This window comes from Sciurus vulgaris (assembly GCF_902686455.1).
Source record: "Sciurus vulgaris genome assembly, chromosome: 5".
NCBI classification, from domain to species: Eukaryota; Metazoa; Chordata; class Mammalia; order Rodentia; family Sciuridae; genus Sciurus; species Sciurus vulgaris.
This window is the reverse complement of record NC_136465.1, coordinates 163,040,223-163,184,401: the sequence shown is the minus strand read 5'-3', so window position 1 is coordinate 163,184,401 and position 144,179 is coordinate 163,040,223. Positions and strand designations below refer to the sequence as shown.

The following is a 144,179-nucleotide window of genomic DNA, read 5'->3' as shown; positions in this document are numbered from 1 at the left end:
TTTGGTTAGTGGTTCTTTTCTTCTGTTGTCTGTGTTGCAAGAATGGTAAATAATGACTGAAAAGTCTTCTTTTCCTGGTGCAGTGAACATAGCAGTTCTATGGAGTTTTGATTTTAAATCTTAGTTTAATAAGTCAGGCATGGCAAGTTTCTACACCAGCTTTTGACAAGCGTGGAGAAACCTGTTTAACTTCCATAAAATGTCTTACAAATGTCCAAAGACTTTATATTATAAGGGACTGTGTTCGGAGATATCAGTGACTGCCACCAGAAAAGGCAGGACAAATCCTGGATGATCTTGGTGACCCAGGTCTTCTCCTCCTTCTTGCTTGTGGGTTTTCAAGAATCACTATAAAATCAGAATCACTACAGAATGTTCTGGAAATGCATCATCCTGAGACAGGAGAAACTGGCTGGAACTGCCTGGGCAACTTCCTGGTCTCTCCTAGAGCAGAATGTCCTGCTTTTTTTTTTTTTTTTTGGGGGGGTGGGGGCGGCGGTCTGTCAGCTGCAGGGAGATGAGTGGGATTGGTAGACAAGACTCCATCTGCCCTGGGAAGACTTTCTGAGCCTTGGAGGACCAGTCTAGACTTGACTAGACTTCTGTTAATCTTAAACTTCTGTTGTCCCCCTCTGTCTATGTGTGAGTAATGAAGTTGCTTAACTTAACTCGGGTGGGTGTTTTGTTGAACCCAGTTCATACCAGTGATAGGGTAACTGGTGTGTGGTGAATGTGCCTCACGGCAAGAATATATAGGCCTGGGATTCTTAGTCAGTGAAGTTAATCCTGGATGGAGGGAAAAAGAATACTGCTGCAAGTGACTGTTTACAATAGAAAATAAGTAGATGTTTAAAAGTCTTCAGTTTATCTCATGAAAAGTTAACCTGGATAGGATAACAATGAACAAGTTCACATATTTTTTTCTACTGCTCTTTAGGGAGAGAAAGGACAAAAAATGAGAAGATAGGAGATTTAAATAAATATTGCTTTTGACCAGAATTTTGAAGTCCTTTGAAGCTTAAGAATGTTATAAAGATATTTCTGCCTATGCAGAAATAATGTCTATCCTTAAAAACCGTATCACTCCAAAACAAGAATACAAGATCATTGCTTTATAAGCTTTATGCAGGTTATTCGGGAATGAGTTCAGCTCAAAGAACATTTGTAGGTGAACTCAGTTCATTTTGAAATGGAAGTCTCCACGGCTTTCTTTCACACTGTTTCTGTACTTAGCCATTTGCTATTTTATAAAAGGAATAGAAAGATGGGAAAGACAGAGTCCTTCCCTCTGGAAATGAATGATCAAGTAGAAGGATTTCCTTGTTAGTAGGTCAACGACTACTACATTCACTAGTAACAGTTACAATCCAGTGCTGTTCTAACTGCTTTAGTTGTTAGACTCAGTTAATCCTCAGGAAAATCTATGAGGCAATGCTAACTCGTAGTATCCCCATTGAAGGATGAGAAATGGAGACACTTACAAATGGCCAGAAGTCATTTATCTAGTAAATGGTAATGTTGGGGTACCTAAGGCAAATCTGAAGCTAGCGCTGTTCCTACAGTCGTAAGGCTGTGGTGACATGCTGTGAATATGAAGGGGAAACACTAGTTTTAATTGGTGGGTGTGAATCGCAACAAAAACGAAGCTGTATCAAAATTAGGCCTTTGACATCTGGGTAATTTTTGATGACATTTCAGACATGTTACAGGAAGATAGAAACAAAAACTGTAAGTGGTGGGTCGGGGAGTGAATTGTGACCCTCAGCTACTCTTAGGAGGTCTGGTGGCTATAGGCAGGAAAGAGCTGGGACAGAAAGCTGAGGTCCCTGAGGACTTTTTAGGATAGAGATTTGAGTATGTTTTTGGTTGAGGGGTATAGGAAAGAAAGATATCAGAAATAAGGGAGAAATAACGTATCTTCCAAATTGTGTTTCATAGTTTCCTGTTTTCCTCAACAGAGGATGATAAAGATTTAAAACATTTGTTTTGGACTTAAGATTATCATGGTGACAACTTGTTTCTTGTTTACAATAATAATAATAAAAAAGATTATCATGGTGACAACTTGTTTCTTGTTTACAATAATAATAAGAAATAAGATTATCATGGTGAATTTTGACCACTATTCTGTTGTAATGAATGAAGTTCTCGGGACCCGTTGGGATGCTGATGTTTCATGCAGTTAACGGTTCCTGCGTTCTCTGAAATCTGTGGGGCTTGTGTTTCTAGAGGGTGGACAGAACACAACCTATAGGTCTCCCTCCTAAAATAAATCCTTAGAAATTAAAGAAACATTATCAATATGCAATTGTCTTAGAAAATAAGGAGAATAGATTACAGAGGACCAGGGCAGGTAAGAATTCCAGAAAGAAGAAAGTAGACAGGATCAGATTAGGGACATCAGCTCAGGACCCTCTCTGGGGAGGGCGTGGCTATAGAAGTTGGGAGCCAGGTTGATTCTAGGGTACTTAGATGAGATATCACAGTGACAGCATCCAGGTGGCTTAAGACTGGCATTTTTCTCTTCTTTCTTAGATCAGGCAGCAGTGGTAGGTCTGCCTCTACCCAGGGATACTCAGGAAGGAGTTCTTGTTAGAGACACAAGGTGGTGACTAAGACAGAGGAATTCATATGTTTAAGTGACCAAACTTTTGGCAGAACAGGTATAGAAAGAAGGTAGTGTAATAAGGAATCTAGATTACTAAGAAGAATGGAAAAATGTGGAGTGAATGCTTAAAAAAATCATGTATGTGCACATATAAATCCACTGCATGGGACTTCACCTTTAAGTGGAAGTAAAAAGAGTAAAAAAATATCAATAAATGAAGAAAGTCTAGCAGAGTTGACAAAGGAGAACAGAGGAGGGGAGAGAGGCTGGGACAGAAAGGGGCAGGGAAAGGGGACATCATGAACTGAAGTAGGATTTCATTAATGGTTGAGTTTGTCAGGATGAAGCCAACTACCATGTTTGAATAGGAAGCTCTAGGAAAAAAGTCATTCAATATTTGAAGAAAGTTGCAACTAGGAATATGTTAAAAAAACTTAATAAATTTTGAAAGAACTTACATCCAAGGAAACGAAACTTTAAAGCAATGAGAGCAGGACTTTATAATACATATTAGAGACACAGGGAGAAAATATTATTAGAGAGAAATCATGAAGAGTGGAAATTAATGCCATAGAAAGCAAGCAGTCATATTGAATTAAAGATTCAGACTTGTGAAAGAGGAAGACATCTGCAGAACTTGCCAAGCCTGGTAATAAGAGAAATAAAGACTAAATGAAAGAAAAAATCAAAGTGCAAATTAATATTATTGGGAATAAAAATAGGATGTAACTAGATACAGAGAGTAGAAGACTATAAGATAACAAAAATAACTTCATGTCAATAAATTTGATAAACAGATAAAATGAAAAAAACTCTAAGCAAGATAACTTATAAGAACCTTTTACATAAATATAACTTTCCAGAAACCTTTACATAAAATACATAAGGAGTAATCTAAGAAAAATAGAAAACCTGTCTGGTCATCAGAGAAAGTAAATAAATATAATAATAGACACTTTAGTTAAACCTTCCTAATAGATTAAATGATAGGTTATTCCCATCTTATGCAAACTCCTCCAGTAAGTCTGAAATATTCCCCATATCAAGTCGATTGTAAATAATTTTTCCGTATTTCCAGTTCTTCACTCCTCTCTAAATCTATGCCATTTGCAATATGATTTTGTAGCCTCCCCAGCAAGAGGTGGAGTTTATTTCCTTAGTGCTTCAAGGCCTCTGGGCTTTCATGGCTTCTCCTGGTGGCTAGAATGTGGGGGGACTGATGGGACTAGAAGTGTTGGTGTGCCAGTGGTCAGTCTGTGTTTTGGAGATCTTACGTGTTTCCATGCCCTTGGAATTCTGACACTGCCCTGTGAACAAACCCAGTTAGCTGGTTGGATGTGGATATCATGTAACCCAGCCCTCCCCACCATGTCGGGCCCTAGCCAAACAATGGCTAGGTGGGTGGACAAGGTCCTCCCAGAAGAGCTGTTCCCTGCTGAAGACAGACCTACTTGTGACCTCAGAGAAGGTCATCTGTATCTGGCCTCCATCATGGAAACTTTGGGCCAATCCATGAACTCATGATTAAGAAGAATTGCTTGTTGTTTGAAGTCATTGTTTTTGGGGTAGTTTGTTGCACAGCAAAGGTTAACTGATAGAGAAATTGGTATCTAGAAATGCGGTGCTACCATAACGAAAACCCGAGCACCCTGGTGTTGTCTGTGCACTGGGCTATCAGCAGAGGCTGGGAATATGGCAGGCACACTGGTGGCAGAACCTGGAAAAATGGAAAGAACACTGTTATTAGAGGCTGCAAAATGGTAACGTAGGTAGTCAAACAAGAGGCAGCAGTATTTCCTGCCTTAACTTGGAAGAGGAAAAATAGACATAATGAACATTTGCATCTGGCTCAGTTGGTTTCCAGGAAGAATGCTGAAGTGTCAGCTGACTGCCCCAATCTGTGGATGATACAGTATGGCAAGAAGGGGCCGAGTTTAAGGAAGAATTGACCAGTCTGTAGGCAAAATTTAGAAGCATAGGAAAAGACCAGAATTTTTTGGTTTAAAAAGTTAAATGGATCCTTTAGTCTATTTGGCAATGAATACTCAGAATGGAAGCTGGAGGCATAAATTCAAAGTTGTACCTGTAGGACTATTTGTTAAGACTCCTGAAAGAATCCAGGGGATGCCTAGTAGATGCTTTAACTACACAAAGGGGCTTCTACCATTCTTGAGAACATCATCACATAGCAGTTGGACACCCCCAAAGTAGATGTCGGTGGAGAGAGAAGGGGTGTGGGGGTGGGGCAGAGTCTGAAAAACAATTGTGGGTATGACATTTTTGGCAAATGCATTTGCATGGAGTCAGATTCATAAACAGGTCTGCTGAGTTCTTGAGTGAGTTGTAAAAGAAACGCTCCATCCATCAACCTGAAGGGAAGTAAACCGAGATGGAATGTATTTCGCAATGGCTTCTGGGCCCTCAATTTGCTACAGACAGGAACCAGGCTGACATAGTTACTCAGTGGCCAGTACAATCCATTTCTTTTTCAAAAGAGACCTAGACTGGTAATGAAAAAGGCATCACAACTCAGAGGGCACAACTGGGAACCATAAACAGGGGGCCACTCCCAGGACAAAACTGGACCTAATCCAGGGAATCTTCCCACTGGCAAGGGATGGGGCTGGCCTTGCTCAGTGAGAGTCCAGAATTGAGGTGGAGCATGAGCAGACCAGCCCAATGATGTCCCTCCCTCTCCCTCTGAATTTTTTATAAGGCTAGGATAATCATCATTAAAACCAATCAAAAGAAACTGAAAAGTTAGTTATAGAACAATTTCATGAACATTGATATAAAAATTTGACCAAAAATATTAGTGTACCGAATCCAGAATATTGTTTATCCCAACAAGGCAAGAATGACTTAATATTAGAAAATCAGTTAGTATATGATCTTGATATTAAAAGTTAAAAGGATAGTGCCAAAGAGGAAAGTTATAGGCCAGTCTCATAAATATTGATGCAAAAAAATCCTAAATGCAGATCATGTGAACCAAATCTATCACATAATCACATTAAATTTATTTTGGGAAAATAAAGGCAGATTAATATCTTTTACCACACAAAAGAATTAAGAGAGAAATCTAAATTTAGTATTTAATCTAAATATCAAGTCAGCATATGCAACTAATTGCAGTTTATATACTAGCAAAACCAAAGTTCAACGACACAACATACCATTTACAAAATCATTAAAAGAGCAAGAGATGGTTTTTATGAAATGAATTACAAATATTGATTGAGACACATCAAATAAAATTGAAACATAAAAAAACACAATGTGTTCATATTTGCACTATTATCATGATGGGCTTTCTTCCTGTTAATTTCAGAGTTGAGGCATTTCCACTTAAAAGCAAATGCTTTTTTTTTTATAAAGAAACTATAAAAGCATTCTAAAGTTTAGATGGGAGGACAAAAAGTCAGGAATGGCTAAGATATTGTGGCATAAAAACATTGGGGAAAATTGCCTTATTAATAACAAGGATTGTTACAGATGTATAGCAATTAAAGCATGAATATAGAGAAATACCCAATAAAATGGAAGATTGACCTGTAACTATGGAAACCTGATTTTTGATGGAGTTGGTATTACACAGCAAAGCACTGCAGAGAGCTGGCGTTACATGTGAACCACTTAGAACTTGTAGCAAGCACTTTGTAAATGTTAGCTGCTGTTACTATGTTTTTGTTAGTATTATAGTTACTGCAGGTTGGTGATGAAGCCATGGACTAGTCTGTAAATATAGCTAGGACAACTGATTATCCCACAGAAAAATAAGAAAGTTGACTCTTACCTCACACCATACACAAACATCAATTCAGGAAGAATAAGAGGCTTACATATAAATGCAAATCTACAAATCTTTAAAAAGACAATGTAGAAAAGGACATCTTTTTGACCTTGAACTAGGAAAGATTTTCATAAATAAGACCCAAGGAGCACTCACCATAAAAGAAAAGTCTTCATTAAGAATTAGTCCTATTCATTCAGGTACCATAAGGGAAATGAAAGGTTCAAATGAGAGAAAATATTTGCAATGCATATAATGCAGGAAAAATTAATATCCGGTAACTACCACAGTGGAAAAATTGGCAAAGGGTTAGCACAAGCATTTTACAGAATAGCCTATGCCAATTAGAATATGATGATGCTTATCCTCATTACTAAATCAAAGAAATACAAAATAAATTTAAAAGGAGAGAGCAATACAGATACCAAAACAAAACAACAACAACAACAACAAAACCCCATAAACCCCATGTTGGTAAGGATGTGGAGTAATTAGAACCAATACAAATTTGTACATCTCTTTTGAATAACAATTTGGTATTATATGGCATATTTAAATATATGCATATTTTATGATCCATTAATTCCACTCCCAAATATACACCCAGGAACCCCTTACTTGTGTACAAGGAGTTTATGGTCAAGTATATTTACAGAAGCACTGCTCATAAGAGCAAAAGTGAGCACAGCCCACTGGGGACCGTGCAGTGAGAGTCCTGGGGTGCAACTCCACCTCTGCCACCCAAACAGAACATCCCCCAGTCTCTCCTCATTTGCAAGATGGAGGAAACATCAGACTTAGAAAGTGGTTGTGGAAAGTTAATGGATGTTGGCTAAGAAAACAAATGTGAAAATATCTAGCTGGAGTCCCTGACCGGGAAGTCTTCCTGTATCAGTTTCCTCTTCTGTACTTTGTTGTTCTCTGTAGGATGAAATTGCTGACACCAATGAATCATAACAACAAGACAAGCAATAGGATTATCTTGACAAAATATTTAGTATAACTAACTCCTCTGCTTAGGTCTTTGAAAAATGAAGCTCATGCTGTTTGATACCAGCTTAACTCCCCCCCTTTATTTATTTATTTATTTATTTATTTTGTTCTTTTTAGTCATACGTGACAGAAGAATGTATTTTGACATATCATACATACATGGAGTGTAACTTCCCATTTTTGTGGTTGTACATGATGTGGAGTTACACTGGTTGTGTATTCATACATGCACGTAGGAAAGTCATGTCCAATTCATTCTACTGTCTCCTATTTCCATCCCCCCTCCCTTCCCTTCATTCCCCTTTGTCTAATTCAGTGAACTTCTATTCCTCTCTCCCCGCTGCCTATTGTGAGTCAGCGTTTACATATCAGAGAGAACATTAGGCCTTTGGTTTTTGGAGATTGGCTTATTTCACTTAGCATGATAGTCTCCAGTTCCATCCATTTGCTGGCAAATGTCATAATTTCATTCTTCTTTGTGGCTGAGTAATATTCCATTGTGCATATGTACATTTTCTTTATTCATTCGTCTGTTGAAGAGCATCCAGGTTGGTTCCATAGCTTAGCCATTGTGAATTGAGCAGCTATAAACATGGAAGTATGCTGATTTTAAGTCCTTTGAGTATATGCTGAGGCGTAGAATAACTGGGTCAAATGGTGGTTCCATTCCAGGTTTTCTGAGGAATATCTATCTATACTGCTTTCCAGAGTGGTTGTACCAATTTGCAGTTCATCAGCAAAGCCTGAATGTATCCTTTTCCCTACCTTCTTGTCAACATTTATTGTTCCTTGTATTTTTTTTTTTTTTTTTTTTTTTTTTTTTTTGGTACCAGGGATTGAACCCAGGGGCGCTTAACCACCGAGCCACACCCGAGCCCTTTTTTATGTTTTATTTAGAGACAGGGTCTCTCTGAGTTGCTTAGGGCCTTGCTAAGTTGCTGAGGCTGGCTTCGAACTCACGATCCTCCTGCCTCAGCCTCCTGAGCCACCGGGGTTACAGGCATGCACCACTGTGCTAGTTTTCCTTGTATTCTTGATAATTGCCATTCTGACTGGAGTGAGATGGAATCTCAATGTAGTTCTAACTTGCATTTCTCTAATTGCTGGTGATGTTGAACACTTTTTCATATATTGGTTGACCAATTTAATTTCTTTTTCTGTGAGATGTCTGTTCAGTTACTTTGCCCATTTATTGATTGGGTTATTTGTTTTTTATTGGTGTTAAGTTTTTTGAGTTCTTTATATATAACCTGGAGGTTAATGGTCTATCTGACATGCAGGTGGCAAAGATTTTCTCCCATTCTGTAGGCTTTCTCTTCACATTCTTGATTGTTTCCTTTGCTGTGAAGAAGTTTTTAGTTTGATACCATCCCATTTATTGATTCTTGATTTTACTTCTTGTGCTTGTTGAGGAATTTGGTTCCTAAGCCCACATGATGGAGAGTTGGGCCTACTCTTTCTTCTAGTAGGTGCAGGGTCTCTGGTCTAATGCCTAGGTCCTTGATCCATGTTGAGTTGAGTTTTTTGCAGGGTGAAAGATAGGGGTCTAGTTTTGTTTCATTACATATGGATTTCCAGTTTTCCCAACACCATTTGTTGAAGCAGATATTTTTTTTCCAATGTATATTTATGGCAACTTTGTCTAGTGTGAGATAACTGTATTTATGTGGGTTTGTCTCTGTGTGTTTCTATTCTGTACCATTGGTCTTCATGTCTGTTTTGGTGCCAAGACCATGCCGTTTTTGTTACTATAGCTCTGTAATATAGTTGAAAATCTGGTATTGTGATGCCTAATGCTTCACTTTTCTCATTGATGATCGCTTTGACTACTCTGGGCATCCTATTTTTCCAAATGAATTTCATGACTGCTTTTTCTCTTTCTATGAAGAACATCATCAGAACCTTAATAGGAATTGCATTAAATCTGTATAGTGCTTTTGGTAATATGGTCATTTTGACAATATTAATTCTGCCTATCCAAGAACAAGGGAGATCTTTCCATCTCCTAAGGTCTTCTTCAATGTCTTTTTTTAAGAGTTCTGTAGTTTTCATCGCAAAGCTCTTTTACTTCTTTTGTTAGCTTGATCCCCAAATGTATATATTTTGACGCTGTTGTGAATGGGAGAGTTTTCCTAATTTCTCTTTGAGTTGATTCATTGATTTATGGGTGTTAATTTTATATCCCGCTACTTTGCTGAATTCACTTATGTGTTCTAGAAGTTTCCAAGTGGACTTTTTTGGGTCTTCTAAATGTGGAATCATGTCGTCAGCAAATAGGGATAGCATGAGTTTCTTCTTTTCCTGTTTGTTGATAGCAGCTTAATCTTATCTAGAAGTTGCTGGCCATTCACCTCCTCCCTGGTCTACAGCCTCAAGACTTTACTTTCCAGGGTGACTGTCTTCATTGGTCCGTAAGCTCCGTTTAGCATCTGTCCTGGTCACCACTACATTTTTAGCACCTAGGGCAAAGCCTGGAACCTAATAAGCACTAAATAAATATTGGTTGAATGAGTGATTATGAGAGAAAGAGAAAGAGAGAGAGAGAGAGAGAGAGAAATATGTATATATAATTTCCAAGGCAAATTCTCTATAAAACGATTACATTCCTTTACTCTTGAAGACATCTATTTTTCTTTAATTCATGTTCTCTTTCATTTTCTCTATAAAAAATTCATTTATAATGCATGGAAAGCGTGTGGTATGTGTCTGGCACACAGAAGGTGTTTAACATATTTGTGTATTCAAGAAACTTATCTACATTGTTCCAATCACAAAGCACTGTGATTTGGTGTTTTGTTAAACAATGATAATTCAGTGTATATCAGGATGGGAATAAAAACGTTTGTGCTGGGACATTCAGGGAATTGATAGAGTGGAGGCTGGTTCCCATTGCACCAGGAAGGATTTTCCAAGGAAAGCCACCTTGTCATCAGCCCCTGAAGGTCTTGGGTGCTCAAACCAGCAATCTGGTTACTTGTACATCTGTGCTTTCCAGTGCTGGAAAATGTCATTGTCCACAAAACTGCCATCCCTGTGAGACTGTGAGACCAAAGAGTAGATGTGGGATCATCAATCACAATTCCTTCTTGCTTTTTTTTTTTCTTCAATATTTAACAAACTTTATTTAAAAACATTGGGACTGTGCTGGGGTTGTTCTGCAGGCCACAGTCTGTTAACCTTGCTACAGGGAAAGAAAATATCATAAACCTATGAAACTTCTGAAACTAATAACTTATTTAAAGAAATCCTACTTAGGAATTTAGTATCCTGAATAGATTTGGTTTTTTATTAATTTTAAAATTTGTTCTAATTAGTTGTACATGACAGTATGATGCATTTATACATTTCGAGAGGTCATACATAAATGGAGTGTAGTCTCTCATTTTTCTGATTGTACACGTTGTAGGATCACATGGGTCACGCAGTCATATATGTACATGAGGTAATAATGTCTGTTTCACTCTACTCTCCTTCCTGCCCCCATCCTCTTCCCTCCCTTCACTCCCCTCTACCTAATCTAAACTAACTCTATTTTTCCCTATCTCCCCACTCCTTGCTTTTGTGAGGAAATGGAAGCTATGTGCACATTGGTTATGATTGGTGGCTGGCATTATCTTATTGTGAAAATCTAGAGAACTGTGTGTACCTAAGAGTTCGTGTGACAGAACTTAATAATAAAAACGATGATATAAGATATTCGCCTTGAAAGAGGAAAGTCGTGAAGGAGGAGGAAAAGGAGTGTGTTGAGAAAATGTTAGTGAAAGTTTTTAAAGGTGATAACGAAGACTTTTGATTTTTAAGAGAGAAGAAAAGTCTTTAATGCACAACAAGTTTAAACTGGAATTCTATCTCTTCCTTTCGCAAAAGAAGTTTCTGTCATGTAGAGGACACATTTTCTGGTGTCACATCTTCCTGAAGACCTGGCTTGCTTTCACAGCCCCACCCTTAGCCCACCATTCCTGCTTCTGAGGGCTCTTCCATGGTGAGTCTCAGCCCAGGAGGCTGCTGCTTCGGTGTGGCAGGTGTATCAAGATGTCTGAGTAAAAATAGGAACAAATAGGCAGGAAGAGGTGACAAGTTTATGGTTACATCTAAAAAGCATTTCTTAAAATAACCTAGTTTGAACTTGTTGCTTCACTTTTTCTTTTTAATGATCAAGTTTCAGTTTGAAGGTTTTGCATTTGGAGGAAAAAACATTTCATCTCACCCATTCCTGTAAGATTTGACCCAAAAGCTTGAGCTCAAATCAGTATTACCAGCGGAGTAGCAGTAAACTGTCAGGTTATCTGGCAAAATGTAAATTTCCTCCTTTTCTATCCATTCTTCTGGAAGATGAACTTTACCCTGAACTTGGGTTTAGGGAGGGGCCACCTAAAGCCTCATGAGTTCTTTGGAAAAGTACAATATTTATGAGGAGTCCAAACTCTTGAAAGGAAACCATGTTGGCTTCTGACAGAGTAAAATAGATTGCTTTTCAATGAAAATTGATGCTGGCCAGAGTCAACTATTTGCTAAATATGTTATCTTGTCCCTTTTCCATAATAATTATGTTGTGCATTAACATTTTCAAATTCAAACATGGCAGAAACATGGTAAGATTTTACCCGACGTCAGCATGGAGCAAGGGAGAATTTCTCACACAGGCTCTGTGCGCCTCTGTGTGGTAAGGGTGATCATCCCGACCATGTTGAAAATTTGAGAAACGCTGGGTAAAAGAAGTTAAACAGGTTGTTTCACTGTGGACCCTGGACTAAGCTAGTATACTCTGCAGTTCTCAAGAGGGAAACTGCAATGTGTGTAGGTTGCTATCCATGCAGATTTGGCCTAATGACCTCATTTGACATGGAGTAGGCAGACCTGGATTTCAATCCTGTGTCCTTTTGGGCAAATCACATTTCTGCTCTGAGCTCTGGTTCATCAATAAAGTGGGCCTAGCAACACACATCTTATGGGTCTGTAGTGAAGATCAAATAAGATAATCACATTAAACACTTGGTAGCGTTAGTTGCATAATAGTGTTTAATGTATGCCTCTATCTTTGCTTTTGAAGTGAGTCTGCAGTGAAGTACCTGGGTGTGCAGGACTGAGTCAGACGATGAAGCTCCTACTCCTCCTTAATGGAGTGACCTTACTAAGCCCCTTAACCAAGAAAATTGAGTTTTCAATGCCAATTTTTAAAAATCAAACAAATCCTGCCATGAAAAGCTGGGTGTTACCCTGTACACCTGTAACTCCAGCTGTTGGGGTCTTTGGCCCCCTTCTCGACCAGTGACAAGAGAAGGGAGCACGCTCCAACAAGGCCAGACCGGGATAGGTAGGGCCGACTGACCACCTGCACCCAGCCCTCTGGGCGGAGGACAATCAGATGCATCAGGGAGACCAGTCACAGCAGGAACTCGTTTACAGCTTTTATGTAGGGTGGGGGCTACGCGGGAACCAATCAGCTTAAAGGTCAGCAAGGCACATGGGTTCACACAGGCGAGAGTCCCATAGGACTATATGGCAAGCGCGAGCTGATCACGTTCGCGGAACTGTTGTTAACCAATCCCTGACGGTGGTCCGATTTATCATCATTAACTTTTGAAACCGCCTTTGAGGCCTTGATCTTGCTCACTTACCAGGGAGTAAGGAGTCAGCCTGAGTTAGTTAACGTGTCATTAGTCCCAACATCCAGCTACACAGGGGGCTAAGGCAGGAGGATCACAAGTTCAAGGCCAGCCTGGGCAACTTAGCCAGACCCTATCTCAAAATAAAATAAAAAGGGCTGGGGGTGTGGTTTTCTGGTAGAGCAACTTCCCTAGTAAATGTGAGGCCCCAGGTTCCATCCCCAGCACCACAAACAAATAAAAAAACCCTGACATAGAGCATTTGTGGAGAATCAAGTTAGTTTTAAAACTATTATGGAAATCTCATACATCAGGCCATTTTATGCACAAATCTGTCAGTGTCATTGATTGCTAAGGCTATCTATATCCATACCTAGATTTGTATCTCCATATTTTTACATTCTGACTAGGCTGTTATTAAGCTTAGCAAAATAAACAGCAGTTCATCAACACAATTAATGCTACTCCACATTTCTCTTTCTGAGATTGTTTAAAAAATGTCACATTTACATTTGGTAGGATTGAATCAAGATCAAAATGAGGTGCACATTCTGCATGTATTTTGTCTCAAGTTCACATTAATTTATAGCAATTTCCCTCCCCTCTCCAGAGTAACCCATACCATGGTTTTGTTAGAAGAAAATGGGTCATTTCTTTGTGAAATGTCCCTTCCACCTCCCAGATTTTGCCGATTGCCACACCAGTGTACTATTAACTTGGTCTTTGTTCCCTTTATTTTTGTCAAGAGGTAGTTAAAGCTGGAGGTCCATTTAGATGCTGGTATAATTTCTTATGGGATATACCTCAAAGATGTTGCGATGTCCTTGTCACTGTCTCAAGGCACTTTGTTATCTACCACCCACATTTTATACGTCTTGAGATGGAGCAGATGCTGTCAAAATGACCCCTTCATTGTAAATTCCCCACCCACCATTCACTAATATGTTAGGATTCACATTTCATCATTGGCTTGATCCATTTTTGCATTAGGGTTTTACAAGATGGCTATTGCCTAATTCTGCCATTCTGTTTGAATTTATTAGGTATAGTATTTCCATAAGGAAGAACTTTCTGTCATCAACTATTTGGCTACCTTGAAACACAGGAAACATAAAGACTTTCTCAGGGCTTTTTATTTAATAAGTATGTATTGGGTGCCAGCAAACATATCCATACTCTACTTTTGGAAAATTTTTGACTTGGATAATACAGTTGAGTCAACAATGACCTTGTGATGTGAGATAGGAAGAATGTGCCTGGTTCTATGAGTCCTCTGGCTTTGGGCTGATTTGTTATGATTACTTTATCTATTTATATAGTGGAGAGTGTGCTAGAGTTGCTGTTAGAAAATACCCTGGATTGGATGGCTTAAACAACAGAAAGGTGTTTTCGCACAGCTCCGGAGGCTAAAAAGTCCAGATCAAGGTGTCAGCAGGTTGATTTCTGTTGAGGCCCCTCTCCTTGACCTGCGGATGATGGCCTTCTTGCTGTTTCCTCCTGTGGCCATCCCTCAGTGCATCCTATGTCCTCATCTCCTCTTCCTATAGAGAGGATGATTGGATTAGGACCACCTATATGACTTCATTTAACCTAATTACTTCTTTAAGGACCTCTACTCCAAATGGTCACATTCTGAAGCAGTGGGGCTTTAGGACTTCGGCATGTGGATTTGGGGGAGCAGGGGACACAGTTTAACCCATAATAAATAGTAAAGTTGAATATTTATCCATCATATCCCTTGCTAGACTGCAAACCTGTTTAGAGAGCGGGAGCTTTCTTTGACACCTCAAAAATCTCTTAGCACACCTGACAGGGTTCCAGTAAATTCCTATAAAGAGATTTTTAGAAAGTCAAATCATAACAGAAAAAAATCATTAAAAACTGGGTGGATGAGAGAATAATCATGCAGCTATTATTTCTGGAACCCTTTGATGGGCCAGGCTAAGGAGTGAATGTGTATATATTATGCTATTTCATCATGACAATGACTCTCAGAGTTGGCTGTTATTATTACTGTCATTTTCATTCCTCTTTGAACTTGTGAGGCAAGAGAGGCTAAGCTGTCTGGGTTACCAGACAAATAAGTGCAGGATGCAGAATTTGAATCCACAGCTCATGGTCTTACCCCGATATTTTGTTGCCCATGATACAAAGGAAATTGTTTTATGAATGGCAGATGACTTTAAAAGTTTCCTATGAATATGATTTGATGGGAAATGACATGAACTCTAGCATGAAAATGGCCTCTATTTAATTTTCAACCCCATCACTCCTAGCTGTGTGGTACTGGTCTCTTAATTCCTCTGAGCTGCCATTTTCCAATCAAGAAGATGGAAACGATGATATCTTCCAGTTGTGAGCAATTGGGAGATGTAATGTGGACACCCTGGCAATGTTTGAGAGATTAGTATCTTGATAAATATCAACTGATATTATCATCTCCTCATGGTTCGTGGACATGTTTTTATGCTCAGTGACGTTCTTGTTAGATGCTGGGACTAGCCACCAAGGAAGGAAGACAAAGGGATGGTAGTAACAAGTTGTGTTGTTACTGCAGAGTCCAGAGATGCAGATCCAGCTTGTGGATTTATTTATTAGCTCATCTCCATGGCATTTACCGTATGTCCACAGTGAGTGACAACCAGATGGGGCACTGTCAACAAGCCCCACCGGTAGGTAATCACCTCCCTGGAGTCTGCCCTAGAAGGGCCTCACTTCTGTGGTGATAGGTGTGGGTTTGTTACTAGTAAGAAGAGTCACGATGCTCTATTCATCTATTGCCAAAGAGACCTTAATATCACTCGAAATGAAAAATTAAAATGAAAATATCAACCGGACAAATGCCTGATGTCCTGCACTTACTTTGAAATCCACCTTCAGGTCAAGGAGTTGAATGAACTTTTACATTCAGCAGTGACGAAATTTTGCAATGGGTTATTTATAAATGTTGGTAGAACTATCCAGGATTATAATTCTCAGCTTGTTATCATTAGAGGGATGTGAGAGAGCTCCGACTTCATTTGGAATCTTAAATTGCCATAATTCTTTTTTTTTGGAAACTCATTAAATTTTAACTAGATGCACGCTCTTTCTGCTCAACTTGGGGGAAAAACATATTTTAGATATCTGTCAAGTCTGTTGTTGTGACTCATGGAAATGTGTCTAATTTTAAGCCTCAGAATGCTGATCCGCTTGGAGGAATGCTGCAAATGTCACTCAGTGAACACGCGGTGGGAACACATGTACAAATAGTGCAGAATCTTCAGAAGTTTCCTGGTGCATTAATACGGGAAGGCTTGATTTGGAAATTTCCCATTCAACTCGACTAAAGAGTTGGGGGGTGGGATGGGGAGAGAGAAACCACTTATCTTAAAGATTCATGATTCAAGCGCCTGATAGAATCTGCAGTTTCCATAGTGCTGGGCCCTAGATTTCCCTTTAATGTAATTAAGCCTCAAGATTTATGAATACAACAGGCCAGAACTTGATCCGTGTTCATTTTCAATTACTGCAGTGAAAGGGTTCTATCCAGATGTCTCTATTTACAGCATTCAGGCAGGCTGGACCCGGGGCCGAGGGGGGAGGGCCCACAAATTGTCACACTTGTTAATTCTTCACAGAGGATACTCAGCTGAGGTCCTGGCTTTGACCCTGTGACAAAAGGCTGGGGGCCCCGGGGCAAGGGCATCAATGCTTCCAGGGACAACATGGTGACCCATGGGGGTCACTCCCTCTGCTTTGTAGGTATTTGTGTAATAATGGGGTCCATTCCTTATTTTTATTTCTGTTACAGTTCTGGGGGCATCGCAGGGAAAAAAAAAAAAAAAAAAACTGGCTCTGATGTGGATGTGAAAGACAAACATATATAATGAGAGCATCAAGTGTCCCCTGGCAACAGTAACCACGATAAAATGCTACAGGGGAAATACACAGAATGCAGTGACCCACATAATGGGGCCTATTTTGGAAGCATTGTTTTATTTTTCTTTTGAAGGGTGTTGTTGTGTCTTTTTTTTTTTTTTTTTTTTTTAATATTCTCAGGTCTGCAATTTAGTTTTGTTGGGATTATTGGAACACAAGTGTCTTTTCTCCTGCTACAGTTACAGTCTGACTTGTTTTGGAGGCACATTTTCAACCACCAGATACCCACCCACTAGGATAGCCTGAAATATTCCATTTTATTCTCTTTATTTTTTTTTTCTTTAAAAAATTTCTGGGCTTTCCATGGTCATTCTACAGGTTTCTTAGACATGTGCTAAGTGTTTTCTTACACTAATGTGGGCATTTGCATTGAGGTATCATTTTAAAAGGAAAATCCCACACAAAAGGCTTAAGAAATAAGAGCCCAGCAGGAGACACAGACCCACTAATGAAATGTACCACATCCAGTAAAAAGCCCCAGATCCTACCGCACTGTTTCTCTGAGGCGTGTGTCTAGTCCATCATTTCATTTTCTCAACTCACGGCCCAGAGTTGTTACCTTGTGAAAAAGAATGAATTGGGATATTGCTTTTGTGGAGCAATAACTGGCTGTTATATTCATGTGCGGCCCCATCAAATGGAATGGTCGGCCAATTCTCTTCCATTTCGGAAGGTTGTTTTCTTAAAAGTAGTGCAAATCTCCTCCTTGATTAGCCCCTTTAAATCAATTTTGGGTTTTTCTTCTTTGAGTCTTGACCTTTACAGGACTCAAATTCATTTCAGTGAATTTAAAGAGTTTTGAATAGAACAAGGGATCGTTCCAAAATAGAGCTTTCACTCAAATTTGTTCCATTCTTTCCTTTAGAGAGCACCCTTTTTTTCTTTATTTAGGAAGCAATTTAATAATTCACTGGCAAATCTAATCAAGTTCGATACTTCTTCATAAATCGGTGTATCCCACTGCTGCCCATGAATGTGTTTTAGGTACAAATGACATCTTTTCTGGCTGTCTCACTTCGTTCTTTGGAAGGTGGATAGGCCAGGCATATTGAAGTATTTTGCTGTTAGTCATCCTTTGGAAGGTGGTTGTCTGACAATTTTAGCAATTAATTTGTGTTTTTCACAGAAACCTTTGTGTTGACTTCAGGTCTTCATTCTTCAGTCAGAGGGAGTTATAGCCCAACAGTACACTTTGGAACCATTTCCCTGGAAAGTTGAAACAAAGCTACTGTATTGGAATATTAGTTTTTTTTTTTCCTCCAAGTTTTTCAAGTTTTATTTAGTTCTTTTGCCACTTCTGGTTGGTAGATCATATTCACGTAGTAAATTTTGTTTTGCTCAGAATTCTTAGGCTTGCATTTATTTGTTCTTTCTTTTTGCCTCCTTACCTCTCTTCTGCATTCTTTTTCTCCCTCAGCCCCCACCCCCATGTCCCCTTCTCCCCCATTAACAGAGGAGGCATTAATGTGACAGGAGGTTGCAGAGAAAAATAAGAGAGGCTTCTTGGTCTCGGTCACCAGTATGTTATTCCCAACCATAAAGTCTTCTCATTTGGTGCCCTGTAAATATTTCAGGGCACTTTTATAAGTAATTTGTACGATTTAGTACAAGACTTTGCAAATATTTTTGAAATGTGTAGGAATAGGTTCAAAATCTTCTTACTTGAACTCCCATTATGGTATGCTTTCTGGAATGGGAGAGAAAGAGTGGAATTAGTGCTGTTTTGTTGGGGTTTATTTGAAACAATGGTTAACCCATTGGTTGTGTCGATCTATGATGCACAGCCTGCCCAAGAATGGGGTGCAGGACTCTGGGAACCACTGCTTGCCAAAGGTGGAGTTGTCACATAGTCAGTCTATAAGCAACCAAGGGGGGCACAGAGTGCAAGGGGGTAGCCCTGGAGGCCCATCATTAGTGTGTAATTTTGCAAAGATATTTGCATCAGTGTCTTCAAGCCTTGGCAAGAAAGTTCCCCAATGTGTTGATTGTTTTTGTTTGTATTAAGGATTCAGTTAGGAGGTATGGCCCAGCTAAGACAATGGAACTAAATTTTTTAACTACTAAGCCACAGACATTGGAAAATATTTACAATATAATGTTCCATGGAAAAATGTCTATGGTGATAAAAACTATGTAAAATGTGTGTTTATAAAGGACAGCAAAATATTTTCCCTTTTAACATTTCCCTGGGTTTTGGAAAATGCAATTTTATATGATATATATTTAGTTATTGGTATTTGGTATTAAATAATTTTGTGCAGTTAATAACAATTACAGAATTTTTTTTTTTTTTTTTGCTAGAAATCTTCCGCACAAATTTAATTTCATGGCAGAAAATTCTCTGTAAAAAGTTCCTGCACAGGAGACCTCGAGGGAATTAATATTTAGGATTTGGATCCCAGGAGGCCAAATTATGGCAAGGTATCCACCAGAGGGAGCCAGGAGCAGAAATGACCACAGGGTGATGGTGAGCTGATAATCTCTGAACAGGCCAAAGGTGAAGCTGGGGAAGTCAAGTTCAGTTAAAGGAGTGGACCCAGGTCTGAAGGACTGGCATGAATGTTGGAAAGAATTGCAGAATTTGGAATTCAGACTGGAGGGCCCTGGACACGGGTCATTTGGAGAGTTGGAGCTATCGTGGTCTTTATAACCACCCACAGCATGGTCCGTACTCAGCAGCCTGCTTTACAGGAGCGGGCCGGGAAGTTAAGGACTTCTCTTCTCTGAGATTTCCTTCCTCACTATTAATCTCTCCTGTGTCCTGCCTCTGACTCTTGTCTATTTAGCTACATTCCTTCCACATTGAGGCCCAAGTGACCTTTCTAAAATGTGCCTTTGCTTAAGAATTCCCGCCTTTGCTTAAAAACTTCTGATGATTCCCCATTGCCTCCAGAAGGAACTTCAAACTCCTCTACGGGTTCTTTTGTTGTCTAAACCCTGCTTCCTCTACACCTTGTATCAGCCACCAAACTCCCTTCCCTCGGTATAGAGCCATCTCACTGAACTTCTGGTAGCTCCTGGATGCACGGTCATCTCCCCAGCTACTGTGAGTGCAGTGCCCCTCCACCCGCGCCTGACCTCCTGTTCTCACCCGTCCCCCATCTGGATCCAAGTTTGGGTGGCCTTTCATGGTATCCCAAGACCAGGTTAGGACAACTCTAGGGCAGCTGTTGGGGACTCTTTAATCCTGGCTGGGCTCAGGAAGCACATGCGACATCCTTTTGTCATGGTTGATGCAAGCAAGCTGGTAGTATGGTGAGAAAAGAAAACCAAAAAGCCCCAATCCCCAAATGATCTTCCTGAAACAGTTTTACAGTAGAGTTTCTGGCCCCTGCTCAGCTGTTGGTTATAAACAACTAGTACTTACTGCATTAAGCACACTGGTCTGAGCCAGTCTCCTCCTCCTGTATCAAAGTAGCTGTTTGTGATTTGCTGCATGTTGGAGATTAGACTATCTCCACATTGCATGTTGGATAAGAGCAGGTTATGTGGTCCTATTTAGGAAGAATGCATGCCTGTTGGTGTCTGACTTTCATGGCCCTTGTTTGGATATGAGGAGATCCGTGCTTAGGCATTAATGGCTCCAAAAATCTGGATTTTTTTTTTTTTTTTCCCCCAATGTGAAGTTTACTGCATTGAGAGAAAATATTTTCTAAGTCATTGAAAGGAGGAAATCTTCCAATATGTAGTACTTTAGAAATAGAACTGGGTTGAGGTTAATTTAAATACCATTTCTATGTAAACTGTAGAATAACTATTTTAAATAGCTCTTGGTCATAAGGCAGGGAAACAAAGGTATCTTTTAAAAATGTTTTTGTGAGCAAAGTTGGATTAGGCCAGAATCAGAGAATTAATTGATGTTCTTTTCCAGAATTTTTTCTAGTGTCAACTGGCTTTGTAAAATGTGGCTTCTGTTGTATGCATCTCATGTAAAGATATCATTCATACATTTGTTCATCCAACAATTGGATTATCCACTCCTTCATCCAGTTGTCTATTCATTCACCATCCTCTCACCCAGTCACTCATCAGTCTGATCTTTTTATCTCCCCTCTATCTCTGCACCCATCCCTTCATCTAGCCAGTAAATCTTGTGTGAAAACAGAGGTGTAGAATTCTAATTCAGTTCTCAAGGTCACTGATTTGAAAGGAAATGAAATCAAATCATGCAAAGCATGGAACAAAAGATCCGATTCACCCAGTGGACAGAGTGGCAAACGTCTATCCACCCAGGGCAAACATCCACCTTTGCATGTTCAGAACAGACCGCCTTAACTGCCTGCCTGGAGGAGTAAACAGCCCTGGGCCCCAGCACCCTCAATCCTTGTTTGGGGTCGGTGGGTGCAGTGCTTACTGCTTTCTTCAGCAGCAAGAGTGTCTTATTTCTATGAACCCATCATTCCTGCCTCATCTTGTTGAAAACAACCCATCTGAATCACCTCTCTGCAGAGAGGCCCTCTGACGATCCCTGGCCAGCAACCTCCCAAGGAAGTGTGTGCATTTCTAATACATTGAGCTCGAGCCCAGACACATGCCACCCACTGCTCTCATTTCCTCTAATGCACTAAAACTTGGTTTAGGGAAGGTTCTCTTCCGTGCCAAGAGTTTCATCAGCTCTGGGGATCATCTGAAAAACTCTGGGGATCACAACTCTTTTTTAAAAAAATCAACATTGCTTTAATGTGAAATTTTGTATTGTTTTATATACATGTGCCCTTATTGGACAGCGGGATGTTTGAATATATAAAGACAGGCAAACAAAATGACACCTCGCCACATACACATACACTGTCCACACAAAGGCCAATAAGAAAACACTTTGAAAAAAGACAAAGGTGTTCAGTAATCCCCTGCCGAATCATGTGGACCCATGTGAGAAGAAGGAGGAAACCTGCAAAGGCAGAGGGGTTTTCTCTTCTTGGAAACAGGAGGAAAAAAAAAAAAAGAATAAAATTTGGCACTTTCTCAGTGTGGCAGCTGTGCCTGTCTGCACAAGAAAACACCATCAAGCAATTCGTGAATTCTTGTTAAATAATTGCTCTTCACGTAAGGTGACTATTGTGTTCTGTCCCTCATTATGAATATCTTGAAGTCTGATGTTCAGCACATTTAATCCTGTTCAAAACCAAATTAAAAAAAAAACAAATTAAACACTGAAAGCATATGTTACTGTAAAGCTCCAGTCACAGACTGTCATATTTTGCAGAAGACTGTCCTGCGAGCTGTCTTAAAATTATAAAGCAAAGAGCTGCTACATGCTTATGATGTGCCAGAGTCATATTAATTGATTTATGAACCAGAGTTAGGCAAATACAGTGGGAGAAGAATGAGCTTTGCATTCACGGGAATCTGAGATGAGCCCCCAGGTCATTGTCTCTTACCAGATCTGGCATCTCACTGGATGTAGGATTCCTGATTTTCTAGATCATTCAGGCGATAACTCTTTGTCTGACCCTCCTCTGGGCAGGTATGACATTCTTGGGTGGTGCTAGAAGTGGAAGTCATTGAGGATTAACCTGCCTGATGGTTCTTATGTCCCAGTCCAGGGCTTTTTTACCTAATAGCAGGGCTGACATGTTTGAGAGCAGGTGAGACATTGTGAATGGGTTGTTAAATCATCACTGATTTCATCGACTTGACCAGAATCTCAAAGAAGAGAAAGAGCATGCAGTTCTTTTCAGACGTGCATACAAATTTAAACAAGTTATTCTCTCTTACATATTATTTTCTTTACCCACTCTTTTGGCTCTTGTGAGGTCTATACCACACATGTCCAGGGAAATTTCCCAGGTCTGCCTGCTTTATGACTCTATTGTCATGATATCTGGGGCCATATTTAATGCTAGCCATGAAGTCCTCTCTCGGGAGAAACCAAGTACGCACAACTCTTAAGCTTCTGTGTGTTCAGGATCACACATGAATCACTCATTTAATTCCAGGAGAATATAAAAAACCTTTTTATTGGTACATATTAATCACACAGAATAGTGAGTTTCATTGCGCCATATTCATAATACGTCAACATAATATGATCAATTTTGCTTCCCAGTCCCTCCTCTTACCCTCTCCTCATGATCCCCTTCCTCTCCCTTCTCCATTCCTGATGTCCTTCGTCCCCTCCCCCAGCTTCTACATAGGAGAGAAAACAGACAGTACATAGTGTCCAGTTCTATCCATTTTTCTACAAAGGACCTCATTTAGTTCTTCTTTATGGCTTGATAATATGCCATTGTGCATATACACCACATCTTCTTTATCCATACATCTGATGATGGACACCTAGGATAATTCTATTACATTTTGTGATATCATTTGGGATTAATGGACCTCCATCGTTTTCCACTGTTCTTGTATATTTTGTCCCTCATGTTTGGGGAAGGCTGCCTTTTCCTCAGATTGTTAAACTGGTGTATTTCTAAAATACAGCTTTCACTTGATCATCTATGTATGTGTGTGTATACATCAGATTACACCTATATGTGTATCTGTAACTGTAGGACATACTTAGCACTTTAATTCTCTAATCCCTACTTCAGCAGACAGTGATTAAAAAAGGCCTAGCATATATAAGATGCCTGGCAGCTCAGGTGTTTGATACATGGCTGCTTTTGTCATTATTTACTGAAGGTCACAAAGCTGGCACAGGGAGAAGGGGAGGAAGGCAGCATGGGATGCTCGTAAGCCCAGGTGTCCCCAGCTCGCTCACAACTCTCCTACTATGTGAAAGGGAATGTCAAGGTTGCTCTTTGCTGCAGGGAATTAGTCTCTCTCAAATTTTATTCCAGTTTATCTGACAAATGGCTTAGCACATGTTTGTATTAGGGTACCATTTATTTGGTTTAGTTGAATTGAAATACTCTTAGTGTTTAGTCCAAGAAAACTAAATAAAAATGGTCTTGGTGTTCAACATAGTTTCCATTTCGATTTTGAACTATGACATTTTACTTCACTGATTCAAAGGTTAAAAATTTGGACTGGGTGAAAGTGTTAGTCTGCAGAAAGAGTTCCAGAGCACGGGCTTTATCCTGGTGTATCCGATGGTGTTTTGCTGCCTTGGTAACAAGTCCAGATGTAGCACACACCTGTGTTTTAAGTGTGGTCTACTTAATTATACTCTACAAACTCAGAGCACGGTAGTAGCAAGTGCTTGCTGCGTAGGCCACTTGGTTTGTTACCAGGGGACACAATATTGGACTCCCTTGTGATTTATATTTAGAGTGGAAGTAGGGATTCAAATAATCTTTTTTTTTTTTTTTTTTTTTAAAGTTCATCTCTTTGGCTCTTTGTGTGTATATGTGTGTGACTGTGATATATAATTGTCCTGGTATGTTCAGGCTGCTATAACAACATTACCTAGACAAGGTAATTTATAAACAACAAAAATGTATCGCTCATGGTACTGGAGGCTGGGACATTCAATCAGCAGATTCAGTAACTACCAAGGGTTTGCTTTCTCTTCAAAGATGGTGCTTTCTCACTGTGTCCTCAAATGGTGAAAGGGGCAAAGAAAAGCTCTCTCAGGACTCTTATAAGGCCACTAATCCCAATGATGAGGGCTCTGCTTTCATAGCCTGGTCACTCCCAAAAGTCCCACATCTTGATGCTAACACATTGGTTTTATAGATTTCATCACAAGAAGTTTAGAGAAAGAGAGACATTCTGACCATAATGATACTTGTCCATAAAGAATTTGTACTTTCTGTGATTTTATCTTTGGGTGATGACTATGTTTTCTGGAACCCAATGATACCATACCAATATGGAACAAAAGTAGAGGATTCTGGAAAGAATACATTGCTCTAGTTTTGTATAATAAAACTGACAGCAAGTCCTCCTTTGATCATTATTCCTTTGAAAGCTTTTGCATACTGAGAAATATTAATAAGATTAAATATAGCCTTATTAGAATAATGTTAATACTAAAAGAGATTGGGTGTTTTTTTTGGATATGTAGCAAATTAATTAGTTACCTGTCAGCTCGATAGCATGGAGAAAGTTGGCAAATGAATCTGCAGATGTGCAATACGCCACAGAGTGGAGGCCCAGGAAAGAGGCAAGTGCAGCAGTCTTGCTCTATATTTTATCTTAAAGGGAATTAAATGCAATATTAAAAGTTATTGGCATGTGCTGGGAAGCACACTGGTCCCGGGTCTTGGTTCAAATCCCCCATGTTTGGCAACTGAGTGTCCTTGGTCCTGGCATCTTGTCTTTCATGTGCTCTGCTCTGACTGGCCATCATAGTCCCTACTGCATATGGCTGTAGAGATGTGCTCAGTAATGTCGACCCCTTACTCTTCCCTCCTCACTGGTTTTCAAGAGGGTGAGTAGACAGATATGTGCAGTCTTCTACTATTAACCTACTTGTCTGATTGGAAACAAAGGAGGTCAGCTGCTCAGGTCCCTAAGACTAGAGCTACTCTGGAAATAACTACTCTGTTTCCACCTGCTCTGTTCTCCCTGCTATTCTGGTTGGAACAAAGTTGCAGTCCCAAATGATTTTCTTACAGCTCTTTTCAAGTCATGACCTAGAAAAAAATTAGTAAATATGGGTATAGGTTCCCATGCACCCTGGGACTTGCTTGTGGCCATCCAGATAGCCATGCACAACTAGAATTAAAATTTGGGGCTGTGGGCCTCAAAGCTTATCTCCTTAGCTTAGGCTTTCAAATTTTTGTTTATGAAGAGATTGTCTGCCTGGAAGTGGGTGGCCACAGGGAAGAACGAATTTAGAATTTTTGAATTATCTGACTACAGACTGGATGTCAGTGGGTTGGAAGTGTGATGGGGATTCAGATATCGCTGCCATGTTGATCATGTGATCTTGAAGATGTCTTTTGGGCCCTGGATTCAAGATTATTTTTGCTGGGTCACTTAAATTTATAATTTCCTAAACATGGGATGTCTTAAGGAAGTAAGTTCCATGTCTGGGACTCTTTTGTAATTAAATATCCGAGACTTTGAAATCATTTGTCTTAATTAATTTCTGTCTGGTTTCCTTAAAAAACGTTGAGAACTTCTGGTGATGTCCATAGATGCTCATTCTAAGATTTGTTAGCAGATTTGTGAAAATTATGAAACTTGGAAAATAAGGATCATAAATATTTAATATTTTAAAGTCAGGGAACTGCTAAAAGCATGACCGGACATACTTATTTTGGGGTAGAGAAGAAGAAATCCTATTCATGTGTATATATATCCCTTTTGAAAAGGATCTATAAGAAAGTAAACAATTTAAGGTAATTCTAGCATGTGAGATTTCAGACATGCACATCTGTCCATTTTTGACCACAATGAATGTTAAATAGATTTTCAAGTTTTTTTCTATGGGTATCAAAGTGATGTTCTTATTGAACCTTAAAAGCCATAGTGAGCCTCCCTTGTCTCCAGCCTCCCCCTTGCAGCGCCGTAAATCTAACTTCTGCCCGTCCCATTGTTCAGAAAAAAGCAGCCATATTGTCCTGATTGCTATTAAATTAAAGCAGAAAGGGAGAGACACAAACGTGGAAGCCCGTCTTACCAGCGGGGATGCCACTATCTTTTATTTTGCATTTTGGGACGGTCAGAAAGTCATGACAGGCATCTGACCTCTGATAACCTCTTTGATGCTTCTGTGTGCAGTTTTTTGGGGAAGAACTTAATTAAATACAATTGAATTTCCCTGCTAACATTGCCACTGAAAGAACTCTTTTTAGATGGCTCGGTGTTTGCTGGTGAGGAACAAACAAAGATGCTTCTTTTGTTCCTTAAAGAAAAGTTAGCATATGTTAGTTAAGGATTTGTGATTTCTTTTGACTAGGCTGGTGGGTTTCTAAAAATTCAATGAGTCTTCTGAAATGGTAACCATGTCAAAAGATGAAATATGCAATTAACTCAAACCTTAACTCTCCGTAGTCCTGATATTTATCGCTAAAGTTAGGTTAATCACTGTAAGAGTCCATCCACACTTAAAAATCATGATCGTTGGATTTATAATGAAGTTGCTGATATTTGGCCATATGGAATACTACTTATCCATCTCCTGGATTTCCTAGCAACCAAAGGAAGAGAAGAGCTTCTAGCAGAAATATTTTAGTGCGTTTTTCTGCAAACCGTTAATGTAGGAGTTAAAAAAGAATATGTAGCTTTGGTTTTGCACGGTTTACTGTGTGTTTCCAAGGTTGAACAAGGAACTTACCTATAAGTTATGCGTTAATAAAACAGGGAATAATTATATAAATATGTGGGTAAATCCATTTTCTCCTTGTCATCCTTGAGCTTCTGAAATCAGTGGCTGACAATGAGAAATTGAGAAATCAATTTATAATCATGATACACACAAGGAATGAGTTATTTTATTCAGACTGGGGTCTTAGTACTTATTCGGTGGGGAATCAGGTTTACCCCTTTTTGGATTCAGAGAGTCTTTTAATCCTAGATGATTTTGTTTTCCTTGAAGAGAGGATTAGAATTAGGAACTGATGCTTTTGAATTTAAAGTTGACCATTGTGTGTGCTAAGCCTACTTCCTCACCTCCACACCCCCTTCCTCTGTGTTCCAGCTTTCCCAGATCTCTCTAATTATTTAGGGGGAGAAAAAGTCAACACTTGACCCCACTGCCCTGTCTGGCTTCTGTCCCATCTCTTGTTCTCCATTCATGGCTGAACTCCTAAAGGTAGTGTGTACCATACCCACAGCCTGTATTTCCGCTTCACTCTCTTTCTGGAATCTGGTTTTTATGTTCACCCTTGTACTATGTTCTCCAGCTGAAGTTGGTGACAGCCAGGGCCACCATGTGAGGTTGGAAGGCTTTGCCCTACACAAGGGTATTTATTGACCAAACCATGCCCTGTCATGGGGCTGTAGCTGCCAAGAGAGGGTGCCATTTTTATTTTATTTTTTTTCTTTTTAACTTTGTCTGAGGGCTCCATAGAACTAGCTGTGGCTTGGTCAACCAACTCGTTGGCTCACTTTCAGGTTTTCTGTCTGATCTTACTTTTAAAAATCTAGGCCTTTTATAAAAAGGCAATACATAAGCAGGGGCCAAAAGTAAAATCTTAGTTGTTTAGAGAGTTCCCAATTCTTTATCAATAGGAGATCTGCCCAAGGCTGTTAAAATCCTCAGTCACCTGTGGATTGGTATAAATTGTTTCTCCCAATAAATAAAGTACTAGTTGAGGGAAGTAAAGATAGAGGCTGAGATCTTTATAGAAATGCAGCGCCATTCTCTTGTCTTGTCACTTGCTGCCGCACACTCGTGTCTAGGCATTCTGAAATACAGAAGACACTAGAACACTGGGAGAAGAATGCAGCTTTACAGCTGGGCAGCCTTATGTTGGAACAGCCACTCTGCCTCTTAATAGTGGTGTTGCCTTGGCCGCCATTAAATTCTCTGGGCCTCAGATTTCTTACCTACAAACTATGCAATGATAAAAATAGTCACTGTTCAATAGTCCTTTGGGGACTCAAAATCAGCACACTTCAGTGACACAGTCACTTCCATGTTTATAGCAGCTAATTTCACAATAACTAAGCTATGGAACCAACCTAGGTGCCCTTCAACAGACGAACGGATGAAGAAAATGTGGTATCTCTGCACAATGGAATATCACTCAGCCGTAACAGAGTGGCTATATGACTTCTGCTGGTATAGACTGTCATGCTAAGTGAAATAAGCCAATCCCAAAAAAACAAATTCCAAAAGTTCTTTCTGATATGCGGGTGCTAGCACACAACAAGGAGGGGAGGGAAGAATAGAAATTAATTGGATCAGACAAAGGGGAATGAAGGGAAGTGGGAGATGGGAACGGGAAAGACAGTAGAATGAATCGGACGTGACTTTCCCATGCTCATGTATGAACACACGACCAGTGAAACTCCACATCATGTGCAACCACAAGGATGGGATCCTAATTAGAGTAAGTTGTACTCCATGTATGTATAATACGACAAAATGCACTCTACTGTCATGTTTATCTAAAAAGCACAAATAAAAAATAGTCTCCTGATAGAGGATTAGGGGTGCTATTATAGGGACACCCTACAATTGTGCCTGGCAGCAGCTGCCATGGGGTAATGTCCTTCTAGTCCACACTTTTCCGCTACTACACTTTCACTCCCCCTTTTGAGCTAGATACATAGTTTGCTCTTCTTTCAAAATTCAACTGACATGGCTTCCAAGCAGTGGTTCCTGATGCTTCTCATTTGTCTGAACCTTCTTCAGCTTAGGTCTGGAGAGCAGTTCCCCTGGTACCTCACACCCCTCCTGCCCTGCACTTCAGGAGTCGTGGAGTCAAGAATGGACAAGGAGAAGGGCTTCGAGGTAAGCGAGCGAGCAGGCATTTTCTTAAAAGGGAAAGTGAGAGAAAGATCCAGAACTCTGGTGAGCACGCCCAGGAGGGGCAAGAGTGCCATTTAAGTCTGGCAGCGATCCTCCTTTTAAAGGCAGGTGAGAAGAAGCTGATAAGCTCCTCTTGATTGTGTGTGTGTTTTTATTTTATTTTATTTTTCATTTTTTACAGACTGCGGTTTGATTCATTGTACACAAATGGGGTACATCATTTCGTTTCTATGATCGTGCACGATGTAGATTCATACCATTCGTGTAATCATACATGTACACAGAGTAACGATGTCTGTCTCATTCCACCATCTTTTATACCCCCCTCCCTCTCATTTCCCTTACGTTCCTCCATTCTTCTCTCACCCCCCCCACCCATTATATATCATCATCCACTTATCAGGGAAAACATTCAGCCTTTGGTTTTTTGGGATTGGATTATTTCACTTAGCATGATATTCTCCAATTCTATCCATTTATCTGCAAACGCCAAAATATTATTCTTTAAGGCTGAATAATATTCCACTGTGTATATATATATACACAGTGGAATATATATATATATGTGTGTATATATATATATATATATATATATATATATATATATACACACGACCGTTTCTTTATCCATTCATCTGTTGAAGGGCATCTGGGTTGGTTCCACAATCTAGCTATTGTGAATTGAGTTGCTATAAACATTGATATGACTGAGTTACTGTAGTATGCTAATTTTAAGTCCTTTGGGTATAAACAGAGGAGTGGGATAACTGGGTCAAAAGGTGGGTCCTTGATTTTTTTTTTTTTTTTTGATATTGCAGTTGTGTTGGGCCTGATTATGGATTATGCAGTCACTTTCAGCAAGATGGAGATAAGCCCTTTCTGGAAGCAGGAACTGTCTTATGACATGTAGGGACATGTTAAAGTGGCTGTCTACCTTCATTCTCCCTTCCCTACCTACTCTCTATCCTTTCTCTCTCTGCTGTGCTGGTGTCATGCTGGAGGATCCTTCTGGGGATTGTGCTGCATTTATTTTTGTGCCTTTGGTGTTGGGCATGTTGCAAGGAATAGCAATAATTATTTCATAAACGGAATTGTCTTGATTTCAACAATTAGACAAGAGAACAGAAAAGACTCAGCAAAGCTAGAGCAGCCAGGAAGTCCCCAGGTGCTTAGGAGTAGTGACTAGACACTTCCTTATGCACTCCATTTCTAGTTGATATTCCTCGATTGCTTATTTGCTGGATCATGACACTTTCCAGGTCTGTCATTGGAGTGGAGCTGATCTACTTTCATGGCTTCAGTTACCTCTTGATCTGAGGTCCTCTTTACATTAGTGATTTACTATAAGATGGGTGGATCAGCGCCTTGCTGTCTGAGAAGCAGCACTGTCTGCAGCTTGTAAAAGCAGAGTCTCAGGACCACACAAGGCCTCCTGAGTTAGAATCTGCATCTGAACTAGTCGCCAGGTGACTTGAATGCACAATATAGCACTGGATTAGTAGCAGTTGCCTTTGAGAATAGTGGATTCCCTGAATTTCCTGATACAGAAATGTGTTTGTCTGTGAAGACTCAGGAAAAATGATTGGGACTGTTGCCAAGAGAAAGAAATAGTGCCCAGGTCCATAGATGGGATCTTGATCAGAATCAGGAAGGAATTCCCTGACCAAGGAAACTGCAAGAGAAATATCTCTTCTTTGTTAGAACTAAGTAGACGATCTGAGTATTTCAAAAAGGGTTCAAATAAGTGAGAAATGAGGTCTTCAGCTTAATATCTTGATCCTCTTCTTAGAAATAAAATAATTTATCTTTTTAAGAAGGGGACCCATCTTCCTAAAGAAATGCACTACTTCATCACAGCAAATAGGTTTTTTGTTGAATGCAGTAGCGGTCCAATGACTTAAGAGAGGATTTCAAAAGCTATCTCCTGGTTTCCGTTCTCCCTTCCAATCCCAGAGGCAAAGCAAGTATTTGCTTTTAGCATAGTCTACACCCAAGCACTTTGTAAATGTTTCCACAAAGCCAGCTGCCCTTTGTGGATCCCCTGGGAACTTTTCTTTTGGTTACTAACCCTCGAGAGCCTGCAACCCCTTATCTGCTATGGTATTTGCCTAATGGGAAGGGCTCATGAATCTTCAGGCCTTTTGGCGGAGGGCGATCAAGACTTTGACTCCATTTGAAAACCTCTGTTCTTTTGCTCAGACCTATGGGCTCATCTGAAGATTTTCTCCTGCAGCCTAATTATGTTTTTAGAAGCCTTGGGGGCCCCCTGACACGTACACTTAAATAGTATCTCTCTAGCATTTCTCAGCTAAATACTATAAGATTAAACATTCTGAAAATATTAACTCATCTCCTGAAAGCTTCAGTGGAGTCTGCATGTATTTTTGGAGGAGCTGCCTCTGCGGACAACTTTGTGACCACCAGGAGTTTTGTCTTTCTTTCCTTTGCTTTATCACCAGTTCAGCAAGGTTTTCTCTCCACATCCTTTTAAAAAACATCTACCTTATTCTCTTCCTTTTAAAAAACAGAGTCCCTGAAAGTGGAATGAAAGACTGTGGTCTGGAGACCAAGTTGTGAGTGACAAAGCCCTGCACCAGGATGTGTGGCCGTCCAGGTACCTTATGTACGTTAGGTTTTTATTGTTCACCCAACTGGTAGGTAGCTGGAGCATGTAAGCATGGTGGGCGTGCCTGTGAGCTTGCAGTGCACACCACCTGGTTTCACAGCTTTGTGTTACACAGAGTTTTTCTTTTCTTTCTTTCTTTCTTTCTTTCTTTTTTTTTTTTTAATTGGCTGGGCTGTCCTAGTTTTGGGTAACTCACCTCTTCTCAAACATACAGGCTGCAAATCTGATTTTTTTCATGGGACCTGAGTCTTGCTTGTCGTTTATACTTTTGCCTTTCTCTTTCATTGGAAGGAAAGAGAGGCTTCCATTATTATTATTATTATTTTAGAGCAAAGCACCTCAGGTTTATGTGGCGACTCTTGTGGCTTTCTAAATGCACTTGATTTAGCTTTCAATGTGTAATTACTGCCAAACAAGCTAATTGCTTTATAAGTGTCCAAAATTCCCTGGTTTAATTTTGCTTTCATTTACCAACCTTCATTATACATCCACTGTTCAACATAAACACAAATGATTGTTAATGAATGCCTAATGCCATATTCATTAGAAAATCAGGTTAATGACTGACAATGAATATCCCAGCTACTTTATTCTTTCAAGCCTTCTTTTTTTGCTTGTTGATTACAATAGCTTTTTCGTTTAAAAAGAAATTTCACCTGCATTTTAAAGTTCAAGGTAAAGCTTTCCTAAGGAATCAAATAACTCTAGTTTCTAATTTTTTTTCCTCCCGAAGATTCCTCCAGAGTTATCAAATTGTATACATTAGAAGATGCAGTTATTTGTATGTCAATTGTAGCTCAATAAAGCTGTATAAAGTTTAAAAAACAAGCCAATAGGGATGCATACGATTTCCTTGGTCTATTGGCTACCATGAAGTCTTATTGTTTAGAAAGCAGAAATCTTACAACTGCTGTGTGCGAATGTTCAAGTGGTGTACTGAACAACCTTAAAAGGTATTGTTTTTTCATCATGGTCTCTGAATGAACCCAAATGTTGTACCATCCATGATGTTCCCAGCTCTGAGCAGTGGTACTGAAGAGTTGCTATAGAACCTGTCAGCACAGTGCAGAAGGGCAGGGATTCAGTGCTTTGTGCTGCCCACTGCAGGCACAGGTGACCTTGTTAGAAGACACTGGATGTGTGAAAGTGCACAGCTGGAGAGCGTGCGGGAGCCCACTGAGGGTGAGAACCCAGATTCAGGTTGTGGTCCGTGCCTGACTCCACCTGGTGATTCTGGCTTTCCAAATGAGATTCCTCTCCTTCCTGCACACAGGTGTTCACTTTCCCAACAAACCAAATGGCTGCCTTTTGATGGTCGCATGTTCTCTTCAGCAGAGGGTGATGGGGTGGGACAGGCACACTGGGCACAGCACTGTCTTGTCACTGCACGGTTATGTGATGTCGGACAGTGTCTTCATCTGTCACCCCTGGATGTTGGGGATTTCGATCCTCTCCAGTTCTTCCACTCTGTGACTGCTTTTGGGGTCTCAGCAGAGTTCACCTGCTTTCCTTAAGCCTGTTGACTGATGGTGCTTGGCAGCTCTCTCTGCTTCAGAGGCTGAGAACTGAGAGGAGAGGTGGTGACAGGTTTGCCACTGTTGTATGACCTCTGCTTGTGTCCTTGCCTCCAGCCTGTTGGCCTTCCCAGGCTCGTCAAAGGCCACGTCATGATTTTAGCAAATGTCGGCAACAAAATGTCAAGGACCCTGAGCATTGTGACTAGGTAGGTAAAAGGTATCAAATTTAAAGCCAGAAGTCTGAAAACAAATTCCAGTATTATCTTATCAAGGTTTGATATTTTAAGTCAAATGGCAAGGTTCTCTACCTTGGGCAGGTCCTCGGGGGCGCCTTGTCTGACCTCTCTGAGCATCATCTTTATGTATCATATATTTGTTTGGGTCTTGTAATGGTTAATTTGAACTGTCAACTTGGTTGGATTAAGAGATGCCCGTGATTCAGAGGCTTCTGGGCGTGTCAATGAGGGCGTGTCTAGGAATGATTGGCATGTGGGATAGTGAACTGAAGTGGAGACCCTCCCTAAGCATGGGCAGCACCGCCCAATAGGATGGTGGCTTGGATGGGATAAAAGCTGGAAAAACAAGGGAGCAGATGCAGATGCAAGCTTGGCTCTTCTTGAATGGGTCCTTGATCGCTGCTTTGATTGTCTGAGGATATTGGACTCTCGCTTCTTCACTTTTCCAAAGTGACCTCTGCCAGTGACCCTCCAGGTAGTTTCCAGAAGCCTTGGTTTCAGACTAGGTTAGCACTGTTGATCCCCTTGTTCTGGGGCTTCTATCTCTTGGGCTGTGCAGCTACTAGTTCTTCCAGCTCTCCAGCTGCAGACAGCCATTGTGGACTATCCAGCTTTTGGTCGTGAAGCCAATCTAATAAATCCCCGTTTTATAATCATACTTCCTGTTGATTCTGTTCCTCTAGAGAACCCTGACTAATACAGGTCTCTGCTAATTCTGCATAACAAACAGCTTCAAACTAAAATTCAACAAGAAGTATTCATTTCTCAATTGTGTTTGTGGGTTGACTTTGACTGTATTTGGCAGAGCTGGGAGATTGACTCAGGCTATGGAAGGTGCATCAAAGTCACGTGGCAAAGAGTGTACATGTTTGATTCTACTTCATCCTATCAATCATGGTATTCTCAAAATTCTTTGTCTTTTGCCTTCATGTATTAACATGACACACAATGGCGTGTATCACAGTTGAAATTTTACATTTATTCATATGATTCTTTAGTTCCTACCTGCAGCTTGCTCTGGACTCTTGAAGGTGGTGGCTGTGTTTTGGGGTCACCATGGTTCTCTTCAGGCACTCAGTGAATGGATAGCCATTGTTGGGATCACTCACCTCTGATCTGCCTCAAAGCCATCGCAGGAACGGAAGTGCGCCTAACGCCTTGTTTCAACTTTTGCAGAAATTCTTTTGCTACCTTCCCATTGTGAACAGTGTGACCCTGTGGGAGAGAAACATATCACCCTCAAAGGTGAGTAAGCAGGGGGTCCTGTCATGCAGGGCTGCTTCCACGCTGCTGACCCTTTGGGTTCTGGTGCTGGATGCCTGAGATTTGTCCCTTCATGTCTTTTTGACGCTCTAACTTATAAAAGATTTATTTTTAAAAATCACAAAATAAGAAGGATGTTGAAGGACATCGTCTTTAGTGCTTTGAATCCCTGTTTGAGAATCGTGCTGTTTCTTTATTCTTTACATACAGATATGTATACTGAGAAAACCTGCATCACTCATCCAATAGCAGGACATACAGCGTATGGGGCACTTTGTCAGTGCATGTCTGTGGCCCAACATAGAGCAACTAGGATGAGCATCCTGTCTTACTATAACCAATGAAAATAAAGAACTGGCTTCATCAGGAGAAGGGCGAGCCGCCTGGCCTGTCAATACTGCTCTTTCCCATTTCACTTTCCACTCAGTGGCTAATGATCTGCTCTTGGTGAGAGCCAAAGTGAATGTCTGTCTCTGCAATGAATATGTGAGTCTCTGTAAATGACTGCAATGTGCACATGGAGATGGTCGCCATGGCCGGCTGGCCAGTCCAGTTGTCATGGAGCTGTGGTAGCTTCTCAGATTTAGTCCCACTGGAGCTTTGTTTATAAAAGCAGGATTGGGGGAAAAAAAGAACCTTTCAGTCAATGCTGAAATTTACATACCAAGGACTCTGATTACCTTTATTTCCTTCCTATTTACCATGAAGGGCTTTGCAATGTCTTCTAAAGAGGATCACATAACCCAGAGATACTGATGGAATCACTAAGTCTCAAGCATCCGGGGAGGAGGTGACTCCAAGTTAGATAGTTTTATCTTCTCCAGCGTTCCCTTTCCAACATTTATGAGGAGGCCAAGTTGCTGCTTGCTGAAAAGTAGTATAAGGTTACTTAAAATAGAATTCAAGAGCAGAAATCAAGAGATGTGGAAACTCACATTTTAAGTTGGAAGGAAAAGATCAAATGTGGAAAAGATGAAAAACTTGGCCTAGTTTTAGAAAATATGACCTGGTTTCCTAGTGGTTTTTGCTCACTAAAGCAGAAGAATGTATCTAAATAAGGCACCTGCACTACCCTGTTTCATTAGTTAATCTTCCATTTGGACTTCAAGTAATTGGCCTCTAAGGATTCCATGCAGCTAAGGGATTCTGTGACTCCCAGCATGGACTGTTGGAGAGGGAAGGATACCAATGCATTCACCTTGTTGGAGTCATTTCATTGGTGTGTCAAGGGCTCTGGAAGGCAAAGCTTCCTGAAAGAGGACCACTGGCCCCTTCATTAGAAAAGGAGTGACAGAGGTGACAGAGTCAGATGTTGTCAGCTTACACTGATACAGTGATATCATGCCTCTGGAGCTTACCAACAAGTGACACCTGGGTGCCACTCTTCCTGTGACAGCTGAAGGGAGGACAAGAACACAGTTCCATCCTATGTGCCATCAGAAATCCAGAAATTTCTGTTGCCCCCCAAAAAGCATGCCAAGAGGGGTTTGTAGCTGAATCTTATTAAGACTTCAAGGGCCAGAGAATCCTTATCTAAAGAGAAAAAGCCACACAATTCAGTTTTTGAGGTTAGTAAACTTCGAGAAAAAAATGAGAAACTATGGATCAATCTAATTTGTGAAAAATATTAAATGAAGTGTTTGCAAAATACATTCAGTGGTGTATATAAGTAGAGCTAATTCTAGTGATGCAAAAATAGTTTAAGGTAAAAATAAATTTATGAAATGCCTATTAGTAGATGAAAGGAGTCATTTATTAATATATATTAAGGGATGTTTGAACTTACTAGTGCTGGGAGAAATGCAGACAAAACCACAAAGATCATTTCACATCCATGAGTTGACAAAGGCATAGGGAAGTAGGGACGTCTCACATGCTGTACTGCAGAATCACCTTGGAGAGCATTTTCAAAATCGAACGTGGTTGTGGAATGCAAACACTTTTGACTCAATAATTTCCCCCGGGGTATGAAGTGAGTGACTGTACTCAGTGAAGACATGTAGAAGATGGCTTTCCGATGCATCAACTTTATACTGGGAAATTTATAAAGCATAAATGTCCATTGGCAGGAGAATGGATAAATACACTGTGGCATATGTATATACTGAACTATTGCAACTTGCTTAAGGGATGCTTTGGAGTTATACGCACCATCAAGGATGAATTTTGGTGACTTAATGCTGAATGAAAACAAGTTAGAGAATTTTTTAACATGATAGATAATATCATTTTGGGGAGAAGTTTATGCTCCTTTGCTTTTCCCTCCCAGTTTAAAGTTATTTGAGATGTAGATACACAGCCAGACAGAGGGTGAGAGAAATAAATTCCCTATCAAAGTTGGATTGAAGGATTTAATAAGGTCTCCAAAAATACAAAGAGATGATACCATTCTTCTGCTCGCAAACCTCCAGCGGGCTCCAGTTTCACTGACGATCAAGTTCAGAGCCTTTCTTATGGCTTTGGGGTCTTCTTGGCCTCAGGCCTCATCCTGTTCTTGCAGCCCCTCTTCTGCCCAGCCCCCTCTGCATGCCTCCCTCCCAGGTCCTTTAGACTTGCCGTTCTGCCCACCTGGAATGTTTGGTTCTGCATCTACCTGGATGCTGTTCTGCATTTACCTGGAATGTTTGGTTAGTATTTTGCTCAGGTCTTCTTGCCTCAGAACTAGTAGAACCTGGTCTGATGAGACATTCAAGGTTGGGATCTTCCTAAGCATCTTGGCCTGGAATTGCTCATCAGCTAATTTGTGTCTAAATATTCAAAACAATGGTGTCCAACTTATAATTGCAAACTTTTAGCAGCAATAAAAAAAACCTGAGTGCCCATATTCAATGTATTGTGTATGTTTATCTACCACTCTACTCGTTCGAATGTTATGTGCTATATTATGTGTATGTTATAGACATGAGATACACATCCCATTGAACTTAGAATACAAGACAGTAGAAGTGAACATATTCTTTCATATCAAATCACAATGGTTTCGCACTATTTTTAACTGGAATGACCAAAAGATTATACATGAAGGTCATTGTTAACAACAGTGAATATAAAGTCACATTTCCATTACTCTTTTTACTATATTTCAAACATTATGGACAAATTCTTAACAACTCATATGACACTGTCATGCTTCTCACCTTGTAATGGGGCAGATGAAGAAATCATCCTAGAAGAAAGGGAAATATTGGCTCAGTGTTTTATTAACCGATGACTTCAACAATTTTAAATTCAATGGGATGTGTATTTTATATTTTCAATGGGAAGTGCATTTAACACACATGTAGTATAGTTCATAACTTCATAAACAAATATTTACTGAGTGCTGCTGGTCCCAGCATGTACGCTCCATGAGGGTGGGGCCAGGTGTGCCTCCCTTTCTGTCCTATTCCCATCTCCAGCAGGATGCCTGGCACAAAGGAGATGGTGACTTGGTATTTATTGAGCCAATGAATGGACAAGGGGGACCCATGATAGGTGCCAGGTGTGCTCTGGCAAGCCTCTGTCGCTGCCTCTCCACCGATGCTGAGCTCCACTTCCTGCAATGACTTGGCTCTGCTGTGGAAGCTCCTACGTCTGCACCAAAGCCCCCCTCTGATATTTGTTCCCCAGCCTGTGGTCCAGTACTGGATGTTTTTGCTCAGCTCCAGCTTGAAGTCAGCCTCAGTTGTTGGGTCCTTCTTGTGCACGGGACTGGAAAGGGGACTCCGACTCTACCTCCCACTGAGCTGTCCAGTTGCGCCACTTTCCAGTGCTTGCTTTCCTTTTGCTCTGCTGGATCCTTTCCTCATAGTATTGTTGAGAAGCAATCATTAGTATTCATGGGGTAAAATAAAACACACCACATTTCTCTTTGGAAAGAATGATTTCGAGTAATTCCACATTTCAGATACATAGGCAATCAGTGATCCTACATTAAACATGTATTTTGAAATCTTGTGCCATTTAAGGTTTGCATACAAGTTGTGTTAGCGTGGGGAAAACACAGGAAAGTTGGTTAGAAGCTGCTTAGTAATGTTGGAATGCATCTTTTCCACAGCAAGTGTTAAATGGACGTTTAGAGGCATGAACCAGGAGGCTTCCATGCTTTGGGTGTTCTGAGGACCATTAGGGGTCAGATAAGTGTAGAGCTGTAGGTCATGTGACTCGTGTTCTAGAAAAGAGTGTCGTTTTCTTGGTAGGTGTAAGTCAGTCAGATGTGGACAGGGAGACATTGTAAGATTTTTTTAAAAATTCATTTTTATTGTAAACAAATGGGATACATCTTGTTTCTCTGTACATGAAGTAGAGGCATACCATTTGTGTAATCATACATTTACCTAGGGTAATAATTTTTGATTCATTCTGTTATTTTTTCCCTTCCCCCCCACCCCTCCCACCCCTCTTATCCTTCTATACAGTCCCTCCTTCCTCCATTCTTGCCCCCCTCCCACCCCCCGTTATGTGTTCATCCGCTTATCAGCGAGATCATTTGTCCTTTGGTTTTTTTTTGAGATTGGCTTATCTCACTTAGCATGACATTCTCCAATTTCATCCATTTGCCTGCAAATGCCATAAATTTATTATTTTTTATGGCTGAGTAATATTCCATTGTATATATACACCACAGTTTCTTTATCCATTCATCAATTGAAGGACATCTAGGTTGGTTCCACAATCTGGCTATTGTGAATTGAGTGGCTATGAACATTGTTCTGGCTGTATCTCTGTAGTATGCTGATTTTAAGTATATTTTAAGATCTTTATGAGAGTAATTTGAGAAGGAGAGTGTCTTCAAGACCTTCACATGAGCTCAACCTCAGTCTACCCTGAGTTCAGCAGGGAGTTAACGCCTCCTGTGGCCAAGGTGATCTGGGGACACCATTTATATAAAGAATGGCCTCCAAAGATTTTGATAAATCTTCTCTTCTTTAGTATCCAATATGTATGTCTTAAACAGGGGCAAATATTCATTTGATTTGGCAAAACTAGTTATAATTGACCCAGATGCTAGCTAGTAAGTCTGTGTCCTAAAGAAATGACACAAGGGTCATATTTGCATATCAGGGCAGGTCCCGCTAGGGTTCCTTTGACCTCCTCTGCCTAGAATCACAGGCACAGAACTGGCAAGTGTTGCTTACTAGAGGTGGAATCGTGGGCATAGCCTCCTAGATGAAGGTGATCGGTTTTGGTTTCTATCAGAATAATCTTAAGGGTTAAATGGCTCAATAAGTGTTAGATGTTTCATCCATGCAACAAGCTGTATTAAGTACCATGTATCCCAGGCATTATTTTAAGTATGTGGAAGTGAACAAAACAAAAAATCCTGACCTCATGGATCTTTCATCCCAGCGTGGGACCTGGATGATAAAGAGTTAAGTCCAATTGTGATAAGTACTGCAGAGGAAAAGCAGGATAAGAACAGAAGGGCACATGCCATTGTTGATAGTGTATTAAGTAGGACTCTTATTTGCAAGCAAGAGAAGCTGACTCTAGTTAATCGATGAGAAGAGGTTGAACAAAATAAGATGAAGTGGTTCATGGTATCATTTGGAGAGTGACGGAATTAGAACTAAGGGTAGGCTTCCAGGAACAGGGTTCACTGTTTCAAGAAGGAGCAAAAATGGCCGTAGTTAGATCAAAGTTGTAAGAAGATAAGGATACTGAGAAACTGGGAGGGCAGCTGGTGTGACCACACGTTGCCTAGCTTCAGACGGGCCTCGTGACCTTGCTGGGCTGGACATCTTTGTCCACATCAAATTCTCTGGCAAATTTCCCACCTGCGTGCCCTCCTACCCTGAGTGAAACCTCTGCTGGGGTCAAAACTAATCAGGCAGCTTGTGGAAGGAAGAGGCATCCTCAGGGGAGGACCGCAAATTTCATTGATGGAAAGAAAAGGATGGAATTGGTGAACTGTCTTTGGACAATCGAGAGCGTTTAGAAAAAAGACGTCAAATGCTTCTAGTACCTCAAAAAGAGTAACGAGGAAAAGAAAATCTAAAATTATTCACCTGGACTCGATTCTTAGAAGTGAAAGATCCTTTTCCTCCTTTCGCTTGGGCTGCTTTCCCAGGGAGCACAGATCTTGAGAAGATACATCTAAGGATGGAAAACAGTGTCATAGTGGATCTGACTCCTAAAGGATATTTTTCATACAGTCAAATCCCACTTCCACTCTCACATACACACGACAGTCTTCCCAGCCTTGCTTCTTAATCTTTCTCCACCCCTATTCTAACCCTGTACTTTTCTACACAGTTCAGAGATGGGAAGGCAAGTACAATGCCCCTGGGCTCAGCTCCCTTCCCCAACAGTCCCTTTCAGGAGTTCCCAGGTCCTACTCTAGCAAGAGGGGTTTGGGGAAGGTGAGGTAGTTCCCCTGGCTGGGTCAGGTTTCCAGAACTGAGCTACCTGGCAAAACTGTCAACTGCCTTTGTTTGAACCAGAGACTGAACTCACCCCCCAGTCTGCTTGTGTGGGGCCTGGGTCACCTGTCCTCCCAGAATCCTCTTGATTCCCAATCAAGACCACCCACCAGCTAGCTGCTCCTTGACCTTCGTCAATTCTGGTCCTAAGAAGAGGAAAGAAGATGACAGGCTTGACTAGGGTTAGGAAACCCTGAGTGTTTTTTCAATGCTCAGTCCTACGTACCAGAGATAAAATAATAACCATTCCTGTTGTGTCCCTTTTTTCCTGTTTGAAGTTCTGGCAGATCCTCAGCAATCTGAAGCAACAGCAAAAGAAGATAAATTTGGTGTATTCTTTCATTCTGGAATGTTTTGAAATATTTCAGGCACATAGAGGTCTGGAAAAGACTAAAGCAACATTGGTATATCCGTCATTCATCTTAAGAATCAGTATTTTACAGATAGGAATGCAACAATTTTGCAATTTCAAGGAGAGAAAACCTATGCATGTGGGGAAGCAGCCCAGTTTCCCCACAGCTTACCAGTGGCCTGGGGCAGGGACCCAGAATTCCTTGCTTGATGCAGAATGGGTTGCAGTAAGGCTGACAGGAGAAGGCCTGGAAGTAGCCTGGCGTTTATATGAGGAAACTCCAAGCTGCACGGACCTCCAGACTCAAGACCATAGCAGAACATCAGCAGCAGATGTGCCATAGTCTCTACCATCCTAAAGGTCCACTGGGACCATTTACATCTGCTATGGAGGCAGCAGAAAAGGAGGTCACTACAGAAAGACCAGGCAGGAAGAGGCTGTCCTATAGATGGCACTCAGAGTTATCACCACTTCCCCAGGGCCAAGAAAAAAACACGTCTTCCTGCAAAGCTCCATCCCAGGGGAGGGAGCAGGGTGCATACTTCAGAGTAGAGGATGCTCTGAAAAAGACTTTGAACTTGGAAATGATTAGGTTAAATCCTGGACTGGCTGAGCAATTATCTAAGAGACAGTTTTAAACTTCCTAAGTTGCCTTGACATGTGAAGATAAATTGTTCACTGCAAGTTGAGTTTGAGCAAGAAAGTTAAAAAAAAAAAAAAAAAGAAGAAAGGAAACAGAGAGGGAAGGGAACCTAGAAAAGTGGAAGAGCAGCTTAGCATTCAGAGAAGGCGTGATTGCAGAACTTAGACTTATTTTCTTCCATTTGTTTATTTGACAGCTGTTTTTCAGGTCCCTGTAAACGCTGGGCATTGTTCTAGATTCAGGAGATGATGGTGGGCCACCAGAGTGTACCTTTCAAGTCTTAGAGGGAGGAGATGAGGGTCAGTGCTCAGAGGTAGGGAGTCTGCACCAATTAGAAAATGGTGCCATTGGGTGGAAGGGCACACCTTCTCCACGATGATGCAGCCCCAAGTCCTGGCACAGTCCTGATGAGTGGAATGCGGGCTTGAGGGCACCCCACCCTTGAGGCTCTTCCTGTTGGCGGGGTCCGACCTGCCCAAGCATGTGTGCAGGCCCTGGGGAAGCTAGACAATGCACAGTGAATAAGCAATATATATGGTAGTTCATTGATGATAGAGAATCCAAAGGGGCTACGAGTGTGTGTGTGTGTGTGTGGGTTGGTGGTCCCTTTTAAAATATGGTGGTGATGGTAGACTAATTATGTTTAGCAAAGAGCTGAAAGAGATGAAGGATCAAGCCATAAAGATGTTTGGAGGATGGGTTTGAGGGAGGGGGAACAGCAAGCAGAAAGTTCCCAAGGCAACACCGGCCTGGAATATTGAAGGAACAGCAAAGGGGCAGGAGCAGAGTGGAGAGAGAGATGAATTAAGAGACGTAAGGGATACATCCCTCTTGCCTAAGACAGTTTGGGTTTTTACCTGTTGTTCTACAATAATTATTAGTGGGCTCCCCTTTCCCACTCAAAAATATCCCCAGATGATCAAAGCCCTCGTGGATTTTCTAAAATGTATAATGTACAGACTAGTCAGTTATGATTCAGTGTTGAAAACAAGCACTTATTTGTAAGTCCAGTTTCAGGATCTGGAGACCCAGATCCTGGTTAGCTTGGTGGGAGGTCACCCGGGACTCTGCTCTGAAGGGGCTGTGGAGTCGTGGTTGGGCTGTGGGCGCGGGATGTGACTTTGGCCTAACAGGACCCTTTGACATGACTTGTTGGAGGCGGGAGAAGAACTCAGGGGTATTTCCCCTGGAATCAGGTTTCTGGTGCTTGGGCAGCTGCCCTGGTCCTGGGTGCAGCTCCTGGAGGTCTCAACTCCACACTCCAGGGTGCACGTGGGTGCTCAGCCCACGTGCAAAGATCGTTTGCTTTGTGAAGCTGCAGGACTAACGATGGGAGAAGTGAGCGCCATTTCAGTTGCTTCTGTCTTTGAGCAACCCCACCCTGCACTGCGGCATGCTTGCTCGATTTTGGATCACGCTGACCCTCCGTATCATAGACTCTCCTGTAATACCGGGATCAAAGGATCACGCTGCAAATGATTTCGGGAAGGCTGCAAGTGGCAGAGAGCTGTGAGCACTCACCCAGGTTCTAGGCGCCTCATCCACCCACATGGACATGCCACTGATGGTGTGAGTTTTAGACCATAGAGATCTGGGAGAGGAGCGTAAGTCCTTATCAGTTAGCTGAAGATAACCTGGGCTCAGGCAGGGTGGATATTCAGGAGACCAGTTCTCTGCCAGAGTAGAGTCTGGAATGATCAAGATGTGCTTGACTGTATTCCAGACAGTGAACAATGTGATACCTGCTTTCAGCTGACTGCTTCTGATGGCTCGAGGGGCTGGGAACTAAAAAAATGGCTGGGGACAGTGATGATACAAACAGATGTGGGACCAGACAGCCTGAGTTCAGCTCCTGGCTTTGCCACTTTCTGCCCTGTGACTTTAGGAGATATCATCTCATTTTGTAGACGTCACCTTCCTCATCTGCAAAACAGGGTCAGGAGAGCATGAAATTCACAAGGTCGTTGTGAGCATCCAGTGTGTTTGATAAGAAATACCTCATGCTGTGTCGCCATTCACGTTAGCTCTTAATAGCATTTCTTTGACCTGATATCCTTTTTATTTCTCTCTCTCTCTCTCTGTCTTTTTGTGGAGCTACTCCTTTTAGTGATTGGCATGCTGTCGTCTTTCTGCTTCAGGAAAAAGGTGAATTATTTCCTCTGAGGTTCTCTAAATCCATAAGCCAATGTGGTTCTAAGCAAAATGTGTGGGTGGTCTCCAAGGCAAACTTAGCTTTTATCTCAAGTTTCCATTTTCATGTTAGGTATGGAGAAAACAAAACAAAGCTAAACTCGGTTAAATTTTAAAGCAATTAAACAAGTAAATGCATGTGTATTTTTATATATATACTATTTAAATTTGATTAGGCAAGCGAAATTTAGAACTGTGATAAACAAAAATGGATCATTCCAATAAAAATCAGGCAAGAATTCTCTAATAAAGAAGATGATACCATTCTAATTTTTAGAATCATTTAAAAACTTCATTGAGTATTATATGGATGTAGGTATGCATCCTGTTCTACCTGAGTAGCTTTTTTTATGCTACTAATGGGTTACTTATCACACAAGAATGAGTACATCTCAAGGAAGAATATACTTGGATTCATTACTCATCATAAGTATAATTATTGTTTAACAATATTATGAAGGGCTGGTGATGAGATGCAGGTGTTTAAACACGCAGTGCCAATAGATTTGACACGCCATTCAGTTCCAGGCGTATACATTTTTAAAGGCTCTATTCACTAGGGGGACAATGAAGCCCCACACAATGGTAAGTGTGTTTGCTGAAAACATGAAGTGACTGGTTAATTTCTAGTCTTTAGATTTTCAAACGGGCTATTTTTTTCACCATTGAGTGTTCCTTAACTTACTAGTCTATACATTATATGTTTTAGAATGGGAGATAAAACAGGGCTACATTGATAAAGTCTACCTATCGGGGGACTGCACACCAGTATGAGTTTTGGAAGAAGCTGTGCACATTCAATTTCTGGGAGAGCAAACAAACTACACCCTGGGGACCTGAGGCTTTGACACGTGTTTTTTATTTTTATTTTTTTAACCTGGGATTACTGGTATTTAGGAAGCAGGTAGTCTAACCCTCCAGCTTCCAGATGAGGAAACTGAGGCCACAGAAGTTTTGCCTCCAGTCAAATGTGGGTCTCTAATCATCTGAACTCATGATTTAATGTATCTAGTAACTCGACATGTCCTGTGCCAGGTTCTGTGTCTGTTCCCACACTCAGGATCACTGTGAAGTTCCTGGCTGTGGTTGGATTCTGCTCTTTGGTCCCCTTTTGGTGAACACTTTCCTTGACATATGCATGTGAGTGTGCTGATGTTTCTGCAGCTTGTCTCGAGGAGTTTAATGGTCAGAGAGGAGATGGTAGAAACCAAAATTTACTATATGCTATAGACTTTGTATGTGTTACCTTTATTTAAAAAGTTATGAAGCCGGTGTTGCACCTAGTTGAAGGCCAGCTCCATCACCTGGTAAGATTCAGTATCTTTTAAGTGATGGTAGAGAAGATTCTTTTTTCAACCACAGTTTAATATAGTGCCTGGCTGGCGCACAAACCACTTAAATTGTATGGAGTGAATGAGTAAAGGAATAAATGCTGAACTAGATGGCTCCAAAGTTCCCTCTGCTATATTTATAGTTGCTGTGTTGTATCTTCTAGGGCCAGAAACACTGCTTTTCTTTGAATATCACCTCACATGGAAGAAGTTGTTTAATATCGTTCCATTATGATGGCATTTAAATTGCCCAAAGCTTAGAGTGCTTATGTAGCTGCTATTGTATGATTTTTTTTGAGAACCATGAAGGATGTACCTGTAAAATTAATTTTGAAGTCGCCATTGGAATATCAAAGTACACATCAACACCTTAAGATAGTGTCATGAGTTCCTTTCCAAGTGCTGGAGTCACGAAGACTCTATACCCTGCTCAGGGTTGGAGACAGCTCTTTCCATGTTGTGGATTTTGAATGCTTCCAGCAATGTTCCCTGTGTATGAAGTGTTCACAGCATTCAGACTCAGCTTATTAAATGATTTACATGGATATGTGATGTTTGCTTATTATCATAGCTTACATTGCTCTGGGGTAGGTACCTTATTGATATTTCATTTTAGTCTGTGTAACAGAGTTTCAAAAATACATCCTGTTTTAAGTAGATGAGAAAAACTGAATTCAAGAGTGGTTAAAAGGCAGAATCCCATAACCCAGGTTGAACTGCTGCCTAATCTGCATCAGCTGTAGTTTATTAACACTCTCAGTTATTTGCTCACTTATTCATTTGTTCACTGATTCATTGATGTTTTTTGAGAAATACACATTAGCTGTTATTATGTGAAACCACACCAGATAGACACAAATCAACATTTGCTGAAAGCTCATCTGTACTTCCTCATGTGTAAAGAAATACTGGCCTTTGAAAAGCAAAGGGGCTTTGTGTCTTGGACCTGCCGGTCATGCCTGGCCCTCGTGAGGTTAATCCAGTAATGGGTGCAGAAAAGAACTGAAAGAGTTCTAGAAAGGTTCCTGATGATTTTGGAAAGGACAGACGCTACTAAGGAAAAAAGAATATATAGGCAAGGCAGGAATTCGGGGAAGACCAGGGCTGGGGTGGACTGAACTTTGAAGGGACAGTTTTGGGAGAAGGAAGGAAGGGAGATGGTGGGAAGAGAAGAGGGATAGAGAGAGAACCATGTTATAAAGAGTGAGGTTTGGCCAAGTGCAGGGGCTCATGCCTATAATCCCAGTGGCTCAGGAGACTGAGGCAGGAGGATGGAGAGTTCAAAGTCAGCTTCAGCAACTTAATAAGGCCCCACACAACTCAGTAAGACCCTGTGTCTAAATAAAATAAATATATATGAATATGCATACATATCTATATATGTATGTATATATATAGGGGCTGGGGATATGGCTCAGTGGCTAAGCGTCCCTGAGTTCAATTCCTGGTACCAAAAAAAAAAAAAAAAAAAAAAAAAAAGTAAGGTTTTAGGGAGAAAGATGAAAGATGAGGAATTTCAGAGAGCATCGCTCTGTGCCATGAAAGGTAACACGTTCTAACGACTTCAGTAAAGGTTTCGACTGCTTTCTAACTGGGTTTTTGGAAGCAGGGCTTACTTTCTTTTGAATGTGGTACCCACCCTGATATGAGGCATGAGGAAACAGCTTTATTTGGTTACACTGTCATCTCGTTTGTGTAAAAAAGAGTGCATGTCTTAGAGCGATACATATGCACCACAATTTCCTGAAAGCACCCAAGAACATTTTAAAATCTTAATTGCCTCTTGAGAAAAGTGAAGTCTTGAATGCTCTTCTATACTGTTTAAGACTTTTACAATGAGCATTAAAAAAAAAAGTACTTTACTGATGTAGTTTGTATTTTTCATAAATAATTTCTCATTAAGTGGCATAGCAGAATTTCTCTTATGTGCAAGAGCTAAGACCAAGAAATTATGTTCTTGCTTCAAATGTCTTTAAAAATATAGGATTTGGGGGAAAATTGCTTCCAATGCCTAATTTAAGTCGAAATAATAAGATTGAGACTCCTGGCAGGAAAACAATTCCCAGACCAAAGGGAGGATCTAGATAAATCCCTGAGTGTGTTACTTCCTCACAGTAGCTCTGGAGACAACCAGAGAGGACTCTTCCACTTTCTAGTCGCAGACAGGATGTCAGGGCCTCATAGCATTTGGGGTCTAGAAAACCAAGTGTGGAAACCGGCATCCCAGGCCCAGTGCCAAGGATTAAGAAGCAGACATCTGTGGGGCCCAGGGGTCAAGGAGACTGTGGAGGGTCTGCTCCTTCCTGGTCCACTAGATGCTGCTTCCCGGTGGGGAATTTCCTCCCCACACAGCAAGGATCTGGTGGGATGCCAGGTAGAACAAATTACCAAACCGAGACACCAGAAAATATACCCATGTGGGGATCTAAGCTGTCAGTGCTTAGTATTCTTCTTTTCTTTGCATGAATTTCAAATGAGAGGGACAGAGAGGTTGGCCACTGGAGGTCAAAATATCAGATAGGCTGGGAATGTGATCTCGGAGTGTGGCAAAAGGCTTTCTATCCTGACTCCCAGAATGGTAGACATTCCTGAACCCCCAGGGCAGTATTCAGGAATCTCCCGCATCCCTGTGGGGAGGTTCTTCACCTGATCAACTTACCTTAGGACTAAAGGTGGAAGGTAGACCCCAAAGACAATGGAGCCAAGGTTGCTTAGTTCTTCCTCCCAAATTCTTTAACCAAGGAAAGCACTGTGCCTCAAGCAGTCCATAAGAAGGTAGGAGTGATTTGCAGGCAGAATTTTCTCTGTAGAGTAAAACTAGAAACTGTGTGTGTGTGTGTGTGTGTGTGTGTGTGTGTGTGTGTGTGTGTGTATTTTTTTCCCTAATGAAAGTATGGAAACTTTTAGGAGAAAAACCCAGACTGGTGGTTCGGAAATGGTGCCTTAGAACGAAGTCCTCTTATTCCAGCTCCTGAAAGTGCCCTGCAAGCCCATGCTCACCCTTGAAATAAAGCCAGTCAATTCTAGGCCTGACCCTCTCCATCAAGCTCACCGTCACTGGGAGAAGCCCTGGATTCTTTCACAAGAGAATCACATCTGCAGAAAGAGAGAAGAAACTCATCAACCTCAGCTATTACTCAAAATATCAAGGACTTCCAGGATTCAAGGAAAGCCAATTACATAAAAGAGAAGGATCAAGAAGTTTGAAAGAGAAAGCAGCATTGGAGGATATCAGCCTAATTCCAAAACCAGAAGCAAATTTTCCTTTTAAAAAGATGTCTAAGGCGTATCCTGTGGGAGGATTCTCAGAAAATCCATAAACTAAGAACAGCTGGGTCCTTAAAAAAGAAGCAATCAACAAACAAAGAGTTCATGGAATGGAATATGTGATTGCTGAAAGTAAAAAGCTTTAGTAGAAGATTGTGAGAAGTCACAGAACATCTCCCAACAAGGGTGGAGCAAAAATTAAAAAAACAAATGTATGAAAAATGCAAGAGGAAAGTTAAGTCATGGGGAATCAGTGAAAAGATAAGGGAAGTCAACATGAGCTCACAAGAGACCCACAGAGTGGATCTGGTCCGAAGCACCGAGGTTCTTCCCTGGCCGGCATGTGAAGCAGGAGCCAGAGGAGCGTGGGTACCGCGGTGTCGATCTCAGACCTGCACTTGTTTTTGTTTTCCCTAGTAGAATTTATTTGATTTTAAAATACAGATACACAACCTAAAATTCCCCATCTTAACCACTTTTAGGTGTGTTAAGTATACACATTATTTTATACCAGATCCCCAGAAGGTTTTTTGTCTTATAAAATTGAGATTCCTCCCTCCACACCACCTGGAACCCACCATTCTGCTTTTAGTTTGTGTGATTCCAACTATAAACCTATGCAAGTGGAATCTGACAACATTCGTCTTTTTGTGACCATTATTTTATGAAGCATCAGGTCCCCAAGGTTCATCCATATTGAGCATGTGGCAGAATCTACTTCCTTTTTTAAGACTGAATAATATTCCACTGCAAACATACAGTATTTGGTTTTTATGTTCATTCAACAGTGAACATTCGAGTTGCTTCCACCTCTTGGCTATTATGAACTGCTATTAACATAGTTCTACAAATGTCTGAGACTCTCCTTTTAAATTCTTTTGAAAGTAGGATCGCTGGGTTATCTAGTAATTCTGTTTTTTATTTTTAAATGATTTGCCATACTATTTTCCATAGCAGTGGTAACATTTTAGAATCCTACCAACTGGCCAAGGGTTCTAATATCTCCACATTCTCTGTAAAACCTGTTATTTTCTGTTTCTGGTTTTTTTTTTTTTTTTTTTTTCTGTAGTGGCCATCCTACTGGGTGTGAGGTAATATCTCATTTGGGCTTTGGTTTGCATTTCTTCAGTGGTTAGTGTTGTTGAACAACTTTTCATATGCTCTCTAGTTATTTGTATAAACTATTTTGAGAAATATCCATTCAAGTCTTGTGCCTATTTTTAAATTAAATAACTTAATTTATGTTGATTTTTTTAGGAGTTCTTTACATAGTCTGGATGTTAAACTCTTATCAGATATCTGCTTTGCAAATATTTTCTCCCATTTCATGGATTCTTTCACTCTGCTGATTATGTCCTTCGATGCACTGAAGTTTTTAAGTTTGATATGTCCCATTGTCTATATTTGCTTTTCTTGCCTTTATTTATGCCATCTCAGAAGTTATTGCCAACCCCGATACCACAAAGTTTTTCCCTTATGATCTCTTCTAGGAGTTTTAGAGTTTTTGTTCTTTTATTGGTTCCTTTAATCTATATTTACTTAATTTTTGCATGTGGTGAAAAATAAGGTAAACTTAATCTTTCGTATGTATGTATTCAGTTTTCCTAGTACTATTTTTTAAAGAGTCATCTCTTACCCATTAAGTGGTCATGATCACTGGACTGTATGCAAAGTTTTGTTTCTGGGATACCTATTGCCTTCCATTGGTGTGCATGTCCATCTTTATGCCAGCACCACACTGTATTGATTACTATAGATTTGTAATATATCTTAAAATTAATATATGTGAGTCTTTTAAGTTTATTCCTCGTCTCCAAGATTTTTTGGACTATTCAGTGTCTCTTGAGGTTCCATATGAATTTTAGGATGGATTTTTCCATGTTTGAAAATGGAAAAATATTGGGATTTTAATAGAGGTTGCATTGAATCTGTCACTTGCTTTGAGTGGTACTGATATCTTAACAATATTAAATCTTCTAGTTCATGAATATGGAATGTCTTTCAATTTATACATGCATCCTTTAACTTTCTTTCTTCTTTTGCTGGTTATTAAACCCAGGGTCTTATGAATGCTAGACAAGAGTTTCACCATTGAGTCACCCCCCCATCCCCTCTTTAATTTCTTTGAACAATGTTTTGTCATTTCAGACTACAAATATTTTACCTCCTTGATTAGGTTCATTTCTTAATATTTTATTATTTCCAGTGTTAGTAAGTAGAACTCTTTTCTTAATTTCCTTTTCAGATTGTTCATTATTAGTATATGGAAATGCAAATAATTTTTGCATGTTGAATTTACATCTGGAAACTAGCAGAATTTATTACATTTTTGTGTGTAATCTTTTGGGTTGTCTATATATACAATCATATCACCAGTGAATGAAGATAATGTTACTCTTCCTTTCCAATTTATGTCTTTTTTTTTCTTACCTAATTACTATACATAGGGTTTCCAATACCGTGTTGAATAGATGTGGTGAAAGCAGGCACCACTCTTGTGCCTGAACTTAAAAGAAAGGGTTTTAGTCTTTCACCATTGAGTATCCAGTTAGTTGTGGGCTTTTCATATATGACCTGCATTATGTAGAGGTAGTTTTCATCTATTCTTAGTTTGTTGAGTGTTTTTATCATGAAAGTTAATTGAATCTTGTCAAATGTTTTTTGTTTGTTTCAGTTGAGATAATCATGTGAATTTTGTTTTTCATTCTGTTAATGTGGTTTATTGCATTCATTGATTTTCATACATTGAACCATCCTTGCATTCCAGGAATAAATCCCACTTGCTTTTGATGTATAATCCTTTCATTGTGCTATTGAGTTTGCTTCTGCTAATACTTTGTTGAAGATTTTTGCATCAATATTGCTCAGGGAAAATGGTCTGTAGTTTTCTGGTAGTGTCTTTGTGTAGCTTTGGTATCAGGTTAATGCTGGTAGCTCACTTTTTTTCAATCAGAGTTGACATTCTGTTAGGAGAAAATCTTTAGTTTGGATCTTTGATTGCTAAATATCCAGTTCTAAATATTTGGCAAAAATACTACAAAAGTGTGAAAACTTTTGAGCTGCTTGGTATTGAATCATTATGTGTGATGTTGAACCATCAGTGGTGTGGAACTCTGAGCTTCCTCTTCAAATGCAAGTAGTCTCTCCCTATGGCTCCTTCCCACTCCTTAAGAGTTAATTGACTTTCAGTAGGTTTAGTTACTTTTAGCCATAATTTCTGCACCTGTAAAGTGAACACAGTATACTTTATGTCATGGTGTTGTGGCACGCAAGCATTCAGTGAGCTGATGTAAACACCTAGTCTGAGTCACAGGGACCTCTGTACATTTCTGCTTTGTTTGTTCTTCTTCTGTAGCATGTCCCACTAGGGTCAGAGAACTAGTAGAAGGACTAGGGCCATGGATGTTGGGGTTAGAAGATACACCATTTGTCACTTCTTTCTTCCTCAGAGTTTGCTTGCTATTGCCTTGACTATTTTGTACTCTGATCTTACTGCCGTTTAAGTATCTCCATAAACAGTCCTCACGAACACCCACCGTCCCAAAGTCTACTATAAATTGTAAACCACAATTTCCTGTTGTAGTCATTTGGTCAAAATAGAAAAAAGAAGCACTAATTTTTCAGCAAGATAGAAAGTAGAAACAAAGAAAATCCACGATTCCATCTTTTAACCTAAGTTAAATAGCATACAATAACTGATGAACAGATGGCACCTGCCACCACACAATCAGTCATACCATGATTCACAGCCCTTGGGTGTATATAGAGAGAGCTGAGGCTCTTGGCCAGGCTATATTGAATCCTCTGCTTACTGTCACTGAATTGGTACAACTACTCAATTTTATAGGTGAAACAATGGAGGCAAGGAAAGGCGAAGCAATTTGCCCAGGTGGTAGACCCAGGGTTCCTCTTGGGCTCTGTGGCTGCAGCATTTGTGCTGTGGGCTGCTGCACAGATTGCCTCTCTGCCAGCACTATTATCATTGTCCTATTTTAGCTGCTCTCTCCCTTTCCTTTCCTCCCTCAAATAAATCAAGACGGTAAATGTGAGTGAAAGGGAAGCACGAGGAAGCTCAGCATGTGCTAGCTATGAATTCTAAGAGCTTTACCTCTGATACTTTCACCTGTGAACCAAGGAGTCATAAGCCAGTTTAAACTAAAGCAAAGAGGTTTCCTTAGGGTGCAGAATAGATTTGCAAATCAGGACACATTCTCAGTCAGACTGAACCAGCTATTCTGCTGAGAGAAAGTGGGCTTGGGCTTGTTCAGCAAAGGGGAAACTCACTGAAGGTGGGTTCCAAGTTTTGTAAGTCCATGTGAGTGTCCAAGTCAAGAGGAGAAACCAGCAATTCTCAAATCTTGCAAGATATTGTCAGATTCTGTGAAATGACTTCCTCTGGCAGATTCAGTTCTCTATCTGATGTAGGTGAGACAGTCTTCCTCCTCCATTAATCTGTAAGGCTCAGGAAAGGACTTTTGCTTTTTGTGTGTGACCGTTCTGAAGCCATCTGGACTTTCCATTTTATCAGTCCTGTGCCCCTGACCTTCACCAACTGCCTGTCCTGTCGGGGTGTTCACCCCTGTGTAGTATTCCATCCTTCCCAAAATTCTTTCGATTCCCCATACTGTCTAAAGAACCGTGGGAAGGAACGAGGCAGGGATGGGAATCTTTTCCCATTGGATTGCTGTTTGCAGAGAGTTTGGTGAAGTCACCCAAGGTTGGGAGCTGATGGTCATTGCCCATGCCAGCAGGGTGATTCCTTCTGGTCCTCAACTGCCATTTCCTTTCCTTCAGGAGGGTGTCTGAGTGAGCTTGGCTCCCACACAAGCCACCTGAGTGTAAACGACTCTGGGAATCTTGATGGGGAAAATGATTTCAACTAGAAGTTAGACGTTCGAGAGAGAAAACCAGCTCTAATGAAGAAGATGAATAGGACCAAGTGCCCTTGTTATACAATTTGGGGTGCTGGGAACCAGTTGGGAAAATTATTTAACCTCATTTGCAAAATGCGGTAAATAAAATACTGATTTCACAAGCTTCTTATGAGAAGCCGATGAAAAATATCTAGAGTGTTTCTAACAGGGCTTGGTCCGTCGCAGGAGCTCAAATAACATATTAGCCGCTACTGGTACGAATGAGCAGGAAAACAAAAATTCACTGTTAAAGAAGTCAACATTTATAATCAAGGACAATCCTGTTACCTTTCTCTTCAAAAAGCATTTGCTTCTTTCTGGTTTGGAGAATCGCCGCAAACTTACCTTCAGAATTTCCCAGCTTGGGTTGATTTACTGTCATGATTAGATTTGGTTTTGTATACCTAAGTTCTAGCTTTTGCTTCACGTCCCTTTCCCACTCTGGGTTCCCAGCACTTATTCTCTGTGTTATGTGTCGGTGTTGCTTGCGGTTGGCAATGCTCACCCTGTCACTATCCTGCTTTTGTCCAGGAGTGCTTTTCCAGTTTCAGATTTTTCCTGGTGTTTGGTAGGAGCATTGTAAGCACTCTATTTACAGTCAATATCATCAGACTGAGAAATAACAGTTTATGAAAGATTAAAAAAAAGAATCTCATTACAGAAGCTTAGCATCTGTTTGTGCAATGACCTCAATAGGTAACTCTGAGTCCCTTTCAGTAAATTTCTTATTGAAATTCTGGTGGCTCTACTACTTACTTATTTGTTAGAAATAACTTTCACCAGAGGAAATTGGGCTGAAAACCTTGCCAGGCATATTTAACTTCTTGTCCTTTAAGAAATTATACTTTGATTTTGGAGGTTTGACTTAGCTAGATAATGAAATTATTGTGGTGGAAGAAGCCATAGAAATAATAAATACAATAATTCTTCTTTCCCCATTGTGTGCTTTGGCTATTCATAAATTTTAGGGCCTTAGATATTAGATGCACTTACGTAAGGCCTCACGAACGGTAATTATCTTTTGACCAAAGAAAAAGCCCAAACGAATGCTAAGCTGCATTATCGCTTGGCTTCTGACATGAGCTGATAATCAGATTTTCTTGCTTAAACCCATGGTGCTTGAACAATGCTCCCCACTGTCCGTGCTTCCCGATATTACCCTTAATTAGAAAGAACAGAAACACAAATCTGAATTATTTCAAAATCTGGTTTCCATGGTCAGTGGTTTGAAGGGCTTAACTTTATTATACATAAACCTGGCTTTATTGGCTAATGAAATCTGAAATGCGAAGCCCTGGCTGGAAGCAGGGACCGGCCTCTGATGTTTACCCATCCAAATATCCAGTGTGAGCAAAGTGTTTTGTAACAAATCATCAGATAATTGAATTATGATTCCTTTGTCCAAGTATGATTCCAAACCCCATCACTCAGGAGAACCTGGGAGGAACTTGAACTTGTGCTTTCTTGAGAAGCAACGTGTTTCCGTTTCTATCTCGAGGGCTGTCAAGGAGATGTTGACCTATTTTACATTGGCTTCCATTTTTGTCCTCCCCCACCCTTGACACATGGGGGCACACGTCTGGCAGTGTGTGATGGTCTGGCCCTGCACACTTACACGTTCTCAGTCTACTATTCCCAAATATTTACACAGGGCTTCCAGCAATATAGAATAATGCATGGGCTGACATCTGAGCGAGACAAATGACAAGAGGAGAGATCACTTGTAGTTTTATGTATGGTCTTTTAAAGAGAAGGTCTGTTGGGAAGGCTGCCTGCCCCCATTTGGAAGGCCAATTAATAACCACGTGGAGATAGTAACTTTATTCTTCTCCTGGGAAACAACACAAGGAAAGAAGGACTGAGAACTGTGATCATGTGTCTGTGAAGGCCAATGGTGGGGACTAAGTGTCTCTGTGTATGTAAACTGTGGCCCTGACCTCTTTTATTTTCTTCTTAATGTTTTCCTAAGACCCTCTTTTTCCCCCCTTGCAATCATATCTTTTCCTGTTATTTTTCATTGTCATTGCTATTTTCTTCTCACTCGTTGCCTCTCTACCTGCGCTAGGTGCTTTGCTGTTTCTTCCCCATTTAAACATTCCCAACAGGGACTGCTCTTGAATCCCACCTTCCGGGTGAGGGCATTGAAGCTAGGTGCAGTGATTTTCCTAGGATCACGCATCCAGTGAATGCTGAGGCAGAATTACAACTCAGGAATGATTAATTCTAAATCTGTGGTCTCTGGCATGGTTATACTCTCTGCCAAACTATAGGTGAGCTTTTGTCAAATTATTTTCTTTGTTTTCATTGCAGTTCTGTTCACGGATGGGGGTAGAAGCCCCTTCCTTCTCGGTCACCGGGGTTCAGGCTGAATGTGCCTGGGGTCCAGGCTCCTGAGCTGCACGTGGTTGCTCCTAGGGCCAGATGTTTGCTTTATGTGGTCGCAGGGGCATAAGAAGCCTTTATGACTTCCATGGGGAGCAGTCACAGACAGCAGTTGCCTGTGGTGTTCCTGGTAAAAGATATTAGGGAGATGCCTTTTGAAACAGGTGGATGGACACTGTCGAACCCTGAGCTGGATTCTACAAGAAAAACAATCTAATCTAGACAGTGTAGACGAGAGGGGTGTCTCACCACATTCAGTATGGTAGACAGATCACACTTACATACCTCCTGCCCCTCACCCAAGCCCAAGACCTCTGTGGTAGGACAGAGACTTCTAAATGTCGTACTGCAAATAGGCTACAGGGAAGCAGAGAGATGAATTATTTAGCCTTCTTAGTGGCCTTGTGGAGCCAGAACAGACCGGGCTGGTTGCCCTTGGCCCTGAGCGGCCTCATCTGTTTGCCCCCGTGGTTCTTACAAGAACTGTCCGTTTTTTATGCCTCATGTGATTCTACAAAAGATCAAGAAGTGCTGCTTTAAGGCAACATTCATTCACGCTCAAGGATAAAGACAAAGAGAGGAGACCCAATCAGATGAGCAGTTCAATGATTTTTTGAAAGCTGAGAAGTTGGTTGAAAAGTAGTAAGTGACAGTAGAATGGAGCGACTCCAACACACGTTTACACAGGGGCCTGACTAGAAGTTAGTCCATTTATGCTACCCCCAAGAAGCCTGGATTCTGAAGGTTCCCACACTCTCTAAATAGAGAATGGGTACAGGGGGCTGTTGAGAAGCAGGATACGGAGTTCCCTTTCCTCTTGGCTCACCCTACAGGGTCAGGACAAAATTTAGTCTCCGGAAAAACCAAGATAGAAGGCTCCCAACACAGGGATGACGAGGACACTCCAAATAGGGGTTTCTTGAAATTTTATCTAGTGGCCTGTGGGATCCTTAGGCCATTTCTTCCCACTATGTTCCCAGAATACTTTTGCAGCCTGATTTATCCTGGGCTGTTTATAAGCCAGGAAAATGTCTTTTTGCATTTGGCCCTCAGGAATCTGTCACTGGAAAGACAGGTGCATTGTGAGACCCACTAGCCAATAACCCACCCAATGAATCTGGAGCCAAGACTGGCAGGTACCATTACAGAGCAGCAGGTTGGTCGCGGCTCTCCAAGACCCTGGAGGGAAGCCTTTAACCTGCAACAAGCCAAAGCACACGAGGAGAGGAACTCAGAGGACATGGATGCAGAGAGCCAGACCATGCGAACAGAAGTCAACATACCAAGGCAAACCCAAATCCAGAATCGAGAAAGAGAGAAACCAAAGAAGACAGCACAGCCATAAGGTGAGAGTAGGGTGGTGTATTTAAAAAAGAAAAGAGATGCTCAGACCAAGAGATAACGTTGGAAATCAAATGTGTAATAAGCAAAACGTGTGATAGACCATACGAGGTTGAGAAGATAAGGAAGTCCTTATAAAGAGGAAGAAAAATGGAATAAAATGGAAGATGGAGTGAAAAGAGTGAAGAGGAGGGAGTGTGGGAGGGACAGAAAGCAAACAGAAGGTGGGAAATTATTTCTACCAAAAAAAAAAAAAAAGAAGGAGGAGAATATTTCCTGAAACCACAAAACAGGAATCTCCAGGTTAAAGGACTTATTTGAATGCTAAGTATAATGAAAACAAACAAACAAACATCATAAGAAAAAACCTCACACTAAGACGCTTTAACTATGAAATTTATTTCAACTGTGACAGAGATCATAGAGGTTGTCAACGATGCATGACATCATAGAGGTTGTCAACGATGCATGACATCATAGAGGTTGTCAACGATGCATGACATCATAGAGGTTGTCAACGATGCATGACATCCCCCGACAGACAGCAGAAGAACATCAATCAGTAGGTTATCAGACAACATCAGAGTTTGATGCCAAAAAGACAGAGAAATTCTAAAAAAAGTACACATACTGTACAGAAAACCTTCTACTTGAGACCACATCTGATCAAAGGAAGATAATAATGGTGGATGTTATTATTTTCTTTCCAAGTGGCAAGATATTGACTAGTCCTCTTCATTAAGCTTGGGTAGGAAGTGATCTTTCAGGACAGAGGGGCCACTTTCAAAGCCAAAATCATTCCTTTGTTTAAGAACTTTGACCTCGTCCATGTGACTGTAAGAATTTAAGATTTAGTCTGAAAAATTGTATAGATAGAATCAGGGCCAGGTCTGTAATTCATGTAGCCCAGTAGAAAATAAAATGCCAGATTCCTTGTGTTAAAAGCAGGAACTAGGACAGTTAATGTTAATAAGATATAAAGTTTTTTTCCTTAAAAATAAATTATTTATAAAATGTAATAGGGGTCATAGCAGTACATGAGTATCAATATGAACTTACAACCTGAAAAACTTCAGTCCCCTGCGCTTCCTCCCCCCACTGATCTTTTTGTAATTTATTTATTGTGGATATACTTGATGTTGGTATTCACTGTGGTATATTCATGTAGGTACCTATGGAAGTTGGGTAGGGTTCATTTCGCTGTTGCTTCCTTTTCCTGTACCCCTTTCCTCCTCCTCCTCCTCAATTACCTTCATCTATTCCATGGATCTTTTTTCTACTTTGATGCAATTCCTTCTCCCTTTGTTTATCCTTTTGAGCTGATTATTTTTGCAGAACAGTTTCTCTAAAAAGATTTAACTCTTCATACAAATTGGCTTTGTGTAAGTCCAAATTTACCTTCTCTTAAATTTATGCAATGAAATTTTAATATTTCCTCTGATATTTCTTATAAGTTTTTGACTATTATAAGAAACTGAAAGTAGAATCATGAATTGTCATTCAGAACACCTGCTGCACCTTCCTATGGAGATCTTCCTCCACAGAGTAGAGGGAGTCTGTTCCTTATACTTTGGCTTTCTAACATTGGTGACGACAAAATGCCTCTTTGTTTGAGGTATGAGGGTTTTATAGCAAGAATCATCTCTTATTTTTAGGATGAGTACATTACCTAGGATTTCTTTGTCCCAGCTGGTTGGAGAATGATGTCAACTAAGGCAAAGTGGGTATCTTCCTTATCCAGATCATCCTTATCAGAACTGGTCACTTTTATCTGGAGTAAAATAAACTTCCATGAACATAGTCAGCTTTTTGAACCCTCATCTCACAAATATATATCTATGGGCACCAGGAAGAATAAGCAAGAGAATGCAGCTCACCTAGTTCAAGATGTCTTATTAGAAAAGTGATTCAAAGTCAAGAGACATTTGCCTCCTGGTGGTAATATAGTTGCAGCAGCCCCAGCCTCTGTAATCTTTCACTGTCAAATCTTCATTCTGGAAGTGTCAACAAAATCTCAAAATACTACATGGGTTCCATCCCTGTTGTCAAAAGAAGATAATGTGCAGATGTGTTCAGGTCTTTGTATTTCTTTTATGCAAACCATATGAATCAAGAATTGGAGAAAAGTAGATCTCCAATTCCTGTACATGAAAATAAAAAGTATGTAGGGCAGTATCAAGAAGACGAGAGTCCTTCCAAGTGGTGGCAGTAGTAGAGACTACAACTTTCTTTTCCAAAGAAAGAATTCCACTTAGGGTAAGAGAAGAGGCTAAAACTTCATACACAGGCTATGTTTCTCTGAAGTCAGTTTGGCATCTCCATTGATCAGCACTAAACTGATCAGCAGTTTATTTTATTATAACTCTGTATTGCACACAGCTCAGTGGAAAAAGATTAAGAGCTATGATCAAGACCACACAGGGTAATACTTGTACTACCTCACATAGAAAAATGATTCATATCAGAGAAATTATAGATTTTATTCAACACTTATATCTGGACTCTGGGCTTAGTATTCTAAGTGGCCATTCTCAATCACCATTTGATTTACCACTTGTTGAAATTACAATCTTATTTCTTATTGTTCAGGTATTAATGTTCCAGTATGGATGTTTCAGAAAAACCAATTTTTAAAGCTTTCTACCAACTAATGGAGACATTCACATGTACTTTGGGTCTGCATTATCAGATGAAACAAGTGCAGAAAGAGGACTCTAATTTCTTTTCCAGACTCCCCATGTCCTCTAATTGCAGTTGCTGTTGCTTCCCTTACACATTGCCGAGGGAGGAAGAAAAATACACGTTCATTGGTGTAATGGTTCCTAAAACGCAGGCAAGGAAACCATGATGATCTTGGCAAACAAGCAATTGGAAAGTAACAGGTGCTGGGAGTATGCACAGCCCCTGAATCAACAGGACTTGGGAGGAGAGAGGGCGAGATAACAAAGAAAGGTGCTTTTCATTCAGAGAATTTATTTCTTTTAAATATTTGCAATCTGCAGCCGATAGCACACGGGGCCACTTGGCATTATTTTCCTGACAAAGGGGAGGGCTGGGTGGTAATGAGCAGATGCTGGAGTGGCCTGTGGCCTGAGGTGCACCATTTGTCAAGAAGATCAATATTTGCTGTTCTTGTATCTTGTGGGGAAAGTTTTGCTCTTCTGAAAAAAAAGGAAAAAAGAAAAAAAAGGTGGGGGTTGTGCTTCATCGAAGAGGAAAGGATTTGATGCAATCTGCACATCAACCCAAAGCAGCAGAGTCCTTCAGAGAGGACTTTGTACCCGCTTCCCCTGCCCATGGCGAACTGTTGTAAGGAGTGAAATCTACCAGCTGATGAGACGGCCTCTTTCCTTTTCTTCTTTATACTTCCAGTTAAGTCCTACCTTATAAAAGGCACATTTGAATACAATGCTGCATTTCAGAATGTTTTAACATAGATGGATTGTGTTCAGTTTAACTCCACATGATGGACAAAGCAGTCTGACTCACTTAGCAGGGACTCTGTGGGGCACTAGGGTGATTGAGATAACGAATATGGAGGTTGCTGCCTTAGCTTTGGACACCTCCATTTCCCTGATTTTTTATACTTTGATCACAGAGGAGAGAGGTTATATGAGTGTTCACCAGCCTCCTAATGAGAGAAAGGATTTTATAATCGATCCTTAGATCAAATCAAGATCTGCATCTTTAATATGCTTGGAGAACAAGCTGGGAGCCATGTCATCATTCAGATTCTGATTCAGTAATGTAAGATGGAGCCAGAGGATCTCCATTTTTAACAGGGATTCCAGATGACATGAGTGATACAGGGTCATATTTTTGAATCATCACAAACTGTGTATCACCCCCAGCAATCACTTGTGATGATTGTTAACATGTAAATTTCTAGGCTCCACCAGAGGCATTTTACACCCCAAATTTACATTTTGACATGTTCTTCAGGTGATTTTTATGCATGGGAAAGTTTGAGAAGCAATGTTTAAATGATGGGAAACCACTGAACATTATTAAGAAGGCAAGTCTCATGTTTAGACTTGGGTTTTAGAAAGAAAATGTGAAAAAGGGAATCCCATGGAGAGACCTCGAGAAAGAGGAAATGAAGGAAAAAAATATTCATACTTAGATATTATAACTGCTCATCTAGAGAAGATCTAGGCGTGACCACCTTGGAAGTAATAGTTGAGGGCAGGCGCTATGACCCTTGATGGTCTGTGTTCAAACCTTGTCTCCACTACCATGAGAATCCCATGGAAATGAACTGCAAATAGGGTTGGGAGGCACAGCTAAAGGGTGCAGAGGACTGTAGAAGATGGAGTGGGTCTGGAGGGACTTGAGAGGTGGGACTGACAGCCTTCTGTGTTGAGTAGATCTGGGGGCTAAGTGGTGAAAGAAGAGGCCAAGGGTGACCTCTCCCGTTCTGGTTTGAGCATATGAATTGTTGGTTGAACCAACTAAGCCCAAGAGGTCATACGGCATGGGGTTAAGAATGTGATCTTTGGAAAAAGTGGATTTGAGGCTTATTTCCAACACTTACTACTTACCAAGTTTGGGTAAGTAACTGAGGTTTTCATCAGCAAAATGGGGATAATGGTTGTTGGGAGATAGCAGTAGTCCCAGATTACAAAAGTAATCTGGAACAGAGAGGGTATCACCCTAGTGTATACAAAAAGAGTGGAGATGAGATTGGGACATGGACCATTATGATTTTGTAGTTCCTGCCCTCAACTCTTACCTCCAAGGTGGTCATGCATAGATACTCTCCAGGTGGGCAGTTGTGAAAACCAAGCCATGAATATTCTTTTTCCCTCATTTCTTTCTCTCTCAAGGTCTCTCTTATCACCTGTGGTACCTTCGTCCCTTACAAATGGTAGAAATTCCCTTCCTTCCACTTCTCCTAGCTTATCTGTGATGATTTATTAAAAAGACTTTACTCTATAACAAGAAAATAAAAATGAAACTCTGGCAGAAGGCGTTATGAAGGCATATAAAGGGCAGAGGTTTCTAATCCTTCCTCAGTCAATGTCCACTTTCCGTCACTGGATCAACTGGTCTGGCTCACTCAACTTCTAGCTGTCTGTCTGTCGTTTAAGTGATATGCATCTTTCAAAACTTCTAACCCTGCTTCCGTGGTGTGTAGTTATGGCAAAGGGAAATTCATACTCTGGGGCTGTCTTGGGATCCTCCCACTCAGCTCAAAGTTTCTGGCTGCAGACATAAGCTTTTTCCTGAGGGAACAGGGGGGGGGCTAGGTGAGTGATATGGCTATGTGAGTAACAGAATGAAAACCTCACAATTAGGTAAGATCCTGTCTTTCATTCAGGGATGGTTTGATCTCTTACAGGCCTAGCAAGTTAATTCTACTCTGAATACATACTAGTCATAATCTCTAAACAATGCTGCCTATACAATAACATCTAATATCCTCTTAATAATATTCATGTGATATCCAAATCAATAATATCCCATCATATCCAAACAGTAAAGATGGCACATGAACATTAGTGGGAAATTGCTGATGACTGTACATTTAGTAAGTTGTTTTTTAATTAAAATGAAAACTAATTGTCTTTTCTTGTGGTCTTATTTCATGTTATTTATACAATATCTTTGTAGCTCCTTCTCCTCTTTATTTTCTGTTTTGGTTATTTCCAGGTGACAAAGTCTGACGTGATAACCTCCATTTCCCACCTTTGGGCCCCTCCTTTATGTCGTTCCTCTCTACTTGGACATATAGCTGTTTGCTGGGCTCAAAATGACCTCTTCCCAAGACATCACGTGGCTTCCCTTTCTTTGCCTGTGATTCTGTGTTCCAATGGTACCCCATCAAAGAAGCCATTCCTGACTTTGTTATTTAAATTCCTTTCATAATTTCCCCATCCCCTTTAACCTTGTCTTTTCATTTACTTTAGCAACATAAAAATTACCATATTATACATTATAGATATATATATTTTTTGTCACCCTCCACTTAAATGTCTATTTCTTGAGGACAGGAACTTCATCTCTTACATCCCCAGTGTCTAGAATACTGTCTGGTACACAGTATATATAACTCGATAAAGATATTTTGAATGAACAGAAAATATATTAATTAACCCTTTAATGAAATACCTAGGAAGGAAGTGCTTGCTATAGGTAGCTTGAGTCAATTGCAATTGTTCTCAGGATTGCTTCATTTAAAGAATAAAGCAAATACTTAAAAGAGTTCACTCATTCAGGAAATTAGGAGTTGTAGGTGACATGGATTATTTTTGAAGTCACAGACCTAATTTTATATTGTTTATTTTTCTCTTCTATTTTATAGCCCAGCCCTCAATATGAAAGAACTGTCTTTCCCTGCTCCAGATTCATTACTCACATGAAGAATTTCTCCAAATCTCATAAATATAGTAATCTACATTTTCCAGGTAAATTAAGAATTAAGCTCAAGAAAGCCTGGGGTTTCCAAAGAAACTCTGGAATTTATGGGTAAAAATCATAGAGACCTTATTTGCGATCATTTGAGCCATGCTCCCAAAGGGCAACAAGAGGGAATTCATTGGGGTATACAGTTGGTAAATCCAAAGGGTACACTCAGGGCTGGATCCAGGATTCACCGTTCTTATGATTTTACATCTCTTTTTAAATTGGCTCGATTCTCATGTTGGGTTCATTTTCGGAAAGGATAACAAGAATGTGCCCTGGCAGCCAAGGGCACAGTTTATAACCTCAAAAGTAAAGAAGCCCTCTCTTGCCCTTGGTAATGGTTGTCACATCTTTTCCAATGACCGCATTGTCCAAATTTGGTGCTCCTGAGTCTGAGAGAATGAAGGATATCACATGGGCCATCTGATCAACAGCTGCATTTAAATTATAAAAATGTGTGTGTGTGTGTGTGTGTGTGTGTGTGTGTGTGTGTGAGAGAGAGAGAGAGAGAGAGAGAGAGAGAGAGATGGAAGGATGGTTTTCCAAAGTAGATTGATATGGTGCAAGAAAAAGAGTATCATTTTGTATCAAGCCAGAAAGGTGTGTGGTTATGTTGGTTATCTTCTACACAATATAGGCACCAGAGTCCATTATGACACCTGGGACTCTCTATAAACTGCACTTGGATAACCATTTCACTGACCTGAAAGGGGAAATGCATTTTCATGTTCATCTTAGATGAAGTGAAAATTTTAAGACAATTATAAAGCAGTAACTGCCATTGCACTTGGAGAATGTATTATTTACTATTTTTAAATTTTAGAGTGTTTTATTTATTCACTTAAACTTATCTCTTAATAATGTTCATTTATATGGTTGGATATTATATGCTTGGTATCAGGACTATTGGAAGATTCAATGGTTTTATTAGTTTTATAATAGTTTCAATGTGGATAATGTAAGTTTAATGGAGTCTTTTAAGAACCACATTGTAACACACACTCAACCTTGTTTCTGTTTAATGATCAGGAAAAGCTAGAGGGGAGAATACATTCACATGGTTCAAGAAACAAAACTAGAAAGGTATGCAGTGGAAAGTTTTGACTCCCACCCCAATCCATTCTGCTCATCTCCTTTCTCTTTCATGGAAGCACTTTCAGCATTTTCTAGAGAATCTTTCAGCACTTCCTCTGAACAAATGCAAGTGCATATGAATAAATACGGTTGTGCAGGTGGGCAGGCATCGTCTGCACCTAGATGGCTCCACTTCGTACTGCATCTTGGAGCTCTCTCACATCAGTTCATTAAGAAGTTCTGCATGCATTTTCCCCTCAATTTCAATCATAGGCTTTCTGGTATACCTTAATTCATTCAGCACCAGTGATTACTTAAACTGAACCAATACACTTGGTGCTCCATATTCATGGATCCTATATTCTTGGGTTCAACCAACTGCAGATCAGTATTGTGAGTAGACCTATAATGGGTGCATCCACACTGAGCACTGGGGGACTTTTGTTCTTACCATTATTCTCATTTTATGTAAGGGACTTAAACATGCTCAGATTTTGGTACCTGCTGAGGGAGGTTTTGACACCAGTCCCCTGTGGAAACTGAGGGATGACTAACATGGATTTCATATTTTAGGGTTTCGATGGCATGTATTAAAAATGGATTTTGACCTATCCCACTTTTGTTAGTGTTATAGAAAAAGGCATGACTCCAGTCAATTGATGTAATTCAAGACAAGTGAATGCCGATTTCTTATTTCTTCTCTAGATACTGAGGGGGGCTGGTAGAGTGCTTGCCAAGCATGTGTGAGGCCCTGGGTTTGATTCCCAGCACTGCAAAAATAAGTAAATAAATAAATGAAACAATAACAATAGGTACTATTAATGTCTGAAAAACGTCTGACTTCAAGATTCAGTATATCAGGGTGTTTAGAGTTGAGATTATGGTTATCACTTTGAGAAATGTCATGGTTTAAAATTATACAACTTGCTCTGATAGCTCTAAATTCCTACATATTTATCTAACATTTGGAGACATGGAGGCTATAGGCATGGGGGGGATTTGACAGGGCAATTATGGGTAGCACTAGAAAGTAAGCAGGGACTCTGTGGGCATGAGGGACTCACTGGTGTGTAAGTGGTCCTCATTTTTCAGATACATGGGCAGCATTTTTGTTCTGGGAACCATTTCTGGATAGAAACAGAGTCCTGTCAATAGTCAGAAGAATTATGATTAGGATGAGGCACCTGGAAGGAGGGAAGAGCCACAGCTAGGTTGGTTGCTAGGCAATGGGGAACCATTACAATTTTTTAAAGCAGAGAAGTGATGTAAGTCAATTGTATCCAGCAGCAGTTAAAGATAGTGATGGAGAGGACCAGATTGTAGGTGGAAAACTACTTTTGAGACTATTATAATCACGAGAGTAAAAGACAATAAGGCATGAAGACGTCAGTGAAGTTAGAGGAAAAGGAATGAGTAGGAGAGATATTTAGCAGGTAATGCTCACAGGACATGATAATGGACTGAAGATGAGGATTCAGGGAGAAGGTTGACCTGGGTAGCATTTATGTATCCATTAAATCATTCAACAAAGGGTGATTGAGCATCTGTTAAGTGGCGGGTACCATGTTAGCTTTTGGAGGCACAGAAGTGGATAAGACAGATGAGGTTCCTGTCCTTTTGAAATGTGCCTTTTGAGGAAGGCACCGATTAATAAGTAAATGAATAATCAAGATGATTGCAGATGGTAATAAGAGCTATGAAGAAAAGAAGTGGGTGTTTTCCATGCACCTTCATAAGGAGCGCCTCCCTAAATCCAGTCCTTGACAACTGCCAATTTGTTTAAGACCGTCATAGTTTTGCCATTTCCAGAATGTCCTATAAGGGGAGTCATATGATATGTAATTTTCTAAGTCTCTTTCCTTTAGTATAATTCATTTGAGATGCATTTTATTGTGAGTAGTATTCCATTGTATGCATTTATAATGGTTTGTTTATCCATACATCAGCTAAAACATGGAAGTTGTTTCAGACATTGGAAAACCTTTTGGGAAATTTTGACAAGATGATTGAAATAATTATTCTATGTCTTAATTGTGATAATGGTTACAAAGCTACATGTTTGAGGAAACTCACAGCTGGACACTAAAAGGTGAATTCTACTCCATATAAATTTTGCTTTAACAAATCTTAACATTAGAATAGTTGACCTATCAAACATTTTTTTAAAAAGATAAGAAAAAAAAAGATGATAAAAAATAAATTAATGAGAGTAACCCAGGGAACAGAAGATTGGGCCTATTTAAATGTGGAGGTCAGGGAAGACCTCTCTGAGGAGCTGACATTCAGCCCGAGATATGTGTATTTGGTGTGTTTGGAGAAGAGAAAAGAGATGAGTGCATCCAGAAGTAAGAAAAGAGTAGTATGAATTCCAAGACAAAACAAGTAGGTTCCAGACGAGGAAGAACTTTCTAGGTTAGAATGAAGAGTTTTAAATTTTATCCTACATTCAAGGGGAAGCCATTGGAGATTTTAGGTAGAACTGTAACTCTTCTCATTTACTTTAAAAAATTATCACACTAACATTGTTTGGATAATTAATTGTAGAGGGGTACAAATGAGAAAGCAGGGAGACTAGTGTGAAAGTCCAAATGGAAGAGGAAGGGGTCCAAGTGAAGCTGATGTTGGAGAAGGAGGAGATGAGTGGGTGGTGTTGGACCTCATTTTTAGATGGATAAGACCAGCAAGCCTTGCTCATGGTTAAGATAGATGCGCAAGGGAAAGGTAGGGATCCAGGACAAGTCCTGATCTTTGGCTTGAAGAGATAGGGTAATGGTTTTTCCATTTACTGGGTTGGAGAATTACTGAGTCAGGATCTGTTTTATAGAAGAAAATACAGTGTTGAGTAAGACATGGTGTCACCCTCCCCCCACTGCCCAGACTCAGTCACAAAGTCTGAGCTGCTATTTGGATCCATCCACTCTTATCCCTGAAACGGCTTTTCTCAGATGCAGTCCTGTTATCTCTTAAAACCCCCCAGTCATCTCATGTCCCCGAGATGGCTCTAATTTCTATTCTGTTTAGAACTTGGCTAAGCAAAAAGTCATGAAATCATAAACATAGCCACGAAAACTCATTTCCTTCTTGAACGTGACCCCTCAACATGTGTTTTCCTATACCTCCCATCGGGAGGAAGAGTTTGTTCTCCATCCCTTGAATCTCCGCTTAGCTATATGACCCATTTGGGCCAAGGGGATATTTGAAAATATTATATGAATAGACAATTTCAAAGGGCTTGTGAACTGAAGCTTGCACATGTCACTATGAATGCGCCCAGGCTTAAGTGCTGGATGATAAGACATGAGCTGGTCACCCCCAGCTGACAGCAGACGTGTGTGTGAGGTTCCTCTACATTAGTGAGTTTGACCATGGCGGACCTGAAAGAGGATGAGTTCATCCTAAAGTATCAAGCTCAAGGTGAGATGACTCCAAGCAGAACTGCCTAGTCAAACATGGGAAGAAATATGTATATGTGTATCTATATATTATTTACACATATATATTAGTTACACATACACCTAGACATGTATATATGTGATATATAAATAAATATATGTATGTATTTGTTGAAAACCTAGTTAAATTCTGGCACGGTCATTGCACAGAAAAACTAACTGATATACCACCCAGAGTTTCAATGGTGATAAACAGTCTCAGGCTGACTTCTGCCCATGTCAAGTCTATGGATAACTTTATCACCTTTCCTTATTTGCAAATGAATAGTAGAACAAGAGTGCACAGAAGCAGAAAATGTCACAGACCACACTCAACTACACTTACTAATAACCTATTTCACTCTGGGTACTCTGTTAGGTGTCTGGGGATGCACAAATACATTTATCAGGGTGATTGTCCCTGGAGAGGGAGATTGAGAATTTTCATGAAGAACAAGGTAGCTGACTGACAATGAGTTCCACAACTATTTATTAAATGCTTACTCCACACCAAGCACTGTGCTAGGTACTGGGAGTAGCCCTTAGAAAAATAGGGACAAATTCTTACAGGGGTTGGGGAGTATAAAATTGTTTCTATCAAGGAAATCTCATAAATTGTGAGTATTTTTATGAACGACATCAGCCAGGTGACCTCAGAATGTTGCATGGGAGGTGTCCCAGGTGCTGTCCTCAGACTTTACAGTAGATATGGGACCGCAACTTGGAGAAGGTGGAAAGATGGGCAGCAGGGGGTGATATGGTGAGCCGGGATCCGTTCACCTGGACTGGCCTAATCTCACCTGAAAGCCACAATCTGTGGACTGGAGAGCGAAGCTCTTCTCAGGTGCACAGATGTGCTTTGGGAAGGTTTTTGAGATTCTTACTATGTCCTACCATTCTGTTGGCAGTAAGAGTAAGCTCAGCCCAATTCATTCTCTGGAAAAATCTCCCAAAGTTCAGAGACCCTTGTGTTATAGACCACAGAGGTTTCCTAGAGAAGACTCATTTCTGCTTCTCTCAAGTAGGATAAAAAGAGATGAAACGGCTTGGTAATGTCTAAGTGGTTCACACATACCACACGGTGCTTTTGAGTTACACTATGAGCGACTGAAGGCGGGCAAGGCCTGACTGGGCCTTGCTGGGCAGCATCCTCTGTTTCCCTGAAGATTTCGTGTTCTTCCTTGGGCATATCTGAAGGCTCACACTAAAGCTTGTGAGAAAGCTCTCACATTCTGACAGAGTTCTTTCAGGGTACTCACCCTCATGGAGAAATGGTTCCCACTGGAACCTTGAATAATATGTCTCTACCCTTCTCACCACTTTCTTGCAAAGAGCTTGGGGTGGGATTTGCCATCTCACTCCTGGGTGAAAACCACTTTTCATGCATTGACAGAAATCTGCGTTCGGTGGTGGGGGCAGTTTCAAGTTGTTCAGCTTTTGCGGGGAAATGATGCAAATACAAACCCAGAGCTTAGTTCTTGGGAAATTCAGCAAGTGTCTCCCAGAAGGCAAGGGGAGGACGTTTGTCAAAGTGCCTATGCTGCTGGTCCTCATATGAATGCTCTTTCTCCTTTGTTCCTGCCAGACTCCTAAGAATAAAACTCAAGCACAAAGCAAAGGAGGAACCGGCCAGTGAATGCCACAGTGTTTTCTAATCCATGTGGATCAAAATCATGCAAGTTTTGATTCTGTAAAGAATCTTCCTTAGCATGCTGGATTAATCACATGGATTAATAAAACACAGTCGCCTTCCCTCCCTGGTGCCCTCTAGCCTTTGTGTTTGCCCCCTCTGCCCCCCTTTCTGTGAATTCTATGAAACTCTGCTGGAACAAAGGAGTGGTGTTCTCTGAGTAACATGGCAGTTGGGCCAGTGGTCCACCCCTCTGGAAGGTAGGCTCCCTGAATTTCTCGGCATGCAGAGCTCTTATTTGTGCCTGTGTGGTAAATTCTGGGCAATGGGGAAAACCTCAGGGTGTCTTTAGGGACTTATATTTTGTAGAGTTTTGCTGGAAGCAAAAAAGTAGCACATGCCAAGAGGAGCAGAGTCTTGGTGGATGCCATAAAGACCTGGGCCAGGTGGGGGCATGCATGTCTCAACTCTTGGAGCCTGTTTAAGCCCACACCTCCCTGTTTTCCAGGGTAAGACTAGTAGGTCTTTGTTTCATTCAACAACAATAATAACTAACATTCATTGAATTTGACTATGTGCCAGGAATTGTTTAAATCCGCAGAGGAGCCATATGGGACAGACATGTTATTATCTCCATTTTCTGGCAAGATGACCAGGATCAGGAATGGTCAGTATCTTACTGGATTTCACGCTACTGTTAAGTGGCAGAGTTGAGGCTACTTAGACCTGAACCCTGGCTGCTGTTCTCTGTTGCCTGAAGCCTGGCTGTTAAGCCTTGTTTAATTGTACCTTCAAAAATTTGACACATGCTCCCAGCCTGTGTTTCAGTGTTTCTTAATGCCTTGTGCCTTCTTCAAATGGATAGGTAATGCAGCAGATACGTTCCTCTTTTAGCCCAGAGTTGTTGTTATTTATAAGCTCAAAAACCTTTATTCTAAACCTCACAGGGAAAAAAATAGCATAGAGGAAGAAGTGGATGGAGAACAAGAGAGGGGCTAAAATCAGGGGCAAAGAAGCATTTCATTTTTATTTCGTTTTCATTTTCCTAGTCTTTCTTCTGCATGACACTGTCCTCCTTAGACTCCCTCCATGTGAAAATCCTTTCACCTTAGCTCACTTGGATTCCTAAATTTGGGAGCAAAGAAGAATGCTGCCCTTCATTAGCTGCTTGGTCTTCCTTATGCATTTTGGGGCAATTGGAAGAGAAGAACTAGAAAAACTGAAGAATCAAAATATAAAATAAAATAGAATAAAAATAAAATAAATGCTAAGAGAAAGAGAAGAAAAAGAATAATGTCAAGTGGGACAAAAAGGAAGAATGAGGGAGCCCGTGGTACCAAATGGGTGTGAAGGAGGGCAAGAGAATGGGGGGTAGAATAGAAAGCAGAGGAAGGGGAAGGAGATAAGGGAGGGAGCAGAGAGGTTGGGGTTAGGAAGGATTTGCCTTATGAATCTAAACCTTCTCCAATATTTCCTCAGTAGACTGAAATTAAGATTTAAAGTGATCTTTAATTATTTTTGGATGCCAGTTTAAGCTTATTTTATTAAGTCAAGATGGGCCGCAAATGGGCTCCTCTCCTTAGAGATTACACATCTTAAGATCTCCAGGATATGCATACACACGCTGCCTATATCTTCTTGGTCCAACTTGAACTCCATCACTTAAATATGCAAGAAATGCCACTTGCTTCTCTTTGGACATGTGATATATTTATTCACGTTTTATTCAAAATAATACTCACTGAGATGGGGATATGGCTCAGTTGGTAGAGTGCATGTCTCCAAAGCACAAGGCCATGGGTTTAATCCCTAGCACTGCAAAATAATGCTCCCTGAATGTCTACTCTGTGAAAATGATGGAGTGAGCACAGCATGGTCCTTGACTTCGGAGAGCTTATTTTCTAGGGGACAAAGCAGAGACTAAACCATTAAGTATATATATGAACAGTGCAAGTACAGACTGTAAAACGTACGACGAAGGAAATAAACTTAAAGCAACTCCCTGCGAAAATGACAAGTAAACTTGGATCTATAAAATGAGGATTCAGTTAAATAAACTCTGGAAGGAAAGAAAGGTGAGTTCTTAATTTTTAGGGAAATGCCTAGGAAGTATATTTCCAATAAGATTTCTTTACATCCATTTTTGAAAATCAAAGTATTGAGAGAGATCAATTGAATTTACCTAATCTGAACAACAGAGAAAAAACAGACTTAAAAAAAGAAAAAGAAAACATTATGGAGGATGTGTGGGACCATAGCAAAAATGCTAACGTGTGTTATTGGAGTTCCAGAAGGAGAGTAGAGAGAGGGACTGATAACGTATGTGAAGAAATAATAGCTGAAAACTGCCTAAATTTGGTTAAAGACATAAACCCACATATTCAAACAGCTAAATGAGTCCCAAATAAGATGAATGCAATGAAATCTATGCCAAAAGACACCGTATAATAAAACTTCTGAAAATTAAGGATAAAATCAAGGTGTTTTGTTGCCCTTGAATTCCTGATATAAATAAGTAAATGAAGATTTAGTGTTTGGTTGGAAATTATCTCACAACTGGTTGTATCAGTGAGAGTCCAGCCAGAAACTTTTGGCATACTTTCAAAAGGGTTCTTCAGGAACTAATTTAATGAAGGGATAACATGAAGGGAGGTGGGGAGGATTTCATCATGGATTGGTGAAATATTTAGGACTAGTAAGAGTGGGAAGCCATTACTATTTCTAAATGTTTCTAGCAGCACAGCTGGGTCACACAGTTGACTGCCTGCCTGGAATTAGGTGGTAGAGAAGGTGGCCTTAACTGTGGCAAGACAAGGAGGGAGCAGGAGGAGAAAGAACAGACACCTTTTCTCTTCTTCTCTTCCAACCCTCCAATCTCCTCTCAGTGCCTCAATTATCTAAGCCCAATTGGGAGCCATGGGGAATGGGGCTTAGGTGACATATTCCATACAGACAAGTCTTCTGAGGCACAGATCCTGCAGGAAAAGAATAGAAAGTAGCTGTGGGAGGCTCAGTGGAAAATGGAGAATAATCAGCACCTAATAAGAAGTAAAAACTTAGGTTCCACAGTGAGGAAGTCTAGTTTGGGCAAGTCACCCAAATTCCTTGGGCTAAAAATTACTCCTGTTTGTATAAAGACATGGGACTAGATAATCTCTAATATTATCTTTTAACTCCAAGCAATATCCTATTTAGATATTTCTTGTCAATGCTCTGGCACCTGATATCTGGGTTTCAGTTAATCCAGAACCTTAAGTTCTAGGTGCTTCCAGACTATACTAAATATTCTATTAGAAATTCTCAATTGATCTTTCATTTCTTTCAAATTAATAAATGTTCTCCATTTCCTTTGTAGAATATTCAGACACTCACAGCACAGTGGGGAGGGATAAGCTATTCTGTGTTCTGCCTAACTGGTCCTAACTGTGTGGTATATTTGCCATGAGTAAACTGTCTACTCCTGAACCATTCATGACAGTTGTATTTGTTATGATTGCATAACAGATATTAGATGACTGGAAAACTTATTTGAAAATTAATTCAAGTACTTCAGAAATATTTGCTAAATCGGGTTTAAATTCATTAAATTTCAAAATTTGTAAGAATTTAGAATTAATTGCTAATATCTAGAAAAAAATTGCATTCAAAAAATTTTTAAATACTTCATTCAACTTTAGGAAATGGAAATCAGCAATTATTACTAGGCAATTGTGGACCTACATTATGAATGCTATATTTTCAAGAAAAGAAACTCAAACTCCATCTACAGGCATATGTTCAAAGATAAGTCATTGGCTCTCTATAAAAAAATGTGGTAAAATGCACATACATATGTTTTAATTTAAAATATTTAGATATTTTTGCTGCACTAATTTTTAATTAACTGACCATTTTTTGATCACAATCAAATTACAAGAGGGCTTATACTAGTCTTGATCTTTAGCATGGTAACCACTGCTAAAATTTTCTTATAACTCAATAAAAATAGCATCCTTTTTAAAGACACCATAGGACTTAAGTAATTACTTCTGAGTCTGGGTGAGTGCATTACATTGAACGAGACCATTCTCTTTGATCCTAATGCATTATGTCTTAGAAGTGTGAATCCATGCTTACTCAAGAAATGTGGGGTTGCCCTGAAGTATGAATTAATCATTCCCAAAGAACATCTATTAGGTGGAATGACATTTGCTATTAAATATCATTTGAGTATTGAATCCAGAGCTTCGTCCATAGACATATACTTTTAAAATAAACTCTTCTTGAGGAATAGTCCTTATGTTGTTTTCATTGTGCATGAGAAGTCCTTGGCTTAGTACCTGGCCTTGGAGAGGGATCACTGAATATTGCTTTGTCGTGACATCTGTCACTTCAAATATTGAATACACTCTGCTATCTTTCCCAGATACTAAGAGACAGAAGAGCTCCAAGAACTGTTTCTTTATGCTTCTATGTAAAACTGGGTTTGATGGGGATATTTGAAGGGACAAGAAAGGGCTGTGGCTAGTTTCAGGAATTTGTTGTTTCTACTACTATATGATTTCTAGTTTTCTGAGAAATCCCATGTTATGTAAAATCATGTGCAAAAGTAGGAAAAATCAGATGGGGCTGATTAATCATCACATGTGCAACTTTGAAATACCTCAAAATAATAACAATCCCAATGAAAGTTTTGGCTAAAAAGTATGCTGAGTTTCTCATAAAGAACCAGTACAGTACATGCTTTGAGTCCTTTTAAGGAGATAAATGTAAGGAAGTATGTGAAGGATTTAGGCTGCCAAGTTTTGGAGGCCAGGGCAAAGGCAGAAAGATTTGGAGGACTGGCACATGGCTTTGGAGGATAGACCCCCTTGGTCCAGTTGACTTGAGAAGAAAGTGGTGGTGGGTGGTCATGGACAACCATTCCTCTGGCAACCGCTGTGTTCTGCTGTGACAGGGCAAGTTCCATTCGGTGACTCTCACTGGTGGTTCAAACCTCAAGACAGTGAGAAAAATTACATATGAAAAATGTGACTTTCAAACTACTGTATTGTACTGATGGCTTCTCTTATTTACCAGTGATGAACTAATTTGCTTGACAGAAATACATATTGTAACTGGAAGTATTTGAGAAATTCAAGTGATATTTGCATGTTTATCATGATCCATCTGCTCTTAGATTATGCTTTTTAGGAAGAAATGAAGTTGCTATTCCACAAGGTATTTATAGAAGAATACTGTTAGTACACTATGTTGCTAATGTACATAGTTGAAGAGTTGACATAAAAGCAGGGGCTACAAGCTATGTCTGGTGGGCTGTGATTTCTTCCAATATTGAAAAGATTAAATAGAAGAAATAAAAATGATAAGTATTGTTTATTGAACATTTGTGTCATTAACTCTGTTCAGCTCTTTGCATGTGTTAGCTTATTTAATTACCACATAACTTCTCCCCTGCAACTGTTCCTAAAGTCAACATTTCAGACTCTGAATTTGGCCTCAGAATCACCTCTTAACTAACCATTATACTACCGTCTTCAGCATATGATGGGGTAGACTACCTTGTCAGCTCCCAGAGACACTTTTCAGAGGGACAAAATCCACCTTGATTTCATTTTAGTGCATGACAAGACTTGCCCATCTTGAGATCAGAGGCATATTTACCTTTTCTTCTAAGAAAAGATGTGAATCTCTATACTTTTTCTTCTCACGGTAACATGGTGGACAATAGTAGGGTCATTATCTTAGTCACTACCCTGAATATTTTCCAGAATATTCTCCAATCTACTTCTATGATTGGAAAATTTGTGAAAAAGTGTATTTTGAGACTTACTTTTATAAAACAATGAGCTTAATGAACTATGCTTATTCCCAATGCTGCCTAACTCCTCAGTCTTTATGTAATTTAGAATTTGGATACTTTCAATGAAAATTTTAAAGAAGCACATTTACTTGATATATTTTATGATCCCTTGCATATCATAAGAAAGCATTTTTCAATTGTCTTGCTACGTGAATGAAGACTTAATGAGAACTAAAATTATTTGGTGTATGTAGATGATTGTCCATTGTCTCTAGCATTTAAAATTGCATACAAAGAAGCATGGTACCAACCTTATTTTTGTACCGAGGTAGGCATTTTAAACTTTTCTTCTGGAATAGTTGCATAGTTTTCTTCTTTTTGTTTCAAAGTTTTTCTTTCCGAAGAAAGACCAATTTTTTTTTTTTTAGCACAAGCCAATATATAAATTTTAAATTAATTTTACTCAAAACACAGTGAGTTCTTCAGCTTCGAATTCTCAAGACTTACTTTTCATGTCAGTTATTTTTTTGAAATAACATCTTTGCTTATTGCTTAGATTGCAGTTGTTCTTTGGCTTTAGTCAGCTTTTTTTTTTTTTTTTTTCTGTTGTGATCAAAAGATCTGACAAGAACAATTAGAGGAGAAAAAGTTTATTTGGGTGCTCACACTTTCAGGGGTCTTAATCCATAGACTTCTTGTTCTGGGCTGGAGAGGAGGCAGAACATCATGGCGGAAGGGTATGGCAAAGGAAAGAAACTGGGAAATGGCACCAGGAAGCAAAGAGATGGAGTTCCTCTCCAGGGACAAAATATAAACCCCAAAGGCACACTCACAATGACCCACCTCCTCCAGCCACACCCCACCTGCCTCCAGTCACCACCAAGTTAATCCCATCAGAGATCCATCCACTGATTAGGTCAAAGCTATGACCCAATCATTTCTCCTCCAAACTTCCTGCATTGTCTTACATGTGAGCTTTTGGGGGGCACCACATCTAAATCATAACAGGCTCTCATAACCCAATCATTCCATCTCTAAACTTTCTTGCCTTGTCTCACACGTAAGTTTTGGAGGGAGACACCTCATATCCAAACCATAGTAGCATCTTTCCCTAGGTTCTCCTAGGAGCGCCTACGTTTCTTAGGTTTAATATTTTACTTGTCTTCATCTTCCCTCCATATTTGCTGCTATTTCCTGGTTTCTATCTCTTTGGCCTGTTTTCTTCATTAAGGATGAGCTTCTCAAGTTCGTTCTGCACATCAGGATCTGTCAAATGTAACCGATGCTACTGCACCCAGTGTGGAGGCCCCACTCTTGTCTAGTCTCCCCACCTTAGAAGATGGTCTTGTGTTCCAGGAGCTCCAGTGTGTTCTCTGGTGTATCACCTTTAGTGAGCACTGTTCTGGGGGCCCTCAGCAGGTTACATGTGCTCCTATAAACTAGTCATGGTAAGAGCAAAAAGAAAATCCCCAGTAGGGATTTTCTCCTGAGCTGGGAATAGGGCTCCTTCCATGATTTATGGATACCTGAACAAAGATGGCTTCCGTTTGCAGAAAACACAGTTTCTGTTTGCACCAACCGCATCTGCTGTACCCACCTTACGAGGATTCCATTTGTTTTTTTGTGTGTGTTGGTTATTGCATGTACTCATCCATTTTGCCATTGGACATTTAATTTCCTTGCAATCGTTCCTTATCTCACCTTGGTCTGTTTTGTCTCTGCTTACTGGTTTGCTGTTCATCTTGTTTTTAATCATCTAAAGTTCTTGTCCTTTCATCTTATCCTGTTCTTTTGTGGGGTTCTGCTCCTGTTCAGTAAGGTTATGTCTGTTTTACTACATTAAGGATTTCCAACTGTTTCCCTAAAATGCCCCAAATGACAGGTTGCAGGAGGTTTTTCTGAGTCTTTGGGATGATGTATTCTCCTCCCCAGTTTGATGTCTGTATATCTATATATATATGTCTATTTATATGTATATAATATACCCATGTAAATATAATACATATATATTGTACATATTACATTTATGTATAGCATTATATAAATTAGAACTCTTTCCTCTTGTAGTGAGCAGTCTCTCTGGGCCTTGGTGTTTTCTAGAGGATATGCAGAGCAGGTATTGTTTGCTTTTGTTTATTATCCATTGGAAGGTACTTCGCAGGTCTATGGCCAGCACTATTCCCAGGGTTCAGCCTATAGTCTCATGAGAAGGCAGATCTTCTTCCAGTGTCTGGTTTTCTAGTACCCACACATTGTAAGAGGGGCTACAATTCCTGTAAATATTTGTTACCATGAGGCTCTTCACCCACCTAACATTTTACATTGAGGGTCTCTGATTGCTGGAACAGATTATGCAACAGCCATTCTCCTTGCTTCTTCATGCGAATGGGCAGGACTCGAGGACAGGGATTATGGTAGTATGAGACCTTCCTTAAAAAGTCAGTGTATTTAATCATAGGGTGGCTGTGCTTTTTTATGTTTTTTCCCACCAATTCATGCTCTCTGGGGCCTGAGAGTGGGCAGCGGGGTGGGGTAAAAAGTCTTCCTCCTGCTCTTCAGTCAGTTGGGATGCCTTAGTTAATCATTCAAAGTATGACTGTGGACCCAGCAGTTATGATTGCTCCAACTGCTAAGGATCTGGGTAAACCCTTGAAAACTCATGCTGAAACTCATACTCAAAGTCATATGTTCACTGTACTTGGAAGTGGGTATCTTTGGGATATACTTAGAATTAATGAAGTCATGAGGGTGGGGTCCTCATGATTCCATTAGTAGTTTTATAAGGAGAGGAAGAAAGACCCAAATTATTAAGCTTGCTCTGGGTATATGATGCCCTGTGCCCCCTTGAGACTTTGCACAGAACTCCATCAGCAAGAAGGCCATTTCCAGCTGCATCATGGACTTCTCAGCTTTCACAACCTTCAGCTGAATAAACTTTTTTTTTTTTTTAAGAATTACCAAGCCTATATTATTCAGTTATAGCAAAAAAGAACTGATTAGGACATCAACACATTCTTCATAGAAGTTCCTCAATTCACAATAGTTAGATTGTGGAACCAACCTAAATGCCCTTCAACAGATGAATGGATAAAGAAACTGTGGTCTGTATACACAGTGGGATATTATTCAGCCATAAAGAAGAATAATACTATGGCATTTGCAGATAAAAGGATGGAACTGGAGAATATCAGGCTAAGTGAAATAAACCAATCCCAGAAAACCAAAGGCTGAATGTTTTCCCTGATAAGTGGCTAATGATATATAATGGGGGTGGGAGGGTCAGGGGTGAGAGAAGAATGGAGGAATTTTAGATTACATAGCGGGAAATGAGAGAGGGAGTAAAAAAGTGGTGGAATGAGACAGACGTTATTACCCTATGTACATGTATGATTACATGAATGGTATGAATCTACATTGTGCACAACCATAGAAATGAAAAGATGTACCCTGTTTGTGTACAATGAATCAAAATGCAGTCTGTAAAAATAAAAAAATAAAAAGTTCACCATAGAGTATCTCTTAGCATTTAGGAAAAAGAAGGGAGACGCTGTTTTAGTCAGCTATTTTGCTGCTGTCACTAAAGAGACCAACCAGCACAATTATAGAGGAGGAAGAGTTTATTTGAGGGCTCACGGTTTCAGAGGTTGGTTCCATTCCTCGGGGCAGAACATCATGGTGGAAGAATGTGGCAGAGGGAAGCAGCTCACATCAGGAAGCAGAGAGAGAGAGAGACTCTGCTCAGCAGATACAAATATATACCCAAAGACACACCCCAATTCCCACCTCCTCCAGCTACAGCCTACCACTTCAGTTACCGCTTCGTTAATCTCTATCAGGAGATTAATTCACTGTTTGGGTTGAACACTGTTCATTTCTCCTCTGAACCTTCTTGCTTTGTCTCTCACATGAGCTTTGGGGGACACCTCACATCCAAACCACAACAGAAGCTAAACCTAGGAAAGGTGACTAGTCATTCACAATGCTCTAGTAATGAACTGCCACTTGGCATTGTTGGCTTCATGGAATTTTTGCCACGTCTGCATTTCGCAGCATCCACTTATGAAAGACTGGGTGGGCTACGGTGTCAGCTCTGGGAGGGGCTGGCCACAGGCTGTTCAGCTTGTCTCATCATTTGGTAAATCACTTCTTTTGTGAACAATAAGCTTATTCCCACTGTCCTTCACCATTAAGACTTAGGATAAGACTTCATAGATGAGCAAGAGTGCATTCTTTTATATTATGTAGTCTGAAACTTGTTTTTACTTATAAATACCTCATGAACTAGTCTTTACTTCAACCTGCAGTTCTGTCAAGAGACTACTGAACGTTTTTGTAGAATTTACAAGACGATTGACCCATGAGATTTGGGTATAGACAGAAAGTCTACTGAGGGATTCTGCCCAGGATGGCCAACTCATTGGAAACTGATAACCTATGTTGGAGTGTCACATGAAGTCACACTGGGGCTTCTACAGAGGAATTAAAACTCTTCTCTGCTAGCTATCAGTGACCCACTTTATTTGATACTCTAAGCACGGCAGAGATGATTTTGAAAAAGAAGGCTTTCTTACATGTTAAATACCTTGATTTGGCTGTTGTACACGTATACCTATATCAGAACACCATGTGGAACACCATCACTACCTATAATTCTTACCAATTTACATGCAGTTAAGCGGTAGTGTTATGGTGTTGATTCATTCTTACACTACAGTTATGTGACATAATGAATTAATATGGGGTTAACTTGTTCATTGTAGCAGTAATACTATTATTGATTAAAAGATTTAGCCTTTGACCAGTTCTAATTTAATATTTAAATGGCATGTAGTTAATGAAGGTGATTATATTCAAAACTGTTGAGGATTGTTATCTACATCTATCTGAAAACAAAAAAAAATGTTTCTTCCTATGAGTTTTCTTATAATTAACATCGGAGGATCCAAATTAATAGAGCATGTTGGATTTCTGTCATTATACTCCAGGAAGTATGGGAAATGGAGAGAGAAGTTCTATGATTCTCATAACTTCACAAAATTTGCTGTTTCTAAGACTTATATGGGCTCTCCTTTTGTGCATAGTTATTACAGAGTTGCAATCTCTAGTGTATATACCATTTATATTTTTCTTTAATTTACCATTACATCACTTCAGTTCAATAAACTTACTTTCCTACATTTTCTTTTAATTGCTCAACTATATTATGTGCTGTTGAATTAACTGTCATTGAATTAAACATTTCTTTCTTGTGGTACATTTAGGTTGTTTAATTTTTTTTTTCCTTTCATGAATAACTACAAACATGTCTTTAAAGAATCCAAGAATTACACTGAAATAAACTATTGCTCTTGTTGCATATTTAAGAGGAACATCAGCAAAAAAATAGCCTTAGCTCAGCATCCACATTTGACAAATTTCTGTACAGAGGTGGATGTAATTTCATAATTTTATGATTAACCAGTTTTAATCTGCAAAAGTGATGATAGTAAAGGTGCTGCCAAGTCCTGGATGGCCCTTGGCTAATGATGATAAAGAAAAAGATGATGGTGGTAATGATAATGACATCATCAACAGCAATAATAGTGATAAAATATTTATCGAGCCCTTGCTATGTGCCAAGAACTCCTCTAAGTGCTTTGTGTGTATTAACTCATGTGATCCTCAGCAACCCTGTGAGTAAGGTACTCTATCTCCATTTTGTAGAAGAGAATACATACAGAGAGTTAAGTAATTCCTAATTATTATGGAACTAATATGTCCTTTCCCTTTTGATTTATGTCCATGATTGTGCTAACTGCTTTGCCAGTATCTTTTCATTTAATTCTCCCCAAATACTTACAAAGAGTGTAATTAACACTTCCAATTGCACATGCAAAATGTTTGAAGCCAAAGAGAAAGCCAAGTGACTGAGGTCACAGTGCATGTGAAGATCAGAGACTCAGACTATGCCTGATCCCAAAGTAGCTAAAGTCTTAGCTACCAAACTGGACTGCCATTCTGGAAACTAAATCAAGTGAAGTGAAATGAATTACCCAGAGGTCCCTCATGAGCAGTAGCCAATTGTAGACTAAAACCTATGTCCCTTCTCCTGGGTCAATGTCCTTTCCAGCACAGAGTTCTGATTTGGATTCTTTTTTGCCTTGCCTTTTTCCAGGGCTGCTTTTCCCCCTCCCTCTCTCTCTGCCACAGTCTCCCCTTTCTGTAGACTACGTTTCTCTTTTCTTCTTTTATGCAGACTCTCAAGGTCAGTCACTCTTGTGGACTGTTGCTTTGTCCTTTTCCAAACTTTCCAGGTAGTGGATAGCCCCATTAGGCTCTGTTTTGAGGCAGGAGGTGACATGATACGAAGCTGTGGGTGGATCACTTTCTCCAAGAAGGGGATACCAGCAGCAAAGCAGGGATTGACATGTCATTACCCTCAGAGTTTTCTAAGTAGGGAAAAGAGGCCGGGTGTGTCTTGCTGATCAGCCCACGTACAGTTTCTGTGGATAATTCTGCATGGAGAGGTTCCATGTGCAGTGACTACCACTCTTTGGCCATGAGCATGGGCCTCAGCTGCTGCTCTCACTGCATCAGGAGAACATGACTTCAGAAAGTTTGAATGAGATTAATTTTTGTCTTTGTGGTTGAGGTCAGGAGGTTGTCTCTATCTTGATCCAAGCTCCAGCTGCCCTGGCCTTCCTCTTTGTTGTAAAAGGAAGGTGGAAACAGCTGGAAATGACTTAATATTGCACAAATATTGAAAAGGCTTCAGCCTCTCCCTATTTTGGTCACATTGGGTGACATTTGGTAACATGTCTGTGCTTTATTATTGTTCCTTAGGTGAAAAAGATATGTGTCTTTTGCCCCAGATGTGGACATTTGGGGCACACAGATGCGCTAATTGGTAGTGCATAGTGCCAGGTCAGTGATTGTACATTAAAAAAACAGCCCTGGAGAAAAACAGATTTTCTCCCCATATTTCAAATTTGGGCATTAAAAACTCAGGCTTCTGAAATGCCATCAAAATGCATGTTAGGAAATATTCCTCAGTTGACCATATTACTTTTTTAAAGAACTTTCAATTGCATAATGACTTATAAATAATCTTTCTGAAATGGTGGAAAGCTTTGTCATCTAATGAAAAATAACTTTTATTTTAGCAATGCTTTTTGATTATTTGTTTTTGGTACTGGAGATTGGACCAAAGGTGCTTTACCACTGAGCCAATGAACTGCATCCACAGTCCTTTTTATTTTTTAGTTTGAGGCCCTTGCTAAGTTGCTTAGGGCCTCCCTAAGTTGCTGAGGCTGGCCTCAAACTTGCAATCCTCCTAGCTCAGCCTCCTGAGTCACTAGGATTAGATTGTGTACGCAACTGTGCCTGGATAAAGCAATGTTTTAATTTTGATGCATTGTTATTTTTTATCAAAGTTAAAAAAAGTCAGTGAAAATAAATTGATTTGATGATTTTAAATGCCTATAAAAATTAAAAGTATTTAGTGTATGTTTCCATTTTTTAAGGGAATACATTCTGGGAAATTGTGGGGTTCTTGGGTGTAGGAGAGATTTGTTTTCATTGGTGAGCATTAGGATTTTTTATTTCATTAAGCCATGTAGGCAGCAAACATTAATATTTTGAAATGGATTGTTCCATTTAGACTTGTACTAAAATCTCACATTATTTACATATTTTCTCTTTTACTTTCTAAATGATGAGGTATCTCTGACGGATGCGCGGAACTTTGTGACGGATGCCTCATGTCAGTTGTAAACAGTGTGAAGATGCAGAGTTTTTACCCAGTGCCCTCGAATGTGCCCCAGTACTTGCCTGGTTCTTTTCTTTCTGACATCTGGAAAGAGTGCAGAGACATGGTGACAGGACAATGAGGTTTTGCTATCAGCGTTGACCCTTGGAAACTGACGTAATCTTTCTAATTTAATGCACGTGGCGCAGTCACTTCTACAATGTGTAGCTTCCATCCTGAAGTTTTATTCAAGTGTGGGCTTGTTTTTATAGAAAGATGTGGGAAATGCACATATAATCTTTCGATCTCAGTTTTCTTTTAATCTTTTTGAAATTTAAAGGAGCAAATTCACAACTCTCTGGTTAAGTTTGTTTAAATGTCTTCTTGGTCTCTATTACGGGGTATTAACACTAAGGGGCAGAATGAAGGATTAGATGAGAATTTGCATTTAGGACACCAGGAACAGTGCGTGGCACACAGTAGGTGCTCAGTGCATTCTCCATCCCCCTCTCTTTGAGATCATTCTGTAATGAAATCTAATAAAGCATTATTCTTTGTCTATCTCTTTGAGAGTAAGGTAACATATCCCAAGCTAAAATGTGACAAGAGATGAAATCTGACAATTACTTGGTATCTTTACATCGCTTTAGGTGTCAGAAAATTGAGACTTCTGTTAAAAGGTTGAGGATTTTATCAAGTGTTTTGATGTGTGTGCTAAGTCCTTGGGTTTTGTCATGGGCCAGAAATATTCAACTTAGCACCTCTCCACCTGGAAGGTCTGTAAATATACAGGTGGGTCTGCAAATTGATCAGCTTGGATATGTTCTGCCTGTCTGTCCGTGTGTCTATCTATCAATCAATCTATCCATCTATCCCTCCATCCTGTCATCTCTTAATCAGGATTCCCCAGAGAAACAGAATAGTAGGAGATATATGAGGAGATTTATTATGGAAATTGGCTCACATGATTCTGGAGGCTGGGAAGTCCCAAGACCTGTTCCCTGCAAGCTAGAGAACCAGGAAAGCGGGTGGTATAATTCAGTCAGTATCTGAAAAGCTGAGAACCAGGGGAGACAATGGTGTAGCTCACAGTTGAGACCCAAGGTCAAGGGGTGGAGGAGGGAGCTGGTGTGAATCCCAGAATCCAAGACCCACAACCAGGAGCTGCGGTGTCCAGTTGTGGGAGAGGTGGGTTATCTCAGTTCAAGCAGACAGAGCAAACTTGTCCTCCCTTTGATTTTGTTGTTTTATCCTTTTCTTATGAATTGAATGATACCTATTCACATGGCCGAGGCTGAACTTCTTTACTCAGACTCCTGATTCAAATGTGAGTCTTTCCCGGAAACACACTTGCAGACGCCCAGAAGTAACATTTCACCAACTACTTGAGCATCTCTTAGTCAAATTGATCCATAAAATCAACACTCTATCATCTCTTGCTTTCTCTCTACCTATCATCTACCTATTTGCTTATTTGAAATACTGATTATATTACTGATTATTTGAAATACTGATTATTATATTATATTATATATCCAATGGACGCATGGTAGGTAGTAGACATTTTAGAACAAGAATAAACAAAACCAGTCCTTCAGGATGATGGGCTGTAATAGGAAGTACTTACCCTCTAGTCTGAAGGGGGGGGTCTTTCTTTTTTAAAAATGTAAAATAGGCATAAGCTAGGCACTTTAACTTTTTGAGGTATAATTAGCATAAAACAAATTGTAGACATATAAGTCACAGAGATATGACAGGTTTGGACATGTGTACACATCCATGGAACCATCACCACAAGATTGGGAACCCGTCCGCTGTCCCCCAGAGTTTAGTAATTTGTCTTTGAAATTCCTCCTCCTCCTTCCATCCTCCAGTCTGAAAATGGGAAGGAGCAAAGGCATGGGAGACAAAGAAAAACACTCGGGGAAGCTCTTGCCTTGAGCAAGGCTCTAGAAAGAAATATGATCTGGAAGGAGAACATCTCTGGAAGGGAGGAAATGGATCAGAGGAATCACAGGTGACCCGGACGCCTTTCTTCAGGCTTCCTTAGCAGCATAGAGACCCAGAAATCAGAGGCAGCTCTGAGATGTCCCGAGAAGACGTGCCTTTCAAGTGCATACATACAACAGGAAAGAGAAAATCTGAAAGGTTGAGGCCCGGGTGTTGGAGAGAGACCGGGAGCAGATAGATCTTCAGAAGGAAACTGGAAACATGGGACTGCTTCATAGTCCTGCTAGAGGGACAGGCGAAACTTAGAGAGAGAGGACAGGAGAAGAGACTTTCAAGGTTCCTGAGGGTCACTAGCCTCATGGAGTAATTGAACTGTTAGTGAATTAAAATCAAGTAAACTTCAATACTCAGTTCTTCAAGTGTTTACTAGCCACTGGGGGATAGTGTCCACTGTTTCAGATTACTATCGCTTCTTTCTACAAGTTTGGTGGTAAAGGAAAAGGCAGCTATATCAGCTAGTAATATTAGGAGGAGTAATTTGTAGGGATGGAAGAAGAGATCAAAATTTCTAATAGAACGTGGACAGTGAACACAACATGGTCAGAAGTGTCAGGGAATGAAATAAGGGGGCCGGGTGAAGCTGGTAGTGTCTTAGAAAGAAAAGAGGACAGGAAGGGCGTGGGAGGGTGGGAGGGGCGTGAGGGGTTCAGCCTGCGGCCTCAGTCTTAGGAGCGGTGTGAAGTCCTTCTGGGCATGGAGATGGTTTGTGGGCCACTGTGGTAAGTCAACAAGAGGTGAAGTGTGCGGGCTGAGGAGTTTAAGTGTGGCACTCCCTACCAACAAAATGTGGGCTTTTAAATGAGCCTTCTGGAGACACTATTTTAACCCTGACCATGAATAGGTATAAGGATAAAAATTTGGGGTTAACCCCATAAGAAGGTCAAGTAAAGACACAATTTGAGAGAGGGCGGGAGACTTTATCCCATACCTCAGCTTACCTTCCCCGGTGGAGAGCCCACTCCACCCTCCGTAGAATTAACCCTGATTGTCATCGGTAGCTTACCCAATCAGCTAATTTGAAGCACAGCTGCATTTTGCAGGGGAATATTCAGAGACTCATTTTATCAAAGCAGCCATTTAGCCATTGATTGGGGAAGCTAGGGGTGGGGTGAGCCTGGGGGATAAGGAGAAGAAACATGAGCTCAGATCAGTACAAAGTGCCAGTGGATTATTAGATGATGCGCAGCTAGAGGGATATGGTCTATGTGATAAGCCGTATCTTCTATTAAAATCCCCTGCCCGCCAGATTTCCTGTCTGCTCCTCCTCACAATCTCAGAGCCTCGTCCCCAGTCCTCCAGCTGGGATTTCTAAGCTGCCAGACAGGAGCAAACTTTTCAGCTGTGCACAAAAGGCCTAAGATATCGCCCGGGACAGACGACCTCTGCAAGCAGTTACTTCCTCATTGCCTCGAAACTTTTTGTTTTGGTTTCTCCTCGAATACATTTCTTGACACAAAGCCAATCAGAACAGTGACCCTGCTTTAACAAGATTTCGACCATCTCAGCACAACTGAACTGCGACTTTGTGGGATGACATTTTGGGCTCTGCCACACAAGTTCTTCCTTCACAAGCAGTTTTGCTGGGGACGCTCCCCTGCTGCCACCCTATCCCTTGAAGGGCTGTTTCTAGAATCGAGTTGGATGCCCATCAAGAGATGAAGGTCTGATTCCAGAGATCTGAGAATCCTTTATTATTTCCCTCCGTGTGGGAAGCAAAAGCAAACCTGTTTCTAATGACTGCACCATGAAGAAAGCCACTTGAAGCTGCTTATTTTTCCTGCTAATGCAGTTTTAGTGTCTTATGTGTGGAAAGAGAGCTTTGCTTAAAATAAGAGGGTAGACCCACCATCAGCTGCTCCTGTCTTCCAAGACAGTGTTTATTCACAGCTCTTTAAAATCTGAAGTTCTTGTGCATTCAGTAGATTTGGGGCTTGAGGATATGTTCCTTGACCATGACTCCAAAATAGCCACTTTTTATAGATGTTCTGCTGTGCCAGGCGTCACAGTAAGCAGTTTATCCAACCCACTGATTAAGCCACCAAATGATGTAAAGGAGGGAGACTTTTCTCCCCTCCTCCACCCCCTGTAAACAGCAGAGGAAACTGAGGATTGGGAGCATGGAGAGGGAGTTCGTCAATGGTGAAGCTTGGAATGAAGGCCCGGATGTATCATTTCCAAATTTTACTGTTGTTCCCCAATTTTCTGGCTGCAAGAAAACACCGGAAGAGTTGCTGCAGACCCAAATGGAGCATGCTTCTTCCATATTTAGAATCTTTGAGCAGAAAGACATAATCATTGTGTGCACAGGCCAGTGGTAGTCAGAGGGACAATTATAATTAAATAAAATTGAAGATGCTACCAGGTGCTATGTTCACTATCACCTCACCATATCCGTGGCCAAGGCCACCAAAACGGGACCTAGGAAATGCCTGTGGTTCCTTGGCTGGTCTCTTATTTAAGGTCATTTCAAGTATTTATGGCACAAATACTTGTTGGAAGTTCACGTATTGTATCCCTAACACCCGCTGGGAAATGAGCCCTAGGTACTGATGTAATGGGGTGAGTAAAACAGAAACAATCTTATCCTCTGTGCGTTTATAGTCGGGACAGCAATGCAGGTGTTATTCTGATTGATTACAAGTATAAGACGAAAATAACAGTTATCATTGTGTCTGGCCCTAATTCGCATTTTGCGTGTGGGATTCTGCCCGGCTGTCTCATTAAGTCAGCACCCCTCTGCTGATTTATTCTGGCAAGGCATTCAGTTTTCCAGCCACAAATGGGAGGGAGGATCCGTGGGGGAGTCTGCCATGGTACGATGGTCTGCAAACTGAAGATATTTGAGAACCACTGACCTATAGCAAGATTCTTTGAGAATTGTATTAGAGAACATTTCAATTCCCCATCTCTTTTTCTCAGGGTTCATATGTCTGCATGCAGAGAATGTAAAGGCCAAGGTCACAAAGCAGTGAGCTTGGAAACTTGTGTGGGGCTGTCAGTGTTACCTTGTTCTGGAAAATGCAAAAATGGATGCAATCTTTTTGATCTGGCCCCATAGATGTTGAGCAAATGTTTATTTTCTGACTACATGAAGACTTTTCCCTCTTGAGAGAAATGATCTGCCTTTAAAGGCTTCTATTCTGGGGATAGTGAACTTGAAATCTGAACTGGGTTCTTCAATCTTCAAGCTAAAAGCATCCTGTGTATTTTCAGGTGGAGCAAAGAGATAAGTGTTTGTTTAAAGAGGCCAAATAGCATCTGGCATGAGAACAGGACACTAATGGCATCCCCTATACATTCATACTCACCTTTCATGCATCATAACAGAAAACATCCTGTTACTAAGCTCTGAAGTCTCAATATTCATATGGACTGAATTCATTATTTTGAGAAAAAAATTTTATTAAAATTTTATTAAAAGAAAGACATTTGGCTGTGAAATCTGGGTGTCACCCATTGGGTTACAGCCTTTAAAAGAAAAGTACAGTTTGATCCTAAATGCTGTGGATACAGACTGTCACCTACTTGAAAAGGGGGCAAAGCAAAGGGGACAGAGCTTGAAGCTGGAAAAGAAAAAAAAAAAAATCCCAACTTGTGTTAATGTATAGGCATTCAGCTCCCACTGTTCATTAACACACATATTGCTCACGCTTGGCAATGAGGCGGACATTTTTCTTGAGTGGGGTCGAAAAAACTAATTATTCGCCATATGGTGGTTGGCTCAGCAACAATTACTGAAGCCGTGGAAGCAAAGGGAAGTTGGCCGAGAGATTTCTTTGGGCAGTTTGCACAGCTCTGACTCTCTTGACATATGCCATTCATGTGGCCCTCTGGAGAACAGATGGGCCAGGCTGGGAACGCAGGGGAAATCATGGCTGGGACCTAGTGGCAGCCCCTGTCTCTTTATCCTTCAGAATGACTTGGAGTCACATGGCATGTGAAAATAACAAGTAGGGGATTGTACTCGGAGGATTTCCCTGCCTTCTTTTATAAAGCCACAGCGTAATTTCGACTGCCTTTTCGTATTTTGTTTATTAAAGGGATCAGGGGTTTAGATGAAAGAGATTCCTTGGTTGTGGGTAGGGTCTGGCCTATGCCAATGACACTTGCTCATTGTCAGCAGGCAAAATGCTGGCAGTTTGATAAGGGATAAGAAAATAGAGGGGGGTTTTTAAATTAAAATTTAAATTACTCCTTATTTGTTCTCTTCCTGTTTGTAAATCTCACATAGGCAAGTTAAGATACGAGCTGGTTTAGATTTAGAATACTCCAACCTCCTGAAATGAGTTATGTGATTTTTTTTTTTTTTTTTCTTTTTTTTTCTCCAGGGAGTCTGATGCAGGAAAACTGAGAGTAATATAAATATTGTATGGGCACAACTTGGGTGCTTTTTGATTTGACATTGGAAGAAAATGGAAGGAGGTGAAAGTTGCCAATTAGAGATTAACTAGGCATTTATATGCATAAAATTTGATTAAGCTAAAATTGTTCACACTCAGCAACTTAAATTTTAATTAAGGAGCAGTCGCTTAAAGTTGGGGCACTGGATTTACGGCTCCGGGCAGCTACTGATGCTGCTGTTATATGGTTGGTGCTTGTAGGGAATAAGAGACTCTGTTCCTGGCCTTCACTCTCCAGGTTGGCCTCCAAAGCTGACTCCCCACAGAGAGAGCATCCTGGATGCCAGGGACAGCATTCCCATTTTGTGTGCTTTTAAAAGTGTACAGGCTTGGTGATTTGAGATTCAAGAATAGTGTATTTTGAAATTCTACCCCTGAAAATTTGGTCCTAGTACAAAATAATATTGAAAGCGGACCCTGGGAATTTTTCATCTTGTCTTGGATGGGAAGATCTGAGTTTTTAGAGCCTGTGAGAGTTTCCTTACTTTATCTGAGAAAGGAAAAATGGTTTTTCATTCTTCATTTCTTCCTTGACTTTGAAATTCAGTTTTGACTTTTGGAAGTCTCCCAGAGCTTAACTCTTTTGAAAATGAAGGTATGTTTTCTAAAGAGTGTTTCATGGCTCCTTGTTATGTGAACGAAAGTCAGATGAAATTCTGGCTTCTGAGTATTATGGTTTGTATATGAGGTGTCCCCAATAAGCTCACGTGTTCGGCACTGCAGCAACGTTCAGAGGTGGAGAGATTAGATCATGAGGGCTACCACCTCATCAGTGGATTAATCCACTTGGTGGATTCACAATTTGAAAGTAGTGGGAGGTGGTAACTCTAGGCCAGGGGGGTCATGGTTGAAAGAAATAGATATCTGGGAGTGTGCCTTTGGGGACTATATCTTGTCCCTGGCTTCTTCCCCAGGCCCCTTTCCCTGCTTCTTGGCTGCCATGAGCTCAGCAATCTTCCTCTCCCACACCTTTCTGCCATAATATTCTGCCTTACCTCAGGCCCAGAGCAATGGAGCCAGTTGACCTTGAACTGAACCTCTGAAACCATGAGCCCAAATAAACTTTTCCTCCCCTAAGTTGTTATTGTTGGGTGTTTTGGTCACAGTGACAAGAAGCTGACAAACACAACAATAATAATAATGACAGACATTTATTGAGCACTTACAATGTGATAAACGCTCTAAGAAAACTTTGTACATATTATCTCACATAATCACCACAACTCCACACGAAGGCCCAGAGAAAGTAATAATTTGTCTGAGGTCACAAAGCCAGGAAGTGATTAGAAAAACAATCCAGATCCAGACTTGTTTGATTTCAAAGCCTCTCATCTCAGGCACTGTTTTCTCTTTTCTCCAGAAATGTGGTGGTATTAGGTCTTGTGGCAAAGAGACAGAGACCAACTCAGATTGCCAGTGAGTGCACATCTATCGCTCTCCTCTCAAATTTGTGCAGATTCTTTTATGGCCTGATGTGAAAAGAATAATCAGCGTCTCTCATGAGCGTACCTTCCTTCCTGAAGTTCCTCTCTTTGCGTACCAAGCCTGCTGACTTGCATGTCACGCAGCCTGGTGTGGCTTCCCGAATGTGGCTTCAATTCTCCAAACAGAGAGGTAGTCCTGTCAGCAACCCAGGATCAGCAAACTTTTTCATAAAGTTCAAGATAGTAAGTATGTTAGAGGTTGCAGTTTTGGTCTGTAAAATTACTTATATCTTAATTATATCTATAAAGATATTTTTTCCAAACAAGGTCACATTCACAGCTACCAGCGGTTGGAATTTAACAAATCTTTTGTGGAAACAGACACAATTCAACCCACAACGGATAGAAGGGGGCAGGCCTACTGAGGGCGCAGTGGCAGACGGGCCTGGCACACTCTTGCCTTTAAGGAATCTCCACGGAATGGAGACAGACAAGTTCATAAACAGAATAGTTTCAGACACAGTGAGAGCAATTAAGAAAATCAAACAATGTTACAAAATAAGACTCAGGTGGTTTTATGGCTGGTACAGTCTGTTGAGAACTTTCTTTTAATTAATTAATTATTCATTTATTTTTTACAGACTACATTTTGATTCATTGTTCACAAATGGGGTACATCATTTGGTTTCTATGGTTGTGTGTGACGTAGATTCATACCATTCATGTAATCATACATGTACATAGGGTAATGATGTCTCTCATTCCACCATATTTCATAACCCCCTCCCTCTCATTTCCTTCTACATAATCTAAAGTTCCTCTATTCTTTTTTCACTCCCCCCCGCCATTATATACAATAGCTAGATTGTGGAACCAACCTAGATGCCCTTCAACAGATGAATAAAGAAACTGTGGTATACATACACAGTGGAATATTGTTCAGCCATAAAGAAGAATTAATATTATAGCATTTGCAAATAAATGGATGGAATTGGAGAATATCATGCTATGTGAAATAAGCCAATCCCAAAATACCAAAGGCCGAATGTTGAGAACTCTTAAATGGCTAAGTCAACAATCTCCCTCTGCTGTACCCAGTCTCCCATTTCAAATGCACCTTGTACTCCATCCTCCAGGGAACCGGTTCCAAACACTGGCTTCACCTGACTCATATGTCTTTGGGAAACAAGTGACGAAGTGAGTGAGCCAGATACGGTGAAAGACTTTCATAGAGGGAGAGTATGTTTTCTGTTGCTTACATTAATGGCGCATCTATTTATAAATAGAACAATCAAGTAATACATTGGAAGTTAATAGAAATAGTTGGAATTGAGATACTAGAATTGTTGAGCTTGAGTACTTTCTTAATTGGTGGCTGTTTTTAAGCTGACTGTGAAAATGTAATAGCTTACTCCCTCTGAAAATTTGTTTCTTGTTTCTAAAGTGCTGTCCCTTTAACATTAACATTAAATAAAATTAACATTTTAATTTACATTACGATTAAAATTTAAAGTTACCTAAAAATTAAATAAAATTCAAATTAAATTTAGGAACTTGGAGCAAGCTATTTTAAAAGAAAGGTTCAGTTTTGTTATGAACGAAATGGGATATTTATAAGGATTCAACAAGATACTGCATGCACATTGCTAAGCCCAGAGTGATGAACCTATTAAACTGAGACAGAGTGCTGCCTCAGTAAACCATAAGTCCACAGTTATAAGTAAACCATAAGTCAACAGAGCACATTTTGTTTTTTTCATTCTCTTTTTATTTATTAATTTATTTTTATTTTTATAGACTGCATTTGATTCATCGTACACAAATGGGGTACAATTTTTGTTTCTATGGTTGTACGCTTTGTAGATTCACACTTCATTATACTTCCTTTTGTTCAAACTGTTTGCATTCACATGCTCTTAATTTTTGCTTTTATGTATTTCCTAGTTTTCTCTCATCCTAATTTCTGTTAATTGAGATTATCTTAATCTATTTTCTGTTGCTATAACAAAATACTTGAGACCCAGTAATTTATAAAGAGTAAAGGTTTATTTAGTTCATGATCCCGGAGGCTGAGACGTCTAAGAACTTGGCACCAGCATTTGGTAAGGACCTTCTCACTATGCTATTATAGCAGAGCAGAGGGCATTGGGGGGTGAGGGAGATCAAGTGTGCCGACTGGGGTCCATCATGGGGCCCCACTCTCCTGACCTCGTCTGATTCTAAGTGCCTCCTAAAGGCCCCACTCCCAAATACCACTAACGTATGAATTTGGAAATTTAAGTTTCCAACACATGGACTTTGGGGATGCATTTTAAACCATAGCAGGGACCCCTATCAGATTTCTCTACTGTGGTGCATTTACCCCATTCTCCCTGCATTCTACAAAGAATCAATCCTCCTGGTCTTAACTCTGCACAGGAGTTCATGCCTCCTGCCTATGCTGCCGTGTGGCTCCTCCCCTGTGGGTAAGGACCATAAATACCTGCTTGTCTACACCCTTCCAGTGCCTGCCTGGCTCAGGCCTGCACACCTCCAGCCTCTGGCCACACTCTGTGCTTGCTTCTCTTCCTGTCCTTTCCCCCTCGGTCTTGCTTCGAGTCTCCAGCCTCCGGTCTTTCACGGTGCAGTCCCGCTACACCTTGACCCTTGCCACCCTTCACCTGAGTGAACTGGATCACAGGCTCCCCCTTTGCTCCCCTCTGACTCTCTGGACTTGCCTTTCCGCATGGCGCCAGAGTCGCTGTCCTTGAACCATACTGTAGGCTCAAGGAGAGGAGAGCCTGGCCCAGCCTACCACCACTAACTGCCACTCAGACGATTGATGAAGGAAGGAAGAAATGAATGTTTCCTTGCAGTTCAAGTAGTTGATGATTGACTCAGTATTAATCATAAAGTGCCATATCTTTTATGTAGAGAATTGGCTTATTTTATTAAGGAAGCCATGAGTTAGCAAGTGTGGCCTTGGCTATCATTCCAGGTTCCTTAATCATTTTTAGTTGCCTTCTGTACCTAAATATGTTACCTATAATGATGAACTTTAATCCCACTTGCATTGTCAGGTATTTTCTCTGTGTTAGAACTATGTTTGTAGCTGTGGTCCCAGGTATGCTAGTCATATTCTCTCTGTAGTGTTCCGTAGCCAAATCTAGTCCTCACTTGTACTGGGTTTGCCTAGAAAAACAGTTTACAAAGGAAAAGGGGGAAAAAAATCACTAGAAAGAAAATGTAAGTATTTAGGTATTAGGTTTTTGTTTTGAAAACAAGCAACTTACTTGCTTCTGTTTATGCTATCTGCTTGGCTCCCTAGATATCTGAGTTTGCAACTCCTGGTCTACAGCTTGGGACAAGCTGTTTGAACATGAAGCATTATGTGAGAATAAGACCAGTAAATTCCAAGGTTTACCAGGAACTTTCTTCCATGTTGTCTGATTCCTGAGCTGAATGAAACAGTTGTTCTTGTTTACAGGTAATTTCAACAGAGCTCAGAGAATTTTCTTTTTGTCCACCTGCAGTGGATGAGTTCATGTTCATCCCCAAGTTAGTTATACCCCAATAGTCATGAGTGAGGTCGAGGGCTATTGTTCAAAACATTCACTGCCCTCATTGTGGGGAGGATTTGACTTCTTGGCTTCATCGACATCAGGCTTGGTCATGGGACTTTGCCTAGCAAAGTCTGAACAGAAATGTGTCCCTTCTGAGCAGAAGCAGTGAGAACCACATTCTTTCCCCTTTTGCTTTAAGACCAGCTGTATCCTACATTAGGACTGCTCCTTGCGCATGAGGCCCATGGTGAATATTATGTGGAACAGAACTGAGGCCAACTTGCTAATGAACATGAATTGTGAATGGTGATAATTATTGTATGTTTCAGTTAACTATTGAGATTTTGGACTTATTTGTCATTGCAACAAAACCTAACCTTAAACTGACTGATATGTACAGCTTGAAATCAGATGCTAGATAATTTCTCATTAGCAGTAAGATCTAGAAAAGTGATTTGGAGAATTATAATATCTATATTGACTGAAGCAATCTGGCATCAACTTAAGGCAAAAATAGACAACTGTAGCAGAAATGCAAGGTTCCAGTGCCTTTTTCCAACTATCTAGAGCCATGCAACCTCGTGCACCTTAGTTTTTCTGAAGCTCAGTTCTCTCTTCTGTAAAAAGGGAATATTATTGCCACTGACTCTGTCACAGAACTACACCCATGAAAGCTTTTGTTATGATAGATGATTTTTTACCAATCTTCATCCCTCTAGACTGAAGCCTCTAGAAGATGGAGATTGAACTTCATTGTTGCATTGCTCTGACACAATTCCTTGCAAAGAATAGGTGTTAAGAAATTAATGTTTGGATGACCTTGTAAGCCCTCTTTGAGAGTGAATGATGCCTTCTCAGGCATCATCTCAAAGACCTTCTCAATATGTGGTGATCATATTGTGGCAGGAGGCTAATTGTACTCTCACTGGGCACACCCAGGAGCTTGTACTTTGGTTCATTTTGTAGAATGGAAATGCTGCAGTTTGGGAGTGGTGGAGGGTCACTGACTCTTCCATCCCTCTAATTCAGAGTAGGTGCAAGAATCCAGAGTAGGATCAAAGCCTCAGTTTTGCCAAACAGTAGTGAAATTGGGTGTTGTGGGGGGAAATGGCAGCTTTGGTTGGCAAGCTCACAGCATGGTGACTGGAATACCAGTTGAGTCTGCCCTGCATGACAGCAGACATGTAAGAAAGAAGAACTGCAACAGAACCCATTAAGCCTGTGATCCTGCTTGCAGGTATTGTGATTTCTGGAGCTGATAATCTTATTTTGGGGAGAGCAGTGTGTAAGAAAGGGAACTGCTGAAACCTTGACATTGGGTTCCTTCTACACTTAATTTTTTTATCTTATTTACGTCATTTCCATTGTCTAAAATTAAGTGTAGAAGGAACCTGGTGTCAAGGTTTATCTCCTCTGCATGTTTTTTTCCTTCTTTCCTCAATCAGACTATTCTGAAGGACAGGAACTATAATTGAATTATTTTTGTGTTCCCAGTATTTGGCACAGTACCTGAACACCAGAGGTGCCCTAATACTGTTTCCAATTTAGAAATGGTCAAGAAACACCAAATAGGTCTATCTCTCGCTCCTTTAATTCCTACCGTTGGAAGAGTTTTTGAACTGGTCTCTCCCATCCGCACATGGAACAGACTCCCTTCCTCATTCATTCACTTTCTTCCACAGCTGGGTTTGCAACTCCTGGAGGGGAAGCCCAGTTCTCTGAGAGGCAACCCATTCGACCATTGGCCACCTGCACTGGAAATTTCTAGAGAATGAAAGCATGTCGTCTGATGACTGCATCGTCGACCTTAGCTTCATCTTCTAGAGTGGCAGACACTAGAGGTGGTTTCTCATTAAGTGTTGAGTGTCACTATGCACCATCTACTTACCTCCACAACTTATGTTCTCCAGACTGATTTCACCTCCCTTTTTAATACTGTATTGCTTTAAGTGCGGTCCTAAGTGTTTTCAGTCATTATACAGGACACCCAGTTGATTCTTCAAATAACCTTTTACTATAAGCATATTCTGTGCCATATCTCATTGTTTATCTGGGATCCAAGTTTAACTTGGTGTCCTATAGTTTCATTAGCTTTTACTGAGGAGTTTTTTTTTTTTTTTTTTTTTTTTTTGTGGTGCTGGGGATCAAACCCAGGGCTTTGTGCTTGCAAGGCAGGCACTCTACCAACTGAGCTATCTCCCCAGCCCTCATTAGCTTTTACTATTCCAGACACCTGTCTAGGCAGTCCATAGGAATGCCAAACGCCCTGCCTTATGAACGTGAGCTCTAGTGGGGCAGCAAGACAGTGAACAAGTAACCAAATATAACATCATTTCAGTGGTAAGTCCTCTGAAGAGAGTTAAGGAAAAGGCAGAGCAATATAATTAAGAGGTGTCCAAGGACAGCCTCTGTAAGGACATTTATGTAGAGTCTGAAGGATAAAAGAGGTTGCTCCAGTGTCCAGGTCTGGAGAAACAGCATTCGGAGTGGGGCAGGCTTGGCATGGTCAAGAGGTAGGAAGAAGTCCAGTGTGGCTGGAGTGGAGTGCAAAGGTGGAGTTGGTGAGGTAGAGAAGCAGAGAGGTGGAAGGGTCTCCGTGACTTCAGGCCTCGTGGCCATAATAAGAAAATTTGTTTTCTCTGTGAATGCGATGGGAAGCTGTTGGACGTTTGTGTGAGGAAGTAGCAAGACCTGATTTTACTTTTAAAAGGATCCCTCTGGTGGCTCCAGGGAGAATAGACTGATGTGTCAAAGAGTGGACACATGGCCCGGATTGTGGGGCTATTGCTGAAGTCCCGGCTCCACGCTCTACAGCCTGTTCATGTCCTGCTGAGCTGCTTCCAGTTCTTTCGAAAGCACTGTAGCGTGATGGGGAAGGAGGATGGGCCCTGAGGCCACATGGCCTGGGGTTGGAATCGGGGCTCTGCCAATTAGGACCCGTGGGATGTTAGCCAGGACGCTAACCACTGTGGGTCGCACGAGAAGGTTATAATGACCTCATCCAATTATTTTTGTGGAGAAATTAAATTTGTTAATATAAGTAAAATGCTTTGAACATTTCCTAGCACATCAAAGAACTTAATACATGTAGACATTATTTTCTTTGAGCATAACATTTTTTTTTTTTTTTTTTGGCTAGGGGATGCAATTGTCCATTTTTCCCATCCATCGGGTTATATTTTTGTTAATCTTTCATGCTTTGTGTTGTCATAGAACATATTATTATTCCTCCCTGTTATTTCTGCTATTTTCTGTTGAAGTCACAAGTTTAACCCAGATTAAGGGGAAGGGAGGCAGAGTCTATCTTGATATAGGATAATGTCACATTGAAAGGGAGGGGTGAAGAATTGGGACCGGTTTTGCAACCTGCTACCACACGTGCCCTGAGATCTATTGCCTGCTAAAGCACACACTCTCAAGGGACCTTTTCCTAAGACAGCTTCGGCATTGTGTCATGGCCTTCAACTTGGTTTTCTAAGACTCGGCCCTTCTGTTGTGCAGAATACTGGCTGTTCTCCTGGGCAAATGCGATATCTTCTAAATGAAAAAGTTGCTAAGTGTATTCTGGGTGGTTGGGAACGTCAGAAGGGACGTGAGAAGGGAACCTGTACTTGGGTGGACACAGGCTCTGAGCCACCATTATTTCTCAGTGGAGGAAACTGCTTGGATGCTAGATCTGAGCAGCGTGGGGCCAGGGGCTTGAGGTCTGCAAGCATCAGACGCTTTTGATGCTGTCATTCTTGCTTTGCTACAGAGTGTCCCTCAACAAGGGAGTCCCTCCCTCTGCCCATGAATAAGGCCAGCCTGCCAACACCAGTTCTAGCTGTGAACATGAAATCAGCCCTTCTATGGCCTCCAAAGGGTAGTCCCAGAGGCCTAAATTTAATTTTCATGCATATTTGTCTCCTCCTTCTACTTTGTGCAAACGCTACTTCGCCACCAATGCAGGTGCCAACTGTTTTGTTCAGATAATTGCTTGAAGTCAACCCCAAACTACAGGGAGCGCCCTTTTGTAGAAAGCACATTTTGGTTAATTTCGAGTTAATCAGATTATATCTCCCTTCGGCACTTCCTTTAGGGTATGGGCAATGATTTCTGTACACATTTGATTCATTCTGAAACAGTGCAAAACCCAAGTGATGTTGAGTTGGTCGAAATGAGCAAAGAAGATGGAAACTTTGCAGCCCATGGGCCATCCTTCCACGTCTCTTTTCCTCTCAAGTAATTCTCTACTCTTGCTACAATCATCTGACCTCGAGTGGAGGTTTGTAGTCATAATAGAATTGAGGGGACAAGGGAAAATGGACTCTTGCAAAACAAAGCTCTTATTTTTATGGAAATGAGTAGGAACTCTGAAGTAATGATGAGACATATGGAAAAGTATAAAATGTGAACAGAACATTTAAAAATAGACAGCCCTCAGAACTGCTCCATATGGCCCGGTAATATTTAAGGTAACAGAAAATATTGGCAGCTGCAAGTTTTCATTCCTGGGTCCGGGACTCAGTTCACAAAATGATATTTTCCAATTTGTCTTGAAGAATGCTTGCTTTGTCTACCTCCTGGCTCTAATGCTTTTAGTGATAGGGAGACAATTAAATTAATAAGTTATTAATTAAGATCTCCAATTTTCATGAATTGTATCTCATTCTTAATGAAGTGATAAATTACTCATAAAATTATCATCATCTCTCTTGCTAGCCTACTGAGTCAATAGTTATGAAAAGTTTGAGAGTCTATTTGCAGTTTATGAGTTCTGAATATTACAGCATCTGAATTTGGTTTATGGGTTCTGAAAATTACCGTATCAGGGTATTACAAGTGCTTATAATTGAAACAAATAAAAAATTACACAGGACATTAAAAGGACAGCTTCTCAAACCACAGTTGACATACATATACCTCTAATGCTGTTCAACAACCACATATAAAGAAGTAAACAGAAAATCACAAACTTTGAAGAGGATTTACTAATTTTTACAATAGTATTAAAGAAGATTTAAAAAGTCAGGTTGAATGACTACATCGTGATGTGTTATATGCCAGACTTCTCAAAAGAGAATGCTTCTTTTTAATATCCTGGGCTGGGGCATAAAGCAATATCTTTGGACACTTGCTTTGTTTTTTTCTTGATTTATATCATGTTTGAATTTTGAAAGTGAGATAGAAATAGTAGAGGAAAGAGAAGAACATATGCCCCCCCATAAATTTAATAAATCTATTTTTGTACATTCAACAGAATCTCTGCCTTGCTGATAATGAGCATCAAAAGTCCCAATCTTATTTACTCCTGTTTTTAAGTTTGTAAACCCTGCTTGTATTTTCACTATTCCACTCTATTGACATTCGTTTCTTCATTTCTTCATTTTATTTTATCTGCACAGTCCTGATCAGCCAGCTTCTTTTTTTTCTATTGCTAAACTGTACTTTTTTTTTTTTTTTTTTTTTTTGGCTGAATCTACTGGCTGTTTGGCTTTGTGTAGACAGAGCCACACTGTAAGTTGGCCCCCTAATTCAATAATTCACCATGAAGACTGGTTTTTATCCTCCTTGTGTTGAACAGGCATCTAATCAACCATTAATTTCCTTTTTGTTGGATGAACATAATAACTATTTCTGTCTTTCTTTCTGATGAGAAACAGACACTGAGAGGATTAGGGGCTGCCCTAAGTCAGAAAAGGAGGTTCTAGAATTCAACCACGGGAGTTGTTCCTGGAGTGTTCAGGAGTATGAAGTGGAAAAAGGTCAGAATTTGTGGGAAAAAGAGATGGAGAAGAATAAATGGCTATATGAATTTTGGGTGTAGGACATCATTTTGTCCTTTAAAGTCACAAAAGAATTGAAGACTATTTCTATCCATCAGAAGCTAGGCAACTTGGGACAAGTAATTTACTTTCTCTTAGCCTGTTCCTTCTTCACCTGTAGCATGGAACAAATAGAGTAAAAATGAATGATACTTTACAAATCAGTAGGAAATATCTAATTATACATGATGGTTATCCGGGGCCTTGCATTATCATTCCTTATTTTTTTAATTCAATAAGAGGTGGTAATACATTTTACCATATTTAGGAGAATGAAGAGTTTTCATAACTTATCCAAACATCTTTTCCAAAGCACTCCATTTATTTAAGGCAAAAGAAAATGACAAGACAATTGAATTTAGACATTTATGGTGGCAAGATGAGTTTAAACTTTTAAAGAAATGTAGCTTCAGTAAGTTAAATACAATCATAAGAATGAGTTTTATTAAAGCCATTTTGATTAGTCATCACAAAGATGATTGGAGATACTTTGGTCAAAAAGGCAGGATGATGCCGGGTATGGTGGCGCACACCTGTAATCCCAGCAGCTCAGGAGGCTGAGGCAGGAGGACCTCAAGGTCAAAACCAGCCTCAGCAAAAGTGAGGCACTAAGCAACTCAGGGAGACCCTGTCTCTAAATAAATACAAAATAGGGTTGGGGATTGGCTCAGTGGTCAAGTACCCCTGAGTTCAATCCCAGACACCCTGCCCCCACCCCCGAAAAAAGGAAGGATAGTTTACACATGGAATTTATAGGGTGAGGTGGACCTGAGGGATGATCTGAGCCAGGTTCTGCCAGGCCCCTAGGACCCTTCATCTGTACCTCTCATTTTTCCTGCATGTCATCTTCTTTTCCTCATTTTGGTCTCTTCAGTTAAGACTGAAACATGGTTTCCAATAGCTCCCAGCTCATATCTCATCATGACTACCTTCAGAAAGAACTAAGATGTAGTCTCTGAGGTCCTAAGAGCAAAAGCCCATCTGATTGTCCAAGTATGGGTTGATTACATAAACCCTGGCCGGTCAGGGATGATTTTCTCATCGTAATTAGAGAGAGAATATAAGAGTAAGGAAGGAGTAAGGAAACTCTCATTTAAACCACTTAGAATTACAGGATCATTGGCTGTAGAAAAGGGGTGTGTGTGTGTGTGTGTGTGTGTGTGTGTGTGTGTGTGTGTGTAGACATAATAAAACATGATTACCATAGCAGTTTAATAAATCATTGCCCACAAGAGATTTTTTAAAATAATTGCTTAATTACCCTTCTTAGAATGGTAATTTTTGTCTGTTAATGCATTTACTTAGCAAATATTTGTTTTCTGTTTGTTTTTTTTCAATATCTCTAACTCTTTATTGAAATGATCTTTTGCTTCCTGTATTTGCTCTTTTAACTGTCGATTGGTGTGATCATTCAATGCCTGCATTTGCTCTTTCATCTCATCATTCAGTGCGTGCATTTGCTCTTTCATCTCATCGTTTGCTTCTCTGATCATTTTAATTATGTACATTCTGAACTCCTTTTCTGTCATTTCTTCTGCCATGCTGTCACTGAGTTTTATTGATGTAACATCTAGATTTGTTTGCGGCATTTTCTTTCCTTGTTTTCTCATGTTGTTCAGGTATCAGTGGACCGCTGAGATATTGCAGATTTCCTCTATTGACTTACAATGTCCTTGAAGATTTCTATATATATCCCCTCTTAGCCTTCAGTAGGCTGAAGTCTTGGAGGAAGTTGATAATGTGGTGTGCCACAAAGAAGCTGCCTCTCTAGGAGTGGTGGCCTTCAGGTGGGGTATATTCCCTGCTAGTGGGCAGAGGTGCCTCCACTTGTTGACCAATGGTCATCCAAGGGGACCTAGGCTGCGGGCTGTGGCAAGGCCTGTTTGGGCCTGTGTCTCTGGTTTTATCGTCCTTGTGGGGAAACCTCACCCGGCAGGGAAGACTCACCCGGTGGGGAGGTCTCGCTGGTCAGTTCCCCTCCTAGAGGTTCCCCTCAATTTACAGCTACTGCCTGGGCTGGGCTGCCTTCCTCTGTAAAGTTCCCAGGGGCCCAGCCCTACCTCCTGGGCCTGGGAGTCTCACCCTTCGCAGATGAATCTCCTTAGGCTGCCTCTCCTCAGAGAATCTGCCCGCAGGCCTGGAACCTTCGCTCTGCCCCTAAGCGTGTCTCTGTGCGGCTCTTCCACCAAGAAGCCTCCTAGTTCCTGGGACCCTGCTCTGCACCTAATCGCCTGGCTATGCGGCCCCTCCTCTGAGCAGCCACCTGGGGCCCTGTACAATCGCTCTGTGTCCCAGTGACCCACCGCACGCCTCTTCCTCCAGACAGCCGCCCAGTATTCCGGTGCAGTCACTAGGAGTCCAAGCAACTCACTGTGTGCCTCCTCCTCCCACCGACCACCCGTAGCCCGGGGCAATCAATCACTCCGAGTCAAAATGACCCTCCCTGTTCCTCCTCCTCCAGGTAACCCCCCAGGTGTTCAGGAGCGGTCACTCTGAGTGGCTCTGAATCCACGTGACCCTCTGCACGCCTCCTCTGGGCAGCCGCCTGGACCTCTGGTGTGGCCACTCGAGACCAAGCGACCCACCACGCTCCTCCTCCAGGCAGCCCCCCTGTGTTCAGGAGCGGTCGCTTTAAGTCCAAACAACTCACCACTCGCCTTCTCCTCTGAGCAGCTGCCTGGAGCTCTAATGCAGTCACTGCGAGTCCAAACAACCCGCCGCGCTCCTCCTCCTCCTCCTCCTCCTCCTCCGGGCAGGCCCGGGTGTTCAGAAGTGGTCTGAGTCCAAACAACTCACCACGCCGCTTCTCCTCTGGCAACCGCCTGTAACTCCGGTGTAGTCACTCCGAATCCAAGCGGCCAGGAGTGTTCAGAAGTGGTCGCTCTGAGTCCAAACAGCTCTCCTCGCCACTCCTCCCCTGGGCAGCCGCCGGAGCCCCAGTGGTTGCTCCGAGTCCCAGCACTGTGCTGAGCGGCCTCCTCTCCGATGCTCCCAGTTGTCCGAGTTCACTGCTCCAGTGGGGGGCAAATATTTGTTTTAATATTCAAGAGTACAGCATGCTAGGCACTAAGCTAGATTCAGAAATCTATAAGCTGTGTATTCATTCCTTTAATAAGTAATAATTTTTTTAAACACAAAAGGACTTACCTAAGGCATTCAATTATAACATGTCCGTTGAGAACATTCTGAAGAGCCATTTAGAAGACAGGTAAATTGGTGTGAGCATGAGAAGCAGGAGAAGGTTTCATGAAAAGCATGTACTTACCTTGGGCCTTGGAGACAATAAGATGTGAACAGGTAGAGAATTTTCTAGGTGGAGGACATTCTAGGTGGAGTAAATGTGCAAAGGTAGAAAGTAGGATATGATGTCAAGACAAGTAGATGAAATTTTGGAAACACCATTATTTAGAGTGATTTTGTCTGATATATTATTTATACAACTAATTTGCTTTAAAATATTTTCTTCAAAGATAGTTAAAAAGTTGCTTTCTTCCTATCCTTTATGTAATTATGCTTTGCTCTGAAATAGTGGAACATAAATGAATGCAGCTGTATTGTAGTCATTTGGTGTTCTCTTTATAGTATAATGTTGTAGTTTAGATCAAAAACTCACATGTGAGACAATGCAAGAGAGTTCAGAGGTGAAATGATTGGGTTTCGAAAACCTTAACCTAATCATTGTGTTAATCCACTTGAATGGATCAACTGGGTGGTGACTGTAGGCAGGTAGGGTGTGGCTGAGGAGGTGGGTCACTGGGGGCATGCCTTTAGGGTATATATTTTGTGAGTTGAGTTTGGTCTCTCTCCCTGCCTTCCGGTGCCATGTTCTGAGCTGCTTTCTTCCATCATACTCTGCTGCCATGACGTCCTGCCTCACCTTAGGCCTGGAGGAGTGGAGCTGACTGTCTATGAACTGAGACCTCTAAAACTGTGAGCCCCATAATAAACTTTTCCTCTGTAATGGTTCTTGTCACATCTCTTAGTCACAGTGGTTAAAAAGATGAAACAAAACTAAACAAAACAAAAAACTGACTAAAAATATATATAATAAATACAATTTGCTCTAATGTTGGTTCCGTTCTTCATGTGCCTGAGAATTTCTTTCATTTAACAGAAACTTATTTTGAGTCAAGAGGTGATAGATGTAGGTCATATTTTACTTTTGAAAGTTAGTATTCATGCAAAAATATTTATGGAGCACCTACAAGAGTGAAATAGACATATCCCGCCTTTTGCCTCCTGGAGTTTGGAATGATTTTGAAGACGAGATCATTAAATAAGCGAGGTCCAATGTTGAATGTTATGATAAAGCAAGTCTAAGGAACTGTGGAAGCAACAACCAAAAAAATCCAAGCTGTTCAGAGGTTGGGAGTAGAAATTGGCTAGAGGAAGCAAGACCGTGGAAAATATCATAGGCAGAAAGAAAATGCTGCATGTCAAGAGAGTATGCATTATCCATAGAACCGAAGGGAGCTCTTGCCTACCTTCTTCCCCACCAGCCCCTCCTGTGACAGAAGAGCCAGAGTGAGGAGCTCAAATACATGCTCATTCTCTGTCTTTCTCTGCTTAGCTATTGTTTCGGATCTCTTAAATAGGAAAAAAGTTCCAACTTTTTAATAAAAGACAGTGTTTCATAACCAGAACCTCATATCTCTGCACAGAACACAGAACTGTCTCTCATCAAGGTTGCCAAGTGAGAGCTTGTTAGCTGTGCTTAGGTTTGATATTAAATGCATGTGGCACCGTTTAGTTCCATGTTTTGCTTTGTAGAGCCTTTAACAAAAACACAGTGTGGTCAATAAGCCCAGGCCTCCGAGTTCTCTTGTACCCCCTTGTATGAACAGTCTAGATCTTACTATTAGAATTTTCATGGACTTGTTGGTCTTTACCATTAACACCAGCGGGACGCAGAGGTATTGAAATATGTGGTTTCTTTCCAGTGTGGCTGTCTGTTAGACAGAGATTGCCATTTGGTCTAATGACTACATGTGATTACATTAATATTTTAATTGGGTTGCCTGGTTATTCTAACCCCCTGTGGCCCTCGAGGTATATTCCTTAAAACCCATCTCTCTCCATCATGTCTGCTGCTGCTTCAAAGAAGTGAAAGGATGTCTGTTGAAGAGGAAGCTCATCGCTCAAGATCATGTGCCCCTCGGTGTTCAGCTGCCAGCCTATTTACATTTATTGGACGACAGTAGGTTCTGACAGAACTTATAAAGTTTCTCTTTCTTGGCTATGAAATATGATGGATGTGCCATACTGGTGACCTTTACACAAAGGCCACATGTTAATATTCAGGACCCCCTTTTGTTGGCCTTGAACAATGGCTGTCATTAAGAAAGCTGCGTTGCCAATATGCCCTCTGTTAGGATGCGGGGACCACTCCTGATTGGTCACCAGGAAGTATCATGTGCCTTTGATGGAAATGACATGGAAGATGTATGGTCAAAGTGCTGTGCTCCAGCACCACTGCTGTGCAGAGGAGAAAACCACTATGACCCAAATAGCCCTTTCACTCAAACAATGTCGCACCAACCAAGACACATATGGGAAGAAAAATGCTTGTAAACGGCGTGTGTGAGAAGAATGTATTGGCCCGATGGCCATAGGGCAATCTTTGAACTATTGAAATCTTTAGAAAATATTGTTTGGTTCTGAAACAATACTTACAAACCTAATTAATCAAGCATAGATGGTTTATTTTCAGGCTTTCCATAGTGTGCTGCTTTAAGGCAAGAATGGGATCTGTCGGTCCTTTTTGCTGTTTTCTCTGAGGCACGCAAAAACTCAGCATGGGGATTCATGTTCATACAAGCAGCAGCAGCTCTAAATTTTAAAATAATATCTGTGTAGATCTCTCTGGTGATTCCTTCAACAAGGCCAAGGGTGGCAGGAGCCCGGATTCCTTTTGCAAACCGTTTCTGACTCTACGTATGACTTTTTTCCACCCCTTCTCCTTGTTTTATTCATTTATTTGTGGAACCATTTTAGGAAGATCATCAGTCCTGTTGAATTCTGTCCTTTGAGTGGAAAACACTTTAGTTTTTCTTTTATGGAATAACTATAGTGAGGGATTGGTTTTCTGAATATATGTCACAGAACCAGGTGATTTTAAATGTTCATGCAGACAGCCTATTTTCCAATCTTGGTATCACATTTTTAAAATAATCCTTGAGAAAACTGTACATCCTCAAGTGGGAAGGGTGAGACTCAGCAATCACTTCACATAAGAAGGCTGAGGTGCTGTCTGAAAAATAACAGAGGCAGGAAGCAGAAGGCTTTTGTGTTTCAAGCCAGCTATGGTTGAAATAAGTTAATCATTTAGATGAAAGAATCTTCCAAGTACTTAATTGCATGCAAAATAGCACTTGGCAGAGAGTTTTAGCAAGATGTGAAATATTACTGTGGGTCATGGCAGTTGAATTGTGTGAGTACAATCCCTGAAGGTCAACTCCTGGTTACTCATTTAGAGGCAGATTATTGACTCTGTGGATTACCCTGGTACTCCCCACTGTGTCCACCCGGTTATGTCACTGTTCTCCAGCTGGTTAGAGCTCAGAGCAGGAGAAAGGAAAGGGGCTTAGACCCAGACACGCAATTGGACAACTTGTAAGCCCTTTGGATGGAAGATTGGGTGGGAGGGAGAAGACTTAGAATTCATTCTGTATCAGGAAAATACTGATTAAAACCATCAATGCCATACCATTTTATACCCACCAGAATGACAAATAAAAAAATGGAAAAATCAGGCAGTCGCAAGTGTTTGGCAAGATTTGTGGAACAGCCCAAGCTGTAGGAGTGCAAACCTGGTGTGAACACTTTGGAAAGTGAATGTTCTAGAACAGTGAAGATACACATACCCCATAATTTGACTTTTCCACTTCTAATGAAACTAGAATATGTGCACAAAAACACATGTACAAGAATGTTCATAGCAACCTTGTTTATCATGTTAAAAGAAAAACAAAAACAAAATCGGGCTTCACTCCTCTGTCCATCAATAAGAGAATGGATGAATCAGTTAAGGATATTCATATAATAAAATTGGTATCTGGCATTATGTATTCTCTTCAAATTATATGTATATGTGTAGTCTCTTGTATGTATGATGTTGTGATATACGGAATTGCCTATTTTGGCTACTTTTGTCATACAAAATGATCACATAAAAATAATTTGAGGTTTTCAAGATGGCAGCCTAGAGGGTGGCTGAGTTTCATGTTGCTCCAGGACTCAGGATTCAAAAGAGGAGAAATTGAGAGACTTGGGACCAACTCAAAGCAGCCGGGTGAGTCTCTCCTGTTGGGGAGGCATCCAGGATGGGGCGGTCGTCCCGGAACGCCGGGAACTTTGTGAAATAGAGCTGCCGGCGAGACACCCCTACCCCACTGGAGCAGTGAACTCGGACAACTGGGAGCGTCGTAGAGGAGTCCGCTCAGCACAGCGCTGGGACTCGGAGCAACCACTGGGGCTCCGGGAGGTGGCCCAGAGGAGGGGCTGCAAGGAGAGCTGTTTGGACTCGAAGCAACTGCTTCTGAACACCGGAGCCTGCCTGGAGGAGGAGGAGGAGGAGGAGGAGGAGGAGTGCGGCGGGTCGCTTGGATTCGCAGTGACTGGGTTGGAGCTCCAGGCGGCTGCTCAGAGGAGGAGGCGAGTGGTGAGTTGTTTGGACTCAAAGCAACCGCTCCTGAACACCGGGGGGCTGCCTGGAGGAGGAGTGCGGTGGGTCATGTGGACTCAGAGCGACTCAGAGCGACTCACAGTGACCGCTCCTGAACACCCGGGGGGCTACCTGGAGGAGGAGGAGGAACGGGGCGGGTCACTTGGACTTGGAGTGACTGCACAGGGCTACGGGTGGTTGGCGGGAGGAGGAGGCTCGCAGTGAGTTGCTTGGACTCCTAGTGACCACACCGGAACACTGGGCGGCTGTCTGGAGGAAGAGGCGTGCGGTGGGTCACTGGGTCTCGGAGGGACTGTACGGTGGCTGCTCAGAGGAGGGGCCGCATAGCCAGATGATTAGGTGCAGAGCAGGGTCCCAGGAACTAGGAGGCTTCTTGGTGGAAGAGCCGCACAGAGACATGCTTAGGGGCGGAGCGAAGGTTCCAGGACTGCGGGCAGATTCTCTGAAGAGAGGCAGCCTAAGGAGACTAGTCTGTGAAGGGTGAGGCTCCCAGGCCCAGGAGGTGGGGCCGGGCCCCTGGGAACGTTGCAGAGGAAGGCAGTCCAGCCCAGGTGGTAGCTGTAGATTGAGGGGAACCTCTAGGAGGGGAACGGACCAGCAAGACCTCCCCACCGGGTGAGTCTTCCCTGCCGGGTGAGGTTTCCCCACAAGGACGATAAAACCAGAGACACAGGCCCAAACAGGCCTTGCCTCAGCCCACAGCCTAGTTCCCCTTTGGATGACCATTGGTCAACAAGTGGAGGCACCTCTGCCCACTAGCAGGGAATATACCCCACCGGAAGGCCACCACTCCTAGAGAGGCAGCTTCCTTGTGGAGCACCGCACTATCAACCTCCTCCAAGACTTCAGCCTACTGAAGGCTAAGAGGGGATATACTAGAAATCTTCAGGGACATTATAAGTCAATAGAGGAAATCTGCAATATCTCAACAGTCCACTGATACCTGAACAACATGAGAAAACAAGGGAAGAATATGCCCCAAACAAATCTAGATGTTACATCAATAAAACCCAATGGACAGCATGGCAGAAGAAATGACAGAAAAGGGAGTTCAGAATGTACATAATTGAAATGATCAGAGAAGCAAACGATGAGATGAAAGAGCAAATGCAGGCATTGAATGATCACACCCAATCGACAGTTAAAAGAGCAAATACAGGAAGCCAAAAGATCATTTCAATAAAGAGTTAGAGATATTGAAAAAAAAAAACCAAACAGGAAATCCTTGACACGAAGGAAAACAATAAAACCAAATAAGAACTCCATAGAAAGCATATCCAATAGGATAGAACACCTGGAAGACCGACCTCAGACAATTGAAGACAAAATGTTTAACCTTGAAAACAAAGTGAAACAGAGAAGATGGTAAGGAAATCATGAACAGAATCTCCAAGAACTATGGGATATCATTGAAAAGGCCCAAATTTAAGAAATTATTGGGATTGAGGAAGGCTTAGAGAAACAAAACAAGGAATGAACAATCTATGCAATGAAATACTATCAGAAAATTTCTCAAATCTGAAGAATGAAATGGAAAATCAAGTTCAAGAGGCTTATAGGACTCCGAATACACAAAATTACAACAGACCCACACCAAGGCACATTATAATGAAAATACCTAACATACCAAAATAAAGACAGAATTTTAAAAGGCGTGTGAGAGAAAAGAACCCAAATTACATTCAGGGGGAAACCAATACGGATATCAGCAGATTTTTCAATCCAGACCCTAAAAGCTAGAAGGGCCATGGGACAACATTTTTTAAAGCTCTTGAAAGAAATGGATGCCAACGAAGAATCTTATACCCAGCAAAACTACCTTCAAATTTGACGATTGAATAAAATCCTTCCATGATAAACAAAAGCTAAAGAATTTACAAAAAGAAAGCCAGCATTACAGAACATTCTCAGCAAAATATTCCATGAGGAAGAGATGAAAAACAAAGAAGCAAATAAGCAAAGGGAGGAATTATCCTAAGGAATTGTCAAAATAAAGGAGGGAACCAAGTCGTGTCAAATAAATAAATAAATAAATCAATAAAATTTAAAAATGAACCAAATTACCGGAATCAAATCATATCTCCAATAATAACCCTGAATGTTATGGCCTGAATTCATCAATCAAAAGACATAGACTGGCAGATTGGATTAAAAAGAAAGATCCAACAATATGTTGCCTGCAAGAGACTCACCTCATAGAAAAAGATACTCATAGACTAAAGGTGAAAGGATGGGAAAAACCTACCATGCACATGGACTCAGCAAAAAACTGGAGTATCCATCCTCATTTCAGATTAGTATGGACCTTCAAGCCAAAGTTAGTCAGAAGGATAAAGATGGACATTTCACACGCTTAAGGGAAGATAAACGCAGCAAGATATAAGATCATAAACATCTATGCCCCCAAACAGGCTCATCCATGTATGTCAAACAAATCCTTCTCATTTCAGAAAACCAAATAGACCATAACACAATAATACTAGGTGATTTTAAACACACCTCTCTCACCACTGGACAGATCTTCCACCCAAAAATTGAACAAAGAAACCATAGATCTCATAACACAATCAATAATTTAGACTTAACGGACATTTATAGAATATCCATCCAACCAAGAGTGAATACACTTTCTTCTCAGCAGCACAGGGATCCTTCTCTAAAATAGACCATATATTATGCCCCCACAAGCTAATGTAAGCAAATACAAGAAGATAGAGACACTACCTTGTATTCCATCAGATCATAATGTATTGAAGTTAGAAATAAATGAAAGAATAAAAAACACAAACTATTCCAACATCTGGAGATTAAACAATATGCTATTATATGATGAATGGATAACAGAAGATATTAGGAAGGAAATTTAAAAATTCTTAGAGGTAAATGAGAACAAAGAAACATCATATCAAAATCTCTGGGACACTATGAAAGCAGTACTTAGAGGGAAATTTATTTCATGGAGCGCATTTAATAAAAGAAGTAAAACTCAAAAAATAAACGACCGGGCTGGGGAGATAGCTCAGTTGGTAGGGTGCTTGCCTTATAAGCACAAGGCCCTGGGTTCAATCCCCAGCACCGCAAAAAAAAAAAAAAAAACAAAAAACAAAAAACAAAAAAAAAAAAAAAAAAAAAAAAAAAAAGAAAAAAAAAAAAAAAAATAAACGACCTAACACTACAGCTCAAAGCCCTAGAAAAAGAAGAACAGACGAGGCATCAAAAGAAATAGAAGACAGAAATAGTTAACGCAGAGCTGAAACAACGAAATTGAAACAAAAGAAATAATACAAAAAAATTGACAAATAAAATAGTTGGTTCTTTGAAAAACAAAATTGATAAACCTTTAGCCACTACTAACAAAGAGAAGACGAGAGAAAAACCCAAAATCACTAAAATTCGGAATGAACAAGGAACTATCACAAACAGACACGATTGAAATACAAAACTAATTGAAGCTATTTTGAAATCTATACTCCAACAAATAGAAAATTTCAAAGACATCAACAGGTTTCTAGGACATACGGATTGCCTAAACTGAACGAGGAGGACATACACAATTTAATAGACCAATTTCAAGTAATGAAATAGAAGAGGTCGTCCAAAAAGCCTACCAACAAGAAAAGTCCAGGACCAGATGGGGTTCTCAGCGAGTTCTACAAAACCTTTAAAGAAGAGCTCATTCCAATTACTTCCCAAAGTATTCCATGGAATAGAAGAGGAGGGAACCCTCCCAAACTCATTCTATGAAGCCAATATCACCCTGATACCTAACCCAGACAGAGGACACATCGAGGAAAGAAAAATTCATGGCCCAATATCCTTAATGAACATCGACCCAAAAATTCTCAACAAAATTTTAGCAAATCGCATACAAAAATATATTAAAAGATAGTGCACCATGATCAAGTGGGTTTCATCCCAGTGATTGCAAGGTTGGTTCAACATCAGGAAATCATAAATGTAATTCACCATATCAATAGACTTAAAGTCAAGAATCACATGATTATTTCAATTGATGCAGAAAAAGCATTTGATAAAAATACAGCCCCCCTTCATGCTCAAAACACTAGAAAAAAAATAGGGATAGTTGGGATCAGTCCTTAACATTGTAAAGGCCATCTATGCTAAGCCCATGGTTAATATCATTCTAAATGGTGAAAAACTGAAAGCATTACCCTAAACACTGGAACAAGGCAGGGATGCCCTCTTTTCCCCACTTCTATTCAATATTGTCCTGAACCTCTAGCCAGAGCAATTAGACAGACCAAAAGAAATTAAAGGGATACGAATAGGAAAAGAAGATTCAAAACTACCCCTATTGCTGATGATATGATTATACTTAGAGGAACCAGGAAATTCCACCAGAAAACTTTTAGAACTCATAAGTGAATTCAGTAAAGTAGCGGGATATAAGATCAATGCACATAAATCTAATGCATTTTTATACATAAGTGATGAATCTTGGAAAGAATAATCAGGAAAACTACCCCATTCACAATAGCCTCGAAAAAAATAAATACTTGGGAATCATTCTCACAAAAGAGGTGAAAGACCTCTACAATGAGAACTACAGTACACTAAAGAAAGAAAATTAAAGAAAACCTTAGAAGATGGAAAGATCTCCCATGTTCTTGGATAGGAAGAATGAATATTGTCAAAATGGCCATAGTACCAAAGTGCTATACAGATTCAATGCCATTCCAATTAAAATCTCAATGATGTACCTCGCAGAAATAGAGCAAGCAATTATGAATTCATCTGGAAGAATAAGAAACTCAGAATAGCTAAAGCAATCCTTAGCAGGAAGAGTGAAACAGGGTATAGGCAATACCAGATCTTCAACTCTACTACAAAGCAATAGTAACAAAAACGGCACGGTATTGGTACCAAATAGAAAGGTAGATAAATGGTACAGAATAGAGGACAAGGACACAAACCCAAATAAATACAATTTTCTCATACTAGACAAAGGGGCCAAAAATATGCAATGGAGAAAAGATAGCCTCTTCAACAAATGGTGCTGGGAGAATTGGAAATCCATATGCAACAGAATGAAACTAAACCCATATCTCTCAGCATGCACGAAACTAAACTCAAAATGGATTAAGGACCTCGGAATCAGATCAGAGACCCTGCAGATTATAGAAGAAAAAGTAGGTCCAGATCTTCAACATGTCAGCCTAGGACCAGACTTCCTTAACAGGACTCCCATAGCACAAGAAATAAAAGCAAGAATCAATAACTGGGATAGATTCAAACTAAAAAGCTTTCTCTCAGCAAAGGAAACTATCAGCAATGCGAAGAAAGAGCCTACAGAGTGGGAGAAATATCTTTTGCCAATCATACTTCAGATAGAGCACTAATCTCCAGAATCTATAAAGAACTCAAAAAACTCTACACCAAGAATATAAATAATCCAATCACAATGGGCTAAGGAAATGAATAGACACTTCATAGAAGAAGATCTACAAGCAATCAACAAACATATGGAAAAATGTTCAACATCTCTAGTAATAAGAGAAATGCAAATCAAAACCACCCTAAGATTCCATCTCACCCCAATTAGAATGGCGATTATCAAGAATACAAGCAACAACAGGTGTTGGCGAGGATGTGGGAGAAGGTACACTCATACATTGCTGGTGGGGCTGCAAATTAGTGCAGCCACTCTGGAAAGCAGTGTGGGGATTCCTTAGAAAACTTGGAATGGAACCACCATTTGACCCAGCTATCCCACTCCTTGGCCTATACCCAAAGGACTTAAAATCAGCGTACTACAGAGATACAGCCACATCAATGTTCACAGCTGCTTCAATTCACAATAGTCAGATTGTGGAACCAACCTTAGATGTCCTTCAATTGATGAATGGATAAAGAAACTGTGGTATATATATACAATGGAATATTACTCAGCCATAAAGAATGATAAAATTATGGCATTTGCAGGCAAATGGATGAAATTGGAGAATATCATGCTAAGTGAGATAAGCCAATCTCAAAAAACCAAAGGTCGAATGATATCGCTAATAAGTGGATGAGGACACATAATGGGGGGAGGGAAGGATTAGTGTTAGGGTTGAAGTTAGGGTTAGGGAGGGGGGCAAGAATGGAGGAAGGAAGGACTGTATAGAGGGAAAAGAGGGGTGGGAGGGGTGGGGGGGGAAGGGAAAAAAATAACAGAATGAATCAAACAACATTACCCTATGTAAATTTATGATTACACAAATGGTATGCCTTTACGCCATGTACAAACAGAGAAACAACATGTATCCCATTTGTTTACAATAAAAAAAATTAAAAAAAATAATTTGAAAATGGTTCAAGATAGTATAGAAACCAACTACTTGGACAGGTACAGGATTTGTAGGGTTGGAGAAGGTTTTAGGGATTTTTATTCCTCTGCAGGTGGGCAATCCTCTGTCTGCAGATCCATGGTTTATTCAGTGGATCAATGAGTCCACTATAACCAAACACTCAGGCTGTCAGGCCAGTCTTCTTTAAATCATGTTTGAAGTATGTTTAGAAGTTTGCCAATGAAACATTCCAGCATGCATCTGTGTTGGGATGGAAATTTTCTGTGATTTAATAGCACTAAAGGCTGATGGTGTCATGGGAAGAGGTTTGCTGAGGAAAGAGGGTAAACTGCATTTGAAAGCGCTGCCTCTACCTTCTGGTACAGGTGAGAGGCTGACACCACGTGTCCCTTCACTAGGCAGAGGAGGTGATCCCAGTGGTATTATGAGAAGGAAGCATCCTCCTCTCCACAGGCAGGGACCCTGAGCTACGACAAATGTCTGCTCTGCTTGTGGTCACTTCACTGTTCCACATTCATGGTAGGTACCACTGGTGCCCCATGAACTCAACACAGCCCTGGAACTCTTCTGAAAGTAGTGGCGCCACAACCAAGTTTGAGGGACTCTGAGACAAAACTGGCTTGCTGTTCTTGGTAGGGGACAAGGCGCTCTGGTTACTAGAGCTGGAACAGTGGTGACAGTGAGCTGGCATTGTGGGCTAATCTCTGAGGAAAGAGAAGTGTTTCCCCAGGCAACTCTGCAGAAGGGGAGGGTGGAGGTGAAGAGGTAGCCATGGGAAGGGTAACTCTGGCATGCTGAAGAGCATCCACCAGAAAGGTGAACATTCATTTGTTCTTCCCAAGGTACCTTTCTGAGTGTCTACTCTGTATCAGGTGCTTGCAGTGTGATCCAGAGATGGAACTTGTCCTTAGAGGGCATTAAGCTTGTAAGCAATTATTTACCATTATGGTTCAGATATGAGGTGTCCCCCAAAAGCTCATGCGTGAGACAATGCAAAAAACTTAGAGGTGAAATGATTGAATTAGGAGAGCTAATCAGCACGTTAATCTGGTGATAGGATCTAGGTGGCTACTGTTCGCAGGTATGGTGTGGCTGGAGAAAGTGGTTCATTGGAGATGCCTTTGGGGTATATATTTTGTCAGTGGTGAGGCTCTCTGCTTCCTAAATGCTTCCTAATTGCCTAAGCTGCTTTCCTCCACCACATCCTTCCGCCATGATGTTCTGCCTCACCTGGGGTCCAGAGCAACACTCAGCCATCTATGGACTGAGACCTCTGAAATTGTGAGCCCCAAATAAACTTTTCCTGTAAAATTGTTCTTATCAGGTCTTTTGGTTGCAGCTGAGTAAACTACATACATATTACGTTGCTGTGTTAGTTGAAGAAAAATAAAGTAGTGGAGTCATGAACATGGTACAGGAGTCCATTTTGCAACAAAGAGGCTTCTTTAAGATCAATTGAGAATGAAGAAAAAAGATTTTATTGTATTTACTCCTTCTGCAAGTTCTCCCTTTATTTGTGTGGATCTGAACTTATGACCTATATTGTTTTACTTCTCCCTAAAAAGTTCTTTTTTAAAACATTTCTTTCAGAACAGATCTGCTGGTAATGAATCCCTTTTTTTTTTTTTTTTGCCTGTTTCTCTTTATCCTCTACTGTTGAAGGATAACTTTTCTGGATGTAGAACTATGTTTTTTTTTTTTTTTTTTTTTGTCTTTCAGCATTTTAAATATTTATTCCACCCCTTCTTTGCTTACATGACTTCTAATGAGAAGTCTATTGTAATTATTTTAATATTTAATTTAAATTGGGAAATACACAAAGTGTAGATATATATATATATTTATAAAATGATGTTTTGAAATATATATAATTGTGAATAGATCAATTGAATGAATTAACTTATGCATTACCTCACATACTTACCCTGTGTTATTGTGAGAAAATAGAATCTACTTTCTTTTTAAAAAATATTTTTAGCTCTATATGGACATAATATCTACAACCCCAGCCCCAGAATCCCCTTTCTTAGTAATTTTCAAAATTTAATACGTTGTTACATTATTATGAGCTACAGCCGCCATGTTGTACAATAGATATCTTGCTATAATGCTTATCTTTGCTCCTCCTGAAGGTGCATGTTTTCCCCTCCCACTCCTTCTTTCTAAATTTCCTCTCTGTGTTTGGTTTTCTGCAGTTTGAATACGATATGCATAGATGTAGGATGGGTTTTTTTGGTTTTGTTTGATTTTGCACTTCCTACTTGATGGTCTCTAAGCTGTCTGAATCTATTATATGTCATTAATTTTAGAAAGTTCTCAGCCATAACTACTTCAATGATTTCTTCTGTTCCATTCTCTCTCTTTTCTCCTTCTGGTATTCCAATTATGTGTATATAATTGTAAAATCATCCCACAGTTCTTGCATGTTCTCTTCTTTTATTCTCTTTCTTTTTAAAATTTCCCTCTCTCTTTGCATTTTACTTTGAGGAGCTCCTACTGACTTGATCTTCAAGTTCACTGATTTTTTGGTTTTGGCCACATCCACTCTATTGATGAGTTCATCTAAGGTCTGCTTCATTTCTGTTTCAGTGGTTTTTTTTTTTTAATTGCACCATTTATTTTTTATTCTTTCTTAGAGTTTTCTTCTCTGTATACCTTGCCCATCTGTTCTTTCATGTTTTGTATTTTTTTCCACTGGAGTTCATATTAATCATAATTTTAAATCATAGTTATTTTCCTTCTAGAATGAGACTTTCTTATGTTACAGAAAATGCTCTGTGCATATTTTACAATGATTATTCTTCCCTTCTTCCTGTCAGACCCATGAAAACATACTTTTTTTCTCAGATCTTCACCTTGAGAAACTGGTGGAGTTCCTTGAAGCAAAGCCTACCAAAATGTGGGGATCACTTAAAATTGATCCACAGAAACTTCTCGCTCTCAAGGTCATGGACACCATTCCTCTAGCAATTCATCCAATTTATTATTTAAACATTCCTACCAATTTATGGCTCCAGAGGTACCTTCTCCTGGTAAACCCATCTTAGTCTGACTTTGTGGGATTCCCTTTAGGCCCAGATTTTGTGGGTAGAAGTTGGTTTGGAAAACTTAAATTTTCTGATGAGTCTAAGAAAAGTCATTGGCTACTCAGTTTGTTCAGTTCTTTCTTGTTGCTTGGATAGATAAACAATTGCTGAATTGTTTATATGTCAGAAGTCCATCTCATTTATTTTCCCCAATGACCTTGTTGTCCTAATCCCCATGTTATAGGTGAGGAAAATCAATACCTGATTGTCTAGCTCTTAACCACTATTCAAAACTACCACGCACATCCAAGTCACCCATCTCTCTCCACTGGATGGCTGGATGGCTGCCAGATGCCTTCTGCCTGGCTTCCACTCTTGTCCCCTTCTACTCATTTTCCCTTTTAGAACTTAGTTAAAGGCACATGCTGCCATCATCATTCACCTATGTGAAACTTCTAGTAGCTTTCCATCGCATGCCGTGCCACCTCCAGAGACCTCACCTGCCCCTTTCCTCTTGACTTAGCCCTCAGGGCTGCTCTGGATCCTAGGAACACACTCAGTCCTTGTCAGGCATGTTCTTTTCCTCAACTCCTGAAATGAATCGACCGTTTTGAGTCTTCAGATCAGTTTCAGATGAAATGTCACCTCCACATGCATCTCTATCTTAGCCCCCTTTTTTTCCTTTAATATCACTCACTGCTGTTGATTACCATCTATTCATGACTTACTCTTCTCCTATTCCCCAATATAGTGTAAGTTCCCTGAGGGCAGGGATCATATGTGCCTTATTCTATTGTATCCTAGGGACCAGGTACAGGGTAAGACATGGTAGGTGTTCAAGAAATGGTTTTGAATGAATACATAAAACAAAGTAAGCTCTGAATGGATAAAAAATATGTCATTGCCATATGAATCTCTATTGCTGAAAGTAGTCATTCAGAAGCTGTAGAGGAAATGAGGAAGGAATATTTTGAGCAAATAACAATAATAACAACTAAGTCATGTGAGTACTTCCTATTACCAGGTACTGCTCTGTGTGAGCCAGTGTTTTGTTACTGTGTCTGGAACACCTGACAAGAACAATTTAGAGAAGGAAAAGTTTATTTTGTTTCAGCAGTTCATGGTTTCAGAAGTTCAGTCCATGATTGGCTGACTCCATTGCTCTAGGCCCAAAGTGAGGCAGATCATCATGGCGGGAGGGCATGGTAGAGTGGCTTTCCTCCACCATGGAGGCTGGGAAGACAGGGAAGATGAGTCCTTCCAGGGTACTCCCAGTGACCCACTCCTCTAACCACGCCCCACCTTCCTAACAATTACCGCCTAGTTACTCCATTCATAACTAGGATGGACCAATTAGGTTACAGCTCTCATAATCTAATCATTTACCTCTGAATATTCCTGCACTAACATGGGAGCTTTGAGGGGGACACTTCATATTTCCAAACCATAACATGATCTGAGCTTTTATTTCTTAACTCATTTAATCTGCTTCCTGACTCTGTAGGTAATACATTTGTTTTATTTCATGAGGAGAATTTTATGGAGGAGAAAATGGGGAAAATGGAGCACAGTGAATTTAAATAACTGTCTTAAGCACACAACCAAGGATAAGTCAAACATAGATCTGACTCAAGTACTCTGGATTCAGAGCTTGTGCACGTGGCCTCTCAGCTCTCCCACCTCCCAGGGCTTGGTGCACTGGGACTCCTGTCTTGGACTCAACCCTGTGAGCTTAAAACTTACTCTTGCTCCACAGCTTGGAGAAAAGATGAGTGGGAGGTCACAGACTTCATTAAAACCCATTATGTAACCTAAGAATACTTTAAAATCGGGCAACACAGGTTGATTTAGTCTTAAAATAATTACTTCTATTGGCCTGGATAAATTTTCATCACTGGAGTAGTACCGAGTATATGGTAGATAATCAATAAATATTGGTTGTTAAATAATTAAATAAATAAGCAGAATCACCATCTGTCCTAAAATCATACACATTGGTTTTGCTTGTTTACTATGCTTGTGCACACACACACACACACACACACACACACACATGCACACACGTACGTACATACATATGCACACACAGATCCCATTATTTTGCAAATATGAAGTTACTTCTTGCTCTTCTGGCAAGACATGAAATCTTTGATACAGAAGTTTGAGGATCTAGTCTCCAGGGGATACTAATTGTTACCCCAGGAGATATTATAACAGAGTGTATGTTGAAAGTGATGGGACTCAGCCTCAGATAACCTTTAAGGTCCCTTTGAACCCCTCACTTCTGGGATATAAAGATACATAAAAAGCCTCAGGCCTTCCGTTCTCTTGCCAGTGTTTGAACACCTGAACAAGGGTGAATCAAAGGCCGTTGGTTCTAGTGACCTTTTCCTTTGGAATCATGAGATCCGCTGCTACTATTTTGAAGGATTCTGGATGTTTCTCTGCATTTGGGAAGACTTAATAAATTTATCTACCATTTCAAATCATGGGCTTTAAAATTAAATGAGAAAATCAAATAAAATGAAAAGGAGAAGCTCAATCTGAGGTATTAGAGGTAGACCAGATTTCTAGAGCACAGCCCCTGCTGTGCTCGGGGCTCGCAAATGCACTTGCATTGTTCCTGGCTGAATATTTATAAATCCGTGTTCTGAGGTGAAGATGTTACGAAAGGAAGAAAATGACAATGTGGCTTTTATATAGTTGGCCTTGAGTCAAAAACACAAACTGGTGTGCCTGTGATTATTTGATGAGCAGTTGTGTTTTGTGTATTTCACACCATGTGTTTTAAAAGACTGAATAGTTACCACCATCTTAAAATCAGAAGCTTTTGCATACATAAAAAGATTCTGTTTCTTCTGAAAATCTATCTATGCTAGACCCATATTTCCTTATGGCAATAAAGAACAGAATCAGAAGGCACTGGGGCCCTTCTAATGTGACATGTAGTTCCAGAATATTCTACTTGGCCTTTCTCTCATTGTACTGATCTGCCTGGCCTCTGGAGGTGTTTGTTTTTATCGTCCTCTGAAGATATGGCTGTATTTTAGGAGTATGCCCTGACACCCAGCATGACTAGCACCCTCTTTGTCACTGCTACAATTTTTTTTTTTCCCCACAGAGTAAAACTCAAGACAGCCAACATCTTCTTCCTCCCATTCTACGCCTCCTACATCCTGGGTTTTTCTCTTTTCTATCCCCCAAATCTGAATACTTTTTACTTTTAGTAAAAAGGATGGTTATGAATAATTGCTCTTGGACAACATTGCAAATTGGAGCTCTTCTGGTTTAATGGTCTTCTAGGGCTGCTATAGCAAAGCACCACAAATCGTGTGGCTGGAAATAATAAAAGTTAATTTTCTTACAGTTCTGAGACCAGAAGTCCAGACTTTAGGTGCTAGCAGCATTGGTTCTGTTGGAGGTTCTGAGGGAAAACCTGTTCATTGCCTTTCTCTTAGCTGCTGGTGGTTGCTGGTAATTGTTGACATTTCTTGGCTTTGACATTCCTCTGTCTCCCTCCTCCTGTGGGTCTTCCTGTACCTGGATCTCTGTTCTCTCTTCTCCTATGGATACTATTCATATTGGATTAAGGACTATGTCATGATGATCTCATGTCAATTACATCTGCAAATATCCTATTTCCAAATAAGGTCATATTCACAGATACAGATGATTAGGACTTGAACATTTCTTTAGGGGACACAGTTAAACCCATAAAAATCTAGGTCAGTTGGTCATATAACCACAGACCCAAATACCTCCTATCCTTAATTTGTCCACACTAGTCTGCTCGACACCCTATCCAGTCAAATCTGGAACTTTCTCCTTCCTCATCCTGCTCCCTTCATGGAAGATCTCATTCCATGTCAGTATTAGGTGATTAAATAAGTGCATAGGAGGAATGTTAAACCACATTAACTCTCTAAAGTTTATCTTCATTGTTGAATTAAGGGTATTTTCTGGATCATAAGAGTAATGCAAATTTGGTGTATAAAATTTGAACATTATAAGAAAATTTCAAAGTTTGAGTTAGACCACTGAGAAACAACTCTTAATTTGGTTCATTTTCTTCCAGATTTTATTCTTTTCATTTTAAAAATAAAAGTGGTATAATTTTGTATCTTTATACTTAACAAGTATTTTTCCATGTAAACTATTTTACTATGTAATAATGTTAATTTTAAAAATTCATTGCTTTCTATATACCAAGTATACCCTAAACCCTTACCTAATCTGTTCCTTAAAATATTCCTAAGAGGTAAGTATGATTATGCCATTTTAAGAATGAGGAGGGAAAAACTAAGGACATTGTTTCCCTAGAGCTACACAGCTGTAATCTGTAGAATTCAGGATTCAAACCTAGCTCACCAAAGTCCAGAACTTGCACTGACACTTATCTTAGAAATGAGCCAGGATTCATTTTCTGTTTACATGGAAAAGGGAATCTCAGAAAGACTTGGATTTGGTAATAAAATAAAGGCAAAGAAATCATCTCCTCTCATCAACTCCACTATACTCCTCATTCCCCAAAAGACCACAGTGCTTTCAAATCCTAAGCCCATATTCTCCCTCCTTCTCACACCCTCACACCATCCAGTTGTACAATCCAGAAAATTATTCTCCCCTCTTTCTGTCTGTCTCCTCTCTCCATAACCCACCCATTGCCAATTGGCTAAGGAGCCAGCGTTGGTTCTTAGATATCTCTTTAAGCTCTCTTCTCCCTATGCCTTTCAGACCACCATCCTCTGTGACAGGGAAACCTGGCGTTGCATTGGTTCTGTTTGTTAGTATCTTTGACTGTTGGGAATTCTTTCTTTGTTTATTTTCTATCAAAGAGTGAACAATGTAGCTACGGATGGTCTGAGTTGCCACAATAGCTATCAGTTTCTCAAGGGGAGTCATCAGGGTAAAGGAACTCACCTCAGTTGCTGGATAAGAATTAAAGTGGGAAGTACCGTTTTTCACTGGCTTCTTCACAATATTCTAGAACAGTTTTAAGTCACTGTTTTTGTCTTCTGATGGCATCCAGGAGAGTCTTGAGAATCAGGGCTGGACTATGGAGCCGAGAGATCTAAATTCAAGTTCCAACTCTGCTAATTAGTATTTGGGCCAGCTTGAACCAGCTACTTGTTCTAAGTCTATGTTGGGTTATTTTAACAAATGATCACAAGCAAAGTGACCTAAAACAGGAGCAATGTATTCCTTTGGTTCTGGAGGCTAGAAGTCTGAAACGAGGTATTGACATGGCTGTGTGTCCTCCTGAGCTTCCAGGGGAGGAGTCTTCCTTGTCTCTTCTGGTAACCCCATGTGTTCCTGGGCTTGTGGCAGCACATCTGCGGTCTCTGCCTCCATCTTCACTTGGCTTCTTTCCATATATGATGTCTTTACATGTGTGTGTGTGCTAGTTTTCTCCTCAGGATAAGAAAGGTGAACCTTAATCCAGTATGACCTTGTCTTAGCCTGATTCCTTCTTCAAAGGCCTTCTTCCTAGACAAGGTCACATGCACAGGTCCTGCGGGTTACGACTTCAACAGGTCTTCTGAGGGAGACATGATTCAACTCATAAGCCTCAAACTGGCTCCCTGACCTGTAAAATGGAGATAATAATCCCTGCTAGCTTTGGCTTTTGTGAGGACTGAATGATAAGCATGAGGAGAAAACTCACACGGTGCTGCAATATAGCTTGACTTCAGCAAAAGTATTCTCAGCCCTTTACCTTCTTCTCCATACCTCTTCTTTTTCTCCCATGCGGATACCTTGGTCTCTGTTTTGGTCATTTCTGTTTGCTCAGGGTAGAAGTGTAAAACAAACAAACAAACAAACAAACATCCACATATGACCTGATTTCATCCTCTCTGCCATTAATCGATAATGAAGTGCATTCTTTCAAACTAATGTATTTCCCATTTACAATACTTCCAGAAAGAACCCAGAGTCCAATGGCATGTAAAAGACTTCTTCATACTTGCCAGTACATCATCCCCAGGTCTTCTGTGAGCACAGATTCTTTTGAAGAAGAAAGCTGCAGAGAAGCCTGTTCCACCCCAGCGTCATCTGGTGAAAGAGACGAGGATTCACTGAGTTTCACTCTCAGAGAGAAAGTTCAAAAGAGAGTCAGCAAAACACCCAAGCAGGCCTGGAGCAGCCCATTTTTGGAAACAAAAATGGCAAATAAACCCAGTCGACCACACTCGGAACATCCTATGTACTTGGAGACCGCAATTAGGCACATGAGACTTCAAAACCAGTCTTGGTGCAATTCCCAGGGAAATTCTGGTAAGCATTACCTGGTTCCTAGCTTTTCCTCTTTAATCACAATCTATCACTTTTTGATTTCCATATAAACAATAAAAAGTAATTGAACCACTGGCAGATCATATCTTAGAAGGTACAATAAGAACTGTATCAGTCAGTCCTTAATGAGAGTCTACTTTTTATATTGCTGTTGTATTGGAGGAGAGAACATGTTTGAACCGATGACAGGTAATTTGATGATTCAGGTGTTGTACCAGATAATAATGGCAGTTATTATCATCCCAGCCCAATTTATTAAGCTCTAATCATATGCTAGACTCTGTGGCTGAGCATTTGACATTATTTTATATAACACTTAGGCAGAAAGTATTATTATTATTATGATTCCTATTTTACAATTAAGGAAGCCATGAATTCACAGTGTAGGGCAATGGGTATGATAATGAAGTGCCTTGAAATCATATGTCATAGTAAGAGAAATCATTAAAAATAAAGGAAATGAACCAGAAGGAAAGGCTTTGAAGCAGGAGGAGCTTGGTCCAAGCCTCCGGTGTCTCCCATGTCAGTTTGCAGTCATAACAAAGTCCCCCTGTATTCCTTAGTTGCTACTTTTTTCCCTCTGTAAACTAATGACAATTACTACTTTGAAAAGCTGTTGTAATTAGAGGATTGGTATAAATAAAGTTCCCTGAACATAGTAGGGACTGAATGATGGTGATGATGGTGGTGTTTCTGATGCTGGAGGAGAGAAAAAAGAAAGGGATACGTGCCTGTCTACAAATATCTAGGTGCTTTCAAGTAGAAGGATCAGGCTGATATAATGTAGTCTTTTTTCTTTTAAGGGAATTTTTGAGGTAGATTTAACTCCAAATATTTGCACAGTTTTTTAGAGTTGACTCAAAGAAGAGAGGGACAAATTTTGACTTAATATGAAGGAGATCTTTCTTTGAACTGGACGAAAATGTACTGCTTGGGCAGAAGAGCTAACTAAGGCAGGGGCCTGGGAGACCTGCTGTCAGAGATACTGAGTCAGAGATTCCTCCATTTCTGGCAGGCTGGGGCTGATGGTGGGATGCAGAGAAGCTAGTTGATTGACACAGTTTGAGTCTTGCAATGTACGAGGCAAAGCACTAAAATCTGACTGTACATCTTCAAGTTTAATCTATATGATCCTCCTGAGATAGGAACTGTTATTTTCTCATAGTTACGATGCAGAATCTGAGACCCACAGAGGTTCTGTGATTTCAGGGTGGAAGCAAGAATTTCAGTCTTTCATTCAACTCTGGGTCAGAGTATCCTTATAGTATGGTTCTAAATAGAACAGCAGTGGTTTTTAGTATTGAGGTCTCACTATGTACTTAATGCTTAACATTTTATCTTGTTCTTCCCTCAGTTACTTAACTAGTTTCCTTTTTCATTTTTTAAAAAGTCTTTAGTGAGATATTACCTACTTGGGTATTTTCTAATCTCCTGTCTTGCTTTGTTTTTCTTCATGGGTTTTTATTACCAGTGGACACTTATAAATTTGCTTATTTGCTTATTTATGAGTCTTCTTCCTTCTTCGGGATTTTGTCTGCCTTATTTCCTTCTGAATCTCTAATGTCTATTTTACTGCCAGGCATGTATCAGGCATTCAAATATTAACGAATTAATAAGTGAATGAACAAATTTAGTCTCATTGGTAATCCTGTGAATTAGGTAATGCGATATCCATGTTTTGTGTAAAAACAGAGATGCTTAACTCAGGTGATATGCCAGGAATAATTCTGACCCTAGATCCTTGTTTTTTCATTAAACTACACTGACCTTGTAAGGCAGTTTGCTGCAAAATGCATCATTACTGAAGTACTTTGAGGGAAGGAATTTCTATTCTTTGACTTAAGACAGAGACAGCATATTTAGTCATGTTCTGTTGCTCCAAATTCCAGAGTTCTATCCGTATTCTCTGGTGGATTCTTCTTGCACTGAATATTGATGACGGTGAATGGATCATCTACCCAGGATGGGAATCCAAATAAGCAACTATTAACTTTTTACAAAGTGATCACTTTGAAAGTGTTGGAATGTCATTCCATCTTTATTTTCAGGAAATAATTCTCACTTTGGACAAATCAGATTCACTAATTCCCCCCACCCTGCGTTTGACTCGTGTATGTTGAGTGTATCCAATGCATATCAGGCATAGGACAATGTATAATGAACTAAATTGAATTACTTAGGGATATACTGACTGTTTGACATCCATTGTTAGGAAGATATTGTGTATTTCAAATTTTAACATATTTTTAAATTTGCAAGTAATCCTGTGAGTTTTTCAAATAGTCTAGACATCGACATGTCATTCAAAGCCCTTTAAAAACTTATTAAAAGTGATTTGAAGCATGTGAATTATTGAATTAACTTATTACTGAAGAATTAGTCTTTAATTTTTTTTGTGGAAGTTAAGAGGCAGAATTTCTCAAAAACTTCAAAATTGCACACACACATACATAAAAATGCAGGTGGAATTATATACTTGTGTGTGTGTGTGTGTGTGTGTGTGTGTGTGTATTCCTTTATAGTCTTGGCTGCATTTTTAAAAAAGTAGCACATCTTACATGTGACAAAATGATTTGGGTAACAACAACAAAAAGCTTTATTAGTGTTAGTGTGTACATGTGTGTTGTGTAGACAGCTGTAGGTTAATCCACTGTTTAATTTTCAACTGGTCTACAATTTCGAATAAAATCCATGAATCCCTTCCTCTTGAGTCTTTAAAAATCATCAGTTGTTAGCCTAAATGGGCCACAGACCCTTTTATTTTTGCATGATATCTCACTCCTTTGTAATAGTAATTTCCCATTCCTCAACTGTTCCCAAATTTAGAAGTTGATGCTCTATTTCAGTCACCAATTCGTCCCCTCTGCCCTTAGAAGTTTTGAAAAATTATCTTGAAACAAGAAGGTTTCTGAAAAATTTGTCAAAATTATTTTGGAGTGGGGGAGGTGCTTTCAAGCAACAGGAAAGGAATAGACGATGCTTTGGATTTTCGTTTTTGGCTTTTTTCTTAAAGAAACTGGAGGGGAGGAAGCGCCTGAAGGTAGCGCCCGGGGACTTTCCTTTCTCTCCGCGCTGCAAGCTTCCAATTCTAGCGTGGCGTTGGCGGGGGGCTTGCGGCTGGTGGTCCCGCACTCCCGCCCTGCTTTGCCTTCCAGGTCTGGCCCAGAGACCTTTCACCGCCATCGGCCTGTGCAGGACCGAGCCCCGCTCCGCGCAGCAGAGCGCAGGGTGGAGTTCCTCGGAGTCCAAGCTGGAGGAGACGGGAGACTCCAAGGCACACCCAGATTTCCAAAAAGAGCTCCTAGTCGCTCCCGGAAATGCAGTCGGAAGAAGCGCGGTTGCCATGGCACCGGAGATGCTCCCCAAGCATCCTCATCTCCCGGAGGAGAGGAGGCTGCGGGCAGACGCCTCCCTCTCGGGCAATCTGGCGGAGGAGCCCCTTCCTCGGCTCGCGGGTGCTTTCACCCATTTCCACTCCAAGAGATTAATAAAGGTTTGCGACGCGGCGCCCCCGCGCCCGCCCCGGCGTTTCCATACGGCCTGTTCACAGGCTCTTCCGAGGCCGGTGGTGAATGCTCACTTGCATTGACCGCTGCGAGGGAATTGTTCGGCGGCCGCGGCCCGTCTTCAAATCAATGCCTGCCCAGAACAACGGGAAGGGCCTCAGATGTACTGGTTTCCACAGAACCATTGTTAGGCTTTTGTGAAGCATTTTTGAACCTAATAAATAATGTCAAAAGTCTCTATCGCAGCCAAAAATGTTCCTTTTGAAGCATTTCTAATAGTATTTTTGTTCTGCAGTGTCTCCCAGTGTTACAAAGAATTCGTGCCGCACAATAGGGATGGGGTACACCGCGTGCCACTTTGCGACGTGCCTACCCGGATTGCAAGGGTCCATCTCTTTGTTTGGCTTTTGCAGGTAACCGGTTTCACTGGCCAACTTCGGCTCTGGTTTGAGGATGTTTTCTAAGGGCCTTTAGAATTTCTAGACAGAGGGTTGAAGAACACAACTGAATATCTGTAATTTAATAGTTCACATGAAATTTGATTATTCCCAATGTGCCTAGGGAAATTCTTCAGGCAATATTCAGCTTTTTATGGCAGAAACCTGAAGCTGGATCCTGAACTGAGGCCTTGAAACACTTGGAAGTAGGTTTAATGTTAAAAAAAAAAAAAAAAAAAAATTCAACTTTATAATTTGTAGTTGCAAACACCAGCGGCTCACTGAATGTGTTATCAAGATGATCTTAACAACAGGGTTAACTTAATATCTAAACGTAGCAGCTTTTCATCATGTTGTAATGCTGAGACCAACTTAACCAAATGGTTTTATGGGATTAGTTTTTTTTCTTTCAGTGTAGCATTTTATTTTCCTTTTCAAATGTTCAGAGAGAAACAGGAATCAATATAAAGAGTAGATCATATGCAGTTCTGTATTCAAGTTTCTTGTTATTTCCTGCAGGCTTGAATTATAGAGTTCAAATCTTAAAATCTTGATAAATTACATTGTTTTTGCTTCCAAATTTATACATTTGATATATATTTACATAATTTATGTATAATGTATATATAAATATATGTATGTATGTGTATATATATAAGTATATATGATGGCTATATTATATATACAATCTATATGGTATATATTGTATGTATATATATGTGTGTGTGTATAGATATGATGTCTACATTTAAGACATCATCATGTTTCAAGTCTAAATTTAAGTCTCAGAGATTCAGTGGGAAAGTTATGAAAATTTCTATGTCCTTGTATGTAGGAATTTGTTTAGTTCTTTGAAAACTGTTTAATTTCTTTAAATAGTAGCACTCTCTAAGATAGTTTAAAGAAAAGTGATACACCCAAACTTTAGAGCTCTGCTGGTTCTAGATTAATATGGGTTTACAGTATGACTTAGTGCTTTTACTTTTATTATTGTTTGCTAACAGTTTTGTTATAAGAGAATGGACAGGTTATTAATGGTGATTTCTGGAGTTCCCCAAGTATATAATAGCATCTGCTCACCAGAGTTCATGTAACAATGGTAAGTTCAGCTTCATGTCATCAGATTGGGGAGAGGTGTATGGGCAAATTGATTCTATTTATGTAGACTTTTGATCCTGGGATATTTAAATTTATGTAGACTTTTGATCCTGGGATATTTAAATTTGCTCTTTAATTATGAGTTGGAACAATGATTTTTTTTTTTTTCCAGGACAAGAAATCATTGCTTTAGGTGATTCTGAAACAAGCAAAACTTCAGAAAGGTCAGTTTCAAGAACAGAAAAATGTATTTGATAGAGTAGATGGATCTCCTCAGCTATAGAAATGCAAATTAGTGAATTTATTGACAATGTATTGTAGAAGAAGCAGGTCTGTTCACAATTGAGAAAAGTGATGCAGGCCAAAGATATAAACTGTGTGATACATCATATTCTAAAGCAGTTTCCCAAAGTGTGTTCCATAGAAACTATTACTGGAAGTACGATGTGAGATGGGGATTCTATAGATAAATACATGTGAGAGATGAGGCCCACCACGCTCCCTCTTACAGTAATACATTAGACCTCTGAGAATTTCCACAATGAAAAATCCAATAAATTCTATTTAACCCAATTATTCCTGATTTTATTTAATCAAGGAACCCTGATGTGTGTGTGTTTGTGTGTGTGTGTGTGTGTATGTTTGTACACATCTTTGTATTTTTTAAAAAATAACACCTGTCAATGTCTTGCAGCATTACTGTCCTGTGAAACACACTTGAGAAAATGGTTGAGAAAACATTGTTCAAAAGTCTATGCTAATTGACGATGGTGGGAGGTGGCTAGGGAAGAATAGGGTTTCTTTAGGTAGAGGGGAGTGAAGGGAGAGGAGGAGGCATAGCAGAATGAATCATATGTTTTTACCCCATGTACATATATAACTATACGACTAGTGAGATTCTACACCATGTATAACCAGAAGAATGTGAAACTATACTCCCATCAAAATGCATTCTACTGTCATGTATAACTAATTAAAACAAATAAAAAATTAAAAAGAAAGGGTTTTGCTGCTAAAACAAACAAACACAGAAGTCTATGCTGAATATACCAAGTCTGCGTACACTGGCTAGGGTTCAAAGTAGATTTAAGTAAGTCTTCTTAAATAAGTGAAGTAAGAATCAGAACTCAGAAAGAAGCCTTTCAAGATCCCCTTCTTCTCTGGAGAAGTGAAATGAGCTGCTCTTTGGTGGTTGTCCTTATTCTGGGCTGGCGCTCGTGGCTGGGAGAAAGTCAGCTGGTCCATTTCTGACCATCAGCCTGCCATGCTGAGACAGTGATGCACGAGTGGCTGAGAGTGACTTAGGATTGTGGGCTGACGGCATGCAGGGCCGTCTGAATGATCATGCTAAAACTCAGAACAAAGGCAAATGCAGTTAAATCTTTCCCAAGGTTATTATTTCTGGAAACATTGCTGAATTAAACAGTCATAATTGAGGATGAATCAATTTCAGGGAATAAACAACATGTGCTTATTTATAGCACAGACATTGAGGACGGGAATCAGGTCCTATGGTGGGAATGATTGTTGTGTAGGTTCTGCTTTCAGCTTTTACTTCTTCAGAGGTATGTGATTTCATTATAATACATTTATTATCACATACTCTAAGTGTCTCCTAAGGAACATGATATGCCACTTTATGGAAAAAATATTTTTCTGAAAATGCATTGAAAAATGTAAAATATTGGTACACTGAAGAAACTACATATTTAAGACAATCTCTGGTTAATGATGTTTTCAAGTGTAGAATGCTTTTATAATACAAAATAAATGGTAATTATTGTCAGCTAGTATTTATTGTGTATTATATACTAGGGACTGTGATAAGCATTTCGTGTGTATTAATTCATTTATTTCTCACAATAATTCATGAAGTAGTTATTATTACCTCTGTTACACACATGAGGAAGCCTCATTTTTAATGATGATTACATATACATATAGACATACATATAATAGATATATACACAAATAAGCTTTAAACTCTTATTGTGTAGTATAAATTTTTCCTTTATACACAAATATGTATTACATATGATGTTATAAAGCTCGGAAATACGTACATATGAATATGCATGTGTGTTCCACCAACTTCTATAAATAAATTTTTATTACATGCTGTTGGTGCATATGTGAGGTGAGTGTTATAGTTTGGATCTGGAATGTTCCTGAGAAGTGCATATGTTAAAGACCATGCAGCAATGTGCATTTGGGGCTTTTAGGCAGTGGGTGGATCCTGAGGGCTATAACCTCACCAGCAGGTCAGTCCATTTGCTGGATTAATAATTTGAATGGACTAGTGGGTGGTAACTGTAGGCAGTGGTGGGGTGGGCGTGGCTGAAGGAAGTAACTGGGGGGATGCCCTTGGGGACTATATCTTGCCCTTCCTCCTTCCCCTCTCTTCCTCTGCTTCATGGCTGCACATGCTGAGCTGCTTTCCTCCATTGATGGCTCCTATCGCCATGATGTTCTGCTTTGCCTAGGCCCTAAGCAATCGAGCCAGCCAAGCATGGGCGGAAACCTCTGAAGCTGTGAGCCAAAATAAACCTTTCTTCCTCTAAGTTGTTTATGACAGGTATTTTGGTCATAGCAACAGACAGCTGACTAATAGTGAGGACTGAAACTCTACTATGTGTCTTACTCTCGAAAGCATGGTAGAGAATGGGAGGTGATCATGTGGGTTGACGACAAATAGTATGTTTGAACACTTTGGAGAGCAGAACAGGAATCAAGATTATTTTCACCTAATTCTTTTTGTTTGAAAAGACATCAACCCTGTGAATAAAGGCTCAGAAGGCAAGGGAGGGGAAGGTGGCTTCAGGTTTATGAAACATGGCAACACTTTCCAAGGTTTTTGAAGTTGATCAATATCAAACTTGCAAGGGAGCAGGGTGGCATTATGGAAACAGCTAAGGGACTGGGTTTGACCTAGATCTGAAAAGCCAGGAAAGTGTTGGCTACTGTGACCAGACCTTGGTGTCAGTTACACCATCTGACCAAAATTTCTTCACTGTTAAATTGGAGTGAATTTTTTTTTTTTTATTGCAAGGGATAATTTGAGGACCAAAATATTTACCATCAAATAAAAGCATTTAGAAAAGTGAGAGTAGCATGCAAGTGCAAATCATAATTTTAGGACTAACATGAATAATCGTTAGTATACATACTTGCAGAGGCAACTGCCTTACTTTGTGCACTCTTTCTGCTGAGGATATCATCACATTCCTCTCTGAAGAGATTTTGTATACCACATCGCTGACCTTCATCACCGACTTCATGAAGTCAGCAGTATTATCCCATTTACCAATGGAGAAACTGAAACAGAGACAAAGCCATATGGCCCGTGATCCTCCCCGCAACCATGCTCATAAACATTATGCTACAAAGAAAATTCTATATTTCACAACAATGCATGTCATTGATGAATTAACAGATGAATCATTGCAAACCTTGGATTTGAAAAGTTCATTTTAGAGTACAGAATGGCAGGTGGCATTCTCCAAATGTGATTTTGTAGCCCAACTCTGTAAAAGAATCCAAAACTCCACAGACACGGGAAAGACAAGGCAGTACTTCTGTGACTATGATTGTGCTATTAAGGATCTGAAGTCATGTAAGGATCCAGGAAAGAGGTTATTGTCAGGGAAAGAGTTGACATTAAGAAAAATGCCCCAGAATTCTTAGATGTGTGATGTCCTTCCTACACAGTCCAAGACCTATGTGAAATATGATTTTCTTCATCAGGGCTTGTCCACAGTCTTTGCTGTGTCTAGGTGTCCACTCCTGTTGAGTCCTCTGTGTGCTCTCTGCTTTGCTTTCCCTCTGCTAGGGGAATCAATCTGATTTTGTAAGTCAGGAACATGGGATCAATCCCGAAGTGTTGACTGGGTTTTTTATATCCAAAGTAGTTTGTCATGAAGGATTTGAGAATTGCGGTTCAACCTCACCTGTATTTATTTTCACCATATACCAGGTACTGGCCTTGGTCCTGGGAATATTGACTCAAAAGGACAAAATTCTTCTTGACAAGCTTAACCTGTAAGGCTTAGTTCTGTCATTTGTTCATGCTACAATGCTTATTGAATACCCATAATATGCTAGCCACCTTTTTTTTTTTTTTGGCCAGGGATAAAGTAGTGAAGATTCATTGTGGTCAAGTAAACCTAGGTCAACATTAAATAATGACACAATAATGTTCAGGGCTGTAATCTTTAATATCAATTCTGAAATCTCATATCTTGGAAAACCAAAAGCTCATTTGGCATCAATTATGAGCCAAACCAAAGAGAGACTATCAACAGTCTTTATCTCATTCAGTGTGAATGATCATGTTTTTAAATATTTTTTTAGTTGTTGATGAACCTTTATTATTTATTTATTTATTTATTTATTTATTTATATGTGGAGCTGAGAATCAAACCCAGTGCCTCACACATGCTAGGTGAGCACTCTACCACTGAGCTGCAACCACAGCCCCTGTTTATGTATTTTGATGAAGAATGTGTTAATATGTTTGTGGGTTGGAATAGTGTTAAACGGTGCAAAAGATGCACAATTTATTCTCCATTACCTAATATTGTAGTTTATTGGGAATAATGTGAAAAAATTCTAAACTCCATCCAGACTCAACTGACCCAGACAGTTTTATAAAAAGGATTTTGATTTTGATGTTTAAATTTAAGTGCAGTGGAAATTTAGAGAAGGGAGACATCAGTTTGGGTTGAAATAACCAGAGGAAACTTCCAGAGGCAGAATTTGAGCTTGGTTTTGGAAAGCAGAGGATTTGAAAGGGCAAATAGTGGGTAGAGAGGGAAATGCCAACCAGGTGCAAATCAACTGCTATAGAACCTGAAACTTACACATTTTGAAGGGGTCTCTTCAAGGAAGAGGATAACAAAATGATGAATATGGTTAAGTAGAGAGACTTGGAAGGGTGCTTACAGATGGAGGATCCTGAAGCATAAGTTTCATTTGTTTCCTTGTGAATTCATTTTTGTTCAAGATCAATAGCGTGGCTAATTTGTTCTATAAGTAGAACGTACTTGATGATTATAAATAATAAACATGAATGTTGTCACATGGGGTAAAGAAGAGGAGCTGGTTTCCTGGGTGTGGGCGGAGGTGACTCACTCATCTTTTTGAATTGTTTGGGATTTCACAATTTGACAACAAACACAGTCAACTGATACTAGTTTGTGTGGCTTTGGGAAAAGGGTCCAAATAATTTTTAATGAATGAATCCAACTGTGAGTATATTTTGGAATGTAAGGCTTTTATCAATTTTTTCATGTTCGATTCAATAATCAGTTGCTGAAGTTTAAAGATTTGTCAATCATAAATTCCTTACTATTGATAAATGAAAAACTCTTCAAAGAAGAGAAAGCTGCATTTCATTTTGAGGCTTACCTTTTTAGATGACATTTGGGGATAGATTATCTTTAGGTCTCAGGAGATGAATTTGAATTTTAGCAGATGCAACACACACACGTACACACACACACACACACACACACACACACACACACACAAACACACGAATTAAACCTAAGGGTATTGTATAATGGAACTATGTCCCCAGCACTTTTCATTTTTTATTTGAGGCTGGCCTTGAACTTGTGATCCTCCTGCCTCAGCCTCCTGAGTAACTGGTACTACTATGGCATGAGCCATAGTGCCTGGCTCAGAATATTTTTTAAGATAAATACTTTACGATTAAAATGGAAATTTCAATTCCTAATACTTTCATGAAAAGTTTTCCAAAGATATCCACAATCATTATTTTCACTCATACAAACAATGCTGACAGTCAATGTTTATCAAGTACCTAAGATGTGCCAAACACTGCTTTTTTAAATTGCAGCATCCCTGCTTCCTCCCTACAACACTTTTTAATCTCCTGTATTTATTGATTCACTGATTATTTTTGCCACAGAAGTTTTTGCCATTGTTTCTGACTTGTTTACTTTGATAAAGCAGATTTATTATATTGACATACCATATGAGTCACCTATTAAAACTGAAAAATAATTCATTAGTTTTTAGCATATTCCCATATGTGTGCGACCCTCACCGAAGACCAGCTTGCATTTTAACCGCTCAGGGAGAAGCCCTGTATTCTTTAACTGTCACCCTACTTTCCTCCCCACCCTTACACCCTAAAAAAGCATGCATCTGCTGTCTCTGGAGATTTCCCTATTCTGGACATGGAGTGGAACTCTATAATGTATGCTCTTTTGTGACTGACCTCTTTCATTTAACATAATTGTTCAAGATTCATAAACACGTGTTACATAGTGTGCCAGTAATTCCTTTAGATGGTGAGATGGCATTCCATTGCATGGACACACCGCATCTTGCTCACCCATTCATCTGTTGGCAGATTGGAATTGTTTCCACCTTTAGACTATTGTCAGGAATGCTGTTGCAAACATCAGTGCCCAGCGTTTGTGTAGACAAAGGTCTTCTTTTCTCCTGGATGCAGTATCTTCTTTGTTTCTCACAATACGCTGTGGCATGTTGCCATTACCCCCTTGTACACAAGAAGAAACAGAGAGGTGATGTTACTTGTCCAAAGTCATGTGGCCAAGCTGGGCCCTACACCCAGGCTGGCTGATTCACATTTACTGTGCTGCTTTGCTCTGTGTCAGTGTCTCTTGGATGGCTTTCTAAGTTTTCTTTATTTGGGATATCTAAGAAATTATGCACGCATGCGCACACACACACAGATCACTATTCAAATGGCTGGTTCACTCCCCAGCCATTTGCCAATCATCGACTAAATATTACACAGATTTCCTAAAGTGTATCCAGAAAACATAATTCTGAAGAAAATATAATGGCTCACGTGGACTTAGCATCCCTTGCATATATTGATATCACTTTTTAAAATCACATTTTCTCATTTGCACTTGTCTTTCCAATCCATAGTGTGGCTGGGTTTTTGGAATGGCAAAAAAAAAAAAAAAAAAACAAAAAAAAAAACCATCGCCTAAACTGTCTATTAACCGATGCTCTTGAGGTCAGTCCCCTCCCCCCTTAACCCTTCTTTGGGGTGAAATCAGAAATCAGTATTGCGTGTTAGTTCCTTCCTTCCCACACCTCCTCTAGGTTAGAGTTGAATTCTTTGAGATCGAGATTTTTTTTTGTGTGTGTGACTTTAACAATGTTCTCTTCACATGTCCTTGCATAGGCCCAACAATTGCTTGTTGACCCATTTTAACCTCTTTTGAGCGTCATCTTCAAAGTGTAACTGTCCTTGACAATGAAAGAGACCTTCCTATTGTCTGGTCCTTCCAGGCAATCTTAGCATGGAGCTCAATGGCTTTCAGATGGAGGAGTTGGCTAGAGGAAGGAGACAAAGTAAGCTGTTGTTCCTGGGTGACTTTTCTAAAGTTCTCCTTTTCTCTCTTAGAATGGTGCATTTCTATAGACGATGACAGACGTTTTGACAGGTGCAATATGCTTTGAACTGTTGTGTCCGATAATTCTTTTGTCTTGGGTTTTCCCAGCAGAGTGGTACATCTGAAGATGCTGATATGCATATTGTTTGGTGTTCATTTAGTGTGCTGAAGCCTTCCTTCTTGCTTTCTCTCCACCTCTCTCTTTAGGCCCTTTGCACGCATGTCACAAACCCAGATGGGAAGGCAGGCATTAGTGTAGGAACCCCTCCCCTCCTACCCAACCCCCCCCTTGTAAAAAAAAAAAAATGGAAATCACTTCTTGAATAGTTTTCTCCTTTTTTTTTAAAAAAAAAGGAAGGGAAGAACAAAAAATTGCCAAGAGGCATAAAGAAGCGGAAATTATATATGGCCTAATAACACAATGACAATTGTTTGCATTTTGGAGTGTACCCTTGCATATATTTTGCTTAGCACATCCATATTTAGAACTCTTTTTGTAAACATGAACTTGTACCGCACCTATAGTTCTATAAAAACTGATCTCCCCTCACCACAAAGAATTGTGGGTATTTCGCAATATCAACAGTCATTGTTATAGAGAATTTTATTGTACCCTAATTTAATTAAACATTTTACTCTTTTGAAGCATTTTAGTTGCAAATTTCATTACGGTAAATATTTTTTTGCAATGAATATAATACATTTTACACCCTTGTTTTGTACTCTTCTGATTATTCTGTTAATTACTAAATGTGGAGGTACCTGTCAAGATACAAAATAAAATAAAATAAAACTTTTGACATCTTTTGCTCATGTCTAGAAAGTTTGCTAAGTATTTTCATCTAACCTGCTCTCTGACTTGTAGAACTTAAGGAAAAATGGTGATATCAGTTAGAAAAGACTTAGCCTAAACCAAAAATGGATACGGAGATTCTGAATTAAATCATCTTGCCTCTTCATGTTGGTTACGATGAATTAGATATACATAGATTTTTTTTTGGCTTTGGTATCAATGGTGGTAAGGTTTTCATCTGAAAAATCAGAGTTTCTCTTTGAGAACTAAAACTTGGGGTTTACAAGTATATAATGGAATAGCACTTGTTTCATATAGGAAATGATATGGAAATAGAACCTTAACTGACCCAGTTTGCTTCTCTGACCTTTCGTCTATTTCTTTTAAACGTGGTTGTTACCTGACACCTTGTTCTAAGCATGACTAAAGAGAACAGATTGAACCAAAATAACAGGGACATGTTTATAAAGTAAAATAAATAAAAAACTGCCTTGCTCCTTGTTACGATTCTATGTTTTTACTTCAATTTTTATTTTTCCATATTACTAAGAAAATTCTAAAATTTGAAGAAGAACAAACTAATAAGGAGTTTGGGATTAGGAGTTTTGCTAATGTAAGAAATGGTTATGAAAGAGTTTGAATAATAATAATAATTATTATTATTATTATTTGGTGGTACTGGGGATGGAAGCCAGGGCCTCACCAGGCTGGGCAAGCACCCCACCACTGAGCAGCATCCTCAGCCCGTAAAGGGGATTTTGAGATGCTTACTTATCTATCTTTCAGAACCTTCTAAAGCCACCCTGAGAGGCTGGGGTCGTGGCTCAGTGGTAGAGCGCTTGCTCAGCATGTGTGAGGCCCTGGGTTTGATTCTCAGTACCACATATAAATAGCTGAGTAAAATAAAGCCACTCTGATTTATAAATAGAGGGAAAGTCAATGCAGAGGACCTTTTCCAAATCTGACATGCTGAGATCTGGTTTCCAGAGGGTGTAAAAAGATAGCGTGGGTGATGGAAAAATGATGAAATATTTTTAGTTTGAGTGAAAAAAAAAAAAAGATTAAATGCTTATTGGAAATGACAGGTGAAAGGACTTGCAATTTTCAAATAAGGTTACGTTAAACTAGACAAGGCAATCAATGCTTGTTTCTAACTTAGTTCCTCTTCTTGAACCTTGTGATGATCATGCCTGGTTATCTTGGCCCCCCGCGCCCCCACACACCTTGTCTGCCCTGGCTCTAGAGTTTACACTTTGTTTTCTTCAGAACTCTCCAGAGTCCGCAATGAGCCCTTGAGGTGAAAGGTCAAGGTAGGCTGTGAATTCTGCCAGGTTCCAAAGCTGTGCGTGCTCCAGGGTCCGCAGCGGGACCCTGGGAGCGTGAGCAGCGCAGGTCCTGTGGTCCGCTGACCCCTCTCTGGGTTTCATGACTCTCTGCCTAGTAACAAGTGATTAATGGTGGATGGTAACTTTGAGAGCAGGTCTCCTCAGGTCCCCTGAGTTAGAAGACTTCCTCATTATCTTAGGCCTTTTCACTGGAAATTTTACTCACAAATTAGGTTGAACAAAGTCTTCTCAAAGAAAATTATTTTCGGTATTTGGTCATCGGGGAGCAGCAGGCTGATGGTCATTGACTGCATTGAGGAAGGGTCGGGAGCGAACGTTGATTGAAAACCCGGGGCGGTCCAGGCTTCCCCCTCCTCAGCTCCAGGCCTGGGGTTTCAGAATCGGCAGTGCGACCAGAACTATCCCTTATCACTTCCAACTGATTTTCACCCCCCAAAAGTGGTGGAGTGCTTCAGAATTTTCCATGTTGAACTGGGGTAGAGGTTATGAGCACATTTGTTTATTGAGCTTTCACATTCAACGGCCATCTGGATCCATGGCATGCACTGCTGCCTGCCTTACCAGTGTCTAATCTCCCCTTTTTATGAACAGAACCCCTGTTTTATTGAGGACAGCAATATGCCAGGTTAAAAACATTTCATCTTGGTACTCTCTTGGAACCACAGTAACTGTGTTAACCTGCTTTGGTCACCAGGTTATAAACCAAACTCTGCTGGAGTGTCTGTAGGCAAGGGATGTCAGTCACTCAGCCCACAGAGCAGTGGGTGGGTTTCCCTGAGGGTGGGGGAATGGCATGCCCTGTATTTCACTTCCAGTTCATTCCCCTTTTCCACCAGTTTGCCTCAAGTCAATATCAGGGTTCTCACGAGGGATAATACTTGTTAGCAAAACATCATTTCTCTGTTTCCAAATTGAAACAAAGCCCATGGCTGCCCTAGTTATTTATAACTACAGGAGTTTCGAAGTTTCAAAAATATAAGAAACCCTCACCATTTCATTTAATGCACAAGGGGAAAGCTCTGTTTAGGATCCCCAAGGTGTCAAGGTTTAGGAGACAGAACTTTTCTCACAAGCCCTTGATGAGATTCTGTCATTCAAAAGTTCTTTCTCATCCCCATATCAGGTCTTCAGGGAAGTTATCACAAAGCTTTCATGCTATCTTCTGCCTTCTGATGAGAATAGCCTTTTCACAAAATACGTTCTGTGTTGACTCTGAATATTGTTTCATTTGTGGAGTTAATTTCTCTTGCTCAGCCTTGAGTTTCTCTTGCTCAGTTTTCCGGATCTGAAGGAAGATAAGTTGTTCACTCACTTAGTTCTTTTACAAAATATTATTGAGCAATTACTATGTCCTAAGAAAGGCGTTGGGTATCAGGAGTGTCTAGTGCAAAGACATTCTCTATCTCCTTAAGGACTTTATACCAGTGAGAGGGAGGTAGGTGAGACCGTCAGAGAGCATAGTAGGAAAAAACTTTGCTCAGAGTCCAAAGAAAATGTAGGGTAAGGGAGGTGTATTTGAGGTGTGAGCATGGCAGATCCAAGACTCTGGAGAACAAAGATGCTCATGGGATGGGGCCAGTGTGTCTGGATCCCAGTGGGTCAGAGAGGAGACTGGACAAGTTAGTGGAGGCCAGACTGTGAAGACCTGGAGGCCAGGGCAAGGATTTTGATCTCCTCCTGACAGTGATGAAAAGCCCTTGAAGTGTTTTATGTAGACAGATGTACTCTGAGGTCAGAACAGAGAGCACATGGGAGTAGAAGCAGGATGTCTCTTTGGAGGCCATTCAACTGTGCTGCCCGGGATGTGGTAGCAATTTGGAGTAAGATATCAGTTAAATTACCAGGTATAAGTCTATGACTCTGTGGTCTCCAAGTCAGTTTAGATGTCACTCTAGGGAGCCTGCCTGGCCTCTCTCTTTCTCTCCTGTCCCCAGCGAGGTTATGTTAGTGGCCTTCTCTGTAAAAGAACAGTCTGGTGCTTAGACTTTGGGGCACTTCTCACAGAGCTGAATTGTAGACTTCCCTCTCCATCAAGGGTGACCTGCAAGTCACTTTCCATTCCTGGTGTCAGGTTTCACTCTGCAATCTGAGGAGAGCCATCCCCCTCTGTGGGTGCCTGTGGTGGAGTAAATAGGGTGACATTGGTAAGGCTCTTATCACCTACTTGCTGCTAGAGTAAAAGGCCCAGTGACACACAGCCTCCTGAGGCATATCAGTCACTGCATTTGACTCCTTGCCTGCCTCTGTTGCCCTGCTGTCACAACCTGGAGAGAGGGGAGCATGCCTCTTGTCTGTCATTTCAGAGAACAGGCCCTGTGGTCAGCCTGGATGTGAACCCCTGCTCATCCCCTGACTGACTGAATGACCCGGGGTCAGTTACTTAACCTGTCAAAGCCTCCATTTCCCTGCATAATGTAGATCAGAGTGGTACCCACTTCTTAGATTTGCTGTAAGAACTGAATGATATTGTCAAGGACTCGATAAATTAGCACGATGTGCACATTCAGTGTTATTATTAGTAGCAGTGTTGTTAAAATCCCAATGCTTTTATCGGTGTCCAGGAAACAGATGGAAGTCAATAAATATTTCCTGGTCAATGAATGGAACTATCCGACATTATTTCCTGTGATGTACTTGTCCTCCTGGTCTGGGTCCCTCTGTTTTCTATCTCCCTTCCCTACCAGTAGCCTCAACCCAGCAGCATGAAAACAGGAAATCTCTTCGTGTCTACGTGCACGACTTGTGGTCTCTGTGCTGTATCGTCCTGTCTTGCAGCACAGCAGAAGCAACACTGTCCTGGCCTGCCTGTGCTCAGACCTGGAAGAAGTCCAAGCTAGCAGTTCAGAAGAAATAAAGTCATCTCTAGCCAAACACCTGTCATGATGCTGACCTCTCGTTCCCATCTCTCATGACACTTTTTCTTTCTGATGGAAACAGGGAATCACCAGGGATGGAAGGGGAGTTCTTGTGGAAATTGATTTTTAGTAGTTTCCCTGTCTTGCAGCTATTCCTTCCAAATGTGTCCTCACCTGTTTTTATTTTATTAATATGTTTAGTTATATAAAAGGTTTAACAAATATATACATAAATAAGTATATACTTAGAAACCTATATTTAACAGCTTTACTGGGGCATAATTGGTTAAAAATCTGTGTATTTAATGTGTATAGCTTGATGGGTTAGAACATAAGCATACCTCTGTGACACCATTACAACAATCAAGGTGATAGACAGCTATCACCTCCAAAAGTCTTCCTGTCCGTGTGTGTGTGTGTGTGTGTGTGTGTGTGTGTGTGTGTGTGTGTGGTGGGGTGGTAAGGATGCTTAACTTGAAATCTGCCCCCAGAACAAAGTTTTAAGTGTACGATGCCATATTGTTAACTGTAGGTATTCTTTAGAACTTATTCATCTTGTGTAACTGAAACTTTATTCCCATTGACAATGGAATATTATTTAGTTTTAAGAAAGAAGGAAGTGTTGGGTGCGGTGGCGCATACCTGCAATTCCAGTGGCTCAGGAGGCTGAGGCAGGAGGATCGCAAGTTCAAAGCCAGCCTCAGCCAAAGTGAGGCGCTAAGCAATTCAGTGAGATCCTGTCTCTAAATAAAATACAAAATAGACAGACTGGGGAGATAGCTCAGTTGGTAGAGTGCTTGCCTCACAAGCACAAGGCCTTGGGTTCGATCCCCAGCACCGGGAAAAAAAAAAAAATACAAAATAGAGCTGGCTCAGTGGTCGAGTAACCCTGAGTTCTATCCTCAGTACTCCTCCCCTCAAAAAAAGAAGAAAGTCTCATCAGATGTGACAACAGGAATGAACCTGGAGGGCAGTGTTCTGTGAAGTAACCCAGGACAAATACTGCAGCAATCCTGCTTATATAAGGTAACTAAAATCATTACGCTCATACAAGAAGAGATCAGGAAGGTGGCTTCCAGGAGCTTGGAGGAAAGGGAAATGGGGAGTCATCATATGTGGACTTATGGAGCCTTGACTCAGGAACACATTGGTGGTTGTAAGACCAAGAAAAGCCATTGGGTTTTTTTTTTTTTCTTTAGGAATAACCATTAGGTTCCTTTGGAGGACAGTCCTGAAGCCCTGGTGTGTTTCTCCACTTACAGTCTCTGAAATGCCCAGTAAGCAGCCAAAGAGGAGCCTGCCACGGTCACACTAATCTCTCCGGGGCATTGTTTCCTATCAGCACATTCCAAGGTGTGGTGGGGCAAGTCACCCATGCCCTGACTGGTGGTCCTACATGCCCAGCCAGAGCCCAGTGTGCAAGTGGACACCAGTCATCCACACTTACCAAACTCTCCTCTGCACCTCTTCACGTGTCCGCCATCTGCCTTCCACATGACTGGACAGACCCCAGGCTTAGGAGTCACATAATGCTTAGACCACAATATTATCATCTTGGGTTATTTGTGTTTTCTTATTTTTTTTTTTCTGTCTTGGTGGAGAAAAAAAAAAAAGATGATTTTTAAAAGTGAATTTTCTTCCACAGGAGGAAAATATAATTTCTAAAAGCACATTTTGAAAAACGACTAGTTGCATTTTCCTTTACCATAGGAAAAGACCTAGTTAATAATCAGAAATGTTTCTGAGGCTTCCCGTGGAAGTATTTCCCATTTTTGCATTTGGTCATATGACAGCTAATTTTATGTGTCAACTTGGCAGGGCCATGGCCCACAGATATTTGGTCAAACATGTCTGGGTACTATTATGAGGGTATTTTGAAAAACATGAAATTAACATTTACATCAGTAGATTTTGAGTGAAACAGATTATCTTTCTTAATGTAAACGAGCCTTATTCGATGAACTGAAGGTTGAAAGAAAAAGGTTGACTCTTCCAGGGAGGAACAAACTCTCCAGAAGATGGCCCTCACACCTGAGCTGCAGCGTCAGCTCTTCCCTAGGTCTTCAGCCTGCTGGTTTCTCCTGCAGATTTTGGTCTTGCCAACCTCCATAATTGCATGACTCAATTATTTTAAAAGCCCTCATCTCTCTACCTGTCTTTGTCTCTGTTATCTCTCTCTGTCTTCTTGTCCTTATCTTGTTATGGTTTGAATCTAATGTCCCCAAAGGCTCAGTACTGAAGGGTTGGTCCCTAGTGCATCCATGTTCAGAGGTGGGACTTTCGGGAAGTAACTGGATTGTGAGGGCTCTGACCTCATCAATGGATTAATCCACTGAGGGATTCATAATCTGATGGCATTCTTGAGAGATGTTGGACGCACTAGGAGGTGGGGCCTAGCTGGAGGATGTGGGGCCTAAGGGCAGGTCTTGGAAGGGTGTGTCTGGTCCTTGGTCCCTTGCTCTCTCTCTTTCCCCATCTCCATGAACTGAGCAACTCTGCTCC

General features: G+C 40.4%; 1 protein-coding gene across 1 annotated transcript; it reads left to right on the top strand.

Moving 5' to 3' along the window:
* Positions 1 to 33,001: 33,001 nt before the first annotated feature.
* On the top strand, positions 33,002 to 127,831 carry LOC306662786 (uncharacterized protein C12orf42; the record flags this gene model as incomplete). The annotated part of the gene is made up of 5 exons (XM_079142889.1): positions 33,002 to 33,045; positions 34,793 to 34,861; positions 64,004 to 64,106; positions 123,871 to 124,224; positions 127,398 to 127,831. The coding sequence occupies exons 3-5, from the start codon at positions 64,058 to 64,060 to the stop codon at positions 127,829 to 127,831; spliced, it is 837 nt and encodes a 278-aa protein (XP_078999015.1). The 5' UTR covers positions 33,002 to 33,045; positions 34,793 to 34,861; positions 64,004 to 64,057.
* Between the last annotated feature and the right edge of the window lie 16,348 nt (positions 127,832 to 144,179).